The 144,179-nt window shown below is 37.8% G+C and overlaps 1 protein-coding gene across 2 annotated transcripts; it reads right to left on the reverse strand.

The window, feature by feature from the left end:
* Nucleotides 1-46,183: 46,183 nt before the first annotated feature.
* CTDSP2 (CTD small phosphatase 2) lies at nt 46,184-108,412 on the reverse strand. 2 transcript variants are annotated; one of them, XM_053708214.1, is made up of 9 exons: nt 108,114-108,412; nt 107,866-108,027; nt 66,110-66,258; nt 65,501-65,539; nt 61,993-62,094; nt 60,310-60,366; nt 59,519-59,611; nt 56,428-56,613; nt 46,184-48,234 (listed from the first exon to the last, which is right to left on the reverse strand). In XM_053708214.1, exons 2-9 carry the CDS (start codon nt 107,921-107,923, stop codon nt 48,109-48,111), a joined length of 810 nt encoding a protein of 269 aa, XP_053564189.1. In that variant the 5' UTR covers nt 107,924-108,027; nt 108,114-108,412; the 3' UTR covers nt 46,184-48,108. The 2 variants fall into 2 exon arrangements, with proteins under 2 accessions (XP_053564189.1, XP_053564188.1); XM_053708213.1 differs by having other exon boundaries at nt 107,866-108,411.
* Between the last annotated feature and the right edge of the window lie 35,767 nt (nt 108,413-144,179).

Raw genomic sequence — 144,179 nt, forward strand, 5'->3', positions numbered from 1 at the left:
TAGCGCTTAACATAGGTCTAAAGCCCCAGATATACATGTGTTCCCCCTTTTATCTAGACTGTTCAAATATTCCTCAGCCTGCTAAAGGTGCTGCTGAATGGCTGTCCCTATTAACAATCCCCCTGCGGTTGGTTCGCGTATATACGCCATTGAGAGCACACTAACCTATATAATTAATCTCCATATACCTTTAATCCCCATATCTTACTCTCCATATTGTACTCTCAGTTACTCACTAATATATATCCAGGTGCTACCCCTTTATAAGATTGTCACCTACCTTTTTCATCTACATTCTGGGTCCATGAGTGGCCCTTATTTTCTTGTTCTCCTTTCCCCCAAGGCCCCCTGCTGCGACATAGTTATATTTCAGGAGCTCCAAGAGTGGCCTTTATTTGTGTTTCTAGGGGCATGCGTTATGTCTAAGTTAATGTACTCTAATGGGGATACTCTATAATAGAAAACATGAGGTTGCATATTCTTATCTCTTTTCGCATATTTAGATACTACTTGGATTCCTTGCTTGACATGCCTATATCTGGTGATAATGAGTATATCAATGTTTTATTTTGCTTTATATTCTTTTCCCAGTATTAATGTGATTATTTCTGTACTTACATGTCTTGCGAATTATTGCTTGAATTGTTACATTATGCTTTATTCCTCAATAAAAATAATTAAAAAAAAAAAAAAAAAATCCCAGACCCTGTTCCTGCTGAGGAACTGGAACTATAACTCACATGGCAAAAAGATCAATGATACAATTTAAGAACGCATCTCTCTTTATCTGGTCTACATATAATCTTGAGAGAAGAAACCTGCCTCTGGGAGGAATAATAAAAAAATGCCCTCCTGCAGCGTTTCAGCTGAATAAGTGCCACATTTTTCCCTGGTTTGAGAGGATGCCTTACATGGACCTGTGGAGTGGAAATACAGAAACATACCTCCCAACATTTCAAAATTCAAAAGAGGGACACCCCCCCCCTCGCGGCAAAAATATGAAATGTGGTGGGCAGGAGCAGAGGCGGGGCTTAAAAAACCATAAGACCAAAGTAATATAAATAAAATTCTAAATAAAGTCATATCTTTTAATACTCTTAGACAGCAAATCAAACACAAGCTCAAACCACTGGTATAGCTATGTGAGCTCTGTATTTAATTAACCTTTGCAGAGACAGTGCTAAATATTTTTATCTTAATTGGACATTTAATAATAGATTCTTTAAAACTGCTCTCAGTAGCTAATGAGCATATTTAGATATGCTTTTCAACAAAGGATATCAAAAGAATGAAGAAAATCAGATATCCTTTGTTGAAAATCATATCTAAATATGCTCAGTAGCTAATGAGCATATTTAGATATGATTTTCAACAAAGGATATCAAAAGAATGAAGAAAATCAGATATCCTTTGTTGAAAATCATATCTAAATATGCTCAGTAGATACTGATTGGTGGCTGCATATAGATATTGGCTCGCCCATGTGCAATTGCTATTTCTTCAACAAAGGATATCTAAAGAATGAAGGCGTATCCGATTCCTAGCCACTGCCTCACCAGCCTCTGAAGTCACCGCACATCACTGACGTCCAGTATAATGCCACCTTCTTATAGTTGTTCCAATATGGGTTATTGTCTCTTTTCTTTCCTTGGGGTAACAGTACTGTTTCGGGGATAGCATGCCCTTGTTTGTCAGCGTGCTAGCATATGTTATGTCACTAGTGTTCTCAGTCTGCATAGCGCTTAACATAGGTCTAAAGCCCCAGATATACATGTGTTCCCCCTTTTATCTAGACTGTTCAAATATTCCTCAGCCTGCTAAAGGTGCTGCTGAATGGCTGTCCCTATTAACAATCCCCCTGCGGTTGGTTCGCGTATATACGCCATTGAGAGCACACTAACCTATATAATTAATCTCCATATACCTTTAATCCCCATATCTTACTCTCCATATTGTACTCTCAGTTACTCACTAATATATATCCAGGTGCTACCCCTTTATAAGATTGTCACCTACCTTTTTCATCTACATTCTGGGTCCATGAGTGGCCCTTATTTTCTTGTTCTCCTTTCCCCCAAGGCCCCCTGCTGCGACATAGTTATATTTCAGGAGCTCCAAGAGTGGCCTTTATTTGTGTTTCTAGGGGCATGCGTTATGTCTAAGTTAATGTACTCTAATGGGGATACTCTATAATAGAAAACATGAGGTTGCATATTCTTATCTCTTTTCGCATATTTAGATACTACTTGGATTCCTTGCTTGACATGCCTATATCTGGTGATAATGAGTATATCAATGTTTTATTTTGCTTTATATTCTTTTCCCAGTATTAATGTGATTATTTCTGTACTTACATGTCTTGCGAATTATTGCTTGAATTGTTACATTATGCTTTATTCCTCAATAAAAATAATTAAAAAAAAAAAAAAAAAAAATCCCAGACCCTGTTCCTGCTGAGGAACTGGAACTATAACTCACATGGCAAAAAGATCAATGATACAATTTAAGAACGCATCTCTCTTTATCTGGTCTACATATAATCTTGAGAGAAGAAACCTGCCTCTGGGAGGAATAATAAAAAAATGCCCTCCTGCAGCGTTTCAGCTGAATAAGTGCCACATTTTTCCCTGGTTTGAGAGGATGCCTTACATGGACCTGTGGAGTGGAAATACAGAAACATACCTCCCAACATTTCAAAATTCAAAAGAGGGACACCCCCCCCCCCTCGCGGCAAAAATATGAAATGTGGTGGGCAGGAGCAGAGGCGGGGCTTAAAAAACCATAAGACCAAAGTAATATAAATAAAATTCTAAATAAAGTCATATCTTTTAATACTCTTAGACAGCAAATCAAACACAAGCTCAAACCACTGGTATAGCTATGTGAGCTCTGTATTTAATTAACCTTTGCAGAGACAGTGCTAAATATTTTTATCTTAATTGGACATTTAATAATAGATTCTTTAAAACTGCTCTCTGCTTTCCTCATTAATATTCTAGATTCTGGCCTTTAAAGTTAGCAAAAATGCACAGTAACACACTACATAGCATACACTTACACATGCAGATACACACACACTACATAGCATACACTTACACATGCAGGTACACACACTACATTGCATATACTTACCCATGCAGACACACACTACATATCATACACTTATACAGACAGATACACACACACACACTACATAGCATACACTTATACATACAGATACACACACACACTCTACATAGATTACACTTATACATGCAGATACACACACACAATATAGTATACACTTATACATGCAGATACACACACACTACATAGTATACACTTATACATGAAGATACACACACACTATATAACTTACACTTATACATGCAGATACACACACACACACACACACTACATAGCTTACACTTATACATACAGATACACACACCCACTACATAGCTTACACTTATACATGCAGATACACACACCCACACACACTACATAGTATACACTTACACATGCAGATACACCCTCACTTATAGATACAAATACACACACACACTACACAGCATACACTTATACATGCAGATACACACACTACATAATATATGGGTATCTGTAACTCATTGTATGGGGTCCTGGGGTTGGCAAGCACATTAGCTGGCAGTCTGAGGCTGCCACTATTCGTTACCCTGGTGTTAGCACTGCTCATCATATAAAACTGAAGGCATGCTAGTATTACCACCAGGGGTTAGATGTCATCACTACCAGGGGTTATAGATCACCATTACCTGAGGTCAGAGGGTATACAGCCTTCCTACTCCTGCTTAACCCACACACCATTAATTTTCCACAAGGAATCTAACAGGTATATAACCCTGGGAGAGAAAAGCCAGCTGCTTCTGAGTATGTGCCCAATAGAATTTTTTTTTTATGCATGGGGAAATGCGGAACAGATGGCTAGCAACCCGGGACAGTGGGACAGACCCCTAAAATCGGGACTGTCCCATGAAAATCGAGACAGTTGGGGGGTATGCAGAAAGACTGAGTAAACCTACTCAGGCTATCTAAATAGGGCAGCACAATGTTTTGGTTAAACACAGTGAGGATTGTACCCCACAAGTTCCCAATTGCTTAAAAGCCACCACTGCCCTACTGAAGAGACTGACATGGGCTAAGGCTAGACCCTTTAGAAAGATCAGAGCACAACTACTTTTGCTTTAAAATAAAAAAATCTTGATTGTAGATCAGACACCAAAACTTCACCTCTTCCGTGCACCGCAGGCAAAGAGAATGACTGGAGGATATGGGTAAGGGAAGTGACATATATAGCAGCTTTGCTGTAGTGCTCTTTGCCTCCTCCTGCTGGCCAGGAGTGATATTCCCACTAGTAATTGATTCCGTGGACTCACCATATCTTAGGAAAGAAATACAGATATATTCAGATGATTTATTAGAATATTCAAGTACATCTGTAATAATTATTTAAACTGTTATTTTTCAATAATTTATAGTTAATAAATACGTAACGCACCTTAATATAACTCATTTCGGGTTAGTGCACATGAAGAATTAGTGTTCTTCTGTCGGGTTTATGTGCGCGAAACCCAACAGGAGTACACAAATGTGCACTAACCAGACGTGAGTTATATTAAAGTGTTTTATGTATTTATAAATATAAAATATTGAAAAATATTACTGCTGGATCAGAGTGAGGTCTATTGGATTTTTCATCTAAATACTAGATTACCCTTAAAGGGACACTGAACCCAAAATGTTTCTCTTTCATGATTCATATAGAGCATGCAATTTTAAGCAACTTTCTAATTTACTCCTATTATCAATTTTTCTTCATTCTCTTGCTATCTTCATTTGAAAAAGAAGGCATCTAAGCTAAGGAGCCAGGCAATTTTTGGTTTAGTACCCTGGACAGCACTTATTTATTGGTGCTGTCCAATCAGCAAGGACAACCCAGGTTGTTCACCAAAAATGGTCCGGCATCAAAACTTACATTATTGCTTTTCAAATAAAGATACCAAGAGAATGAAGAAAAAATGATAATAGGAGTAAATTAGAAAGTTGCTTAAAATTGCATGATCTATCTGAATGAAAAAATTTGGGTTCAGTGTCCCTTTAAGTTTGAACTCTCATATGGATACAATTTTTTTCTATTAACTAATCATTAGTCCTCTTAACCAAACATCGATCCATATATCGGTGAATTGTATGAAGTAAAAAAAATGTAGTTCTATCTAGCATTCTGAAAAATTATAAAAATGGCAAGAAAAGTCTTACAATATTATTTATATTGTGGAATATATCTATTAAATTAAATAAAATTCTATAAACCATTTGTGCTAAGAAAATACGTTAGAAATTTAGGTTTAAATTTGAAGAAAAATTTGAATTAATTTGTGAAGAGTGGAGTTATATAGCATAATAAATATAAATGCATAATATAAATGGATGTTATTATAATAAAAGGTGGTATGTTACTTTAAGAGAGAAAAATATGTATATACTGACATCTATAAAAAGGGTTTAATTGAGATAGAGGCATAAAGCTGGTGAGAAAGGGCTGGGTGGTGCCCGAAACATGTACAGCTATACTTTATTATTTACCTAATATTTCCTATCATTCTTGCTTTTATTGGATCCTATGATTTTAAAGATATCCCAATAATCTTCAAGGTTTTATATTTGGTGGCTATAGACATGGCTTATTAATGAGTGCAGAGTCTATTTGCTACAATTTCAAGTTCGTTGTTGTTTTGATGGAGGCGGTCTCCAAGCACTGGTCACGTGACCTACCCTATCTGTGTGTGCCAATGCTGAAGAATGCGACAGGGCAGGAGCTGAAGTTTGATATATATTTACTTAACCACTTAACCCAACAGGACGTATATATAGATATATAGGTCATGCGGTACTTTGCCTATAGTACCGCATGACGTATATTTATGTCCAAACTGCAGAAAGCTCCAGCAGTCTTAGCTGTAAAATTGCAGCCGAGAACTGGAGTTCCTGAGCCCCAGGGATCTGCCTGCATGTGGTACCGGAGCACGATCGGTGCTCCGGTTCCATATGAAGACAGATGCCAGATAGTTACAGAGGGTGACATTGTGTGTGTCACCATCTGTAACGATCATCTGCTAGGCACGACGGGAGGTGTGGGAGGGAAAGAGGGAGGCGTGTAGGCAGTCCAGCAGTGGAGGGACGTGGTGGAATGGGCCTTACACAAAAAATAAAATAAAGGAAGGAGTGATGGGGAGCTATGCTTCAACAAAAAAGGTGGTGTGGGGGGTTGGGTCAGCCCTAGCTAACGATCACATTCATCAACATCAAGTCAAGATGTGCCATGCTGAAAAACTCATACTCAAAAAGACTGAGTGCTGTAAAAAATTCTAAGGGTGCTTCAACAAAGTATTAGTTTAAGTCTGTGCACACTTATACAACCATATTATTTTAGTTTTTTATTTCTACTTCCCTCCACCTAAAAGATTTTAGTTTGTTTTGCAATTGAGTTGTACAGTTTATAGGTCACATTAAAGGTGGAAAAAGTTCTGAAATGATTTATCTTTGTCTCATTCTTTTACATCACAGAAACATGACATTTTAACAAGGGTGTGTAGACTTTTTATATCCACTATAGATATATATATATATATATATATATATATATATATATATATACATATACATATATATATACATATACATATACATATACACACACACACACATATACTGGCAGACAGATACCAGTACTAAATATGGCTGCAATTAGTGGGAGGAGGAGGGTTAGAAAGCTATTGGGGGGGGGGGGGGGGCAGGTCAGGGAGGTTTGAGGATGCTCACTAGATTGCAGAAAAAAAAATATATATATATAAAACAAAACACCTCTAAACTGCTTATTGGCACAGACTGTCTGTCAGAACTTAAGATGGTGGTGATCAGTGCTGGTTGGCAGGGATTAGGGAGTGGGAGGTGTCAGGTGGGAGGGTAATTTCTACACTATTGCTAAAATTAACCTTAGAAGCTACCTGATTAACCCCTTCACTGCTGGGAATAGTAGAAGTGTGGTGCACAGAGGCAATTAGCAGCATTCTAATTACCATAAACCAATGGCAAAGACATGTATAGCTGCTATTTTTGAACAAAGGGGATCCCAGAGAAGCTTTTACAATACTTTGTGTCATGATTGCGCAAGAGGTATGTCAATTATTTCAGTGATAAAAGTTTGTAAAAAGTTTTTTTTTTAATATGATGGTATTTGGCTGTGAAACGGTAGCATCAAACATACCAAAATGGGCCTAGATCAATGCCTTGTGTTGTCTACTTAAATATATATATATAGTTTTGACAGGTAAATAAAAAAAATGAAAAATAAAAAAAATCTGGTCTTTTGGGCAAGTTCTTCTGAAATTCCCGGTAGTGAAGTAGTTAAAATACAAAGAACATTGTCCTGTATCTGAAGAACATAGGAATGTGAAATATTAATAACCCCCCTCCCGACATGTGCAATTTTTTACCAAGTGACTAAAACATATATATGCATTTAATTGTAGTAAAACTTGGAAATGTTGTAAAAGGTAGTAACACACAAACACAGAAACACACACAAATTCACATATAGACTCTCTAGCAGAGATGCAAAGAAACACCCTAAGACAGACACCCACACAGACATTCAGCACTTGTTTACATTGACCTGACCAGTAATGAGGTAGACTACAATTTTGTCAAAAAACGAAATTTACAAGACAAAATATGGAGTTCTGATTATCTTTCTGTCAAGGAAGATGCCAACTATATGATGACAACAGCATGCAGTGGCTGAAAGGAAGGGCCCTGGAGTTACCTAAACAATAATTTACACACACACACCCTCACAGAGGCATCCACACAAAATACACAAAGACATACATACACACACACAGAGACACCCACAGAAAATGCACGAAGAACTATGCACACATACACACCCTCACAGAGACATCCACAGGGCCGGACTGGGAATAAAAATCAGCCCTGGAAATTTTTAGACAAGCCCACCAGCCCCTATAATCCATCAAAGACACACACATATATATATATATATATATATATATATATACCAGGGTGCCGGTACAAAGTTGCACATACATTGAAAGGAGGACCACACTCGCTGGATTTAACCCTTTGAGTGCTAATGACGGCTCTGAGCCAGCCATCACAGAGTTTCTCACTCTGGTGCTAATGACGGCTCAGAGCCGTCATGAGCACTCTCCCACCTTGAGGGAGATCTGGGGGCTCCTAACTGCTTGTACCCCGGCGATCATGCCTGTAGAGTGACAGGCATCGCCGGGGCTTCACGTGATGCGCGGTGATGTCACGCGCAATTACGTGATGACATCACCGCGCAACTTTATTTATACTTAACAATAATAACAATGTCCAACAGTGTAAGTCTTGGGGGTCTGTAGAAAAAAATTAAAAAGTTAAAAAAAAATGTTAAAAAATTTAAAAAATAAAAAAATTAAAATAAAATATTAGCACCCAGGTGAATGTAAGGAAAATTCTACAGGTAATTTGTCGGTATAGGAGGGATTGCTCTGCCCTGCCAGAGGCCTTCCTGCTATCCCTGGATGCAGAGAAGGCCTTCGACAGGGTGGAGTGGCCCTTCCTGATCCAGGTATTGGAGAAATTTGGATTCAGGGGTCTTTTCAAGGAATTTATTATCAAGGTCTATTCAGACATTAAGGCTTCTATATTGATAAATAATTTTATGTCAGACTCCTTCAAGTTAACAAGAGGTACTCGGCAGGGATGCCCGATGTCTCCACTACTGTTTGATCTTATAATGGAACCCTTGGCTATTAGATTGAGAGATTTGTTGATTGGAATTAATATAGGTCAGGTAAAATTTAAAACCGCCCTATTTGCAGATGACCTTTTGCTCTTTGTTGCTGAACCAAGGAGTCAAATTGGTGCTATTGTAAGGCTGCTTGATCAATATGGTATGGTTTCAGGGTATAGAACAAATCTTTCAAAATCTAAAATTCTGTGGCTTAAGGTGAATCCAGAGGATTTGCAAACCTTTCAGTTTATAGAAACCAATATTCTGGAATATTTAGGGTTGAAAATCTCTGCAAACACAGCAGATTGGTATAAAGATAACTTCGTAACAATGTTGAGGGATAGCAGAGAGAAATTAAAATCATGGGTATCACTCCCAGTCTCCCTGTCGGGTAAGATAGCTCTTTTTAAGATGTTCATTATCCCTAGGATTCTCTATACTTTGAGGATGTTTCCTCTTTTGATAAATAAGAATGATCTACGGCTTTTTAATCAATCATTAAGACTGTTTTTATGGAGTGGGAGAAAACCGAGACTGAAACTAGCCAAGTTATACCAGCCATATAGTAAAGGTGGGTTGGCTTTACCTAACCTAGAACGCTACAATCAGGCTGCTATTTTACGATTTCCTATGGATTGGTTATCAAGGTCTTTCCTATACTCTGATGAGATTCTAGAGAATCAAGTTTGTTCCCCGCTTTCCTTAAACAATGTTTTGTTTGCCTCGAATAAAGAATTAGGAAAGAGACTCTTGGAGCACCCTCTGTATAGGGATATAATAAAAGTTTGAAGAAATTTATCTAAAGGTGTTGGAATGAGGCAGAATATTTCAAAATGGCTGCCGATAATCGGCAACACACATTTCCCTTTAGGTAATATGGTGGACATCTTTAAAAAATGGTCACCAGAGAGACCATTGATAGTGAAAGATTTTTATGATTTTAACCTGAATAAAGAATATACATTTGATAAATTCCAAGAGAATTTACCGGCAATTCAAAAAAAACATATGTTTTATTTTATACAAGTAAAAAGTTACATTCTTAAATTAATGAATCTGGCTCCTCAGATGTGGAGAGAGCATCCTCTTGTTGATGTTGTAAAAGTGAGGAAAGGATTGTTATCCTTTGTCTATAAATGTTTGTTGTCTCTAGAAGAAACGTCAGCAGTATTAGATTTGACATCCCACTGGACAGTAATGGTTGACTTACCTGACCTGGATAAAATACTTTTAAAGAGTCTAAAGATTACTCAAAAACTGTTCTCTTCATCTTACTATAGAGAAATTCAATTTAGAGTGCTACATAGAGATTATCTAATCCCACATAGAGTGGCTAAGTGGAATAAGAATGCACTTAATCTCTGTCCTAAATGTCACTCTCAGGATCCAGACCTGAATCATCTACTATGGGGATGCCCAAAACTAAATCAGTTTTGGATGAAGATGGAATACTTTCTTTCCAATATAGTAAAAAAGAAAATTCAGTTAACAATAGAATCTGTTGTTTTCTTGAGATCCCATGTCTCCTGGGACAGAGATGTCAACTTTATATTAGTAGTAATAATAATTATTAGAACACTTTTTTTTAAACACTGGATCTCTTATAAAATACCTTCCATTTCAGAAGCAAGGAAATTGCTACTAGATGCAACAATTAAAGCTGCTTACGAATTAAAACTAGGGGGTCCTCAGGGGAAAAATTTTGTATGATTTGGAAGGCCTTTGTGTGCTCCCAGGGTAATGACTTTGTATATTATATAGAACAAATTATTAATATCAAATTAAATTAGAGATGGGAACTGGGGAGGTAGGGTGGGGGAGAGGTGAGGGAGAGAAACATACCTCCCTTTTTTTTTTTTTTTATTATGACCTAGTTTGTCCGGGAAATGTTATTCTATTCTATATAAGAAGACTTTTCTTTTGACCTGTTTGTATGTTTTGTGCTTATGTTAGTATTTTTTTCTCCTGTATGGAGAATTGTTTGTCATTTCTTTTTTTTATGTAATAATAAAATAAAAAGAGAAGGAAAAAAAAAAAAAAAAGCACCCAGGTGGGAAATGGCTTAGCAGCCAAAGGGTTAAAGCAAAAATTCTCACATATGTGTGTGTATAAATATTTGTGTATGAATATATATATATATATATATATATATATATATATATATATATATATATATATATATATATGTGTGTGTGTGTGTGAAATAAATGTGATGCAAAATAATAAAGTACAAAAAGTTCATATAAGGATATGTGTGATCTTCTTTAAAATCTCCGGTCCTCCGATGTTTCTTATTTCATCCTCATAAAAAGGAAACAAAAATGTACCACATAGTGTAACTCTGTAACACTATTCAGGAGATAGAGAACACTTGTATTCAAATGGTTACTCACATGGTTTGGAGCTATAGCCAAGCTCAGGGAAATGCGCACACCCACTTTATACTGGTGGGTAAACAGTTACTCTCACAGGATAATAGAATAAAAAGAATTTATTAAAACATATATATAAAAGCATCACAAGAACTGCATATACACCATAAACAGGAGAATAAAGCAACAAAATGTCTATTATTGCTCTAATGAGCGAAGCCCAATGCTGTAAGTCAGTGGATAGGAAAGCAGAAGCTTAACCGCAATACCGTCCACCTTGTGACCAGCGTAGGTTGCTCCTCCCTCAGGTGTGCAGATAATTGAACAGACGCAATGGAGAGATAGTGTATCCGACGTACGTTTCGCAATTACGCTTTGTCAAGGAAATGATGTGCGCATGTCAGTATATCCTTTTAAACCCTTGAGATCTGTCAGACCGGATATCCGGTATCTCATCCTCCATTTTGGAAAAGGAATCAAGGCTGATTTGCCTCAATGTGTGGTATCTCTTAGACAATACATAGAACGGACTGTAAACAGATTTACAGAAATATATGCATATGCAGATTAAGGAAAATTGATAATAACAGGAAGATGTCCCTCTCTGGGGATAACATATATTCTATGCTCGGTAACATTTCATATTTGCAGAACAGATACAAAATTAACGGACATATTCCAATTTCATAGTGTGTTCATACAAACCCTTATCAACACCTTATGTGTGGTATTGTAACTGTTGTAATTACTGTTTACAATACTATACGTAATTTGTAAGCCATATCTATATATAACAAATATATATATGTGTGTGTGTGTGTGTGTGTATATATATATGTGTGTAATATTTATGTTTGTATACATATATACACACATATATATATATATATACACACACAGTATATATACAGTGTGTGTGTGTGCGTATATATATATATATATATATATGTGTGTGTGTGTGTGTGTAATATTTATATGTTTGTAATACACACACAGACACACACATATATATATATATATATATATATATATATATATATAATGATGCTGGAAGCAGTTTGTAACAGCAGACATTAAAGAAGACATAAATTACTTAAGTCAGAAGCCCCCCCTGTAGCCCAGCCATCCTGTCCCTCTTACCTTATTTATTAATTTACCTGCCTTCAGCCTGTGTAAGGCTGGGAAGTGTGGGAGAGGTTGTCAGTGCCGCGCGTTCGGGCAGAGGAGGGGGGGAGACTACACGATGTGCAGTACTGAGTGTGCTCATGTGACTTGACTTCCCCGCAGTACTAATTGCCTGATGCCGAGTTAGTCCTGACTGGCTCCCTGATCACATGGCAATATAGCCTCTGCTGACCAACCACTCGCTCCCTCACCTGCTGTACCCTGTAGCCTCTAATACCAATTGCCTTTTGGAACGGAGCCGGAGCGGCCGCAGCTGGGCTGCTTGAGCCTCTGTCTTGTCATCTATCATGTGCTCAAAAAGCAGGCTGGCCGCTCCGCTCCCTTACCGGCTTCTCACATGTGCTGAGCTCTCTCTCTCTCTGTGTAGTTGCCAACTGGGATTTTTTCCGGTATCCCGGCGGCCCAATCCGGCCCTGGACATCCACAGAAAAAACACAAAGACATACACACCCACCCTCAGAAAATACACAAATACATACGAACACACACCCTCACAGAGACATCCACAGAAAGGCACAAAGACATACGCACACACCCTCACAGAGACATCCACAGAAAATGCACAAAGGCATACACACGCACCCTCACAGATGCATCCACAGAAAATGCACAAAGACATACACACACACCCTCACAGAGAGACCCACAGAAAAAAAATACATACACACTCAGAGACACCAACAAAAGCACAAAGACAAACACTGACACCCACAGAAACACTCATCCCCTATATCAACAATGTGCGACATGCATGATAAAAAAAGAGAAATAGAGATATCACTTTTTAAAGAATCATATTTGTAAATGTGCAAACAAAAATACTTCTGTGAATTCAAAATTGTACATTAATGATCTGTCAGAATGGGTAGATGAAGAAAAGTACTTTTAAAAGGTTGACATATGTTTGGTTCCCCCCCCCCATTTTCTCCAACCAAGAGCACCACTTCAAATCCAGTGTACAAATGTTCCCATCTGTCAGCGGTACTTATGGATTTTGAAAATGCTGTACTCTATATGGTCTTGGTGGAACCATAAGCTGTGGTACTCAGTCTCATACCAACAGATCTGGTTAAATGCAGGATTTGTTTGTATGTATTTCAAAATTAAGTCAGCTGTAGTGTAAATTTAACAGTGTTAAGTTAACCTGTCTCTTTTCAAACAATGAGCAATCTTAGCATGAGAGTATAACAATTTATGCAGATGTAGAAATCTTAGATAAAATGCCTCCTGGCATCTGGAAAGCCCTTGCATAAAGGGGAAGTAAACTGGAACATAATTAAAATACATATAAAATAAAAAAACATAATTTATGTAAGAACTTACCTGATAAATTAATTTCTTTCATATTGGCAAGAGTCCATGAGCTAGGGACGTATGGGATATACAATCCTTCCAGGAGGAGCAAAGTTTCCCAAACTCAAAATGAGTACAAATACACCCCTCACCACACCCACAATTCAATTTAATGAATAGCAAAGTAGTGGGGTGATAGAAAAAGGAGTAAAAAAGCATACAAGAAAGAGGAACCGGAAATATAATTGTGCTTTTACACAAAAAATCATAACCACCAGAAAAAGGGTGGGTCTCATGGACTCTTGCCAATATGAAAGAAATTAATGTATCAGGTAAGTTCTTACATAAATTATGGTTTTCTTGCATGTAATTGACAAGAGTCCATGAGCTAGTGACGTATGGGATAGAAATACCCAAGATGTGGAAGTCCACAGAAGAGTCACTAAAAAGGGAGGGATAAAATAAAAACAGCCATTTCCCGCTGAAAAAATTAAATCCATAAAAAAATAAGTTTTTCTCAAATTTAAAGAAAAAAAACTTAAAACATAAGCAGAAGAATCAAACTGAAACAGCTACCTGAAGAACTTTCCTACCAAAAACTGCTTCAGAAGAAGCAAATACATCAAAATGGTAACATTTTGTAAATGTATGCAAAGAAGACCAAGTAGCTGCTTTGCAAATCTGATCAACTGAAGCTTCATTCTTAAAAGCCCATGAAGTGGAGACTGATCTAGTAGAATGAGCTTTGGTCCTCTGAGGCAGGGACTGTCCCGCCTCCAAATAAGATTTATGAATCAAAAGCTTTAACCAAGATGCCAAAGAAATGGCAGAAGCTTTCTGAACTTTTCTAGAACCAGAGAAGACAACAAATAGACTAAAAGTCTTCCTGAAATCTTTAGCAGCTTCAACATAATATTTCAAAGCTCTTACAAGGAAGGAACAACAATTTCCCTATTAATGTTGTTAGAATTCACAACCTTAGGAAGAAATTTAAACGAAGTCCGCAAAAAGGAAAAGGAGACTCACGAGAGAGCAGACAATTCAGAAACTCTTCTAGCTGAAGAGATAGCCAAAAGAAACAACACTTTCCAAGAAAGTAGTTTAATATCCAAAGAATGCATAGGCTCAAAAGGAGGAGCCTGCAAAGTCTTCAAAACTAAATTAAGACTCCAAGGAGGAGAGATTGATTTAATAACAGGCTTGATACGAACCAAAGCCTGAACAAAACAGTGAATACCAGGAAGCTTAGCAATCTTTCTATGAAATAAAACAGAAAGAGCAGAGATTTGTCCCTTCAAAGTACTTGCAGACAAACCTTTATCCAAACCATCCTGAAGAAACTGTAAAATTCTAGGAATTCTAAAAAAATGCCAAGAGAATTTATGAGAAGAACACCATGAAATATAGGTCTTCCAAACTCGATAATAAATCTTCCTTGTAACAGACTTATGAGCCTGTAGCATAGTATTAATAACTGAGTCAGAGAAACCTCTATGACTAAGCACTTAGCGTTCAATTTCCATACCTTCAAATTCAACGATTTGAGTTCCTGATGGAAAAACAGCCCTTGAGACAGAAGGTCTGGTCTTAAAGGAAGTGGCAAAGGCTGACAACTGGACATCCGGACAAGATCCGCATGCCAAAACCTGTGAGACCACACTGGTGCTATCAGAAACACATACGATTGTTCCATAATGATCTTGGAGATCACTTTTGGAAGAAGAACTAGAGGCGGAAAGATATAAGCAGGTTGGTAAAACCAAGGAACTGCTAAAGCATCCACCATCTCCGCCTGAGGATCCCTGGACCTGGATAGGTATCTGGGAAGTTTCTTGTTTAGATGAGAAGCCATCAGATCTATTTCTGGAAGACCCCACATCTGTACAATCTGACAAAATACATTTGGATGAAGAGACCACTCCCCTGGATGTAAGGTATGACGGCTGAGATAATCCGCTTCCCAATTGTCTACACCTGGGATTATGCACTGCAGAAATTAGACAAGAGCTGGATTCTGCCCAAGAAAGTATCCAAGATACTTCTTTCATAGCTAGGGGACTGCGAGTCCCACCCTGATGATTGACATATGCCACAGTTGTGATATTGTCCGTCTGAAAATAAATTAATCGTTCTCTCTTCAACAGAGGCCAAACCTGAAGAGCCCTGAAAATAGCACAGAGTTCTAAAATATTGCTTGGTAACCTCGCCTCTTGAGGTTTCCAAACCCCTTGTGCTGTCAGAGATCCCCAGACAGCTCCCCAACCTGAAAGACTTGCATCTGTTGTGTTCACAGTCCAGGTAGGGTGAACAAAAGAAGCCCCTTGAACTATACGGTGAAGGTCTAACCACCAAGTCAGAGAGAGTTGAATGTTGGGATTTAAGTATATCAATTGTGATATCGAAGTATAATCCCTGCGCCATTGATTCAGCATACAAAGCTGTAGAGGTCTCATATGAAAATGAGCAAAGGGGATCACGTCCAATGCTGCAGTCATGAGACTTAAAACTTCCATGCATATAGCCACTTAAGGGAATGATTGAGACTGAAGGTTTCGACAAGCTGAAACCAATTTCATTTGTCTCTTGTTTGTTAAAGACAGAGTCATGGACACTGAACCTATCTGGAAACCTAAAAAAGTGACCCTTGTCTGAGGAATCAAGAAACTCTTTGGTAAATTGATCCTCCAACCATGTCTTTGAAGAAACAACACTAGTTGATTTGAGTTAGATTCGGCTAAATGTAAAGACTGAGCTAGTACCAAGATATTGTCCTAATAAGGAAACACTGCAATACCCTGTTCTCTGATTACAGATAGAAGGGCACCGAGAACCTTTGAAAAAATCCTTGGAGCTGTTGCTAGGCCAAATGGAAGAGCAACAAATTGGTAATGCTTTAGAAAAGAGAATCTCAGAAACCAATAGTGTTCTGGATTAATCGGAATGTGAAAATATGCATCCTGTAAGTGTATCGTGGACATATAATTACCTTGCTGAACAAAAGGCAAAATAGTCCTCATAGTCACCATCTTGAAAGTTGGGACCCTTACAAAATGATTCAAAAACTTCAAATCCAGAACTGGCCTGAATGAATTTTCTTTCTTTGGGACAATGAATAGATTTGAATAAAACCCCAGACCCTTAATGAGAAACGGAACTGGAATTATTACCCCTGAAAGCTCTAGATCTGAAACACACTTCAGAAAAGACTGAGCCTTCACCGGATTTGCTGGAACGTGAGAGGGAAAGAATCTTCTCACAGGAGGTCTTACTCTGAATCTTATTCGATACCCTTGAGAGACAATACTCTGAATCCACTGATTTTGAATAGAATCTGCCCAAATGTCTTGTAATAATTTAAATCCAGCTGAACTGGATTGAGGGCCACGCCTTCATGCAGACTTGGGGGCTGGCTTTGGTTTCTTAAAAGGCTTGGATTTATTCCAACTTGAAGAAGGTTTCCAATTGGAACCAGAGTCTTTAGGGAAAGGATTGGTTTTCTGTTCCTTATTCTGTCAAAAAGAACTAAAACAATTAGAAGCTTTAGATTTACCCTTAGATCTTTTATCCTGAGGCAAAAAAACTCCCTTCCCCCCAGTGATAGTTGAAATAATTGAATCCAACTGAGAACCAAATAAATTGTTACCTTGGAAAGAAAAAGATAGTAATCTAGACTTAGATACCTTGTCAGCATTCCAAGATTTGAGCCATAAAGCTCTTCTAGCTAAAATAGCTAAAGACAGATTTAACATCAATTTTGATTATATCAAAAATAGCATTACAGATAAAATAATTAGCAAGTTGAAGCAAACAAACAATGCTAGACAAATCAGGATCTGTTTCCTGTTGCGCTAAGCTATACAACCAAAAGGTTGATGCATCCGCAACATCAGCCATAGAAATGTCAGGCCTGAGAATATAGCTAGAATATAAATAAGCTTTCCTTAGATAAGAGTCAAGTTTCCTATATAAAAGGATCTTTAAAAAAAAAGTACTGTCTTCCATAGGAATAGTAGTACGTTTGGCAAGAGTAGAAATAGCCCCATCAACTTTGGGGACTTTTTCCCAAAACTCTAATCTAGCCGCTGGCAAAGGGTACAACCTTTTAAACCTAGAATAAGGAATGAAAGAAGTATCAGGCTTAGTCCATTCCTTAGCAATAACATCAGAAATAGCATCAGGAACTGGAAAAACCTCAGAAGTAACCACAGGAGGTTTATAAACAGAATTTACTAGTTTTGATATCAAGAGGACTAGACTCCTCAATATCCAAAGTAACCAAAACTTCTTTTAACAAGGAACGAATATATACTCCATCTTGAAAAGATAAGTAGATTTGTCAGTGTCAATGGGGCATATGTATCAAGCTCCGTATGGAGCTTGATGCTCTGTGTTTCTGGCGAGCCTGTAGGCTCGCCAGAAACAGCAGTTATGAAGCAGCGGTCACAAAGACCGCTGCTTCATAACCTGTCCGCCTGGTTGATTGACACCCCCTGCTGGCAGCCTATTGGCCGCAAGTCTGCAGGGGGCGGCGTTGCACTAGCAGCTCTTGTGAGCTGCTGGTGCAATGCTGAATATGGCGAGCGTATTGCTCGCCGTATTCAGCAAAGTCTGGCGGACCTGATCCGCACTGTCGGATTAGGTCCGCCAGACTTTAATAAATATGCCCCTACGTCTGAGGTAGGATCTTCTGAATCAGAGAGATCCTCATCAGAGAAGAATATTTCAGTATGTTGTCGGAGAAGTTTTAAAAGACATTTTACGTTTATTAGAAGGCGGAATAGCAGACAAAGCCTTCTGTATCGCATCAGCAATATAATTTTCCATATCAACAGGGATATCATGTACAGATTAGATGTTGAAGGAACAACATAAACTGTACTAGTACTGATGGAAACATTTTCTGCATGTAAAAGCTTATCATGACAACTGTTACATACTACAGCTGGAGATATAATCTAAGCTAATTTAGAACAGACACACTTAGCTTTGGTAGAACTGTGATCAGGCAGCAGGGCTCCAACAGTTGCTTCTGAGACAGGATCAGATTGAGACATCTTGCAAAATGTAAAAGAAAAAAACAACATTAAAGGGACAGTCTACACCAGAATTTTTATTGTTTTAAAAGATAGATAATCCCTTTATTACCCATTTCCCAGTTTTTGCATAACTAACACAGTTATAATAATATACTTTTAACCTCTGTGATTATCTTGTATCTAAGCCTCTGCAAACTGCCCCTTTTTTCAGTTCTTTTGACAGACTTGCAGTCTAGCCAATCAGTGCCTGCTCCCAGATAACACAGAGAGCACAGTGTTATCTATATGAAATACGTGAACTAACACCCTCTAGTGGTGAAAAACTGTTAAAATGCAATCTGAAAGAGGTGGGCTTCAAGGTCTAAGAAATTAGCATATGAACCTCCTAGGTTAAGCTTTCAACTAAGAATACCAAGAGAACAAAGCAAAATTGGTGATAAAAGTAAATTGGAAAATTGTTTAAAATGGCATGCTCTATCTTAATCATGAAAGTTTATTTTGGCCTAGACTGTCCCTTTAAAGCAAAATTTACAATTTCCTTATATGGCAGTTTCAGGAATGGGAAAAAATGCAAACAGCATAGCCCTCTAGCATATAGAAAGCATATAGGAAGTGGGGTGAAAAATAAACTACATTTTGTGGCGCCAAGTATGACGTGCAACGCAAAAGGAAGTTGAATTTTTTTTTTGGTGCCAACAACATCCGGAAATGACGCAACTCGGGTCATAACAGACGCAACCTCGTGCAAGGAAACCTGGCGTCAACTAAGAAGCCACAAATGACGAACTTGCATCATCAAAGACGTACCTTCGCAGCAAAAAAATTCTAGCACCAAGAATGACACAATAAATAACAGCATTTTGCGACCTCGCAGGCCTAATTTTGCCCGCGAAATTAATAGAAAAACAGTCAATTTGAAAAAAAAGACTATACCGCAGGTAAGAAAAATAACTTCCTAAAATATGCTTCCCAAACTGAAACTGACAGTCTGCAAAAGGAAATATACATAGATCTGACTCATGGCAAATATAAGTAAAATACATATATTTTAAACTTTATATTAATACATAAAGCGCCAAACCATAGCTGAGAGTGTCTTAAACATACTTACTGAATGACACCCATCCACATATAGCAGATAGCCAAACCAGTACTGAAACAGTATCAGCAGAGGTAATGGTATATGAGTATATCTGATGATCTGAAAACGGAGGTAGGAGATGAATCCCTATGACCGATAACAGAGAACCTTTGAAAAGATTTCCTGCAATGAAAAGCATAAAATCAATAGGCGATACTCCCTTCACATCCCTCTGACAAACACTGTAATCTGAGAGGAATTGGGCTTTAAAATGCTGAGAAGCGCTTATCATAGAAGAAAAATCAAGCACAAACTTACTTCATCACCTCCATAGGGAGGCAAAGTTTATAAAACTGAATTGTGGGTGTGGTGAGGGGTGTATTTGTAGGCATTTTGAGGTTTGGGAAACTACTTTGCCCCTCCTGGTAGGATTGTATATCCCAAACGTCACTAGCTCATGGACGCTTACCAATTACATGAAAGAAAATCATATTTGCTAAAAGGGCACCTATCATTTGTGTATTGAGGAGGAAACATTTCTGCATGGTTTTAAATATAGAATTTCTATAGCATTGTCAAATAATCATAAATAAACTGCTGCATATTGCTAAAAAAATGTGTTTTATGGACCCCTGGCCCCACCATACATCTACCACACTGAAGTTACAATCTGAGATTGCACAAAGAAATAAAAAACATTTACTAAGTCCTACGTCCTCTGCAAATGAATCTGCCATCTGACTCAGGCACACACTGTACAAACTGAAGTGCCAAGTCTGTCTCACACTGTGCATAGTGGTTTAGTGCACACTCAGAAATCCTTTCAAATGCTAATGCTTTACTCCTTTTAGTGACATTTCCTGTGCTCAATAGCACTCTGCTGTAGCTCACTCTGGTGACTGACAAAATTGAAAAAAACATTTTTTTTTCAATAGTTGTGCTTGCCTCATGTGGGCCCCTGACAGGAGCCACCCCTTTCACCCCCTGATGGTGGCCCTGCTTGTCGGGTATATCGTTGTGGTGTCGGGTCAGCACATAAGCAATAAGTGTTAGGGTTTTTTAACAGCGTGCTTTATTGAAGTCTATGGGAAGAATAAGTTAGTATGGTCACCATATCGGAAGTCCTTTTCCATTTTGGTTTCCTCTCAGATTTCTTTGCAACTCATTGATTTTAAATATATGAAGCCCAACAGGTTTCTTTTATTGACTTGTTATCACATTTACTTTGTTCTCTTGCCAAGCAGGTAGATCGGCTTAGGAATGTACACGTGTCTGGAGCACTATATGACTGCAGTTATGCATTAATGCTTTTAACAATGTTATACAGTAAGCAAACACTGCTGCCATCTAGTGCAGACATTTGTATAACATTGTTAAAAGCATATGTATATGCGCCAGCTTTGTGCACGCTACCTACCTAGGTATCTAAAGTAAATTTGATAATCATGAAATAAATATGTTGGTTTTCATTTCCCTTATTACACCTTCTGCTACCTTTCATATACACCTGTAATTCTGTCCCTTCGCCATCTCCCCCCCCCCCCCCCCCCGACTGAATAGATTCACTATCTGAGGCAGATGCTGACAGTAGAGATATTTTTGTGCTTATTTTAAATTTCCCCCTCTTTTTAAAAAAAATCTTTCAATATAACTACTAGTCAATGGAAACACAATAAGGGAAAAACGATTTTACAGTATACTGCCCCTTTAACTCATTTGTCTTTAACAGCAGCAGTGTATAAAATGTGGGACACATTGCTTCTTTAGATTTAGTTTTGTATATGAAATAGCTGTTTTTATTATTTAACACCACAACTCATCAAAATGGGTTGAGCTTGGAGGGAAATCAGTTCTCTTTATGTTATCACTTTCTGTACACACAAATGCTTCCTTATCTTATCTCTGTTTGTATACCAAATCCTAACAAGTGGATATAACTGGGAGTATTATTATTACTGATCTCATCTACCATCATGCCTACCTTCCTGGTGGCTATTTACACAGCTGTTTTTATAGCGAATACTTACAGGGTCATGAAACCCAACATTTTTATTTCCAGATTTAGATAGAAAATACAATTTTCAAATTTACTTCTAATTTGCTTCATTCTGTTGGTATCCTTTGTTGAAGAAGCAGCAATGCACTACTGGAAGCTTACTGAACACACATATATGTACAGAAAACCAATTAGCAGCTCCTGAGCCTACTTATGTATCCTTTTCAACAAATGATGTCAAGAGAACAAAAACTTGTGTTTCATGTCCATTTAAGTAAAAAATATTCAGTACAGGTAGGGATACCACAGGCAAAATCAGTTATTTCAAATGTGGATATAAAGTTAAAGGAGCTATTTGTAAACAATTTAATACACATTTAATACAATTTGTTTCCCCCCTCTTTGATACCAGTTTCATCATTAGCTTAGTAATCTGAGGACTGTGTTAAAGCAAGGAGGTATATAGAGGGAGGGAGTGATGCATTTATGTATATACAAAAAAAAAAGAAATTGTTATATTTTTATGATTTTGTTTTGTGGGGGGAAAGAAAAACTCTACGGTTCATAGGCATGATAGTCTTATTTATAGTGCCCACAGGTATAGGGACATGATAAACAGGAATTATCTTGCACTGGTTTATGAAACTCTGAAATAAGGTTAAACTCTGTGAATGTCATCATAGTCAAACCTTTGAAACACATGGGTTTTTTTCGGCATTTATTGTTTTGTGGTTTTTGCATTTATCTATTGTTTTTGTATAAACAAGTCATGATGTGTTATTTGTTTTATGGGCACGCATTGTATGTAATTATCTTTCTTATGTTCTGTGAACCGGCCTAATAAAAGAATAAAAAAAAAAAATGAAATAACTGATGATAAAAAACCATGCTGCACAAAAGCTCTCTAAGCGTTTTCCGAGAGCACAGAGTGGGCTGGAGACTGAGCTTCTAAGGCTAAAAAACGGAGCAAAATGACGCGTCACGCATGACGTAAATAGCGTAATCACGTGCGTGTTCGAACGCAAAATTTGAAAATGCAATTTGAAAAAACAGAGGTAAAAAAAAAAAAAGTGGTGTATACATCAATTTTAGCCAAATTTGTTAAAATAAAATAGCCCTCAAACACCCCTGTATGTTTCACAGACTAAACAACCTTTGACATTTTTAGCCAGTAATTAAAGTCACTAAAAAAGAGCATTAAATTACTGACTCAAGGCATGTATACAAACAATATATAACAACTTTTACTTAAAAGTGCCCAACCCATAGCTGAGAGTGTCTTTTATTGAAAATAAAAAAACATATACTTACTGTTAAAGACACCCATCCTCATATTGGAAGTGGAAGGCCCTCTAGTGGGCCTGTAGCAAAATTAAGGGATAACTGAGCTGAAGTCTGGAAGGTACTAGATGTTACAATGTTGCATGTGGAGGGGCGGTGTTTCTGCTTACCTTTATAGGTCCTGACGGCAGTGGATCCGGCCCTCTTTTGTTCCTGGTTCCAGACTTCAAGCAAGCTTTCTTCTGCTGTGGTGATGGAGCGTGCCAAGAGGAAGTCTGTGCCGCCTAAGCACTACAGCGAGGTGGTGAAGGTGGTTCCAGGCATGAGAGGAGCTGCAAGAGACAATGGAGGATCAGGCTCAGAGGATGTAGTACCCCCCTCCCCTGTGGTTAGGCCTAGGGTCTCTCCTGTGCTGCAGGCAAGGTCAAAAGGGAAGCTGGGATCTAGGGCCCCTGCTGTGGGCTCTGGAGCTCAGGGTTCCCCTCCTGCTCCTGCCCTCTCCGGTTATCTCTTCCCCTGGTGGTTTGGGGGTTCAGGCAGATGTGATTATTTCAGGGGGGCCTGGGCTGGGGGAGGCGGTAGGCCCTTCCCATCCTATGGTTTCTACCCCCACTAGGTGGGTCCCTTCTCCCCCCTACTCCCATCCGCTATTTCCTGATGTACAGGAGCCCCCTACCCAGGTTGAATTTGTGGCCCAGGAGGATTGGCCGCGGGGGGACCAGGCGGTAGGCCCTTCCCATCCTATGGTTTCTACCCCCACTAGGCGGGTCCCTTCTCCCCCCTACTCCCATCCGCTATTTCCTGATGTACAGGAGCCCCCTACCCAGGTTGAATTTGTGGCCCAGGAGGATTGGCCGCGGGGGGACCAGGCTGCTGCCGGTCACGTGTCTTGGCGGCAGCTTCAGTCCCTTCTGCCTGCGGCCTTGTCTTCAGTACTTTCGTTGGCGCAGGCCCTCTGGGGTGATACCCCCCGGGGGGCCTGGGTATAGTGGGAGCAGGTTCGGCAGGCGAGCGGGGTGCCCACGTGGTCCGGGCTCTTCATGTGCCCCGCCCCTTCCGGCATCACGTCGCGCGCTTCCTCCCTTAGTGACGAATCAGTAGGGGAGGAGCGCGGATGTGTACGGCAGCGCGCAGCAACCAGGAGCAGATCACCGCACGGAGCTCAGGCTAGTAATTTGGGGAGTCTCCGTGCGGGTGGTCGGGCTCCTGAGGCAGCAGGGGGCAGCAAAGGGGGGCCAAGAGCAGGTCAGGCAAAGAAGGCTACGGGCAAATCAGTGGGCGGTAGGCGGGCCACTATTGCCAGGCTCAAAAGGAGGAGCACATTGGGCGGACGCACTACGCAGGGTTTCACTCCGGGTGGGATTCACATGGGTACAGCTGTGCAGGGTGTATCTCCGGGTGTGTCTCATGGGGGTCTGTCTGTGCAGGGTGTATCTCCGGGTGTGTCTCATGGGGGTCTATCTGTGCAGGGTGTATCTCCGGAACATCTATCTATCTAGGGAACAGATTGGGGGCCCCTCAGGGGCCCATTCATCAGCACGGAGTACTCCCCATTCTGTTTTATTTCCACAGGCGCTCGCTATGGATCAGACAGTGACAACTGTGGCTGCTACTTCCAGCCAGGGTCCTGTGCCAGCAGCAGTTTCAACCACGGCGGCTGTGGAGGAAAGAAATCAAAGATTGGCATCTGGAGCAGCGCCGCCTTTGGCCCCCAGCGGTGAGTTTCTTTGGCACACATCTGCACACACTGGGCTAGGATCATCCTCTAGTGGGTCTGGTTCTGAGAGTGAGGGTGACTTAGGGCTAGTAGGTAAGGGGCAGAAGGAAATGTTCAAAATGATTAAGAAGCTGGTAGCGGCGCAGGCGAAGGGTAAGGAGCCCTCGGTTGGGCGTAGCCAGGGGGTCCCTCCTCCTCAGGACGCTAGCTTTGCGTCTCTGCCGGTGGGAGACCTTCCATTGTCCAGGAAGGTTGTGTCGCACGGGGACACTTATCCGTGTTTGGTGCACTCTTTGTATGGGCACCTAAAGTCTAAGGTGGTTAAGAAGATTCAGGATGAACGATATGTCAACATCTTTGAACTCTCCCCTGAGGCTTGTAGGGCCCGGGAACACGCTGCGGACGGCACGGGACCTAAGAAGGTTCAAAGGCCGGAAACATTTGAGGAGTGGCAGCGGTGCTTTCGGGTGCTTGCTACTTGTTATATAGACAAGTGGCCATCTCAAGGCCATAATCTCTTTAAATACGAGGATACGATCGATGATATCCGCGCCATATTTAAGGAGGGAGCATGGCGGGAATATGATATGGCCTTTCGCAGGAAGATGGTGGGTAACCCTCTCCTGCATTTCGGGACTAAGGATATTGACCTGTGGTCCAAACTGGGCGTGGAAGGGGGGGTGATCGGCTCCCCAGTTCCTCGCCCAGGTCCCAATAGAATGGCCCGAGGCAAAAGAGGCGGGGCAGGGAATGCTGGAAGTTCCAGGATAAACAGTGTGACAGGGGGGCTAGCTGCTCCTTTCGTCACATCTGCAAATTCTGTGGCGGACCACACCCAGGGGCAGATTGCAGCAAGCGCAGGGAGTCTGGGGCGGATAAGCCCGCCCCAAGAGGGGGTCCTGGGTTCAAGGGCCCCAACCCCTCTTAGAGTGGCGGCCATGGAGCCATGGCTGGCTCGGTACCCCGATCAAAGGGCAGCGCATTTGCTCTGGTCGGGGTTGAGGGAAGGGTTCTATATTCCGGTAGAGGGGGCCGTACTGGGTTCAGTAATACACAGGAACCTCAAGTCGGCCTACGAATTCCCAGGGGTGGTTCGGGAGAAGCTGAGTAAAGAATTAGCCTTGGGGAGAGTGGCTGGCCCATTCTGGGCAAAGCCATTGGAGGATTTGGTGGTGTCTCCACTGGGGGTGGTCCCCAAGAAGGACACGGGCAAGTTTCGGCTCATTCACCATTTGTCTTTCCCGAAAGGGGAGTTGGTGAATGATGCCATTGACCCGGAAGCGAGTTCAGTGCACTATCAGTCCTTTGACGATGCACTTGAGATCGTCAGGAGCAAAGGGGCAGGGGCTTTAATAGAGTCAGCGTTTTGTTTACTGTCTCTGCACCCTTCGGCCTTCAGGCTTATGGGCATGAAGGTGGAAGGGGCATTCTATGTAGATAAGTGTCTTCCCATGGGATGCTCACTTTCATGTGCGCTGTTTGAATGTTTTAGTTCCTTTCTTCATTGGGTGGTTCAGAGGGAGTCTGGGGGTGGGGCCGTGGCTCACTACGCGCGCATGATGGTGGTCATGCAAGACATAATGGGTAGATTTGGGGTGCCCCTAGCTGACGACAAGACACAGGGCCCCTGTACCCGCCTCACTTTCCTGGGTATTGAAATTAATACCAGGGCCGAGGTTTGTAGACTGCCGCAAGACAAGGTTGACCGCTTGTTGAAGGTGGTTTTGTCGGTGCACAAGGCCAGCTCTATCTCTATCAAGGAGTTGCAGTCCCTGTTGGGTCTGCTGAATTTTGCTGGCAGGGCAATACCCATAGGGAGGGTATTTAACAGACGGCTGGAGAGTCGGTTGCAGGGCTCTAGCGGAAGGTGCTCTAGGATAGGGGTGTCCCCCGAGATGAGAGACGACCTCAGCGTATGGGAGGAATTTCTAAAGAAATTCAATGGGGTCTGCATATGGAGGGAGGGCCCCATTTCCAATCAAGCACTGCACCTCTTTACGGATGCGGCAGAGGGTTTCGGTTATGGGGCTTACCTCGCTGGTGAATGGAGTGCGGCTCCATGGCCTGCAGATTGGGTTTCGGCTGGTTTAACCAAAAACCTAACTTTATTGGAACTTTTCCCAATCATTGTAGCAGTAGAACTATGGGGTCAGCAGTTGGCTAATAGGGCGGTGGTTTTTTGGTCGGACAACATGAGTGTTGTTTATGCCATAAACCGGTTATCTGCTTCGTCACCCAGGGTAGTCACGTATTTGAGACACCTGGTGTTGCGCTGCTTGCAATTGAATGTACGATTCACGGCAAGACACGTGCTGGGGGTTCACAACGTGGTTGCAGATGCTCTCTCCAGATTTCAATGGGATCAGTTTAGGAGGGTTGCGCCATCGGCCGCACGCACAGTTCTAACTTGCCCTCCTTTTCTTTGGCAGATGGCTGGGGTTGGGAGAGTGTCCTTCCCCTAGTAAGGGCGTCCTTGGCCCCCAAGACTTGGTGTGCCTATGAGAAACATTGGAGATCGTGGGTCTGCTTCGCCGGCCAGCAAGGGTTCTCCATACAGAGGGCTACGCAGGTACAGGTGCTGGAATGGCTAGCGGGGTTACATAAACAGGGCGTATCTATGTTGTCTGCGCAGAGTAGGTTAACGGACGTCTCTTTCTTTAATAAGACACTCGGCATAGCAGATTATTCGCTGTCATTCCTTGTGAAGCAGGTAATGAAAGATGGGGTCGGATGTCCCCTCGCGAGATCGACCGTAGAGAGCCCATCACACCCTTACGGTTGAGGGCATTGGTTGGCACTTTGCAGTCGGTGTGTGCTTCACAGTTTGAGGCTTTGTTATTTAGGACTGCATTCTCATTTGCCTTAGCGGGGGCTTTGAGGGTTGGTGAAGTGGTGGCTTCATCTAAAAGCGATATACAAAGGGTGGGATACAATGGGAGCACGTTCGGCCGTCGGAGGATGGTCTGTTGCTCCTTGTACCTAGGTCCAAGACGGACCCGCTGGGTAGAGGTGCGTGGCTTCCATTGAAGAAACATGATTTTCTGGAGTGCTGCCCAGTACAGAGTTACGAGGATTACTGTGAGGTTTGGCCGAAGGGTTTTCGGCAGCTCCTTATCCATGAAGATGGCTCCGCTTTATCTTTGTATCAATTTAAGAAAGTTTTAGCCAAGGCAGCATCCGCTGCTGGGCTAGATCCCATTCCTTTAGGATTGGGGCAGCTACTAGCGCAGCTAGCAGTGGGGTGTCTGAGGCGGGCATCAAAAGTTTGGGGTGCTGGAAATCAGGGAGATTTAAGTCATACATTCGCCCCTTAGAGGGTGAATCTTGTTAGGTGTTGGAATTGTTGTTTTTCCTGCTTCCTGAAGTTTTGGTTCAGTTGTGTATCATGTGTTTGCAGGTAAGAATGCGCCCACGAAGCGTGTCTGGATAGTGGGTCACTCCTTCGTGCACTGGGCGTCCATCAGGGCGTCGCAGCGGCCGGATGGACAGCAGTTGGGGATTTCAAGATCCAGAGCTAGTGTGCAGTGGCTAGGGTGCAGAGGGTTAACATGGGAAGAGTTACCTGCTTTGCTCCAGGATGTATATGGGAGGTGGGGTCAGCCCCATATCATTGTTTTGCATCTGGGGGGGACGACATGGGGTCTGTTCCTGTTTTGGACTTGATTAGGAGGATGGCTTCAGATGTACACTGGGTATGTGCTTGGCTCGCTGATGTCAAGATTGGTTGGTCTAACGTGGTTGCACGACTGCGTTGGCGGTACATTGTAAACCAGAGGGCTGCGTACAACGTTAGGAAGAAGCTGAACAGGGAAATGGGGAGAACGGTCACGGCGTTAGGTGGTTTTGCCATTAGGCATGATACAATAACGGCTGACAATAAAGCTCTTTACCGCCCCGGCGGTGTTCACCTCACGGATGAGGGTCTGGACATCTTTCTAGGTGACATTCGCAAAGAACTTTTATTGTTTGTTTAATTGTTTAGTTTATATAAAATAAAAAAAAAAAGAATTTTGGTTAGGTATAGTTAATATATTTTATAGGAGATAGTCAGTTATGGCGGCAAGAGGCGTTGACTCTTGTGGCAGTCGGTCAGGGCCTAGAGAGCGTGCAGGGTGCGAGACGAGTGATGTCATGGGATGGGGAGGTGACACCCACTAGGTGCCTACCTAGGGGTTACTCCCCCCTACGAATCTTAGGCAAATACCTCTATAGCTTACAGCTCTCTCTCCCTGCCAATTGGGTGTGGCAGCCTGCCACGTTGCAAACACTGTGTAGGGTCCTGGCCGTCTGTCAGTAAGGGTTAATTTAGCTAGTCTTTGCCACCACCAGCGAAGAACTAATATAGTTCTTTATATATATTTAAAGTTGCCTATTTTGGTATAGTTGAATAAGCCTAGTTCTAAAGGCTTATTGTTATTAATAAACATGACCGTGACCGGTATTTAGCCCATATAACCCGTTGTCAAGTGTCTTTATTTATTCAATGTGTTGGGTACAGAAAAGACGTAATAGGAAGTTTATCCCTTAAGCAGACAGTCAAACCAGTATTAAGCACATCAGCAGAGGTAATGGTACCAGATTATAATGTCGATCTATAAAGGGAGGTAGCAGATGAATCCCTGATTTACAGAGAGCCTTATGAATAGATTTCCCATGTGTGAATACATTGTATCATTAGGCAATGCTCCCTTCACATTCCTCACACAAACACTGTACTTAGAGAGGTACTGGGCTTTATTATGCTTAGAAGCGCCTTTCACAGAAGAAAAAGCCCATCATGCTTCACCACCTTCTAAGGAGGCAACATTTATTTATAGGCATTTGAGGTTTGGGAAACATTGCCCCCCCCCCTGGTAGGAATGTATATCCCATCAGTAACGAGCTTGTGGATTCTCGCCACCTATATAAAAGAAAATTGGGTTTCGTGTCCCCTTTAAGTGTAGGCTATTGTCTTACTATGTAAACTCAGCCAGCAGAAGAAATTATACTCCCAAAAGGGTTGTACAAGTGATACATAAAAAAGGGATGTACATGTGATACATAATAAAATGTTAATTTGTAATTTTTCTCTTGGGCTTTGGTTTAGACAGATATAGGATACGGAAGCATATGTGTACACAAAGTGATAAAATAATGATAACTGATTTTACCTGCAAGCTCAGACCATTGAACTTGTGGTTTAAAAGGAAAAAGGAAATTTATGTTTACCTGATAAATTGATTTCTTCTACGATACGACGAGTCCACAGATTTCATCCTTACTTGTGAGATATTAACCTCCTGCTAACAGGAAGTGGCAAAGAGCACCACAGCAGATCTGTATATATAGCTCCTCCCTTCCCTCCACCCCCAGTCATTCGACCAAAGGTTTAGGAAGAGAAAGGAAAAGCTAAAGGTGCAGAGGTGACTGAAGTTGTAAAAAATAAAATATAATCTGTCTGAAAAATGACAGGGAGGACCGTGGACTTGTCGTATCGTAGAAGAAATCAATTTATCAGGTAAGCATACATTTCATCCTTACTTGTGGGATACAATACCAAAGCTACAGGACACGGATGAAACGGGAGGGACAAGACAGAGACCTAAACGGAAGGCACCACTGCTTGAAGAACCTTTCTCCCAAAACAGCCTCAGAAGAAGCAAAAGTATCAAATTTGTAAAATTTGGAAAAAGTATGAAGAGACGACCAAGTCGCAGCCTTGCAAATCTGTTCAACAGAAGCATTGTTTTTAAAGGCCCATGTGGAAGCCACAGCCCTAGTAGAATGAGCCGTAATTCTTTCAGGAGGCTGCTGTCCAGCAGTCTCATATGCCAGGCGGATGATACTCCGCAGCCAAAAAGAAAGAGGTAGCCGTAGCTTTCTGACCCCTACGCTTTCCAGAATAAACAATGAATAATGAAGATGATTGACGGAAGACACTTGACACTTGGAGAGAATTGGATGGCATATCCTGATTCTCTTCAGACTGAGAAACATCCTTAGGCACACTTTTATTACCTAAAATATGCTTCTTGAGGCGGAGCTAGCCACTGAACCGGGTAGAAGCAGAAGTGAGGAGGACTTTCTGAAACAACTGCTGTGTCATTTTAATTGTCTTTGGGGCCCTTGCCCAAAGTGGAGTGTTTTATCTTTTGTCCCTCTTCACTTAACAGCTATTTCTTGCAGGTCCTAGACACAGTTGTACTTATATTTGCCAATTTACTGAGTGCTTTGCTGATTGTTTCCCCCTCAGGACTCTCCTTTTCTATTGCTAAAAGTTTTCTTGCAAGATAAACTGGTTTTGGAAGGCTTGTTTGCATATATCATCACAACATCACGTGCACTACTGTGTTCGCTAAATCACTATTAGGTGCGCTTATCCTAACATTTTCTTTGCCTTGTAGGGTCCCCAACGCATAGCCTACATATTTGTATAGGGCCTAAACAGATTGCTCTTGCTATTCTATGTATTGAAATTTGCATTTGCGCATTGTGTTTCTAGACCTATAAGTGTAACACCTGTGGGATCACCCCTCACCTTCCCGCTCAGTTTGTCTGGGAGGGTCACTTCCAACTCCCCTCTCCCTTCCTTTGGGTCGAATCCCTAAGTTCCCTATGGTGAGGGGCTAATTTTAGTGCGCCTGCACAGTCTTAACTGTTCTGCTTTACTTTTATAATGTAGCTCTTATTGTAGAGTGCTGCTCAGCCCCGCTCTAACCATGCAATAGGATGAACTAAAACTGTATATAAATATGTGCTTCTAACGTCCTTTTTCCCTCAAACAGTGGTGTATATTTTTTGAGCTTTATTGTGGTTCTCTGCTCCTCTAAATCACGGTTTTGGCTAGGAATCCGCAAAATGCCCCATTCCGTGAGGAAACACCTCAAGTCAAACCCTAAACCCAAGAAAACAGTATTTGATCATTTTGCGCACACCACCTGCTGAAATGAGTGAACCTGATTCACAGGATGAGGAGTCTCACTCCAGCTCGCACTCCATAGCTCCTTCGCAACATTTCATCACAGAGTCCTCTCTTAAGAAACTCTTGGCTACTCAGACTAGGTCTATCACCCAGGAGATCCAAAGAAGCTCAGCAGAACTAAAGAAGGAGATATCTGAAATTGGAGACAGAGTTGACATGCTGGAGAGTAAGCAGGATGACCTATCCGTGGACCAATCTAACCTCTTGGCTTACTCTGAAAATCTTGCTGAACAGGTTTCACAATTGGAATCTAAATTAGCAGATGTGGAGGACAGATCGAGGCGCAATAATATAAGATTTCGAGGGGTCACAGAATCTGTTGCTCCACCAGACATACAAGGATATCTTCAGGCTCTCTTTCAAGAACTGATAGGCTCCCCAGATGGCTTAACCAGCACTATGGAAAGAGCCCATAGAGCCCTCCCCGCCCTAGGACGGTGAGTTTGGATAAACCGAGAGACATTATAGCATGTCTTCAGTTTCCTATATAAAGATCGCCTGATGCAAGCCGCTTTTAAAAAGCCAAGCCTAAGTTATAGATTTGACGGGGTCCAGCTTCTACCCGATTTTTCCGCCCACACTCTCCAACAGCGACATCATTATCAGCCTGTCACTTCTGCCCTGCGCAAAGCCAGTATTAGGTACAGATGGGGGTTCCCCACCAGGCTTCTGGTAACCAAGGACAACCAGACTGTGGTGATAACTACACCCTCCCAGGGTCTGACACTCCTCACATCTTGGGGCCTGCTTTTGGAACCTCCAAGCACACAGGCTCAATCCCAACCTAGCCTAAGAGCCTCAGCCCCGGAGTGGTCAGCCAAAGACCAGAGGCCAAAATGCCCCAAGACACAACAACCAAGGGAACCTCATGGACACTCTGAGACCACCACATAAACGCTGAAATGGGTCCTTTGGCCCTATATGTATAAGTTTTATATAGTATGTCAACTGAGCAGAAAAATACCACAATTCATGTTTGTTTCATAAGATGTATGTTATAATCTCTTGTTATGTTACCTACTGTTTCTCTGATTTTCAAGGTTTAGCACCTAGAGTTAAGTTATTATTAGTATTAGAGTGGGGCTGGCGTTGTAATTCCATTGTGCTAGCTCCTGAGCCTTAGGCTCCCCCCCACATTGAAGCCCACAAAAGGGCTCTTTTGAGGTGGACTATTTCCACCACACTCAAGACACTATATAGTGCCTCTTATTACCTTCACTCCCCTACTCCCATTTTGTACTCCAGACAGAGATACTTTGACTTTGTACATTTGACATCTAGACAATCCGACTCATGACCCGATCCACCTTACGATTTCTCACTCATAATGTCAGAGGTCTTAACACCCCTTTCAAACGCAGCCTTTTACTGCGCTCACTATAGCACCATAACCCCGATTTTGAGTTCCTCCAGGAGACGCACTGGATGGCAGATGAGCCACTCAGGCTATCTTCTAAGACGTATACACACATTGGCAGTGCCCCTGACTTTTTTAGTGAAGGGGGTATATTCTCTCTCTTACACAAGTGACTTGCTTTTGAGCCTATCCTGACCATTAAAGACCCACAGGCCAGATACGTCATCCTGATTTGTAAGCTTAATCACGTTCTATACACTCTGGTTTCTGTCTACCTGCCAAACACGCTCCAGCCTAAATATCTAAAGCACATTCTCCATCAGTTAGCTCAGGTCAAACAGGGTAGAGTTATTATTTCGGGAGATTTTAATATGGTCTGGGACCCAAAAGAAGATAGAAAATCCTCTGACATGCACAAGACACACTTAGTTGCAGAAAGACTTGCCGTAAAATTCTGTAATCTTATGTTCTGTTCGGGCTATTATGACATCTGGAGAGCCACTCATTCTAGAGACCATGACTACACACATTACTCGCAACCGCATCGTCAATACTCCAGACTAGACTATATTTTTTCTACAGCAGACTCACTCGACCTCGTTACCAACGCCTTCATATCTCTCTGCTCCTGGTCGGATCATGACTGTGTCACCACTGATATTATCTTGGCTAACACCACGCGGACAAGAGCCTCTTGGCGTATGCCCCAAAACCTCTTATATGACATCCCTTTTAGGGAAAGTCTACGTACAGAAATCAAGCATTTCATACACACTAACGATAATGCCCAAGTTCGTGACAATACCCTATGGGGTGCTGCAAAAGCGACCATTAGAGGGGTCAAGATATCTAAGCAGGCATGTCTTAGAAAACAAGCGGGACTAACCCTATCACAGGCCCACGTTAAGCTGAGAATACAGAGTTAAACCCTTACCCTCCCTAGAAGCGCAGATATCTGACATCAAGAATCACATTTTCCAAATCGAACTCAAGAGATCCCAAAAAAACCTAACCAAGTTAAAACAATTGTTCTATTACAAGAGCAATAAGGCAGACACCCTTCTGGCCAACAAAATCAGAACTAGAACTAGTGCATCCTGTATCCATAGCATCTCCACTTCAGACTCTCTCCTCAAAATCCCATCGCAGATTGAGGAGGCATTTGCCGAATACTACTCCAATCTATGTAATATAGGTAATTCTGAAAATCCCCAATCGTCCTCCCTAGAGAAAGTACGTGAGTATTTAAAGTCCTTGAACCTCCCATCCCTATCTCTTGACCAATGAGAGTCTTTGACTTCTCTGTTCTCCATCAGGGAAATACAACAAGTAATTAAAAATTCAAAGTCCTTCAAATCCCCAGGCCCTGATGGTTTCCCTGTCCACTTCTATAAGATTTACTCTCAGGAACTCTCCCCTCTACTCCTCAGACTTTATAACCTAGCCTGGAAGGAGGGTGCGTTCAAGAAAGAATTCCTAGAAGCCACCATCATAACGATCCTAAAGCCTAATAAAGATCCTACCCTTTGCGCCAGCTACAGACCGATTTAGTTAACAAACACGGATATAAAATTTTACTCAAAGCTCTTGGCTAATCGTGTTGCCAATATACTTCCTCACTTGATCAACCCTGATCAGGTGGGGTTTATCCCAAAAAGAGAGGGACCTGATAATACCAGAAGGCTGTTAAATATACTAAGCCTCTCTTCCAGCCTTAGCAAACCTTTGGCGTTAATCTCACTAGATGCCGAAAAGGCCTTCGACCGAGTGAGGTGGCGGTTCTTGTGGGAAGTACTCAAAATTTTCCAATTCCCTAGCAATCTCATAGGGGCAATTAGGGCCCTCTACTCTACCCCCTCTGCCTCGGTTAGGGGACTCGGCTTTCAAACATCCCCTTTCACTATATCTAATGGAACCAGACAGGGCTGCCCCTTATCGCCCTTGCTTTTCACTCTACATTGAACCTCTAGCCGAACAGATTAGAGCTGATCCCAGTATGGGTGGAGTTACCCTCTATGGCACCAAGCATAAAATTGCTCTGTTCGCAGACGATATCACCCTTTTTTTCGTCCTCACTCTCTCTCCCCCCAAACTCTTGCAAATTGTGGAAGAATTTAATGTTCATTCTTACTATAAGCTAAACATCTCGAAAACTGAGATATATACCCAGGACCTTCGGCGCTCGATGTTAGCACCCCTAAAAACTTAAATACCCATTCCGCTGGACGGAAGCTTCGGTATTGCATCTTGGAGTCAAGCTATCTAGCAATCTGCCCCAAGTCATCAGAGATAACTACCTCCCATTACTGTCAGAGCTTCGCTCCCTCAATAAAACATTGGAACCTGTCGCAAGTTTCGTGGATGGGTTGGATTGCAGCCCTGAAAATGTCCTTTTTACCCCATCTCACATACTTGTTACGATGCCTCCCAATCAGAGTCCCCAGACAAATCCTTCTGCAATTCCAGAGCGAACTTACCAAGCATATCTGGTAGGGTAAACCGCCAAGAGTCGCACAAAAGGTACTACAAGTTCCGCAGGGATGTGGAGGGTTAGGCTCTCCCTCAATAGCTAGATATTATGAGGGGGCAATGCTCACCCACGTCTCACAGTGGGGAGTTAAACAATCCCCTTGCAAATGGCGCTCCATAGAACAGGCCTCTTTGCCTTATAACTTAGGCTTATGAGACTTAATTTGGACACCTCCACATTGTCACAGAGAGCTGTCTTTGTCGAACCCCATTATTCGTGAATGTCTATTTCTGGGACAAAATATGCTACTTTGGGCACATAGCCCCGCACCCTTCCCCTATCACTTCTCTTGCTGGATTGCTAGCTGGTTTGCAGGACACCCACCCATTGAAATGGGCTTAACTGGGAGTCAACATGGTCTCAGACCTCTGGCTTACCTCATCAAAGGCCGGCTTCAGACCCATCTCTCAGATCGTCTCTGAATCGGTTCTACCACAATATATGATATTTGAGCACCATAGAGTCAAAAGCTTCCTGATCAGTTGGGGTTTCAGGCCTGCTTTGGCTCACCCCCTAACCCCATGGGAGACCACATGGAGCCAAGGCAATAGACTCAGTGGACCCCTCTCCCGTCATTACACCCTTCTGGGCCTTGACTCACAATCACACAAAGCGGCTCACCTCCTAAGGTGGGAATCCCTGCTTGGAGGTCAGTCACACTTGACACCTGGGGGCGCACCCTTAAATGCACCCAGAAAGCTATACATTGCACTACCTTATTTGAGTCCTATTATAAACTGCTAGCTCACTGGTATTTTGTCCCCACTAGGCTGACTAAAATATTCCCTAGCACGTCCCCCCCCCCTTTGCTGGAGAGGTTGTGGCCAGAGGGGTGACTCCTTGCACATTTGGTGGGAATGCGCCAAACTTTGCCGCCCTGTGGAATAGGTGCTTCCGGGTTCTTCCCAAACTAGGCATATCTCCTAGCAGCTCTCCATCAACTGCCCTTCTACATATTGGTGCACATACTCTCCCTAAACATCACGCATTCATTAGCGTATACCTCTTTATGTCAATAAAACATTTAATAGCATGCGACTGGAAGAAAGAATCCCCGCCCAGTTGGGCCAGGGTTTGTTCTTATATGGCTTATCTGTACACCATGGAGAAAGATATTTTCTACAAATTGGGTAACTGACTTGTTCGAATTTACTTGGACTGACTGGAAAGGAATTTATGATACGGATTGGAAACCTAATGAACTATCCTCAGACTGACTAGACTCTTGAGAGCTAAGAATGAGACCTGAGTTCAACATACGTAGTACATTGTACAACCTAACCCTCCCTCCCTCCTAACCTATTCCTACACTTTTCCTTACTAGAACCTTCTGGGACCTTATAGTACTATTAGATGTCTGGTACTGCAGCTACTACTCGGTATTTATCATGTCCTTGGATCATGGTACTTTTAACTGTAGTTCTGCGTAGCTAATTATTTTCTTTATGTTGAAGATGTAATGGGGGCAAGATTGGACGTCCCTGTTAATAACTTATTCTTCTGTAATTATGTTGTAACTTCAATAAAGTTTTTTGAAAAACTAAAAAAAAAAAAAATGCTTCTTACATTGTAAGGCCCTTTCAGTAAAAGAGGTACACAAAGTAAGGGGGTTCCACAATGGCTTCTAAACACATAGAGCAATTAGTTTCCTCAATGTCAGACATGTTGAACAGACTAGTAATAATCACAAAAGTCGTAGAACACCTTTATTTATTGATTTCAACAATTTTTAGAAAAATGTGTACTGCACCTTTAAGAAATAAAAAAGCACACAATTTTTCCTAAACTGCCTAAAACGTTAAATAACGTTACACAATTAAATATACAGATTCAATTTGTCAAAAATTATTGCACCCTATAAGCAAAGGGTGAATTTAACCTCAAAATATATTTTTTGCTATAAAATGTCTTTTAAAGTTAAAAAAAATGACCCCTGCACCTCGCCACAGCTTTGCTGTGGTGCCTACCTGCCCCCAGGGTACTGCAAAATGACTCAACAACGATCCGGTGAACAGAACACAAGTTTAGGCCCCAACGGAGCTAATGTCTGCTGCCTTCTCAGTCAGAGTAAACTGCGCGTCTGAGCGCACGAAATAGGCCCCGCCCATCATGGACGTCGTCCTAAGAGTCTGATTAACCGCATGGGAAGCGGTTTAAAAACAAGCCATGTGGTCCCCTTATAAACTATAAATAAAACTTGCAGCCCTACTGACTCTATCATGTTAATAACATCTAAAATGTCCAGCTACCTCTCCCAGTGTCAAGCCCCATACAGTGTTAATATTGCTTCCATATGTCCCAGCAATATGAATAAACATAGAATTTTCAGTAACAGTGCCTAGTAACAGTGCCTAGGTCTACTGCTTACCCCTTCCCTTGCAGGGAAAAAATGTCAGCCAGTTCTGATATAACAAGTCTCCTCAGATTAAAAAGACTGAACATACCTCAAAGCAGCATTGACACCGTTCTCCACACTGAAGACTCTTGCACTACCTTCAGAAACTCTGCGGGAACCAACATAGATCTTAGTTACATCTGCTAAGATCATCAACCTCAGGGCAGAAATCTTCTTCATTTCAAATCTCCCTGAGGACAATAGTACTCACCGGTACCATTTAAAATAAAAAACTTCTTGATTGAAGAATCTAAAACTAACACCTCACTTTACCTCTTCCTATTACTAACACAGGCAAAGAGAATGACTGGGGGTGGAGGGAAGGGAGGAGCTATATATATATATATATATATACACACAGCTCTGCTGCGGTGCTCTTTGCTACTTCCTGTTCGCAGGAGGTTGATATCCCACAAGTAAGGATGAAATCCGTGGACTCATCGTATCTTGTAGAAGAAAGCCCAGCTATTTCATAAACACAAATAAACCAGACAATGTGCAGGTGGTATAACAAGTCATTGGAAATACATCAGGGAACAATTTTACAGCATACTGTCCCTTTAAAATCTGTGTAAATCCAGATCTTAAAAGGGACAGTCTACACCAGAATTTTTATTGTTTAATAATAATTCCTTTATAATCCCATTCCCTAGTTTTGCATAACCAACACTGTTATATTAATATACTTTTTACCTTTGTGGTTACCTCTGCAGACTGCCCACTTATTTGTTCTTTTGACAGACTTGTATTTTAGCCAGTGCTGACTCCCAAGTTGCTCCACAGGAGTAAGCACTATGTTATCTATATAGCACATATGAACTAGCGCTGTCTAACGGTGAAAAACTGTCAAAATGCTCTGACATAAGAGACAGTCTTTAAGGGCTAAGAAATTAGCATATGAGCCTACCTATGTTTAGCTTTCAACAAAGAATACCAAGTGACAAAAAGTTAAAAATGGCATGTACTATCTGAATCATAAAAGTTTAATTTTTCCTAGACTGTCCCTTTAAGTATAGACTATAAAAAAAAAAACTGTGTAAACACAGCCAGCAGAATAAACTAAACTACACTCCCAGTGGGAGGTAGGTGAGACAAATAATAAAATGTTAAAGGGACACACCCAATTTTTTTATTTTGTGATTCAGATAGAGCATGCAATTTTAAGCATCTTTCTAATTTACTCCTTTTATCAATTTTTCTTGGTTCTCTTGCTATCTTTATTTGAAAAATAAGGCATCTAAGTTTTTGGTTCAGGACACTGGACGGCACTTGTTTATTGGTGGATGAATTTATCTACCAATCAGCAACAACCCAGGTTGTTCACCAAAAATGGGCCAGCATCTAAACTTACATTATTGCATTTCAAATAAAGATACCAAGAAAATGAAAACAATTTGATAATAGGAGTAAATTAGAAAGTTGCTTAAAATGTCATGCTCTATCTGAATCACAAAAGAAAAAATTTGGGTTCAGTGTCCCTTTAATTTCCAATTGTTCTCTCTAAGTATTGGGATTTGGTATACAAACAGAGATAAGCATTTGTGTGAAAGTGATAACATAAGCAGATTTGCAAGCTGAACCTATTTTGATGGGTTATGGTGTCAAAGAACAAAACCAGATATTTCATATACAAAATTAAACAAAGAAGCAATTTCTCATACGTTGTATACTCTGCTACTAGTATTATAAGTCATCCGTAACACGTTAAAGGGACAGTCTACTACAGAATTGTTATCGTTTAAAAAGATAGATAATCCCTTTACCAATTCCCTAGTTTTGCATAACTATCACGGTTATACTAATGTACTTTTTACCTCTGTGATTACCTTGTATCTAAGCCTCTGCAATCTGACCCCTTATTTCAGTTCTTTCGACAGACTTGCATTTTTAGCCAATCAGTGCTGACTTATAAGTAACTCTGCGGGCGTGAGCACGTTATCTTTATGGCACACATGAATTAATTACCTCTAGCTGTGAAAAACTATCAAATGCATTCAGATAAGAGGCAGCCTTCAAGGGCATAGAAATTAGTATATGAGCCTACCTCGGATTAGCTTTCAACTAAAGGGACACTGAACCCAAATTTTTTCTTTCGTGATTCAGATAGAGCATGAAATTTTAAGCAACTTTCTAATTTACACCTATTATCAAATTTTGTTCATTCTCTTGGTATCTTTATTTGAAATGCAAGAATGGAAGTTTAGATGCCAGCCCATTTTTGGTGTACAACCTGGGTTGTTCTTGCTGATTGGTGGATAAATTCATCCACCAATAACAAAGTGCTGTCCATAGGTCTGACCAAAAAAAAAAGCTTAGATGCCTTCTTTTTTAAATAAAGATATCAAGAGAATGAAGAAAATTTGAGAATAGGAGTAAATTAGAAAGTTGCTTAAAATTGCATGCTCTATCTGAATTATTAAAGAAAAAAATTTGGGTTCAGTGTCCCTTAAGAAAACCAAGAGAACAAAGAAAATTTGATAAGTCAATTGGAAAGGTGTTTAAAATTACATGCCCTGACTCATGAAAGGTTAATTTTTGACTAGACTGTCCCTTTAAGGGAAATTCTATTTTACAGTATACTGCTCCTTTAAGCTTGGGTCTTTCTACCTGTAGTATACTTTGCATTAAAATGTTCAACTACTACTAATTGCTACTCAACATGTGATTTAGCATTTATACCACATGATATAAGGCCCACTTCTCTTTTTTGTTCAATTTTGTTTAAAATATTTTGTTAAATCATTTAAGTGTTTGTTACGATTTTTGTATAGTGCTATATCTTACGTGTATGAATGCTCACAAAACCTATAGTGGTGATTCCCCCCTTACTGCTGTGTATGTGTGAACAACATCAATATTATAATAGTTTTCATCTTTATTTATTCAGATCTAATGTTTGTTTATTCATCAAACAAAGCTAGGAAACCCCTGCCCTGTGAGAACTATCGATATACTAGATTTCATGGACGTACAGCAGTTTTGGCTGTGGCTTGGTCTAAAATCAATACTTATTATGGCCATCCTAAACATTTTATCACATCTTAGTAAATCAAATAGAATTGAACCTATATACTTACAGTTTCCTGTTCGGGCTATTTGAATATAAAATTATAGCTGTGGGGTGTGTATAAAAAAATAAAATGGTGGTGCACATAAAAGGCTTCTGTAAAGTAGTAAAATTCTTGTAAAGGATCTGATGTATTAATGTTATATGAGGTATGTTAAAAAGCATTTAAACAAAAAGTCTTAGCACTAAAGTTCTGATAGTTCTACTCTTCAAGATTTATTCCAAAAAGTGCTGGACAGTCATTCATGTGAAAGTCTTCATACAAAAATACTGAGTTACCAAAAAGAAAGAGGAAGTTTGGTCTTTAAAGGGATATGAAAGTCTATAATAAAAAACAACTATGCAGTGGCTTATGCTTAAAGGGACATGAAAACCAACATGTTTCTTTAATTATTCCAAGCAAACAATGTCAAACAACTTTCCAATTTACTTCTATTATCAATTTTGCTTCATTCTCTTGGTATCCTTTATTGAAGGAGCAGCTATGCACTACTAGAAGCCAGCTAGACACATCAATAAGAGATATGTATGTGCAGCCACCAATCAGCAGCTAGCGCCCAAGCTCCTGAGCCTACCTAGGTATGCTTTTAAGCAAAGGATTCCAAGAGAGCGAAGCAAATTAGATAATAGAAGTAAATTGTAAAAGTGTTTAAAATTGCATGCTCTATCTGAACCATGAAAGAAAATGTTTTAGTTTCATGTCCCTTTAATGGAAAGCATTGCAATATATACTATTCTTCATTTTAAATTGATTTTACCTTTTATTTATTTTTTAAACTTTATTTGTGCAGTGTCCATTATTTCCTGTCACAGTTCTACAAGGAGGCTGGGGCCTCTGCAGGAAGGAATTTATAGCTTGATGTTATAAAACTTCTAGAGTAAAATTAGCTGGTTTAGTATTAAGTGAATTCTAGATAATCAGGGAGTCAGATTTACCCATGCTCAGAACAGGCAAAATGGAACCTAAAATGCCTACATGTCTGCTCCCTTATCTAGCTGCAGGTAGTGGCTACATTGAGAATTTTTGCAAGAAAACAAATGTCATTTTTTATTACACATTTCTTTTTATGTTTACCTTGATTTAACATATTTGTTAATATCCCTTTAAGTCCTCTATTTGCACTGTAAGTTTCACATGACTAAATAGCAAAGAATAGATGAAAGTACAACAGCAGCCAATTGGTGCAAGGAAGGAAGGATCTGGTTCAATGGATTCTAAATATATCTGATAAAAGATGTCTAATAAAGGTGAAAACATTAATACATTAGAGCCTTTGGTGCACAACCCCTCCATTTTTCCTGCCAAGTTATTATTTTGCTTACAATAGTAACAAGCTGATGTGGTAGCAGGCAAAGCCATTCACAGACTTGATATAGGATGACTCCATACATATGTAGTTTAGCCGGTAACCAGAAGCATTCTATCATATGGCTGATGTGTTCCTAAGGGTGTTATCCTGGGTTCCTGAGTGTTCTGTTTGGAACAACATTTTCCTCAGGAAGTTATTCTAAGTTTACTATTATTCTGGAGGTATCTTATTTTTCATGCTGCTGTCCATTGCTTATTAGTTTGGTAGTCTTTAACATTGGTTCATTCAAAATCCTATGTTAGGAAAAGATGTTCTAGTGGGTACAGATTGTTTGATATGCTGCATACAGTGTAAAGTCCTGACCAAAAGTTGAGACTATACAAATATTAATTTTCACAAAGTCTGCTGCTTCAGTGTTTTTAGATCTTTTTGTCAGATGTTACTATGGTATACTGAAGTATAATTACAAGCATTTCATAAGTGTCAAAGGCTTTTATTGACAATTACATTATGTTTATGCAAAGAGTCAATATTTGCAGTGTTGACCCTTCTTTTTCAAGACCTCTGCAATTCGCCCTGGCATGCTGTCAATCAACTTCTGAGCCACATCCTGACTGATTGCAGCCCATTTTTGCATAAACAATGCTTGGAGTTTGTCAGAATATGTGTGTGTGTGGGGTGGGGGGTTTGTTCACCCACCTCTTGAGGATTGACCACAAGTTCTCAATGGGATTAAGGTCTGGGGTGTTTCCTGGCCATGGACCCAACATTTTGATGTTTTGTTGCTCTTGGAGGATGTTTTGATAATATTCTTTATTCATGGCTGTGTTCTTAGGCAAAATTGTGAGTGAGCCCACTCCCTTGGCTGAGAAGCAACCCCACACATGAATGGTCTCAGGATGCTTTACTGTGGGCATGACACAGGACTGATGGTAGCACTCACCTTTTCTTCTCAGTTTCTTTCCCGATGCCCTAAACAATCGGAAAGGGGATTCAACAGAGAAAATAACCTTACCCCAGTCCTCAGCAGTCCAACCCCTGTACCTTTTACAGAATGTCTGTCCCTGATGTTTTTCCTGGAGAGAAGTGGCTTCTTTGCTGTCCTTAACACCAGGCCATCCTCCAAAAGTCTTCGCATCACTGTGCATGCAGATGCATTTCTGAGCAAGCTCTGCACTGGTGGTGCACGGATCCCGCAGCTGAATCTACTTTAGGAGATGGTCCTGGTGCTTGCTGGACATTCTTGTGCGACCGGAAGCCTTCTTCACAAGAATTGAACCTCTCTCCCTGAAGTTCTTGATGATCCGATAAATGGTTGATTTAGGTGCAATCTTAATAGCAGAAATAACCTTGCATGTGAATCCCTTTTTGTGCAAAGCAATGATGACTGCATGTGTTTCCTTGCAGGTAACCATGGTTAACAGAGGAACAAAAATGATTTCAAGCACCACCCTCCTTTTAAAGCTTTCAGTCTGTTAGTCTAACTCAATCACCATGAGAGAGTAGTCTCCAACCTTGTCCTCATCAACAATGACACCTGTGTTAACGAGAGAATCACGGACATGATGTCAGCTGGTCCTTTTGTGGCAGGGCTGAAATGCAGTGGAAATGTTTTTTTGGGGATTAAGTTCATTTTCATGGCAAAGAGGGACATTGCAATCAATTGCAATTGATCTGATCACTCTTCATAACATTCTGGAGTATATGCAAATTGCCATAAAAAAACTGAGGTAGCAGACTTTGTGAAAATTAATATTTGTGTCATTCTCAAAACTTTTGGCCATAACTGTATTATACTGTTTAGTGTATAATCAAGAACAGCCCATCACTACAGATGGAACTTGGGAAATGTGCAGTTTTTTTTACATACATCGACCTTTATTTTTACTAGTTTCCCACCACAGCTTTTCCCCAATTAAAGGTTTTATTTCGGATGGATCCATTACACAATTAATCCCTCATCTCATACTTTTGGAAGATTCCCGTCAACAACATTAATTTGTATGCCTGTTTGGTAAAGTAAAACATTAAGGACCTTTTAACTCAACATTTCAACTAATAAAAGGGGCCAGATTACGAGTGGAGCACTATCTTAATGTGCGCCCATAAAGGGGAAATTTGCCTGTTTACGGGCGCACGTTAAGTAACCAGCCATTACAAGTGGCTGGTTGCCGTTTCACTTTGCCCTGGAAATCATTAACCAGAGATCAGCTCTCTGGTTAATGAAAAAACATTGCCCTCAAAATAAAGAGGACAGTAGAGTATCATTAAATAAACATGAGCATCTTTATTTAAATAAAAATAAAAAAAACCTGCACAAAGCAGTTATAAAGGCATTAAAGTGAGGGGATGTGGGGTGTTGGAAAAGAAAAAAAAAACGCACTGAAAGTGCCTTTACATGGGAGGTCAATGGGGGACTGTGTTTTCACTATAAATAATATATGTATATGCCAATATACATATATATATATATATATATATATATATATATATTTTAAGGCTGCCCAACGGTGCGTGATTTGCCCCCTGCAGCAGTAAAAATACATATTTTTTTGTGTGCCTGTTTCCCTTTCTCCCAGGGAAGCTTGGGTTAATACTTTTAGCTAATTTTCTGTGAGATAGTGTTTACTTCCCCCTCTTCCCTCAGTCTCTATAATCATTCTTTAGCGGGAATGCCAGTTATTACTAAGCTGAATTAGTGCTAAACCACCTTAAGGGAGAAGTGGGCAGGCTACACATGCCATTTCCTTAAAAAGGACAGTCTAGTATAAACTAAACTTTCATTATTCAGATAGGACTTTTAATTTTAATCAACTTTCCAATTTACTTTTATCATCAAATTTGCTTTTTTCTCTTGGTATTCTTAGTTTAAACTAAACATAGGTAGGCTCATATGCTAATTTCTAAGCCTTTGAGGACTGCCTCTTATCACATGCGTTTTAAATCTCTTTTCAACACAAAGAGACAGAAAGTACACGTGGGCCATATAGATAACACTGTGTTCAGGCATAGGGGTTATTTAAGACCTAGCACAAAGCAATGTTAAATTTAAGACAACAGATAATAAACAGTCACAGTCATGTGATCAGGGGGCTGGAGAAAGGTTCCCAGATACAAGGTAATCAGAGGTAAAAAGTATATTAATATAACTGTTGGTTGTGCAAAACTGGGGAATGGGTAATTAAGGGATTATCTATCTTTTAAATCCATAACAATTCTATGGTAGACTGTCCCTTTAACTGCACATGTGCAAACACAGTCCCTGCTATATGTGTGTATTCTTTTGTGATTGGATAGCAAGTGTCTTTCTGGGGAGGAGGGGCACAGATAAATGAATAAAAATATATCTGAATTATTCATTACAAACACCTTTTCAGATATGAATGTACAATACCATGCAACTTACAATTTGTTTTGTTTATTGTCCATTTAAGAGTATTTGTGTTATCTATTATTCAATACCTGCCATACTGTAGTTCGGCTCTACCTTCTTTTGCAGATTTTTCCCCCCAGTCTGCCAGGTAACTAGTTGCTAATATTTTAGATTTGATGCTCAGACACATGCGTGAGGTGGAAATCTCTGCATTGAAGCCAGTTTACCTACCCAGATCAAGTTAGTATCACTAAAAAGGCATTGCGCACTACTGAGACTCTGGAAAGACATTGGATCTGATTATGTTACTACGTTACACATGAAACTGTTGATCATTGTACAAGATACATGAACCAGTCCTTTGTTGTGTGGACACCAATAGACAACAATTCTCTCTCATCACACAGATAGGACAAGAAAATATATTTTATTACATGCTCTTTGAAAAAAGGGTTTACATGGTTAAAAAAAGTAACCCCTTCTGTCCCAGAGAGCCCTGAATACAGCGATACGCTGATAGCCCCAAACCCATAGTCCTAAATTAAGAATAAAACCTACACAGTCCTTTGCAAATTCTATCCATAAAAGGCGTACCCCAAATGTGAATCCCAAAACTGCAGAGGGACACACAGGAATGCACATTTCTGTCAGTCAAGCAGAATCAAAAGCAATATATTAAGCGTGTTAGAGTTACGAACTTATACCATGCTGTGCACATTTATTATTGTACTACCCCTGAGGTCCACTTAGTGTTTTGTAACAGTCCAAAAAGAAACCAGTAAATCATTTATGGTTTCAAGTGCAAGATGCATTCATTTTGATAGCTACACATCGTACAAACAGATTGTGGGTGGAATTTACAGAAGTTAATAAAAAATATAAAATAAAATGTGTACATATATGTATATTTTTTTAAACATATATACACATACACATTCATACATACACATTACACACAAACATCTCAGGACTGTTACATAGTTTTTATAAGATGCGTCAACTAAACTGGCCAATAGGCACTGCATGGTTTATCTTAGCACCAGGCAGAGACTTCCACTCCAAACCTTAAAAGTGTTAAGATTAGTTTAAATAATTTTTTGCTGAAAGCTGCTAAATTCTGATGTCCACGTAAGTCCCTTGCTAGGCTGCAAGAATGATTTTAAACATCAAACCCCATTTTCTATATATATTTTTTTAAATACATAATAATGCCTCATAAAAATGCTAACTCGTGGGCAGCCATCTTTGCTTCATGTCATCCATGATACTGGTAATATTGCATCTCAAAAAATATCAACATTCATTGCTTTTAACTTTGGCTTTGTAGTGTAACACATACTAACAACATGAACTTACATTTCTATGTGCTCCAGAACAAGCTGGATACAATATAAATGTAATATCATTATATGCATTTTTGTTTACTGGAAACTTAACAGTAACATAAATGATGTTCAAATCTAAAGTGAAGCCATACTGGCATGAGTGTGAAAACAATGTTTAAAATGTACTTTTGGGATTTCATGTTATGAAGAACTTATTAAATACGATTCTAGAACAGTGAAGCAGCTGTTGCATATCCTGAAGGTGCTAAAATGTAGTTTCACTAAGTGCCAATGATGGATAACTCACAACGATGTACCCCCTTAACTGTCATGTGAGTAATGGCAGCCATGATATAATAAACTGTAGTGAAAGGTCATCTAGGTGAGAAAAGGTGACGTTACAGTAGAGCAGGAGTTATTAAACATTAGCACCTTTCCATGCTCTCTTTAGTCCCTTGAAATTACACTGTCCTGTTTTTGCGAGAACCATAAATTTCAAAATACATTAATAGCCTTAGTTATCCAAATGCACTGGGTATCAAGGAATTCTCCGTTCTATAAAAAGGTACAATGTAACATTCCACAAAGGATGTTTATACACATGGTGCAATGAAAAAGACTGCATTTTAATGAGACATGCCAAGAGCAGTGTGGCTCCAGCAAAAACTATAAGGTAGGTACATAGTACCACTATCATATAAAGGACACTTTCTCTGGCCGGCACACCAAAGTAATGGCATTTACATGTATCCCTGCATTTACTGCCAGCATGCCACTGGACACAATGGCTATTAGGAGTGTTTGCCGAAGCGGTTGTGCTTTGTACAGGCAAATTGGTGAGTTCCTATGACAGATATCCCCTGGTCTGTCTGGTCAGTAACTCCTTTTAGTTCCTCTTCCTCTGAGGCCAAAGGCACTGCAAGTGAGATTTTGTTTAAAAAATAGAAAAACAAGACTATTAAAAGATATAAAAAGGTCCCCTGAAGAATGGAGAAAGGCAGAGGAATATCATGGGGCCCTCAACTGCCCAAGACTTGCGTAAATGTCCTCTGAATAACTGAGTTCTTCAAAGATGGGGATCAAGCTTAGAAGCTCTGTATCTGACATGTCATCAAACCACGACTGTACCGGTACCTAGGGAAGAGAGGAGATTTGTAAGGTTACTACATTTTACTGACACAGTTTTTAATTTTCAGATATGATAAAACTAAACAACAAAACTGATAAAGCAAGTTCAGGGGGAAAAAAAAACAAATTATGCATACCAGATAATTTCCTTTCCTTCTGTACAGGGAAAGTCCACAGCTGCATTAAAGGGACACTCAGGTTAAATTAAATTTTCATGATTCAGATACAGCATGTAATTTTAAACAACTTTCCAATTTACTTCCATTAAAAAAAAATGTGCACAGTCTTTTATATTTACAATTTTTGAGTCACCAGATCCTACTGAGCATGTGCAAGAATTCACAGACTATACGTATATGCATTTGTGATTGGCTGATTACTATCACATGGTACAAGGGGAGTGGAAATATACATAACTTTAAAATTTGTTATAAAAAAAAATTTACTACTCATTTGAAGTTCAGACTAAGTGCTATTGCATTGTCTTGTTATCTTCCATTTGTTGATTATGCAAATCTAATGTGTTGACTGGTCCTTTAATTACTTGTGGAAAAGGCAAAGACACTCCAGCCAAAGGCTTAAATACCTCCCTCACTTTCCTTATCCCCCAGTCATTCTGCCGAGGGAACAAGGAATAGTAGGATAAATATCAGGGTGAAAAAGATGCCAGAAGAACAAGTTACAATTTAGGGACCCCCAATGGAGAACACTGGTGGGAGCTGTGGACTCTCCCTGTACAGAAGGAAAGGAAATCATTATGTTTTCCTTCTTAATACAGGGAGAGTCCACAGCTGCATTCATTACTTGTGGGAAATAATACCCAAGCCACAGAGGACACAATGCCAACGGGAGGGCAAAAAAGAAGAGGCAGACCCCATCTGAGGGCACCACAGCCTGCAAAACCCTTTCTCCTGAAGGCTGCTCATCACTGACTTCTATCCCTGCTAGATTCGAGCCACCACTCAAGGAAAGAGTGATATGGCGGAAAAGGAAAATTGAAGAGAACCTCCAAGGCACCATCAATGTAGCCATTAGCTCTGCCTGTGGATCCCTGAACCACGACCCATAAAGGATAAACTGGAATAGAGACGGGACGTCTTGAGATTCTCAATCGGCTACCCTTTCCAGTTACAATTCAGATAAAAGGAATTTCTCTCGATAACATCCATGCCGGATGATCACCCCTGGAGAGAGGGTCGCTGACAGCGAGCAGCAGTGGGCCTCTGCCCACTACCAAACCTGAGAGATACTACCCTCAACGCTAGGGACTCTCTCATTCTCAGAAGGAGATTCAAGCCAGTAAAAGTAAGACCGACTAGAATCCCTACACTAGGGCGAACCCAGTAGACTGAACCCTCAGAGCAAAAAAAAAGATCTAAGAAAATAAATGAGCGGGAAAACCTCCTGAGACGCCCTCACCAACCTGACGGACTTGCAACTGAATTCAAAACCACCCTGGGAGATTTAAGAAAGATGTCCCACAGGACAGGGAGATCTTGACAAGGACACTGGAAAGTTATTCTCTCAACCAGTAGTTCAGGTAAATCTGCAAAAACAGATTTGAAACAGCTCCACTCCCTGCCTCAGCACACACAGAACCTCGGGTGGAATGAGGCTTGTCAAAAGGAATGAAGTCCTCACCCCTACAACACAGTGCTAGCGATGGCCTGAAGGAGGTCTGGAGGGTACAACCTGAAGACGCTAACCCCAAAGAAAAAGTCTACATGGCTAAATTAGCATCCAGGAATCCACCCTGGCGCCTACATCATGGAAATCCTGGGCTAGATCCATCTCTGAGGATCGAGGAAGACAGATGAAAACCCTAAAAGTCTTCTATCAGACGAGACAATGGTAATTAAACCAGAATTGTCAAGACAAGGGAAGCTACCATTAGATCTGGATTTTGGCCACTGCCAAAATAAAAATCCCAGATCCTAAAAAAAAAAAAAAAAAAAAAAAAAAAAAATAGAATCAGTAGCGAAACTAGAAACCAGTAGTACTGGAAGTGCCGGTTCATAGGAACCGGAAAGTTCCCAAAGGGGGAATGAAAAGGAATGATATCCTTCCTTGACAGAGATTCCTCCCATACAAACCGTATAGTCTCCCTCAGGAACAAGGAGACTTAATAAGCTTAGCTTAAAGGGACAGTCAAGTCCAAAAAAAAAACTTTCATTTTTCAAATAGGGCATGTAATTTTAAACAACTTTCCAATTTACTTTTATCAACAATTTTGCTTTGTTCTCTTGGTATTCTAGTTGAAAGCAAACTTAGGAAGGTGCATATGATAATTTCTAAGCCCTTGAAGGCCGCCTCTATTTTATTTACTTTTCACAGCAGGGGAGAGCAAGCTCATGTAGGCCATATAGATAGCATTGTGATCACGCCCGTGGCTAGTGGCAGACACTGCACTAATTGGCTAAAATGCAACTATATGCAAAATAACTAAAAGTCATGTGATTAGGGGCGGTCAGAAGATGCTTAGATACAAGTTAGTCACATAAGTAAAAAGTGTATTAAAAAAATAGTGTTGGTTTTGCAAAAAAATGGGGAATGGGTAATAAAGGGATAATCTATCTTTTTAAACAACAAAAATTCTGGTGTTGACTGTCCCTTTAAGTACTATAGGCCCTAAATAGGACAGGATTTCCCTCCCTTATTTGACTACGAAAACAGGGGTTTGAATAATATCCCAAACCTCACACTGCGATAGGCACAGGGACAATGACTCACCCGCACCCCTTGAAAAGGCCTCTCTCTCTCTCTCTCTGTTGGAAAGATAGGATCAAGAAAAGGAAAAACTGCCCTGAATGGCTGGATTTGAAGCGTAGCTCTGACCTCTAGGACCCATGGATCCTATACGACCCTGAGTCAAGCACCTGAAAAAAAGGCTTTAATCAGTCCCCAACATGATCCAAGATAGGACCTGAAACAGGTCCCTCCCATCATCTAGGTAAGATGGGCCTGCTCTGCCTGGACCTATTCCAGGACTGAGTCGGTTCAAAAAACTACCTGGATAGCTCAGGTCATCAAAACGGTAAAAACCGCAGAGTTAACTCTTTCTTCCAAGCAGAAGAAAAAAGACCTAGAAGTCATGTCTGTCAGAGCGACTCAAGGTCTAAACAGAAAAAACCTGAAGCCTTAGCTTAGGGGCTAGAAGTCTGCAAATAATCCAGATAAGGAATTAGAAGCTCCAATGGCTTAATTCTGTCTTGAAAGTATCGAGGGAACCATTACCTCTTATCGAGATAGAGAAGCTTCAGCAGGAAGTCTCTAGAAATGCGACAACCTAGGTCGTCAGTACATAAATATCCCGTATGACGAAACATCTTCCTAAAAAGAGTTTCCTTCATAACCAAGAGCTCTAAGAATAAACTATCCTTAAACGGAATAGGAGAGGCAAAAGGTAAGTGCACAAAAAAGTGATAGCCAAGTAGGAATGTGCTACAACACAACCCCCCTATAGAGCCCGGAACTGGGATTCTAGAGAAAAAAAGAAAAAGAAATATACGAAAAGGAATAGGATCTTCATCCTTCTCCACCCGTCTTAATCAAATTCGCTATCTGATTTAGAGATCTGAGATTCGACTGGCAGATCAGTACTAGGAATCTCTAATATCGCCAAAACAGAAGCAAGCACAGACGTGCCCCTCTAAATCTAAAGGCAAAATTCTCATTGTTAAAAGGTATCAGTCAGGAGAAGGGTACAAAAGAATTTCCAAGGCATTAGATATACCATGGAACACAGTGATGACAGTCATCATCAAGTGAAGAAAATATGGTGCAACCGTGACATTACCAAGAACTGGATGTCCCTCCAAAATTGATGAAATGACGAGAAGAAAACTGGTCTGGGAGGCTGCCAAGAGGTCTACAGCAACATTAAAGGAGCTGCAGGAATATCTGGCAAGTACATGTGACAACAATCGCCCGTATTCTTCATATGTCTGGGTTATGGGGTAGAGTGGCAAGACGGAAGCCTTTTCTTACAAACAAAACAAAAAAACCTTCCAAGCCCGGCTAAATTTTGCAAAAACACATCTGAAGATCCCAAATGCATGTTGCAAAAGGTGTTCTGGTCTGATGAAACCAAAGTTGAACTTTTTGGCCATAATTCCAAAAGATATGTTTGGCGGAAAAACAACACTGCATATCACCAAAAGAACACCATACCCACAGTGAAGCATGGTAGTGGCAGCATCATGCTTTGGGGCTCTTTTTCTTCAGCTGGAACTGGGGCCTTAGTCAAGGTAGACGGAATAATGAACAGTTCCAAATACCAGACAATATTGGCACAAAACCTTCAGGCTTCTGCTAGAAAGCTGAACATGAAGAGGAACTTCCTCTTTCAGCATGACAACGACCCAAAGCATACATCCAAATCAACAAAGGAATGGCTTCACCAGAAGAAGATTAAAGTTTTGGGATGGCCCAGCCAGAGCCTAGACTTGAATCCAATTCAAAATCTGTGGGGTGATCTGAAGAGGGCTGTGCACAGGAGATGCCCTCGCATTCTGACAGATTTGGAGTGTTTTTTGCAAAAAAGAGTGGGCAAATCTTGCCAAGTCAAGATGTGCCATGCTGAAAAACTCATACCCAAAAAGACTGAGTGCTGTAATAAAATCAAAAGGTGCTTCAATAAAGTATTAGTTTAAGGGTGTTCACACTTACGAAACCATATTATTTTAGTTTTTTATTTCCCTTTACCTAAAAGATTTTAGTTTGTTTTTCAATTTGTCTAATTTTTCACAGAAACCTGACATTTTAACAGGGGTGTGTAGACTTTTTATATGTGTGTGTATATATATATATATATATATATATATATATATATATATATATATATATATATATATATATAAAAATTAATCCCATACACACTGTGGTTTCCATGTAAAGCCACGTTGCAAGTGCACATTGTGGTATAAAAAAAAGCCCCACTTGAGAAAGCATCAAGCCCCACAGCAATGTAGTAGGTGGGATAATCAATCACTGTTCTTGGACACCTCTTGGAGTGTGCAATTATTAAATGTGTTTCCTAGCAACCTGACATTACTGGCTTTCAATGCAATCTGTCAGCGATATTATTTTATGCAAAGAACAATTATAAGCAAAAAGCTGGAAAATAATAGATTTGTGCTTAAAGAAATACAAAACTCTTGGCCTCTGCACCACCAGCTACCAGACAGCTCCATTAGACTCAGTATGTTCAAGGCTGAATTAACTAAATGAGAGAACAATCAATAGTCTGGATGCAGGTGCAGTCTTAAAAGATCAGCTACCGAGTGACAAACGGCTTGTATGACAATACATTAATAAACCCCCTTACTTCAATATAAAAATATTCACACAAAGCCAGGAGACAATATACAATTTGGCACACACAAAATATAATTCTTTAGATATAAATCATCGCTCATTCTTTGAACAGTTTAGTAGGCAGAGTTAAAGAAAAATCTGAATTCCTTTTATCATGTCTGTTGCACCCAATGTATTAAAATGTATTACAGATCAAGTCCTGTGCTTATTAAAACTAGGATTAGTTTTAACCCTTAGAGGTCTGTTCAAATTGATGCCAATATTTAGCTGTGGAAAACTGTGTTCCTCTCCCATTTTAAAACTAAACGCCTTAAAACATAATCTTTTTACATGCCAAAACATTTAGGGCCAGATTAGAAGTGGAGCGCAAAATATCACTTTTGCTAAAGCAATATTTGTGCCCCACTTTGTAATACTAATGCACGCATTCGCATTGCATGGAAGCATTGTACTCGCAAGAGCGTGCTTCCATAGGCTCCAATTAGAGCATAGTGCAGCAAAGGGGGTAAGTCGTGCAGCAGATAAATATATATTCATATATATATTTAAGTGTTGATATGTGTATTTACACACAATAACACATAATATATGTATATAAGCATATACATACTGTATATATTTACAGGGAACACACAGTTCCCATAGACCACAATGTAAAGGAACGTTTCAGTGCTGGGGTTTTTTTTTCTAACACCCCAAAAACTGCTAAGGGCATTTTTTTTTAGTTTTCTTAAATTGCTATATTTTTTGTAAAAAAGAAAAAGAAAAACTAACACACTTAAGTTTGGGGACATTTGTGGGAAATTTCTAAAATTAACCAGAGATCTGATCCCTGGTTAATTTCATAAGCACAGGGTTATTTATCACGCTCCAACAAATAGACAAATTTGCCCTTTTGCGGGCAGCATGATAAATTAGCGCTCTACTTGAAATATAGCCCTTAATGTTTAATCAATTTACTTTTATATAGAACATTTAAAGGGACAGTATACCATAAAATTGTTTTTTTACTTAATGTGTTTCCAATTACTTTTTTTTACCAGCTGCAGGGTATAAAATGTATGAGATTTGCCTTTTTAAGACTTATTTGTGTATATGAATTAGCTGATTTTTGTGTTTTGAAGCCACAACCTAATAAAATGGGTTGCGCTTGTAGGTATAATTAGATCTCATTACTTTAGAACATTGTGTACACATACATGCTTCTTTTTCTTATATCTGTCCATAAACCAATCACCAATATTTGGAGAGAACAATGGAAAATTAACATTTTATTACCTTATCTTTTCTATAACTCACTGGGAGTGTAACTTCTTCTACTGGGCTGTGTTAACACAGCTTGGCCTTGAGGCCAAAAACTTTCAGGATGGGTGGGGATACCATAGACTAAATAAACAAACAATTTCAAATGCCAATATAAGGGTAATGGAAATACTTGTAAACAATTTAATACACTCCAGCAGGTAAAGTGGATCATTGGAAACAAATTAAAGGGGAGAAAAATTGAGTAAACTGTCCCATTAAATTGAAGGTAAAGTTTGTTATATCACATTAGTCATGTATACAGTTCACCCTAAAATAATGGTACTTTCATTCATAATTTTTTGATATTTTTATTATAAACTGAGTTTTCGCCGTTTTTAGTTGCATTATTTCAATTGCAAAATTCAACCCGTTTTTTTTTTTTTTTAAGCTTGCAGGTCACGTTTTAACAGTAGCCAATTGAAATACTGGCCGTTAGGCGGCCGTCATTAGTCTCTTGGATGATTTGCGCATGCGTCCCTGAAATGTTATTTGACTATGAAGACAAGCGCGCTCCCGTTGCGCACATGCTTATAGCAAATCTGTGGTTATTGAATGCATTGCAAATGTTTTTTTTTTTTTTTTTAATAAGACGTAGGGCGCTTTGTTAAAAACTTGGCCAATATCGGTGTCTCAAATCCGGAGTGATAGAATTATAACAAGATTATTGGTGACTGTAGAAGACGCTATGCACATGTGCAATTTGTGGAATCCTCGTGAATGCGTTCTAGACGTCAGGCTGTCAATACTGATGGGAGGAGTCTGTCACGCACGGTAGGGAAATAAAAAAGATGTTTATTAGAAAAATATATAATTATTTGGGGCAAAGAAGGAAGCGATTAGATTGTTTAAAATTTGACTAATGTATATGTATATAGAGAAAGTGAAAACTTTACCTTCACATTAAGTTTAAAAAGGACAGTAAACACCTTTAGAGTTTTATTTAAAATGTTTAGTTATTTTTAATGTATCAACTTTGTCAAATATTTCATTATTTATTCTGCCCCTTCTCATGTAATTTAGCACTGAAACTCGGATTTTCTAAAGCCAAATATTACAGTATAAGCATGGAAGTGTGGATGCTCTTAAAGGAACACTATACTAAAAAGAAAAGTCTATCATGTAAATGAAAGAGGAGAAATTAAAGGGACATTAAACATTTCATTTTCAAAAGTTTAAACACAGTTATATGCAAGCAATAGAGCAATATTGAGATGCAACAAAGAAAAAAAATACATATTTGCCTTATTAAAGACCACTCAATGCAGTAGAACTGCATATTTAACAAGTGCATAGTAAAGATTTTTTTCTGACAAATTAATTTTTTCTCCCATATTCTGACCCCTTGTATCATGTGACAGACATCAGCCAATCACAGACTAGTATAAGTATACCCGGTAAGCTTGTGCACATGCTCAGTAGGATCTTGTTGCACAGAAAGTGTGTCTATAACAAGACTGAGAAAAATTTGACAATGAAAGTAATTTAGAAAGTGTCTTAAAACTGCATGCTCTTTCTGAATCAAAAGTTTATTTTGACTTGAGTGCCCCTTTAAGCACTGATAGGGTTCTGTGCACTTACAGCGTTTTCTGGGTGGAAAATGTATGACGCTGGAGAGTTGTCTAGGATGATGGTTTTCTTAAGATCCCTCCCCAAACGACTCAGGTCTTTGACATAGCAGCCCTGATGGAAGACGCATGCTTCCCTGAAAAGACGTGCGCGGAAGACCCCTTCCTTGTCTAGAAGGTCAGTCACTGGGTCAGCATACTGCCAGTGGGAGGAAAGAAAGTGATGTTTAAAGGCTAAATATCATTTCATGGATCAAGAATTCAAAAGCTCACCCAGGTTACCATTTCTAATCTATTAAAGGGGCATTCTTATGCAAAAAATACACACTTAAAGAGACACTATACTCAAATTTTTTATTTTGTAATTCAGAAAGAGCATGCAATTTTAAGCAACTTTCTAATTTACTCCTATTATCAATTTTTCTTCGTTCTCTTGCTATCATTATTTGAAAAAGGCATCTAAGTTTTTTTTGGTTTCAGTACTCTGGACAGCACTTTTTTATTGGTGGATGAATTTATCAAATTTTCTTCATTCTCTTGGTATCTTTATTTGAAATGCAAGAATGTAAGTTTAGATGCCGGCCCATTTTTGGTGAACAACCTGGGTTGTGTCCTTGCTGATTGGTGGATAAATTCATCCACCAATAAAAAAGTGCTGTCCAGAGTACTGAAACCAAAAAAAAAGCTTAGATGCCTTTTTCAAATAATGATAGCAAGAGAACGAAGAAAAATTGATAATAGGAGTAAATTAGAAAGTTGTTTAAAATTGCATGCTCTTTCTGAATTACAAAAGAAAAAATTTGTGTTCAGTGTCCCTTTAAATACATAGGGGGTCGATCATAATTTTTTTGACAAGCTAATCAAATGATCTACAAAAATCGCCATTTTACTGAGAGAATGAAAAAGTACTATGCTGTGATGGAGACTAGAGCGGAACATTGGTAGCTATCAAGTTATTTAGATAAAAGGTAGGTGATAAAGATATCTAACTAATCAGTTAAAAAATATTCAATTGTCAGAAGTCAGAGGAGCATGAACTTTTTAATAAAAAACCTTTCCAATTTACTTCTAATACATTATTTGCTTCATTCTCTTGTTTCTATATCTAAATAGGTTCCGTAGCTGCACATATATGCCTCGTGTGATTGGCTCACCTATGTGCATTGCTAATTCTTAAAACAAAGGATATCTAAAGAATGAAGCAAATTAGATAATAGGAGTAAATTGGAATGTTTTTTCAAATTGTATTCTCTGTATGAATTATGAAATACTTTTTTTTTGGAATTTCATGTCCCTTTTATCAACTATACCAACAAAATGGAGCCAACAAGCAAAAAAAAAATTGAAACCTGTTTCCCTGCAATGCCCCTAGAGGCAGAAATGCATATTTTTCTTTTTATTCGAGAATTGCAATGATTTGAGACAGTTTACATAAAAGTCTTAGTTATATAGTTTTCTTAGGAAGAATGTTTGATATATATTTACACACACACACAATATGTAATAAACATTATTTAACATTGTAAAACATTCAATTTATTCACATTTTCTGGGCTTTTCTATCTCTAGTTCCTTAAAGTCAGGTTTTTTTTGTTGTTGTTTTTTAACAAGTTTAATACAACTCACCAAATAAATTGTTATTGTAATTTTTTGTTTATTAATTTCTGCTTAGGTGGGTATGATTCTGAATATATTATTTCAACTTTAGATTATGATACTCAAACATCACAAATGAAATTTGTATGTAGAGGGGAAAAAAATAATCTGCCTAAAACACACACTTAGAGAGGCCAAAAACAAAACCTGTAAACTAGGTTTCCAAATTGCTGCAAAATTCCAGCTATTTGATTTGCAGGTTACAGACTTTGCACAATTTTACACAAAAGCAAAAAGGCTTTTAAGGCCCTTTTAAGCACAAATCTTAAATGGTTATGTGGTGCAGCTTTAGGAAGATATTTCCTCTACATTTTGTTTTGCTTTTAGTCTGCAACTTAACTTATACTAGAATTGTATCTGCAACATTATAACAGGTGTCTCCTGTAAGCATATAGGGTGGATTGATTTCCAACGATTGTGAATGTGGCAACTTTATATTTAAAAAAAAAAAAAAGGCTCCTACTCTGTGAAATGAAACTCTGGTGCTCCCCCCCAAATCCACATATCACCCGTCACTCTTTAGTGGGCGAGTTATCTCCGTTCCTACAATCCTAGCTAACCAAGTGTTAAAGTAATTAGACTTGTTTCTGTCAGTCAACCAACCCACACCAAGATCCAGCAGGGATGTCAATTTCCTGTTAGTCATGGCTGCTTAGCTACTTAAGGAACATGACACCAAAAATGCTAAAGCACTTGAAAGTGATGCACCAAAGTTGTAAAAAGCCGACGAGAAAATATCTCCTGAACATCTCTATGTTAAAAAAAAAAAAAAAAAAAGTATTTTTTTAACCCCAAAATGTTCTCAGTAGTCACATCCCATTGTAAAAGGGGCGGGACTTCCAAGGGAGCGTATATCGGGCATGTGCAGGCACAGTCATGTTACTTTTTCTACTCAGTTTAATGAAGTTTATAAAGCAAAGTGCAACATCAGCACTGATGCAGCTGACAGAAGCTGAAGAAATGACACTCAAGTCATTTTAAAGGTAAAATAGCTTCCTTTTTTACATAGAGATGTTTAGGTGATATTTTCTAGTCATCTTTTTACAGTTTTGCTGCATCACTTTTAAGTAATTTAGTATATGGGTATTATGTCCCTTTAGACATTCTTTTTTTATTTTATTTTTTTAATGTGCAATATCTACAAATAGCTAGATGTTTAAATCTTCAGGAGAAATTTGGGTTTCCTGGGACAATATCAGAGACTAACCAGAAGAAATTGTTTATTAGATGCTAATGTGGGTCTTGCAATCCTGTAAAACATGAAGTCACATACAGGTCTTCTAAAACTAAAATCTTTAAAAATGTACTAAATTCACTTTAATAATATGCACTTTTAACATGATTAAAACAAATATATATGGATCATCACAATCCTAAATAATAGTTTGTAAAACTTTGTTGATAGAGACTTGTCATCAGATTTTTGCAGCTTTGCGTGTTTTTTTTACCTTGGCAAGACTGGCTGTGAACAGTACACATTCATACAACTCCCCCATTCTTTCCAAGAACTCATCCACATAAGGCCGCTTTAGGACGTAAACCTAAAAAAAAGGGAAAAAAAAAAGGGGGGGGGGCAAAAGATGTCTAAGTTATATGAAAAGTTGTAGAGATGGTTAACATACCCGGTAATGCGATATTATTGCCGTCTGATTCTACTGTTTATCTGTACATAGAATTATATGGATAGGCTACTGTATGGCTTGATAAATACTGGATGTCACAGCTCTTAAAATTGTAACCACTTATCTTTTCAGGCTATTCTTATGTATAGGTACATACAAAATGTCCTTCCTGGCTCCAAAATTTGATATAAACTTGTCAAACACTGGGTAACTTAATATCTCAACTTTATCATATGCTGTAAATTTACTGTATATGGTGGTAAACTTTATATAATGTGGGCCTTTATATTTAGGAGGACAGAGCAGGCTAATTACAATCTTCAATACCAATGAAGCAGCTGAAAGGACCATGACAAAATGTGTGCCAACCAATAAACACAGAAACATTGGACCCAGATGCAAACACAGCTGCTTCCTGAAACAAGTAATCAAGAGTAGGCCGTGCTGTGAGGAAACAGCCTATCCTGGATTACTTGAACCAGGCTGCAACCAATTCTTTTTCCATTGCTAACCGACTCTACAAAGAAAAGTTTTGTTATAATATGAAATACTGAACACGAGCATAAGAGAAAAATACTCCCAAAGAAAATTAGTTTAGTAGCAAACTAGCTGCTCACCTGATGTGTAGTTCCCTCAATCTCTACTGGCACTATGAAATCTGCATTGTTGATTGGCTAGAAAGAAAAAAAAGAAAATAAAAGTCATTAAATTAGAAACGTTAAGCATAACACAAAAAACCATTTATCTGATCTTCCCGGTCTAGTTATACAGATATGGGAAAAAGCTATATTAATTAAACTATGTCATTTTCAAGCCCATCTGTGCTACAAACTGCACTGTTTCAATATTTTTTTTTAAGGGACAGAATACTTTTTTTTATTATTATAGTTTAAAAAGATAGATCATGCCTCTACTACCCATTCAACAGCTTTGAATACCCAATATTGTTATATTAATATAATTTATACCTCTACAGTTGCCTGTTTCTAACCCCGAGCAAGATACCCCTTATCTCAGTATTTTTTATATCTTGCGCAACAGCTAGACAGTGCTAGTTCATGTGTGCCATTTAGATAACATTCTGCTCACTCCCATGGAGAATAATGGCTAAGCAAAAACAAGCACTGATTGGCTAAGATGCAAGATTGTAAAAAGCACTGCAATAAACGGCAAGATGTGCCTTTTCATTCTTAATGGGGCATTAACTTTTATTTTTATGTACTATAATTTATTTTGCCTGCTATTTCTAAAATTCAACTCTGACGGCCAATGAGTTCATTATGCATAATCCAGTACTCGAACCATTAAACATTCTACATAGAGTTTGCTTGATCGGTGCAGGTGAAATATATATATATATATATAAAAACAATCGTGTATGCATATCTGCATATATAAAATTACTTTGCAAAAGGGGTTAAACATTTAGTTAACTACAGCTCCAGAATAGCAATTCACTACTGGAACCTAGCTGAACAAATTGAATGAGCCAATGACAAAAGGCATACGTGTAGCCACCAATCACCACTTCACTCCCAGCAGTGCATTGCTGCTCCTGAGCCTACCTAGATGTTTTTCAATAAAGTAAATTAGACAACTGAACACGTAATTTCTCCATCTGAAACATGAACATTTAATTTAGACTTTCCCATCCATTTAAACATAGAACAAAGTAATATTCCCACAAACACACAGTATAGCATATATGAAAACTGGGGGGACAGGGGGGGACGGGGGACTGCAAATGCGTTTAAATTGCACCCGAGCGTGTAATCCATGGTCCCCTGTCAAACAGCCACACAAAGGTACAATTTATATAGCCGTTTGACTCTTTCATGAGTACGATCTTCATTAGATTATTCTCAAAAGAGGTCAAATGTCAGAGTGCAAACAAGCCTTTAAAGGCACACAAGTAAAAAAACAAAACAAAAAAGAGCAGCAGTTTTAAGACACTTTCCAATTTTCTTCCATTATCAAATTTTGCAGTCTTTTTATATTCACACTTTCTGAGGAACAAGATCCTACTGAGCATGTGCACAAGCCTGCAGGGTATACATATACTAGTCTGTGATTGGCTGATGTCTGTCACATAATACAAGGGGACATAAAATGGGAGAAAAAATAAATTTGTTAAAAAAAAAATCTACTGCTTATTTGATATTCAGAGTAGGTATTATTGCATTGTCTTTTTATTAATGCACTTGTTAATTATGCAATTCTACTGCATTGAGTGGTCCTTTAACTGAACTATTTCTGTTTTGGTCACTGGACATTATATCCTCCTTGAGACTTTTACTTACCTTGAAAGAGCTGTGAACCAGCGTCTCGTCCAAATCAATAACCATGCATATCTTCCCAACATCCTTCTCCGCTACCTCTGGAAGTAAAGAGGTTCCTGGAATCTTTAAAGAAGGACAATATTAATCTCATATTTCAAAAAGTGTAACCTGTCATAAATTGGAAAGTAACAAAGGAGACAGGGTTTACATTATACAGACAAATCTGCATGCATTTAAAAGACATAAAGGCAGTTTTTTGTTATATAGTCATATGCACATAAGCAATATGGGTAGACAGACTACATTAAACTAGGTCTACATGATCACTATTAAATTTGTATAAACAGACCACACAAAATGTGAAACATGCACTAAAAAGTGGCTAAATCTACTGAAAGTTTTTATAGGGGAATGTATCAGATGGCAATTATAGAAAGTCTGTTACAGTAGGTCTTAAAAACAACTTTATTTATGCCAGACACTGGGCAAAATCCATCCTCTCCAGCTTCACCAGTTCCTGTATTATTGTACAGCAAACTCATTTATAATTGTTTGGTGATTCAGTTGCAATAGTATACTTAGGGACGGCTGGAGAGGTTGGCACAGTTATTGTTTATTGAATATTACGTTTTGCCTATTTGCAACATTTTGGGGAAAACCTAGGTTAGAGAATTTGATTATTAGCCCGCCATGGGAGTATGGGAAAAAGACCATTTTTACACAAAAGCAAGAGCTATTTAGAAAGTCCTTTTAAAATAACGCTCTTTTATTGTAGCGATTCCCCAGCGAAAATCTTCCAACATGAATTCAAATTTGCGTTTTACCAAAATTCCAAAAGCACTAGCCATTTTTGTGCATGTTTCATTGCTGCTAGATACTAAACTTTAAAAATCTAAGGTAGCATTAACAAATCCTTACAGGGAAAGATGTATTTAACAAAATAGGCTCACTCTACTTCTCTGCTACACATAAAGCAGCTATATTTTCCAATTCATCCATGGAAATCAAACTAATTTACAAGTACAGGAAGACATCACTTTATTTAATATTGCTCCTCAATTTTATCTACCTTGTAAGGATGAAAGAGTGAGCAGAGCTAGCCGGGATTAGATCCTGCGACCTGCAAGTCACACAGATGCTTCCAGGCAGGAGTCTCAGCTGGCTGAGCTACCTCTTCGGTCCCAATGGCTGAAGCATTAAAAGTGCAGGTGGAAGAAGCTTATTGGTGAAAGTACATTCAGAAATTGTTGTACGTTCTTTTTTCTTGTTTTTATTAAGTGTTACAATAATATGCACAAAACAGATGAGAATATGAAGAATCTGGGGACAGGAATTGAGGACTACAATGAGCAGATTTAACTTGGGATAATGCAATGGTGCAGTTCTGCTTCATACCAAGACACCATTCTTCCCACACACACACACAAAATGTACACATGGCAATCTGTGTTATCCTTGTACAGAAACAACACTTGGTGGAGTGGAATGTGTTATGTTACTTTTCATCAAGATCAACTATATTGAAGTTAAAGTAATATTAATTTAAGCTATGTTGGAGAGAAAACAGAGATTAAAATCCTCCATTTAATAAAAGTAAGCACTACAAAAAAAATCTGTATAACCAATTAGCACATTAAGGCAAGAAGTGGTCTGTATACATTGTTACCAATGCACCAGAGAACTCTGGGTAACATATGCAAATGAGATATATAATAGCTCACAGTTTTTGCTTCCATACGGTGTCTGACTACAGAATCCCCTTATGGGGTAAGTGCAGTAAAACTAAAACCACTTCTGGACAGCTGTTTCAAGCTTGTTTGCTCTCATAAGCAGAATATAAGTCTGATTTGCTTATAAGTGAAGCTTATTTCCAGATAAAAAGTAATATTCATTTAAGTTTTGTTGGAGATAAAACAGTGAGATTTAAGTAGTTAAAGGGGCATGATACCCAAACGTTGAAGCACTTGAAAGTGATGCAGCACAGCTGTAAAAAGTGGACTAGAGAATATCACCTGAACATCTCTATGTAAAAAAAAGAAGATATTTTACCTTAAAATTTCCGAAGTATTCACACCCTACTGTAAAGATACTTTAAAGCAGCCAATCACGATGTTAGAACAAGGACTTGCAAGGGAGTGTGCATCTGACACAGTCATGTTATTTTCCTACTCAGTTTAAGGAAGTTTACTTTGAAATCTCAAGAGATTTCAGTGAAATCTCATGAGATCACAGCAAAGCAATGCATGATCTGAGCTGATGCCGATTGACTATTGTTTTTTTCTACAACTTGCAGCTAGACAGCAACCAAAGTTTAACTGTTCACAGAGCACTTACTCTGGTGAGCTGAAGAAATTATAAGGTAAAATATCTTCCCTTTTTACATAGAGATGTTCAGGTAATATTTTCCTGTCAGCTTTTTATAGTTATACTGCATCAGTTTCAAGTGATTTAGCATATGAGTATTATGTCCCTGTTAAGTAGAAATACTATCATCCACAAACCTGGAACATACTGAAAGCCAGGATACCAGCACTAAATATTTCCCAGTGTCACATGGAAGTTTCGCTAATGTGACTGACTGAGTTCCAGTACAGGATATTGCACTGTAATCTTGCATTATTTGTCCACTAAATAATTGGAACCTTTTTATTTCCCTGCAATAGTTAGGGACCATAACCAAACACACAATGGTTTTCTTTTACATAATTCATCAGAGTGTGTAATGGTTAATTTGGTAGAAAAATAAATTAGATAAACTTCTTTAAAGGATTGTGATTGAATGCACAGTTTGAAAGTCTATTTAGGGGCCCTAATTGTACTGCTATTCCAGCCTGTCCAGCTTATGGAACTCATAAGGCAGAGGGAGTTTTAATACATGTGATTTTGTGGCCTCTAACAGCAAATGAAAAAAAGATACAAGAATACAATTTATAGTTATAATATGAATTTTATAATGCATCTTAAAAGGGACATTAAACACTAAATACATGCTAGATAGAATGATGCATTCAAAGAAAAGATTAGTCCATGACTAACATGTAGATGTATTTTTTTAAAGTCTGCTGTGGCCAATTAGGGACAGTAATACATAGGTCATTAGAGTGTGCAGCCAATGGCTGTGCTGGATTTAACAGTGTTCTGCACTTCCATTTCTAACAGGAACTGAAAAGCTCACAATTTCAGAATGGAATTACAGGCAAAGAGGACAAAATAAATAATGAAAGTATATTGCAGAGTTGTTTTATTATATACAATTTATCATTTTATATTACCATCTCAAAGTGTTTAATGTCCCTTTAAGGTAAGCTGAAGTGACTTATTTGTTCAGATATAAAAAGAGACTGTTGTATTATAAATGTTTTTTACTCAGGTTATAAATTAATGGAGACTTTACCAAGATACGCCAGTAAACCAAATGTGTTTGGTTGCTACTGAACAAGACAGTGTATCTCAATGTCTGAATCACATAGTCTCACACTAGTGGACAAGATGCTGATGATACAAAGGCTGAGATGGAGGGAACAGTTACCTGGTAGAACTGATACTGAAGACTCTGGAGTAAGTCCGACTGAAAAAAGACAAGACAGACACATAAGACACAATGTCTGGTACTTGTAACTTTTATTAAAAGGGTTAAATGAAGAATAAGTGTAAACAAGGAGGACACCAGGAAGCAGAGAGAAAGACAGGGATATAGGAAAAGATAAATGGATGGATAGATAAATAGAAAGGGGGTTACAGACTAGAGACAGGGATAGATAGATGGATAGATAAAGAGTAAGGGGGATAGAGAGACAGAAATAGATATAAAAAGGGAAAGACAGACAGATATTACAGCTTTGAGTTGAAGAAAGCATATACAACTCCTCCCTCTATGTGAAAAACCCAAACAGTTGCCATGGTGATCTTAGACTGATCTAGGGACTACTCTAGATAATGCCAAAGTATGTAAAAATCAGCGCTTGACACAAAAGACAGCACCCTACATCATATTAAAGTGATATAGAAGACATTAGTTCCTTCTCTGACACCAGTTTGGATGTATTTATACCTTTTTCTCTGTGGCACGAAAGTCACATAGGACTAGATCAGCCCCTTAATTTGCCTCTCTACCTGCACCTAGGTCTCCTTTTCTTACCTTTGAGTTAGAGTTTCCCTCCTCTTTCTGTGTTGGAGGTTCACTGGAGCACCCTGGTCGGCTGACATTCTGTGCACTGAGGCAACAGAAAAGAGCCTTGAAAATACTCCGACTACGAGGCTTCTTTGGAGACGATTTGGACACCAGTCCTAGAAGAAAGATTCACAATGTCAGAACTATTAGAGCAAATATAGGCAAAGTGTCACAGCAGTATCCTATATATGACTTGGGAATGGTTTTGCAATGGTTAAAAAGACAGTATGATGCAGAAATGGCATGTTGTAATTCATTACTGAGCCTAGCTAGATACATATAGGTAAAATCCAGCTTGAAGCTAGGTGAGCCAATCAGGAACAGCACTTGCATGTTCGATAATGACAGCCAGTTTCCTGCAGGGGAGCTGCAATGTTTTGAGAGTATAGATAAGGCTGTTCTAAAAGGGAATTTTGTAGATTAATCTACCAATGGAGAAGGGCAAATCTAAGGCCACCCTAATTTAAACACCCTTGGTGATCGTAACATCTACTGAAATACTTACTGTAGGTATAGAAATGCAGGAAGATGACTTTAATCTCCATTGGGTCTTAGGAAGAAGCCAGATAAGTGCTTGTTAAGTGACCCTTTACTAACCCATGTGGGAGATTAATGACAAAATGCATCAGCATTGTGAAAAATATCATGCCGACTCTTACATGGGCAACCCACACAAAATGATCTAAGAAAAGGGGCTGAAGCAGGAATTCCCTAGTAACAAAGCTCACTAAAATGGAGATATTCACTGGGGAGAGCAAATGTGACAGGGAGACCATGGCACTGAGAAAAATATCTTGGAAGCAAATACAAATCTAATTGTACCGTTTTACCTTGTTTTTTATTTCTAGTTTCTCAAACAGGTCTTTTTCCTGCCGTCACGTAAGTGCAATATGTGTTTTGAAACAAACAACATTTGGCAAGATGAAACCACCATTGCCGTTTAACTTATTCCACAAATTATATATATTATGTATTTTTAAAGTTTTTTCATAAAGTACTGTGTACCTTAAATACGAGTTTTACGGTTTACATTAAAACCATTTTTTTCTACCAATTTGTATGACACAATGTGAATTTGCATCTTGCAACGGGCTTTTACACGTACTGTTTATAGGAGTTTTACATTTTATCACACTCCTACTTGGCTTTCAGCAGAAATGCCCTATGCACTTAAGGCTGTGACACACTGCAAGCGATGCGGTGCGAGGCGAAGCAGCTGCTTCGCTCCGCGTCGCATCGCTTTTAAAGTTGAAATATTTCATCTCTGAGCGCTCAGCTAAGCGACCTGATGCAGCAGAGTGCTCAGAGATTAAAAGGCAGTACACACTGAGCGTGCACAGCCGCATGTACACGCTGCACACCGCTCCGCTTGCAGTGTGTCACAGCCTTTATTGTTCATCTTATCTGCAAGTAACCTCACATACTATGTGAGTAATGTGAGGACTTCTAAACGTAAGAGTACATATGGTATGCTCCTCCCTCTTTAGAGTGTCATACAGTATTATAGTAGTGTCATTTTCTTTTTCCCTTTTGCAAATATGGATGCGGCTATTGAGTTGCTTCAGCTGAAGAAAAGCAAATTATTATTATTGTTCTCTCTCTCCTATAAGTTTTGTCCTTCATTTTCCTCCTCCCCCCACCATCTCTTTTCATTTTAGCAGAGGTTTTTAAAAAGGTAACCTACAGCTCAAACATTTACTTCATTGTGAGGCAAAAATGTTAAAAACAATAAGAGTCACATTGTTGTCTTCCCATTGACAAGGTTTATTCAGAAACTGACTGGAAATATACTACTTTACAGCACAGTCAGTAAAGGAGTTTGCTATAAGTGTTATTAGTGAGAACAAAATGGAGCCCCACAGAGGAGGAAGACATGTTTTTGATGCTAGTAACACATTTCCTTCCCATGACTGCACTACAAAATCTTGTAACTGCCAGAGTGTTTATGTGACAGATTTGATAAAGTTGTCAGGAACAAAAATGTCTGGAAGGCACAAATGGGACAGTTTTACATTGCTCTGTCTATTTACTATGTTGCTCTCTCTGAATGTTTAACAAGCCAAACAAAAGAAGCTGCGATTTAATGACTGTGGTTTCTCAAGAATTCCCTTAAAGGGTATAAAAAGGTCATCTGAGAAAGAAGTTTAAAAAGCATGTAATCACTGGAATATAATGTAGGTGTGATTCAGAATCAAGACCACCCAGTTTAAACATCACCACACTATGACAATGTGGAAAGAGACATGTTATAAAAAAAAAACTATATCCAATTAACTTGTCCAAAGATATATATGATTTTAAAAGCACCAAAATAACTCTATCCAATTAACTTGTCCAAAGATATATATGATTTTAAAAGCACCAAAATAACTCTATCCAATTAACTTGTCCAAAGATATATATGATTTTAAAAGCACCACACATAGTTAGAACAATCCAATAATAATAAATAAAAACAATAGCAAATACAAATACTTGTTAACATATTTAACCACTAGGGGGCAAAATCAGCATTATCTATTGGGTTTCTCCAACTAAAGACTACTGTCAACTTAAAAATAATGGGTACTCATTTTAATTTAAAATAAAGCAAACAAATGATACAATTATTTGCACGTCTGCATGAAATTAAAAAATAACTTGAGGAGGAATATACAAATGAAAACAGTGTTAATAACATGGTAAATCAGGGTTTCAGAAAAGTTTATTTCAAACTTGGGAACCAACAAGAATACAATAGCCTGATGAATCTTTTTATATAACTATATGTAAGATAATTAAAATAAAATAAAAAAAACACTTGTCTGGCTCCATTAAAGAAAAAGTTTGTGGTTTGCACTAACCGGACAGATTTTGAGGATATCTGGACTGGAGCACAGATTAAATAATTAGCTGATTTGCAAACATGCGGCTAGATTACGAGTTTTGCAGTAAGCTTAAAAAGCAGCGTTAACAGGTCCTAACGCTGATTTTTAATGCCCGCTGGTATTATGAGTCTTGCAGGTTTAGGGGCACCGCACACTTCTTTGGCCTTAACACAAATCAACTTACGTAAATTTCGTAAAGTCTTTTTTCAATGGGACTTGCATAGCGCCTGTATTAGTTTGTCCTGGGAGGCCAAAAAGTGAGCGGTACACCCTCTACCTCCAAGATTCCTAACGCATTTTAAAGTCAGTAGTTATGAGTTTTACACAACAAAGCTGTAGCATAAAACTCATAACTAAAGTGCTAAAAAGTACGCTAACACCCATAAACTACCTATTAACCCCTAAACAGAGGCCCTCCCGCATCGCAAACACTATAATAACATTTTTAGCCCCTAATCTGCCGCTCTGGACATCGCCGCCACTAGAATAAAAATATTAACCCCTAAACCGCTACACTCCCGCCTCACAAACACTAGTTAAATATTATTAACCCCTAATCTGCTTCCCCCAACATCGCCACCACCTACATTATACTTATTAACCCCTAATCTTCCGCTCCGGACATCGCCGCCACCTACATTATATTTATTAACCCCCTAATCTGCTGCCCCCAACATAGTCGCCACCTACCTACATTTATTAACCCCTAATCTGCCATCCCCACTATTCTAAATTTATTAACCCTTTAAACCCAAGTCTAACCCCAACACCCCCTAACTTAAATATAATTTAAATAAATCTAAATACAAATTACTATCATTACCTAAATTATTTCTATTTAAAACTAAATACTTACCTATAAAATAAACCCTAAGCTAGCTACAATATAACAGTTACATTGTATCTAGCTTAGGGTTTATTTTTATTTTACAGGCAAGTTTGTATTTATTTTAGCTAGGTAGAATAGTTACTAAATAGTTATTAACTATTTAATAACTACCTAGCTAAAATAAATACAAATTTACCTGTAAAATAAAACCTAACCTAAGTTACACTAACGCCTAACACTACACTACAATTAAATAACTTACCTAAATTAAATACAATTAAATAAATTAAATTAAATACAATTAGCTAAATTACACACACAAAAAAACACTAAAATTACAGAAAATAAGAAACAAATTACAAGATTTTTAAACTAATTACACCTAATCTAAGAGCCCTGTCAAAATAAAAAAGCCCAGCAAAATAATAAAACCCCCTAGCCTAAACTAAACTATCAATAGCCCTTAAGAGAGCCTTTTAAGGGGCATTGCCCCAAAGAAATCAGCTCTTTTACCTGTAAATAAAAAATACAAATACCCCCCCCAACAGTAAAACCCACCACCCACACAACCAACCCCCCAAATAAAAGCCTAACTAAAAAAATCTAAGATCCCCATTGCCCTGAAAATGGCATTTGGATGGGCATTGCCCTTAAAAGGGCATATAGCTCTATTGCTTCCCAAAGCCCTAACCTAAAAAAAAAAACCACCCAATACACCCTTAAAAAAAAAGATTCACTTACCGGGAGAAGTCTTCATCCAAGCGGCAAGATGTCCTCAACGAAGCCGGCAGAAGTGGTCCTCCAGATGGGCAGAAGTCTTCATCCAGACGGCATCTTCTATCTTCATCCTTACGACACAGAGCGGCTCCATCTTCAAGACATCCAGCACGGAGCATCCTCTTCAATCGACGGCTTCTTCTAAATGAATGTTTCTTTAAGTGACGTCCTCCAAGATGGCGTCCCTTAGATTCCGATTGGCTGATAGAATTCTATCAGCCAATCGGAATTAAGGTAGAAAAAATCCTATTGGCTGATGCAATCAGCCAATAGGATTGAGCTTGCATTCTACTGGCTGATTGGAACAGCCAATAGAATGCCAGCTCAATCCTATTAGGTCTTAGTTTAAATATCTTGTAATTTGTTTTCTGTAATTTAGCCAATTGTATTTAATTTATGTAATTGTATTTAATTAAGGTAAGTTATTTAATTTACAGGTAAATTTGTATTTATTTTAGCTAGGTAGTTAATAACTATTTAGTAACTATTCTACCTAGTTAAAATAAATACAAACTTGCCTGTAAAATAAAAATAAACCCTAACCTAGCTATAAAGTAACTATTAGTTATATTGTAGCTATCTTAGGGTTTATTTTATAGGTAAGTATTTAGTTTTAAATAGGAATAATTTAGGTAATGATAGGAATTTTATTTAGATTTATTTAAATTATATTTAAGTTAGGGGGTGTTAGGTTTAGGGGTTAATAAATGTAGAATAGTGGCGGTAATGTTGGGGTGGCAGATTAGGGGTTAGTCAATGTAGGTAGGTTGCCGCAATGTTAGGGGCAGCAGATTAGGGGTTAGTAAATATAATGTAGGTGTCGGCGATGTTGGGGGCAGCAGATTAGGAGTTAATAAGTGTAAGATTAGGGGTGTTTAGACTTGGGGTTCATGTTAGGGTGTTAGATGTAAACATAAAATGTGTTTCCCCATAGGAATCAATGGGGCTGCATTACTGAGATTTACGCTGCTTTTTTGCAGGTGTTAGACTTTTTCTCAGCCGGCTCTCCCCATTGATGCCTATGGGGAAATCATGCACGAGCACGTACAACCAGCTCACCGCTGACTTAAGCAGTGCTGGTATTGGAGTGCGGTATGGAGCTCAATTTTGCTCTACGCTCACTTCTTGCCTGTTAACGCCGGGTTTGTAAAAATCTGTAATACAAGCACTGCAGGTAAGTGAGCAGTGAGAAAAAAAAAACTGCACGTTAGCACCGCACCCCTCATAACGCAAGACTCGTAATCTAGCCGATGGTTATTTTACCTGGTCTCATCCAAGGTAATCCTGAAAATCTGTCCTGTTGGTGAGGGCTGAGAACAGGTTTGAAAACCAGTGAGACAGAGAAGTAAATTGGAACGTTGTTTAAAATTGCATGCTATCAACAAATTATTTTGTTCTCCTGGTACTCTTTGTTGAAAAGCAGCAATGTAAGTTTAGGAGCATACACATGTCTGCAGCACTATATGGCAACAGTTTTGCAAGAATGTTATCTATATGCAAGAGCACTATATGGCAGCACTATTTCCTGCCATATAGTGCTCCAGACATCTACCTAGGTATCTCTTCAACAAAGAATATCATGGGAGTGAAGCAAATTTGATAATAAAAGTAAATTGGAAACTTTTTTAAAAAATTGTGTGCTCTGTCTAAAGAAGAATTCTTGGGTTTCATGTCCCGTTAAATTTCAATGCATGAGACAAGTCTGCAACCACAAAAATGTTAGAGGGAAAAAAATGCATAATTTGTGTTAATTGTTGCTTCTGTGATCACCTCGCTAAATTGTCAGCAAGGGTATCCGCATTTGAGAGAGGGGGCCATGCAGGCTTTTGTGATAAAAACAAGAGAGTCCCATTTGTGCCAGAGTAGAAATAAAAGCAGATTTGTTGGCAGGTGACCATTACACCGCACCGATCACCTGGCTATACAGACCACATGTACATTAAAAAAGGGCTTGTCTACTGTATATAAAAAACAACAACTTTATATTACAATTCCTGGCCGGAGAGAGGGAGGGGGGATCACTGAAAACAGCTTCTGCTGTCATGCACAAAGGGAAATAAAAAGTACAAAAAATAAATTCTCTAACATGATTTCTTTTTATTATTGCTCTATTGTTATACATAACGTGTTTAATCCAACACAGAGCAGCAATGCACAACTGAGACTTAGCTGAACACATCTAGTGAGCCAATGACAAAAAACAGCTAGCTCACTGCTGTTCTTGGCTACCTAGGTATGTTTTTTAAAAGTACATTTTACAACAGAAGTAATCTGAAAATTCTCTTTTTTAAAAAAAAAAAAAAAAGTATGGTCATGTTTATTTAAACTGAAAAAGGAGTTTGTCCCTCACCTAATGGTCGCATATTATTCATTTTATGAATGTTTTGAAAATAAAACAAATAAATAAATAGTAATAAAACATTTAAAAAAAAACAAAAAATTACATTTTTATATTATGTTCCAAAAAAAAAAAATCACATAATGTTTATAATTGATTATGTGATTTTCCATCCTTTTAGTAAAGGAGACAATTATTGTGCAAGCAGAGAAGGTTTCTTATTCAGATAATTGCAAATAAGCTGTAAACAAAGTCGAGCTTGAGACAATATTACAAACCTGATGAACCAGTCATCAATTGCAGAAGTGTAAAAACTAAACAAGGGCGCTAAAGTCCAAATGAAAAATTCTTTAATGCTCCAGATAGTTTTTACAAATTGTAAAAACTATGTAATTTACTTCTCTTTTGCATCTGTGTATGCTACATTGTTTGGAGCAGTTATAAAATATTGCAAACACTGCTGCCATAGGGCCAGATTTATCATTAAATCCGGCTGCAGGTTCGCATGAGCAAACTTGCATAAGAGAGTGGGTCTGATGAACGCCGTTTCTTATCCCACTTCGCTACCTGTTATGTGGCGTATCTCGATCCCCTGACCGGGGAGACAGACAGTCCATGCACGCATGTGATAGGCTGCATGTGTGCAGGGGCGGAATAGCACACTAGCCATAGTGTGCAATGTTAAAATGGGTAAAGCAATGCCAGGTGGACATGGGCAAAGATGTACGCCCTTGTCCGCCGGACTTTTATAAAACTTGGCCATAGACTGTTAAAGACATGTGCACACTCCTGAGCCTTTCAGCAAAAAAGATCAAGCAAATTTAATAGAAGTAATCTGGAATTTAAAAATAAAATAAATGCATGCGCTATCTAAACCATGACATTTTCATTTTGATTTTAATGTACCTTTAAAGCAGAGCTGAGGAAGCCACTGGATCCCTAAAATTAGGCAGTGCCACCCTAGTTTTGAGTTTCAAGACATCAATGGTTGCCACCCACTCCACCTTACTGGCCACCACCCACTGCACCTAAAATTTAGCTTGGTACAGCTGGATACTTTATAGACATTGAAGCTGTGAAATACAAATCCAACTTTTATTGGGTTTTTGATATTATTATAAGTATGTATGTATGTATACACACATTATACATACATATACATACATATATAGATTTCTGGTTTGCTGTCATATTCCTGTTTAAAAGGATCGCTGTGTTAAAACAGTATTTTTGAAGCAAAAAAACTGAGAATTTGCATATCTTACCCACAATTCTCTTGTGCATTGGAAACATTGCATATTAAGAATTTCTGGGGGAAAGCAAGCGGGGATACTTGCTTAGATGTACTAGTTTCCTATGTAAATATTTACATTGATAGAGATATATATATATATATATATATATATATATATATATATATATATATATATATATACACACATATATACACATATACATACACATACACACACACACACACACACACAGTTCTATTTTCATTTTTTTTCAAGAAACCACCCTGCCTAGGCTTGTGTGATCATTTTCTTTATGTGTGTGCGCTGCTCAGTAATGTAGGTGTAAATCATAACAAATAGCGTTGGCTCCTGTCTAACAGACATGTAATCAAGATCAATCAATTGAAAAGAATGTCAAATAAAGTTCATCCTTGGCCTACCTATTTCAGGGAAGCCAAGTTATAATCGCCCCAAGCTTTAGGTTTAAGATGAAGTTAGTACACATGGGGCAATGAACTCAAAAGTACAAGTGAGATGATTTTACAGAAGAGGGTGTGATAAGTGAACAGCATTGCAGATGAACCGCCTCCAATTATATCCCTTTATTATGCTTGTACCAATCACTTATTGCACAAAACAAAAATGTTCTTATACATATAACACTGTGTCCATCCCCTGCTAATCAGTCCTATGTTCCTTACAGCCAAGTGACTACTGTAAAAGTCAGAAATAATGTAAGTGCATACTAGCCAGGTAAATGTGACACAAGGAAACGTGCTTCACAACACACACAGCATTTATCAACAAGGAAACCAACACAAGCGTATAGCTCATGTTATAAAATGTTTTATATCCTCAGCTTGACTTAATACAAATCTAATGAGCAGGATTTGAACAGAAAGAACAAAAATGTATTTATATTAGAAAGTTTCTAGAAACCACCTAGTGGTGTATGAACCAGAAAAAAGGGGGTGTCCAAGTAGACTAGTAATGGGAGACCAATATTAAAAAGGACCATTACATACAGAATTGCATAAGTGTATGATGTCACATCTGCAGGTAGAGCTGCTCATAACATGCCAATTCCAACGTATACCTCTCTATTCTACAGTGATGTGCTATTGGCTCTTTGGCTAGAACAGTAGCAAATCAGCACATGAATGTTGCCTCCTTCAGTGATAGATAGGCAATTTGGTAATGGCAACTGCACAAATTAGTGATTGAACATTCCCTTTTTAAGCAATATCAAGATATCTATTACAAATCATCAACACAGCTGTTAAATCTGTTTTTCCTTAAAACAGACTTGTTATAAATGATAAAGTCCATAAATAGAGCCTCTGGAAGAAAGAACAGCTTGTCTTATTCATTCTAAATTACAGGTTTACATGGCACAGCACATCCCTGCTTCCTAATACAGGCAGAGGTGAAGAAAGTTTTTGCTAATTTGTGTTTATTCCTGCAGGACTTGCCTATAAAATACATATAGAAAACCCAGCATCCCCCTGTCCTAATCCTGTGGAAGATGCATACTGAAGCCCCTCAATTCACCTATAAAATGAACAGCTCCTGGCAAACTTCCTCTGTCACACAAGTCACATGCTCCGATTCAGTCTCCAAACAAGTCCTACGGCCCGAAACTTGCCATACAATCGGTGAACCAAATCACACAAAAAATATACCATACATTTATCACTGCCTGTAATGCTGAGCAAAGTATAATCACTATCTACAGAATTGTCTTATTCTACGAGGTTCAAATATTTACAGACAAAATTATATTATCACCACTTTATAAGAGAGCAAAAGAAATAGTGGTTTAAAAATGTATGCTCCCGAATGTTCCATAGGCTGAAACTAAAATCTAAGGGCATAATGATCAAAACACGCCAGCATGGGAGAAAACATTTCCCCCCCCCCCCAATTTTTTTTTAGGGGGGGGAGGGGGGAAATTAAGCTGAGAATGCAAGTACGCTGTGAAGGTACGCAGTGAAAGGATGCAAGAGGTACGCAGTGAAAGGATGCAAGAGGTACGCAGTGAAAGTACGCAGGGGGCCCTGTTGCGAAAGTCAGTGCTGTTCTTTTTAATGGTTCACTGGTCACATTCTGTGAGGTCAAAAGAACAATATGACGACTAACAGTGCTGAAGGGCGACATACTGTTGAGCCACATGTGCAATGACCTGGAACTTAGCTGGGAGGCTGCTACATTATCTAGGATCCCTTAAGAAGAATCCATCCACAAATCACCACGGAGACTCACGTGTGCTTCAAAAGCCGGTAACTTCTTTGGGGCTAGGGAGTTTATACATCTCTAGGGTGCTACTTAACCCTGTGGCTAGCGGCTCAACCATGTGACCAAGTGAGTAAGTCACTGTCAGATACAGACCACTCCTGTCCTCTGTCTCCATGGGGAAGTCACAGGCTTCCAGCAACATAACCTTATCATGCACAAAGACACAGTACTGGTCAGAGGCAATATTCAAAGTGGGACAAGTGTATCTCTTAACTTCCTGATCACTTATTGTGCATAAGCATCGGTTTCATGCAGATAGGCAGGCTTAGGTAGGTCAGCGGCCAGGCCTAGTAGGTTGATATGTTTTTACTGGGGAGGGGGCCTCATTGCATTCTCTGACCCAGCCAGCACAATATCTTAAACCGGCCCTGCTGGCTTGCAGAGCCCTTAAACAAATAGTGCTAAAATCGTGCACGCACACTGTAAACACTGGAACATAAATACTGAACAACTTTGTCAAGTGTATGCTTCCATCAAACTATCTATAGATACATTTCACGCAGAAGCAGAGGGGTTCTATGAGAGTACTTCTGAATTACAGTGAAATTAGAACAGCAAGTTTATGTCCTTATAAAAAGGGGCACGTGATGTAAACCTAATAACAATAAACTTTTTTTTCTGTGCTCGTGAAATAAAAAATACTGTGATTCATATGTATACATTTTTCTAATCTAGTAATATTTACTTGAATTTTCTCCTTACATTAAGAGCAATATATAAAAGTAGACATTGTTCTCTAGTTTGGCAAACTGTTTAGAACTTGTTCAAATCTTTATCTTTTATAATTAAAAACTGATAGAGCCCCACTCATTTAATGGTGAAAAACATCCGCATGTTATCAAATAAATTGCACCCACACCCAAACTGTACTAGTGTTCCTCTGTCAGGATATGATTATACAATTTCTGAAGTCTTTAAATCCTCAGTAAATATAGCTAATACACGCCCATTAATTCAATTTTACACAATTAGGCACCAAACTCAATTGCTCATCCTCCCTTCACTTAACTATTGAAAATATCTATTGCAAGAGCAATTTGACACTGGTGCACAGACCATAATAGTAAAAAAAAAATTACACAAACTAATAGTAAGTCTTGGGACCTGCAGAGCACTGCTGGTTCCAAGAAAAAACTACTGCTGATCCAATAAAGTAGCACGGCTCAGTTGTGTAACTAGCGCTGCTGATTGGATCTGCATCAGTTTCCACTTGGGACCATCTGCAGGTCCTGAGCAATTTCTACTGTGTGTTTAAACCCTTTGCGGAGTTAAACACATACCAGTGCAGGGTCGATACTCTTAAAATGACATTTTAATTAATCAGACCATGCCATTGAAACCCATAATTGAATTCCCCATTTTTAATTATTCACAGGAAAAATAAACTTTCCAATATACTTGTGTTATTTATTTCTTGCCTGTTTTAATAAATTAAATGCCCCTTAAATAAAAGAAAAAAGAAAAATGTATAAAAGGTTTCCCAAATTGTTGATTTTAACTGCCACAGTTAAAAAACAATTTTCAGTCACAGTTGTAGTGAAATAGCAATGAAACAATCTAATAAATAAAATCATGGAAAAAATAGCAAATAATACAACTGCTTGTCAGAGCTTAAACTCTGTATCCATAATTTACTGAGAGAGATGAAAAGGAAGCTGGCCGACTTCTGTGTAGTATTTAGGAGACAGATGGCTACCCAATCTGTCTCCCAGATACAGTGTCAAAGAGCGCTGGGACAGAGTCTCCCCTGAAGCTGTCTAGTGAGTGAGTTCTGTTTTGTAAGTCACAGACTAGAGCAATCCTGTCATGGTGCAATTATAGGTGAAGAATGAGCTGGCAGGAGTGGAATACATTTTCCTGACGCCAGTCTCGCTACTGTATGCAAGTGAGCTAGTATACAATATTAATGAAAGTAACAGCAGTACTGATAAAATAACAGCTTGGTTTTGTGCAAAACTTGTCAGTTAATACTTACATTTGTCGTTGTGAAAATGGTTTGCTTCTTACTGAAATATATAACATTTTCCCTACACTTATTTTTAGTAAGTACTTTAAAGAAGTGCTTGACAAACCCAGGAGCCTGGGAGCCACTGGCTCCTAGAATTTTACCCCTGGTTCCTAACTTTTTAGGTTATTCTCCATATATCTATATACAAATCTAACGGTCTGGCTCCTAAAAATGTGCCTGGCTCCTAATTTGTAAAAAGATTTGTCAAGCACTGCTTCAAAGGGATATTCTAAATAAAAAAACATGCAGTCATTTTTGCATAACTGCTCCTAGCTACCTTGTTATGTGGCTTGTCTATATGCTTAGCCACATTGCAGGGGGTTATTAAAGTCCTGCTTGGAGCAACAAGTACTGCAGCTTAAAAGCAGGACATGGCCGGTAATTGGTTGCCGTCTCTCCTCATTGGCTGTGTTCTGCTATAAAGCAAGAGTTCACCTATATGTTTAGCCAGTGTGACACATAGTAAGCTAGGATAGGTAATACAAAAATGACTTGCATCAGAATTAGCCAATAAGGATTTTAAAAAATAAATAAATAAATGAATAAATAATAATGCCTTAGTTTAGAGTAATTATAGCATAGGTTAAGAACTTTGACCACAAACGACTTTTTTTAAAAGACTTTATGAATATGTTGAATGAATAATTAGTTAAAGGGATGTTAACCCTTTGAGTGCTAAGCACTTTCCCACCTGGGTGCTAGCACACTTGAGGGTTTTTTAATTTTTACATTTTTAATTATTTTATTTTCTTTTCAAGACTTATACCATTGGAAAGGTTAGGCGATTACCTTTCCAATGGTGGGTCTTGGGGGTCTGTAGCTGCTTAGATGCCTGAGATACAGGCTTCTAAGCAGCATGCCCCCTTTCCCTATATTGTCTATTGTCTTTTTTACATAAAAATGCGCGGTGACGTCATCACGTCATTACGCGTGACGTCACCACGCAAAACGGGAAATCCCGCCGATGCCTGTCACTCTACAGGCACGATCGCCGGGGTAGGAGTGGGTGGGAGCCCCCAGATCTCCCTCAAGGTGGGAGAGTGCTAGCGACGGCTCTGAGCCGTCGTTCGCACCTGAGTGAGAAACTCTGCGACGGCTCAGAGCCGTCGTTAGCACTCAAGGGGTTAAACATCTGTTTCATTGTTGTAATATTTTTTTTATTTATTTTTTTTAAAAAACAAACAAAAAAAAAAACACTAAGCAGTTGCTTATACTAAATATAAATAATTTAAATATGTATTATTCATGTATTTAAATAGATCTGACCTTTTATTTTTTACACTACATTTGTGCTTCCTGTCTTCCTGTCACAGCCCTACATGAAGGAAGAGGCCTTTGCAGAAAGTTTTATCTTAGCCTGATGTCATAAAACGTCTAGCCTAGACGAGAATAGACTACATAACAGGGAGTCAGAGTTGCTTATGCCCAGAACTGACAGAATAAAAACGAAGTTTGGAAAATCCTCTGCTCTTAAAACACTGGGGGCGGGGCTACACTGAGAATTTATAAGTACTAATTTTGCAAGAACAAGTTATTTGCTGTTTAACACAATCTTTTTTTTTATATATATATTTAGTTTGAAGCAACATATTTGTTTTTACCAAAGGATCACTATTTAATATTCCTTTAATTCCATTATGTTTCCATCTTTAAAGGGACATGAAACACATTTTTTCTTTCATCATTCAGACAGAAGTAAATTGGAAACTTTTTTTTTAAAATTGTATTCTCCATTCGCAAATTTGCTTCGTTCAAGTAGGTGGCGTGCACATGCCTGAAGCAATACAGGACAGTAAAAAAGTGCTGCCAGCTAGCGCTCTTGCTAATGTATAACATTGCTGTAAAACTGCTGCCATATACTACTGCAGACACATGCACACTCCTGAGCGTACATTCCCCAGCTTTTCAACAAAAGGATAACAATAAAACAAAGAAAGACAAAGATAATAATAGAAGTAACTTAGAAAGTGGTTTAAAATTGTATGCTCTATCAAAATCATGAAAGATTTTTTTGGGTTTTATGTCCCTTTAATATTTCCTTCCCAATGACCATTATTTTTATTCAACCTTTTCTCCTTATTAAAAAGCAAATATATTTGTCAGTGCTAACTAATCATGCACATGCAGCCGCATGATAAATCCATCCACATAGTAAATGTGTCAACATTCTTCAACTATGTAAAGGGGCCAAATAGATAAACACCATGGCACCAGCGTATACCGGCGTATAAAGTGTGACAGATGGATTCAAGGGTCCTGATCCAAATGATGGTAAAAACAAAAAGGGTGAGACAGCTCCTTGTGGGAGGAACGGATTGTGCTTATTTTTATTGTAGCCCTTTCCCCTCTCAGCTACACTGCAGGGCAGGACAGGAAATAAAATGAAGCCCTGGAAAAATCTGAAGACCACCCTATTTTCTGTTGAGTCTGTAGAATGCACGCCCCATTTTTCTCAAGGGGATTACTGGGATACTCCTTCCCTCCAATATTTTTTGGCAGAATTAAATTATATTAGTTTGTAACCAAAAAATAAAATGCCAGATTGTTGTCAATTAGGCACGCTACAACTCAATTTCATCCATGAATCCAGTTCACAGTGAATAAATGATTATCCATAGGGCTCTGCAGGCAGCAATCCGATGCCCGAATTTAACATTGCACTCAAGTCCTATTTTGTGCTCCCGTGCAACCCCGCCCCCTACCCGCACACAACCAATCACACGTGGGCAGGAGCTGTCAATCTCCCCAGTCGGACGAGACCGGGAAGATTGAAATTCTACACCTAAGAGGTGGGAAGCAGCTTGATAAATCCTGACTGCAGGCTCTCTTGTGAGAAGAACCTGCAGTTGAAGGGAGGAGAAGGGCTTGATAAATCAAGCCCATAGTGTGATCTGGAGAAGACACACAAAAAACAGTGCGTCACTGTCTCACAGTGCGACTTTACTAGACACTAGAAACCATTCAAAGGAGGCTACTAAATGGTACATGGTCTAGGGAATACAACTTTACAAGCAAATACGTTTAGCTCAGAGGACAAGAGATATAGCTGCATCGCCCTCAAAAACTGTACTTGGCCAACCCCAGTTGCTGCAGCCCATCAGGAAATCTCCTGGTGTCCTAGTAGGCCAATCCAGCCTTGCTACAGCGAGCGATCTCTAACTTTCATCATCTATATTTTTTTTTTTTTATACAATATACATCTTCTTTAATTAAATAAAATAACAAAATGTACATAATTTCAGGCTCATTTTTATATCCTTATAATATACATCAAAATTTATTTCTACAAATGCCCCTCATAATGCCCCTCATTCTTAGTCTCTGTGGCACCTAAATAAAGAAATATTAAAAAACAAACAAAAACTTTTCTTCCTCATATATTTCTGCTGTTACAGCTTTGCACAGTGAACAAGACATGCTGTTCCCTACTTGAGTCACAGGGAATACACAAACAGTAACAATTAGATAGTTTGTGAACACTCACCTAGGAAGTAGCCCTGACTGTGTGTATGGACCCAGAAAGCCCCTCATTCAATGTGCATATACTAATGAACAGCAGGGACTCAATACACCATTCCACTCTAAATGCTGCTAATACGGCCAATAGCTCTTCAAATATTATCCCTGAACCATCAATGTGTAACTCTAGTAACTCAAACGGAGCAGATGGATCTCGGACTACGAGTGTCTGCTGTGTAAACAATTAAGAAAAACCCACATCTGCTAGTGTTACTGAAACTATATGATCTATGAAGTGTGATAAAATAACAAATATAAAGTAATATGTAGTTAGCACCATATGACAAGCCTAGATAAAAAAAAAAGCCTTACAATAAATACATAGGGCTCCTAGGTGTTTGCACAAAACAAAAATATAGTGTACATTAATGGTTTACCCTGATCTTTCTATAAATACATCCGGTATTTAATGCTGTACTTACTTTTCCAAGATTTTGGCTGACCCTCCTACATACAGTTATCAAAATTCAGTAACATACTTGAAAGACGTAATTTTCAGGCCATACTTGAAAATGAGAGAAATCTCAATGTATCCTTCCTGGTAAAATATTTTATAAATAAATAAGGAATCCCTCCAGTTCATGTGTTATTTTGTGTAGCCGATTTGCTTAAAAGAAACATTTTTCTTTCTTGATTCAGATAGAGCATGCAATTTTAAACAACTTTCATTTCACTTCTATAATGTAATTCGCTTAGTTTGAAAACCCTTTGTTTAAAAGCATACCTAAATAGCATCAGGAGCTGGGTGCTAGATACTGATTAGTGGTTGCACATATATGGCTAATCTCATTGGCTTACTGAAGCATTCAGCTAGCTTCAGGGAGTGCATTGCTGCTACTTCAACAAAGGATACCAAGAGCAGGGCTCGACAAACCCAGGGAGCCACTGGCTCCTAGAATCTTACTCCTGGCTCCTAACCTTTTGGGTTATATTCCATATACTGTATCTACATACAAATCACACTGTCTGGCTGCTAAAAATTATGTCTGGCTCCTAAATATTTTTACTGGCTCCTAATTTTTAAACATATTTGTCAGGCACTGACCAAGAGAATGAAGCGGGAAAGTTGTTTAAAATGAATGCTCAATCTGTTTGCACATGTGCAAATAAAGAGACTGGGTTAGCCCTTCCCTATTATCTTCCCTTAAAAGGAACAGTAAAGTTAAATCTCATGACTCAGATAGAATGTGCAATTTAAAATGAAAGAAAAAAAAACAACTTTCCAATATACTTCTATTATGTAATTTGCTTTGTTTTCTTAGTATAATTTGTTAAAAGCTTAGCTAGGTAGGCTCAGGAGCAGCAAAGCACTACTGGGAGCTGGCTACTGATTGGTGACTGAACACACACACACATATATATATATCTATCTCCATTCCTCTTGTCATTGGCTCACCTGATGTGTTCAGCTAGTTACTTGTAGTGCAATGCTGCTCCTTCAACAAAAGATACCAAGAGAATGCAGCAGATTCGATAGCAGAAGTCACAGCAATACCAGAGCATTCTCCTGGGAAACAGGTCCTGTTTTCTGGGTGCCCTAACACTTGAGTATAAATAAAATACAAAAATAGAGAATTGTACATATAAAAATGTAAACTAAATCATCTGCATATCCAACAAACAAGATGGCCATCCCATCTCAGCTGGTTTCCACTACAGCAAGGGAATCTGGGTAAAAAAAAAAAAAAAATGTGAAAATGAGCAGCAAAATGGGTTTACTTTGCAAAAGTGTGTATATATTTGATTTAGCATTGTATTGGGTAAACTGTCCCTTTAATATCTAACAGCCAATCCAGTGTGAGCTATACAAACTGCTTTTCAGACAAAATTAAATGCGTTAATGCTGTGCAGTAAAATACAGTATACATCACTTCCTATGTTTGTAAATAATTTTTTTGAAAACTCAGTTTAGATTGCGCTGCCCATACCCCAAACAGTATTTTCTGGCCGTACAGCTACTCGGTCCCACACCCTGCAGGGCATTATGCATCCGCCAGCCCCCACAATAACATCACTGCTAGAGTAAACACGGACCAGCTCTCAATAATGCGTGCCCGTGGTCAGCAGTAATTCCTTTTCTCCTTGCATCCTAGTGCAAATCAATACAAGTGGGATTTTTACTGCTATCCCACCTAAGAGACTGGCAGGGTCAGGCCGAGGACAAACAGAAGTTAACTCTGCCTACACGTCAAAAACCCAACTATTACAGTATGCAGCAGCAGTCTGCACAGCAGCATCTTTGAAAGAAGCCTGCTGCTGGCCAAGGAATACTGCCTGCAGTGCGCTTCTTTTATAGATGTGGCGGTGCAGAGTGCTGCTGCAGGCATACTCCAATAGTTAGATTATTGATGTGCAGGCAGAGTTCTGCCAAGTATAGTAGCCCTTGCACTTACAGCGGTTGTCTCTCACGTCTCAATCATCCTCTCTGAGCTTCCGCAGTCTAGGCTAGTGTGCAGTATACCGTGGCCGGACTGTTATCCGGCTGACATTTGTCCGACTGACATTTGAGTGACAGATAATATTCAAGTGTATCCAACTTTACTCGCTCATTCAGTCCGTGCGTTAAAAGCATGTTGAGGGGGTGGCACCCATGGTTAGGTTCCCAAAGGTGGTTGCGGAAACCGAGGCTCTGATTAGAACAGAGCACTCTGGAGCGTATCTACCCTCGGAACATAGTCAGCATGTTTGATTTTGAGGGGGGGGGGGGTGTGCTAATTCCTCCTAAAGCACAGCCCTTTTCTGTGTGTGTGTGTGTGTGTATATATATATATATATATATATATATATATATATATATATATATATATATATATATATATATATATATAATATTATATAATAAAATATATCATATTTAATGCTTTAACTATCAAAATGTGTCAGGCATCTAAACTGGCCCTTTAAATAGATTTCTTAAAGGGACAGTATACACTCATTTTCATATAACTGCATGTAATAGACACTACTATAAAGAATAAGATGCACAGATACCGATATAAAAATCCAGTATAAAACTGTTTAAAAACTTACTTAGAAGCTGTCAGTTTGGCTCTGTTGAAAAGGTAGCTGGAAAGCCCACTGCAAGTGGGAAATAAGACCACCCCCCCCCTTCTTTTGCATATGAAAAGACCCTTTACACAAACAGGAGCAAGCTGGAGAAGGTATCCGACAGTATTCACATAAAACTTTGGGGCTTGGTTAGGAGTCTGAAAATCAGAGCAATGCTATTTAAAAATAAGCAAAACTATACATTTATTTAAAAAAAAAAAAACAACTTTATGGGCTATATAAATAGATCATCTACAAAACATTTATGCAAAGAAAAAATGAGTGCATAATGTCCATTAATCCTTTTAAAAACAAAGCTGCTGCATATTGCATTGTTGATATTATGATATTATATGTGCTATTTATACCCTAGATAGTCAGACTAAATATAGATACAGAGCACCTTCAACAGGAAACAACAGCAAGTGATACACAAAGGCTATTTACATTGTCTTAAGAAAACACAAAGGGTCAAGGTTCAGTTGTTTACAAAGTGATGACTACAGAACAGCTCGTTTGGCAGCCAGTCTGCAGACAGAGATATATCTGGGCTGCTTTAGGTTTCATACTGGTAAATCCAAAGCTAAACATACTTTTTTTGTGCACAAAATAAAATATAATAAACTTTTTTTTTTCCCATGTGTTATTATTTTGGAGGTCTCCAATACATTTGTATGTTTCAGAGTAAAAGTGAAACTTTTTTTTTTTTTTTTTTAATTGCCTTTTTAACAGGCTTCTAAAGAAAATCCAAAGCGGAGAGCTGAAAACATAAGACACAAAATGCACGACAATCTGCTACTTTAAACCAAATATGCAAACGAATGGACACCAGTAACACTAAACTATTATTAATTAGCTTATTGGATACCAGAAAGGGTTGCGGTACCCTGCATAGCAATATGTTGCAGGCCTCCGAGAGCCAAGGGGTTAAAATGTGTCCACGATGTCGTTAGAAAAAGAAAAAAAAAAAAATGTTTATTATGCAGTCTATGGAAATACATTGCTTCTAGACACTCAATTAATAACAAAACTATAAAATCTTTGTAGAACATACAAGGTTAAGTTAGACTATACTAATTTTGGTTATTATTAATCAAGGCCCCTAGCAATGTTAAAGAGACAGTAAACACTTTGGTGTCGATTTATGAAGCAGCGAAAGCTGCTTCCGACCCACTCTGCTTCAGAAGCGGAAGTCTTAGGACCGCTGCTTCTTAACTCGTCCGCCACCTCTGAGGGGGCGAACAGCAATGAGCCCAATCAAATACAATCGGGTTGATTGACACCCCCTGCTAGCGGCCGATTGGCCGCGAATCTGCAGAGAGCGGTATTGCACCAGCAGTTCACAAGAACTGCTGGTGCAATGATAAATGCCAAAAGAGTATGTTGTCTGCATTTATCGATGTGCGACGGACATGATTCACTATAGTGGATCATGTCTGTCCGCACCATGATACATTTACCCCCTGGTATCTACGAGACATTTCTGATCTTTGCTATAGAACATATCAGCCAAGTCTTAAAGGCTCAGTAAACCTTAAAATTAATGTTATATAATTCTGCACATAGTGCGGAATTATATAACATTATTTAAGTGCTATAGTTATAAAAGCCTTTTTTCCCCCATTTAATATTTTAAAAATATGGCGCTTTTACAAACCCGCTCTCTGCTGAGCGGGTCTGTTTTTTTTACTCAGCGCATCGGGCCAGATGTATAGTCACAGCCCGGCCCGACCGCACAATAACATTAAGTGAAGCTCGCTCCTGCTGTCAGACAGAGCAGGAGCAAGCTGCATTTAGTGTTATGGCGCGGTCGGGCCGGGCTGTGACTATACAGCTGGCCCGATGCGCTGAGTAAAAAAAACAGACCCGCTCAGCAGAAAGCAGAGAGCGGGTCTGTAAAAGTGCCATATTTTTAAAATATTAAATGGGAAAAAAGGCTTTTATAACTATAGCACTTAAATAATGTTATATAATTCCGCACTATGTGCAGAATTATATAACATTAATTTTAAGGTTTACTGTCCATTTAAGTTGAAAACAAACATCCTTTTTACTGCAATTATTTTTCAATAGCCAAACTCCACCCACAATGCCTTATTTAAAAAGGAGCCAATCATGGCTTTAGTCCACAGACAAGGCTAGCCACAGCCATAACGTTATCATAAAATAGATTGTTTTGCAGTTTTTAGCTGATAAATCTGATTAGGAACAGCTATGTAGCAGGGGTAACCTTAAGAAGTCAGCTGGTAGTATTTAAAGTTCTGATTATTAGAAACTGAGCCATTTTCATAGCTAAATTACATGAAAAGGGAACAAACTAAATAATGAAAATATATTACAAAGGTGTTTCATTATGCATAACTAAACATTTTATATAGAAATCTTACAGTATTTACTGTCCCCTTAAAGGACCACTAAATACAGCAGAACTGAATAATTGACAACTACAAAATAAAGACAATGCAATAAACAGTAGGATATTTTCTGGCAAATTAAAAGTGAATCCAAGTTTCCCTCCCCCTGTATCATGTGACAGCCCTCAGCCAATTAGAACATGTATATACCTATTCAAAGTGCACTTTTGAACATGCTCAGTAGAAGCTGGAGCCTTAGAAACTGTGCATATAAAAAATACTGTGCACTTATTGATAATGGAAGTATATTGGAAAGCTCTTTTAAATTCCATGCGGTACCTGAATCATAAAACTTTCATTTTGACTTTTTGGCCCTTTAAAAGGGATATTTCAGCCAAAATTGGAAACCACATGGGTGCATTTCGGTATTGAACAGAAGAAAATTTGTAATATACATGCATTAGCAAAAATGCTTCTAATAAAAGCTATAGCTGTTTCAAAAGTGTATTTAAGTATGCACTGTGCACCAGCAATTTAAACACAACACTTGTTCAGAGAGCCTAAGGTGCTTGTACCATCTAGTAATGACTCAATTTGTTAATTGCTGACATAACACAAGCCCCACTGATGATCTGAGCAGCTGCATTATTTAAAATGTGGGTGCAGTGACTATATCTAGGTATGCTTCACGTGCAGAGAAAAATGCTAACACTAAAACAGTGATAACTCTTACTAGAAGCATTTTTGCCAATACATGTATATTGCCAATATGTTTCTATTCAAAGATGTAATTCATCTATGTGCATTTCAATTTTGACTGGAATGTCCCTTTAACTCTGTTGAGCATGTGCAAATCAACTAGATAAATTTGCATGCCAAAGATTGGTGCAGTGTTTTTGTAGGCTAGGTAGGATACTCATTTGCTTATCTCTGTATGTTCTTTACTATTTGGTTTTTATAGACAAAAATAGCGTAATAAAATATAAGTTTGCAACATACACATCCATTATTTATTTTGCCCCTTTACCATGTAATTACGCTCTGAAAATTGTGGCATTTCTAATTCTCAGAGCAGGAACAGCACCCTGCAGAATTCTCAAGGCTAACTCTGCTATATATATTTACCTAACTGGCAACTACAAAAGAATGACTGTGCCTAGCCTTGTTCACTGCTGACTCAAGCTTAGCTCCTCCAAATAAAATGGTGAGTGCAGTTTGACTATAAAAAAACCAATTGCAGCAAACAAGATATTTTGTTTTAAAATGTTCAGAATTGGCTGATAAATTATTCTATAGCAGAACAGCACTTTTTTTGTAATTACATGGGGTTTACTGTCCCTTTACTTATACATTTTTTATGCATACATGCAGTACATTAACATACTTGCAAAGTCAAATGTTTTGAATGCAACAACACCTCGTTTGCTGTGACCTCTTGTCCTTGTTGGAGGGGCCAATCCAAACTTGTTACTGGAGTAGACCAGACCTGACACTTGTTTTGCAGTTCAGTATCTTATCTCTGCTAACAACAATTAGGAGGGAGATATGTGGCAGAGGCAGGCTTGTAAAGTCTACAGTAAGCAATTCAAATTATCAGATGCTAAAACCACACATTTTTCAGAAATGGTGTGTGTGTATATATATATATATATATATATATATATATATATATATATATATATATATATATATATATATATATATATATATATATATATATATATATATATATATATATATATATATATATATATATATACACATACATACACACACACACACACAGGTATACCTCACTTTACAACGCTTCGCTAATACAGCGCTTTTTGAACCTGAAGTTCAAACTCCAAGAATTTTGAAACAGTGCCGCAATCTTTGTGAGATTGCGAAAAAAAAAAAAAAAGTGACTGGCACCCTTTTGTTATGCAGAGCTCACTCTGTTTATATCATTAAAGTGCAATCTATGTCTCTGTGTTATAGTCTGTCAAATTGTACTACAGTAAGTGTCACTATTTTACAGGTACAGTATTTATTGAATACTGTGCTAGTGTTAAACTAAAGTAGCACTATATATATATATATATATATATATATATATATATATATATATATATATATACATACATACATACATATACATATACAGGGAGTGCAGAATTATTAGGCAAATGAGTATTTTGACCACATCATCCTCTTTATGCATGTTGTCTTACTCCAAGCTGTATAGGCTCGAAAGCCTACTACCAATTAAGCATATTAGGTGATGTGCATCTCTGTAATGAGAATGGGTGTGGTCTAATGACATCAACACCCTATATCAGGTGTGCATAATTATTAGGCAACTTCTTTTCCTTTGGCAAAATGGGTCAAAAGAAGGACTTGACAGGCTCAGAAAAGTAAAAAATAGTGAGATATCTTGCAGAGGGATGCAGCACTCTTAAAATTGCAAAGCTTCTGAAGTGTGATCATCGAACAATCAATCGTTTCATTCAAAATAGTCAACAGGGTCGCAAGAAGCGTGTGGAAAAACCAAGGCGCAAAATAACTGCCCATGAACTGAGAAAAGTCAAGCGTGCAGCTGCCAAGATGCCACTTGCCACCAGTTTGGCCATATTTCAGAGCTGCAACATCACTGGAGTGCCCAAAAGCACAAGGTGTGCAATACTCAGAGACATGGCCAAGGTAAGAAAGGCTGAAAGACGACCACCACTGAACAAGACACACAAGCTAAAACATCAAGACTGGGCCAATAAATATCTCAAGACTGATTTTTCTAAGGTTTTATGGACTGATGAAATGAGAGTGAGTCTTGATGGGCCAGATGGATGGGCCCGTGGCTGGATTGGTAAAGGGCAGAGAGCTCCAGTCCGACTCAGACGCCAGCAAGGTGGAGGTGGAGTACTGGTTTGGGCTGGTATCAAAGATGAGCTTGTGGGGCCTTTTCGGGTTGAGGATGGAGTCAAGCTCAACTCCCAGTCCTACTGCCAGTTTCTGGAAGACACCTTCTTCAAGCAGTGGTACAGGAAGAAGTCTGCATCCTTCAAGAAAAACATGATATTCATGCAGGACAATGCTCCATCACACGCGTCCAAGTACTCCACAGCGTGGCTGGCAAGAAAGGGTATAAAAGAAGAAAATCTAATGACATGGCTTCCTTGTTCACCTGATCTGAACCCCATTGAGAACCTGCGGTCCATCATCAAATGTGAGATTTACAAGGAGGGAAAACAGTACACCTCTCTGAACAGTGTCTGGGAGGCTGTGGTTGCTGCTGCACGCAATGTTGATGGTGAACAGATCAAAACACTGACAGAATCCATGGATGGCAGGCTTTTGAGTGTCCTTGCAAAGAAAGGTGGCTATATTGGTCACTGATTTGTTTTTGTTTTGTTTTTGAATGTCAGAAATGTATATTTGTGAATGTTGAGATGTTATATTGGTTTCACTGGTAAAAATAAATAATTGAAATGGGTATATATTTGTCTTTTGTTAAGTTGCCTAATAATTATGCACAGTAATAGTCACCTGCACACACAGATATCCCCCTAAAATAGCTAAAACTAAAAACAAACTAAAAACTACTTCCAAAACTATTCAGCTTTGATATTAATGAGTTTTTGGGTTCATTGAGAACATGGTTGTTGTTCAATAATAAAATTAATCCTCAAAAATACAACTTGCCTAATAATTCTTCACTCTGTGTGTGTGTGATATATATATACACACATACATACATACATACTACTAATATAAATGTTCAAAAGTTAAATAGAAAAAAGCATGACTGTACAACAAAGTCCCAGAAATCTGCTCACTGGCTGACAGGGACAACTCCAGCAGGAGAAGAAAAAAAAAAAAAAACACTCTGAAACATGCTCTTACGTATATGTATCCTATCCTTTTAATTTACAGTGAAATGTCACAAAATATATAATGAAAGTATATTGCACATTTTTTTATTCATAATTAAACATTTTACAGGACAATCTCAAAGTGTTGTATGTTCCTTTAAACCCTCCAACTAGGTTTCAATCAATCAGACAGTTGAGACCCTAACAATGAAGAGACCAAGAACCCTCTGAAACAAAATTAGCGCTGACAACACACAAACCGCCTACCTTGTCACCAGGTTTTATTATTAGGCAAAAATGACATACATGATTGTATGAACACACTGAATGCTTTTTAAATCTAATCCAACTTGCCTATTTGCGGTGTTCCTCCCTTATTTTACCTGTCACACTATGTGCTTCATTTCTGCTCGAACTGAATTTGTCACCAGACTGATCACCTCCCTTCTTCCCATAAACATGCACATTCAATCCACAACTAAGGGACAGGCAAATGGTGACATCTGTTCTGTATGTTGAATGATTCTATACATTTAGTCACTGATTTGACTATTGGAATTTTGTGATTATTTTTTGGAATGTTATGGTTGATAAAACGAAAATTAACACCATGTGTTAATATTCATTTAGAATGAATTCAATGAGATCAAAAGTTGTGATGGTTTTAAACATAATGTGCCAAAACCTTTGTACATCACTGTCTGCAACTAATTTTACAGATTGGTTAATACCACGCTGCTGTCGGCCTGTACTAAGGATGTAGGTATAATTAGGTTTCATTTAAAAATATGCACAAATTAAATATTCATATTTTAATTAATTAACTCCCTGTTGTAAGGCATCCCTCAATTAATTAAACTTAATGCATCACTCCAATGACTCTTTAATATGCTGCCAAAAAATGCATTTAACAATTATAAAACATACCAAAAGGATCTGAAAATTAGGAGCCGGAACTAGAATTTAAGTAACAATAGTTCACTGGCTACAGAGTTAGGCTGATCCTAAGCAAAACCACACTGACGACTGGTCACCTAGCACACTTGCAGTGAATGATTGGGCTACTTTACCTCCAGACCAGTGGTGCACTGCCGGTGTAGTGTCAAAATATGCGACCCGATGGAATGTGCAACCGCATTCCTGAGCGCACACGTGACTGGATGACCACCAATCATTTGCTAGAGACACCTCCTTTCAGATTTCAACACTACACCACGTGACGGGTCGCAGAATCAGACGGAACAGCTGAGCCTGTCAGATTTTACAGCCTTCACCGAAGCGCTGCTGTTCTACAGCTTACCATTCTTTCTTCACCGGTTCCAAGCTATGTGTTTAACTCCTTGCTATGGGTTTAAACAAATAGTTCTGCTCAAGCAATAGTGCAATAAAATGCATTAGAACAATGCATTATTTTTTTAAGTCCCTTTAAATTATTTTGTTCACCCCTTAACAATTAAGGGGTAAGTGTGTGCTTACCTGTAACTGGGGGTGGGGGAGGTCTCTATGTGTTGGTCTAAGTCTGTACAAGAGCACAGGTAATTCACAGTTGTTCCTTACCAGAAACATTGGGACTCTTTGGAGCAGGGACCTTTGTCCACTTGTATTAATTATCTATATATTCTTTTTCACCATTAATGAGTGTCTGTATATGTACCCTTACTTATGTGGCCAGGGCTGTGGGACTTGGCAGTGCCTTACAAATAAATAATAGTAGTAGCACAAGTACAAAATATTTAGGTAATGCATCTCTGTAGTATTTTGCAAATATACTCATTGACTGAGAATGAAACCTTTCTGACTTTTTTCGTTATAAAGAAAAAGCCAGTAAGAGAAGGATTCACAGATACAGATATGTGTAGAATCATTTAAGAAGTGCTGAAATTCTATGAGCCGTGACCAATTACAATTTGTATAGCCAATTTTAAAATTTGCTGGGGTGAGGAATGTAGGTCCAGGAATGGACTCTTGGTGGGCTTTGATGATCTAGTTTGTATCAGGTTTTCTCACACAAAACCCCCCCCAAAAAAACTTAAGTTTTAAATAGAAGACAGTGTGGGAACAACCCTCAAATTCCTTTATGCTTAGGGGTTATGCTGCAGTAACATAGTGAAGTAGCATTGCTAATATTACAAATAAATCTCTTAAAGGGGACACATGCTCTAAACAGCAGGTCATTTTTGCACTTTACATTAGGGAGTTAAAACATAGTCCTGCATGGGAGCTGCAGAGACAACCACTTAGCCAATCAGCAGTGGCAGTCACACAACCCCACCAATCCCCGGCTGTGATTAGCTCGGAACTGCAGATTTGCGGCTCCTGCGCAGGACTTCACCTACATGTTTAAGCCTTTCCACAGCAAATAGTTCTAAAATGACATACTCTAACAAATGAAAGCATGCAAATTGTACACTACAATGTTTATTTAAGCATTAGTGATCTAACAAGTGTGTGTGTGCGTATATATATATATATACACACACATACATTATATATATATATATATATATATATATATATATATATATATATATATATATATATATATATATATATATATACACACACACACACATACATACACATACATATATATTTTCCATTACTATAAATATTCTAATCTAGAACATCTGCTCAACCCCATCAGATGTTAGAGAGACCAACAACCAATCATGAAGGACAGTGGCATAAACTATTATACATCAATAAGTGCTCATCAATTAAAGAGAAAAAGTCCTGCTCCGAACGCCAGGTCCCCATTTGAGGAGAACAAGTCAATAAATATAAAAATTCTATCATTAAGTGGTTAACAAAAGACAATGAAAATAACAGCAATAGCATCCTATTACATTCCAGATTCTGGGGGTGGTATTGTGTTTTAAACACTGTTGCTGTGATATGTTTTTGAGCTAGAAATAGTTGCTGGGAGTAACAGGAATTTAGACGCCAGTCAGCCCTGCGAGGAGCATCAAATGTCTTAATACCAGAGATAGTAAGACTAATACGTCTATAATTATTAACTCCTTAGCTGCCAGGCGGATGCACAGCAGAAAACATGGTACATCATAACAAAATGGAAACTAAAAGCTTGAATGATACAGAGCTGCACAACAGACACAAGATTTTGTTTTCTAATTTCATTAATTTGATGTATTTTTTTAATGGGGCATTGATATGTTATTAATCCAATGATTTGGTATTCACCAACACCATTTACAAAGTAGTCAGCCTTCAAAATACATTAGCCTTTTTTTCTGGGGATATATTTATGAGGTAGTCTGCTAAGAACCATTTTGCTTATTGAGAGTCAGTAATTCACTATTTTACAGCACAAAATAATGTTAAAGGTACATTATTTTCATTTAACTACATGTAATAGACACTACTATAAAGAATAGTATGCACAGATACGGACATAAAAATCCAGTATAAAACCTTTTCAAATCTTACTACCAATTTAGCACTGCTGCTGAGGTTAGGCTAAGTGCAGACCCTTCCCCCGCATATGAAAAGACCCATTATACAAAACAGAAGCAATCTGAAGTCTGTATACATCTAAAACGTTGGGGCATGGTTAGGGGTCTGAAAATCAGCACAATATATATTTCAACATAAGCAAAATTATACATTTTTTTTTTTAACAAAAACACTCCCAAATGGGCTATATAAATTATCTACATAACATTTATGCAAAGAAAAATCTAATGTACAATGTCCCTTTAACGTAAAGCAGTAACTGCCAAGGAAAACACTACTTTATTTTATTAAAGAAGCATAAGAGTCAATGGTATGCAGTGTCTGTACAGCCTTATTATAAGCACAATGCACTTTGCAAACCAATGTGTATTTTTATTTATTTTTAAAGTGCAAAATCGCTAGTGTGTACTTACCATCAGCGCCCGTCAAACTGAGATCACCACTTCTTTATGAGGTGCCAATCTTGTTAAAGGGACATGAAACCCAATACTTTACTTTCATGATTCAGACCAAAACTGTTTACCTCGGTGATTAACTTGTATCTAAGCCTCTGCAGACTGCACTATATGGCAACAATATTATCCATTTGAAAGAGCACTATCTCCTGCAATATAGTGTTCCAGATGCCTACCTAGGTATCTCTTCAACACAGAATATCATTGGAATAAAGCAAATCTGAACTTTTTTTTTTTTTTTAATAAATGGTATGCTCTCTCTTAATCACAAAAGACAATTTTGGGTTTCATATCCCTATAATAATAATAATAATAATAATAATAATAATAATAATAATAATAATAAGTGTAAAAAAATATTAGCTAATTTCACCTTAATAGGAAAATGAAACCCAAATGTTTTCCTTTGTGATTGAGGTAGGACATACATTTGTAAATAACTTTCCAAATGTACTTTTGTTCTCAATTTTGCTTCATTTTCTTTGCAGCCTTTCTTGAAGGCGCAGCAACGCACTACTGGGAGCTAGCTGAACACACCGGTAAGCCAACCACAAGACTTATATGTGCAGCCACAAATCAGCAGCTAGCTCCCAGTTCCCGATCCCACCTATATATGCTTTTCAAAAATGGATATCAAGAGAATGAAGCAAATTAGAAAAAATAAGTAAATTGGAAAGTTATTTAAAATTAGAGGCTCTATCTGAATCATGAATGATAAATTTGGGTTTCATGAAATTATAGCCGGTGGTGCTACCATTAAAAAGGTCCTTAGGAGAAAACACACACAAACACATGCCACAGTACGTGCTGTACACATGATTTTGGCCCCCACTAATGCAGAGTGAGTGACAGAGACCCATGGGTGACAGCCACTTCCATGCACACACACGGGAGCCAAATAAACATGCACAGCACTTATAACCATATAGAATATATACCTTACACCAGACATCCTCAAATGTGGCCCTCCAGAGGTTATGGAACTACATTTCCCATGAAGCTCAGTCAGCTGATATGCTGGCTGAGCATCATGGGAAATGTAGTTCCAAAACCTCTGGAGGGCCAAGTTTGACGATGTCTGCCTTACACCAAGGGGAATGCAAAAAAAATAAAAGTGACTGATCATTTGGATAGGAAGAATTGGTAAAAATTGTAAAGTATTTTTAGCATATGATGATGACTAGAAGACAGAAAAGGAAAAAAAACACTGTCAATTTACTAACGATGGGTAAAACTATAAACCATATGCCTGGGTGACTGACATGACCTGACCCTGTTTAAATGGACAATAAAGTCAAAATTAAAGGGACACTCAATCAAAATTAAACTTCCATTATTCAGATAGAGCATGCCATTTTAAACAACTTTCCAATTTACTTCCATTAACAAAATGTGCACAGTCTTTTTATATTTAAACTTTTTGAGTCACCAGCTCCTACCGAGCATGTGCAAGAACAAATGTGTATGCATTTGTGAATGGCTGATGGCTGTCACATAGTACGTGTATGCATTTGTGATTGGCTGATGGCTGTCACATGGTACAGGGGGAGTGGAAAGAGACAACTTTTAAATTGTCAGAAAAAAAAAAATATATATATATATATATATACTACTCATTTGAAGTTCAGACTAAGTGCTATTGCATTGTCTTGTTATCTTGCATTTGTTGATTATGCAAATCAGCTGTGTTGACTGGTCCTTTAAACGATCATGATTCAGATAGTGCATGACATTTTAATAAACCTTTTAAATTTACTTCTATTATGTAATTTGGTTTGTTATTTCAGTTTCATTTGTTGAAAATCATACCTAGGTAGGTTCAGCAGCATTGAGGCACTAGTTGCTGACTAGTTGCCCGAAGCGTTCAACTAACTCCCAGATGTTTATTTCTGCTCCTTCAACAAAGGATACCAAGAGAGTGAAGCAAATTTGATAGAAGTACACTGGGAAGTGGTTTAAAAAAAAACCTGAATGTTCTATTTGAATCATGAAAATAAATATTCAATGATTTGGCTCAGACAGCAAAAAAAATATAACTTGTATATGTTTAAAAACAAACCAGGATTAGCTGCTCAGTAACACAAGGTATCCACTTCTTCAACAATAGAATTTCTAAGTGTGTCTGATGTAAATAAATGTAGCAGAAGGTAAAACACACATTGTAAAATCATTAGGCTGTGAAACATGATATCTACCATAACAACAGGTCCCTGATCATAATAATAAATATGGTTAGTTTTTGTCATAAACACCTCCTGATATTATGTCAGGGGCTCATTATTTCTCTGCTATTTACAACTCTGACTTTTTAGATAGTTCTGGTACAAACTTATGGGGCCACCGGTTTTTACTACCTACATCTAGTTCCACAAGATGCAGGGATATATAAGTGTCAAAGATGTCTACCAGGGTGACAGAAAACAGCATCCCTATCAAGGCACAAACCTGAGGTCAATTAGAGGTGACTCTAGTTTATCTTAAAGGGACAGTCTACTCCAAAAATGTTATTGTTTAAAAAGATATAACGCCTTTACTATCCATTCCCCAGTTTTGCATAAACAACATTGTTATATTAATATACTTTATAACATCTAAAACTCTAAATCTCTGCCTGTTTTAACCCCTGCAGGCTGCCTTTACCTCAGTCATTTTATAAGCTTTCCACAGCAAGAGACAGCTAGGTAATGTTTACCATATAGATAACACTGTGCTCACTCCTGTGAAGTTACAAATGAGAATGCACCGATTGGCTAAAATGCAAGTTTTAAACTGCCCTGAGATAAGGTAGCATTCTGCAGAAGCTTAGATACAAGGTAATCACAGAGGTAAAAAGTGTATTAATATAACTATGTCGGTTATATAAACCAGGGGAATGGGTAATACATTTATTATCATTAAATATTCACAATTTTGTAAGTGAACTGTTACTTTAAAAAGGAACAGTATGCTTGATAATTGATATTTTTTAAAAAGATAGATAATCCCTTTTTTACCCAGTTTTGCATAACCAACGCAGTTTAACTCTGTGATAACCTTGTATCTAAACCTCTGCAGGCTGCCCCTCATCTTAGTACTTTTACAAACTTACATTTTAGCCAATCAGTGCTGACTCATAAATAACTCAGAGAGTAAAGCACAATGTGAACTATAAGGCACACATGAACTAGCACTGTCTAGCTGTGAAAAGCTAATAAAATGCACAGAGATAAGAGGAGTCCTTCAATGGCTTAGAAATGAACCTTTGAGCTGACCTAGGTTTAGCCTTCAACAAAGAATACCAAGAAAAAAAGAAAATTTGATGATAAACGTGAATTGGAATGTTGTTTAAAATTGCATGTCCTATCTGATTTATAAAAGTTTAAACTTTGACTTTACTGTCCCTTTAAGACATGTGTTAATCACATTTGTGTTACCTACCGGGTGACTAAATATGACAGACATGTCATGCTTGGTATCAAAATAATCCTCATGTACTGGATATACATAACTAAAAATTCTAAGTTATCCGACCTATACCTCTCCAGCCAGGGTTTGCACTGTGGATTATGGTGTTCCATAAAAAAAAACTACCTTCATTGCCCACTCTGGAAGGGGCCTGGTCAGAAACCTGACCATCAGGAAGAAAAATAATGTATTTAATTGTGGTATCAGCAAAATAGTCATTCTACATGGGAGGCTGTGTGAAGCAGCATGTTTGGCAATATTTCTGTCATCTCCCTGAAAAGAGGCTAATCTGGTAAAGTTATAGGTTCTGTATATTTCTCCTTTCTTTCATGTAATTGGCAAGAGTCCATGAGCTAGCAACATATGGGATATACAATCCTACCAGGAGGGACAAAGTTTCCCAAACCTCAAAATGCCTATAAATACACCCCTCACCACACCCACAATTCAGTTTTTACAAACTTTGCCTTCTATGGAGGTGGTGAAGTAAGTTTGTGCTTGATTTTCTTCTGTGATATGCACTTCTCAGCATTTTGAAGCCCGATTCCTCTCAGAGTACAGTGAATGTCAGAGGGATGTGAAGGGAGTATCACCTATTGAATTCTATGGTTTTCCTCACGGGAAATCTTTTCATATGTTCTGTTATCGGTCGTAGAGATTCATCTCCTACCTCCCTTTTCAGATCGACGATATACTCTCATATTCCATTACCTCTACTGATAACTGTTTCAGTACTTGTTTGGCTATCTGTTATATGTGGATGGGTGTCTTTCGGTAAGTATGTTTTCATTACTTAAGACACTCAGCTATGGTTTGGCACTTTATCTATTTAGGAAGTTATTTTTTCTTACCTGGGGTATAGTCTTTTCTTCAAAATTGACTGTTTTCTTTAATTTTCGTGGGAAAAATTAGGCTCACAAGGCCACAAAATGCTAATATTTATTGCGTCATTCTTAGCGCAAGAATTTTATTGGCGCAAAGGTACGTTCATTGACGCAAATTCGCCATTTACAGCGTCTTAGTTGACACCAGGTTCCTTGCACAAGGTTGCATCTGCCATGACATGATTTGCATAATTTTTGGATGTTAGCGGCAAAAAAAATAATTTTGCATTGTGAATCATACTTGGTGCCAAATAATTTAATTATTTAAACCCCACATCCTATATGCCTCTTGCCTTTTTTATATACTCAGAGGGCTTTGCTGTTTGCATTTTTTCCCCATTCCTGAAACTACCATATAAGGAAATTGATAATTTTGCTTTATATGTTGTTTTTACTCTTACATTTGCAAGATGTCTGAATCTGGTCCTGTCTCATTAACCACTGTTGGATTACTGCTGCCTGATAACAGTTCTACCAAAAATAAGTGTATCTGTAGAGATTATATCTCCAGCAGTAGTATGTAAAAGTTGTCATGATAAGCTTTTACATGCAGAGAATGTATCCATCAGTACTAGTACAGTGCCAGTTCCTTCAACATCTAATGTACATGATATCCCTGTAAATATAAAAGATTTTATTGCTGATGCGATTCAGAAGGCTTTGTCTGCTATTCTGCCTTCTAATAAACGTAAAAGGTCTTTTAAAACTTCATAAAGTTGATGAAATTTCAAATGACCGACAACATACTGATTTATCCTCCTCTTATGAGGATCTGATTCAGAAGATCCTACCTCAGATATTGACACTGACAAATCTACTTATCTCTTTTAGATGGAGTATATTCGTTCCTTGTTAAAAGAGGTGTTGATTATTTTGGATATTGAGGAAACTAGTCCTCTTGACATTAAAACTAGTCCTCGACATTAAAAGTAGTAAACGTTTAAATTCGGTTTATAAACCTCCTGTGGTTACTCCAGAGATTTTTTCCAGTTCCTGATGCTATTTCTGAATGGAATAGGCCTGGTACTTCTTTTATTCCTTCTGCTAGGTTTAAAAAGTTGTATCCTTTGCCAGCAATTAGATTGGAGTTTTGGAAAACAATCCCCAAGATTGATGGGACTCGCTACTCTTGCCAAACGTACTACTATCCCTATGGAAGATAGTACGACCTTTAAGGACCGTTTAGATAGGAAACTTGAATCTTATCTAAGGAAAGCTTATTTATATTCTGACTATCTTCTCAGGCCTGTCATTTCTATGGCTGATGTTGCAGCTGCATCAACTTTTTGGTTGGAAAGTTTAGTGCCACAGGAAACAGATCCTGATTTGTCTAGCATTGTTAGCTTGCTTCAACATGCTAATCAATTTATCTGTGATGCTATTTTTGATATCATCAAAATTGATGTTAAATCTACGTCTTTAGCTATCTTAGCTAGAAGAGCTTTGTGGCTTAAATATTGGAATGCTGACATGGTACCCAAGTCTAGATTACTATCTCTTTCTTTCCAAAGTAACAATTTATTTGGTTCTCAGTTGGATTCAATTATTTCAACTGTTACTGGGGGGAAGAGTTTTTTTTTTACCTCAGGATAAAAGATTTAAGGGTAAATCTAAGGCTTCTAATAGTTTTCATTCTTTTCGACAGAATATGGAACAGAAAGCCAATCCTTCCCCCAAAGAATCTGGTTCCAATTGGAAACCCTCTTCAAGTTGGAATAAATTCAAGTTTCTTAAGAAAACAAAGCCAGCCCCCAATTCTGCATGAAGGTGCGGCCCTCATTCCAGCTCAGCTGGTGTGGGGGGCAGATTAAAAAAAATTTCCAAAATATTTGGGCAGATTCTATCCAAAATTAATGGATTTAGAGCATTGTCTCTCAAGGGTATCAAACAGGATTCAGAGTAAGACCTCCTGTGAGAAGATTTTTTTCTCTCACGCGTTCCAGCAAACCCAGTGAAGGCTCAGGCTTTTCTAAAGTGTGTTTCAGATCTAGCGCTTTCAGGGGTAATTATACCAGTTCTGTTTCAGGAACAAGGTCTGGGGTTTTATTCAAATCTATTCATTGTCCCAAAGAAAGAAAATTCATTTAGGCCAGTTCTGGATCTGAAAATTTTGAACCGTTTTGTAAGAGTGCCAACTTTCAAAATAGTGACACTAAGGACTATTCTGCCTTTTGTTCAGCAAGGGCATTATATGTCCATGATAGAATTACCGGATGCATTTCTTCATATTCCGATTTATCCAGACCACTATAGCTTTCTGAGATTCTCTTTTCTAGACAAGCATTACTAATTTGTCGCTCTTCCATTTGGCCTAGCGACAGCTCCAAGCTTTGTATGCTGAAGCAATGGTGCAGGGATTATACAAAGATATCACAATTAATATCCTTAAATCCCAGTGTTCAACTTTCTGTGACTTGGTGGTTAGATCACCACCGTATAATTCAAGGGGACTCTTTTGTTCGTCCAACCTGGACTGTAATCACAACAGATGCAAGTCTTTCAGGTTGGGGAGGCTGTCTGACAGCACAAGGGGTTTGGAAATCTCAAGAGGCGAGGTTACCAAACAATATTTTGGAAATCCGTGGTATTTTCAGGGATCTTCAGGTTTCGCCTCTGTTGAAGAGAGAACCATTCATTTGTTTTCAGACAGACAATGTCACAACTATGGCATATGCCAATCATCAGGGCGGGACACGCAGTCCCCTAGCTATGAAAGAAGTATCTTGGATATTTGTTTGGGCGGAATCCAGCTCTTGTCCAATTTCTGCTGTACATATCCCAGGTATAGACAATTGGGAAGCGGATTATCTCAGCCATCAGACTTTATATCCGGGGGAGTGGTCTCTCCATCCAGATGTGTTTTTTCAGATTGTTCAGATGTGGGGTCTTCCAGAAATAGATCTGATGAATTCTCATCTAAAGCAAGAAACTTCCCAGGTACCTATCCAGGTCTAGGGATCCTCTGGTGGAGTCGGATGCGTTAGCAGTTCCTTGGTTTTACCAACCTACTTATATTTTTCTAGTTCTTCTTCCAAGAGTGATCTCCAAAATCATCATGGAATATTTGTGTTTCTGGTAGATCCAGCATGGCCTCACAGGTTCTGGTATGCGGACCTTGTCCGGATGTCCAGTTGTCCACCCTGGCCACTTCCTTTAAGACCCGACCTTCTGTCTCAAGGACCGTTTTTTCCATCAGGATCTAAAATTGTTAAATTTGAAGGTATGGAAATTGAACGCTTAGTCATAGAGGTTTCTCTGACTCAGTGATTGATACTATGTTACAGGTTTGTAAAACTGTTTCTAGGAAGATTTATTATCGAGTTTGGAAGACATATTTCATGGTGTTCTCATAAATTCTCCTTGCATTCTTTTAGAATTCCTAGAGTTTTAAAGTTTCTTCAGGATGGTTTGGATAAAGGTTTATCTGCAAGTTCCTTGAAGGAACAAAACTCTGCTCTCTGTTTTATTTCACAGAAAGATTGCTAAGCTTCCTGATATTCACTGTTTTGTTCAGGCTTTGGTACATATCAAGCCTGTCATTAAATCAATCTCTCCTCCTTGGAGTCTTAATTTGGTTTTGAAAGCTTTACAGGCTCCTCCTTTAGAGCCTATGCATTCTTTGGATATTAAACTACTTTCTTGTTAAGTGTTGTTCCTTTTGGCTATTTCTTCTGCTAGAAGAGTTTCTGAATTATCTGCTCTTTCTTGTGAGTCACCTTTTCTGATTTTTCATCAAGTTGAGTCAGTTTTGCGGACTTCATTTAAATTTTTACCTAAAGTTGTAAATTCTAACAACATTAATAGGGAAATTGTTGTCCCCTCTTTGTGTCCTAATCCTAAGAATTCTTTGGAAAGATCCTTACATTCTCTGGATGTTGTAAGAGCTTTGAAATATGTTGAAGCTACTAAAGATTTCAGGAAGACTTCTAGTCTATTTGTTGTCTTTTCTGGTTCTAGGAAAGGTCAGAAAGCTTCTGCCATTTCCTTGGCTGGCATCTTGGTTAAAGCTTTTGATTCATAAGGCTTATTTGGAGTCGGGTCAGGCCCCGCCTCAGAGAATCACAGCTCATTCTACTAGATCAGTCTCCTCTTCGTGGGCTTTTAAGAATGAAGCTTCAGTTGATCAGATTTGCAAAGCAGCGACTTTGTCTTTTTTGCATACATTTACTAAATGCTACCATTTTGATGTATTTGCCTCTTTTGGTAGAAAAGTTCTTCAGGCAGCTGTTTCAGTTTGATTCCTCTGCTTATGTTTTAAGTATTTTTTTCCCCTTTCATTTATGAGAAAAACTTATTTTTTTTGGTTGTGGATTTAATGTTTTCAGTGGAAAATGGCTGTTTTTATTGTATCCCTCCCTCTCTAGTGACTTTTGTGTCGAGTTCCACATCTTGGGTATTTCTATCCCATACGCTACTAGCTCATGGAGTCTTGCCAATTACATGAAAGAAAACATAAATTTGTGTAAGAACTTACCTGATAAATTCATTTTTCATATTGGCAAGAGTCCATGAGACCCACTCTTTTTATGGGGGTTATGTTTTTTTGTATAAATCACAATTATATTTGCAGTTCATTTTTTTTATGCTTTTTACTCCTTATTCTATCACCCCACTACTTGGCTATTCGTTAAACTGAATTGTGGGTCTGGTGAGGGGTGTATTTATAGGCATTTTGAGGTTTGGGAAACTTTGCCCCTTCTGGTAGGATTGTATATCCCATACGTCACTAGCTCATGGACTCTTGCCAATATGAAATAAATTAATTTATCAGGTAAGTTCTTACATAAATTATGGTGTTTTTTTTTTATGTGTTAAACAACATTACACAAAGCAAAACAGTGTTTAACTCCTTGTTATATAAATGCACTGTGGCACTTTTTTATGTTCATAATAAATGTTCCTTTATTAGGCTTTTGCCTTTGTCTAATATTTGAACCATGTTACTGAAGAGACTAGTAATAACAGTACTCTGTTTTTAGATTGAGTTTTGACAAATTGTGTTTTGGGGTTTTCCTTAGGATTTCCAATATAATAAATTATTTTAAGGTAGTGGCAGCAGAGATAGTTTAGTGTGGGTGGCATTAAAGGGGGGGTTGGGCATTTTCTAGGTCTAGTACCGACTAGAGCAGGGGTGGACAACTATTGGCCCTCCAGATGTTATGGACCACATCTCCCATAATGCAGGCAAAGCATCATGGGAGATTTAGTCCATAACATCTGGAGGGCCAGTAATTGCCCACTCCTGGACTAGAGAGAGTGTGTTTTTTAACCCTAGCACCCACTGAACTAAGTCCCAGGCTTGCCTGGAGTGGTAAGACTGACAAATTGGTTATGGTGAAAAGGGTGGGTTAAACCTTTCTGTGACAAACTAGTGACTGTTGCAGGGTTGGTCAACCCTGTACATCACAGTTATAAACTAAAATGTGGTACATATACATGCAATGTGTGTAAGAAGTTGTTTTCAAGTAAGGGAGTTCTTCAATGCAGAAGATTCATGTAGTGATATTGTAATGTGGATGTTCAGCTTAAAAACACCTTACAATTAACACTATGCAGAGTATGGACTTGGAAACAACCCACATCATCATTTTATTCTAATAAAAAGGCAAAAAAGGCTCAAAATGTACTCTCCTGTAATGTGTTTTTCCTTTGCATGAAGTAATGCCTAATGTGTACAATACACATATGGAAATACATTAAAGGGACATTAATAGGCAACTGCCAAATATATAAATACAAAATAAAGGTTTTAAAAGCATTATAAGCTGTAAGCACAATGTGCAGGGTGTTGCACATAATAATCCAAGAGAAACCCCTTGTAAGAATGATTATTTTATCTCCCTTAAAGGGACACGAAACCCAATTTTTTTTTTTATTTCATGATTCGGCTAGAGCATTTTAAACAACTTTCCAATGCACTTCTATTATCTAATTTGCCGAGTATCCTAGGTATCCTTTGTTTAAAAACATACCTAGGTAGGCTCAGGAGATGGGAGCTAGTTTCTGATTGGTGGCTGCAGATGTATGCCTCTTGCCATTGGCTTACGGGTGTGTTCAGCTAGCTCCCAGTAGTGTATTGCTGCTCCTTCAACAAAGAATACCAAGAGATTGAAGCAAAATTAATATAAGTAAAATGGGAAGTTGTTTAAAATTTATGATCTATCTGAATTATGAAAAATCTTGGGCTTCATGACCCTTTAATTTTGGACAATTAGGGCCAACTTTAATGGAGTTTGTGCACTGCTCTAGACAATCACTGTGTAGTATGTAGATAGATAAGCAATGCAAAGCAAAGTTAAAGATAAACTACTTTTTTTATGGAAAGGGAATACAATTCTTACAGCAAAAGCTTGCTAAACAAATTATGCGTGCACATAATGGTGTCATGTGACTATTAAAAAAAAAAAAAAAGGGGAGTAGTATAAAAAAATATTTGTAATCAATAATTAAAAACACCATTTAGAAACAGTGTTGAAAAAATTATATGAAACTTAGGAGCCAGGAAACGCAAACACACTTTGTTGGAGCCAAGGAACAGACCCGACTTATCACTAAAATATAAAGCATATTTTTATATATAAAATTGACTGAAATTCAGATCTCTCAAAATGGTGCTAGAACAAACTGATCTTCTGTGGATATTCGTTTACTGGTCACAAGAAGAAAGGCAAGAGCCCTCAGATGTGCTTGTGTAATGCCAGGGAATTGTTTGTTTTGGTTAAACTGTAATGAGCGGCTCAGGAACAAAGCAACATGCAGGACTGTTTTCTGTAACTACCACACACCTTGTGACAGGCAGTGTCATAATTATTAACCATTTCCAAGGCTAAATTACAGGGCTTGGCCAATCCTATAAATTAGGGATACATGGGCTCTTAAAAAAATATGTTCTGGCTAATAAAGTTTATATGCGGATGTGTTCTCCATGTCTATAGTACAAAAATAAATAAAAATGTTCCATGTATAATATGCCAGATCCTGGTACAGTTGTGTATATACACTATACAAATACAATCTGGATCCACTGTGGCCAATAAACCTGCGTATAAAACACATGAAGAACAAAGCTCAACTTGTTGTTACTTCTACGAAAAAGAAAACATAATTCTCTACACAATATGTTTGTGATTTCTTCTGATAGATTTCAGCTGTCACTTTTGCACAACCAACTTTGAATTTGTAAATTGCCCTAAACCATGGTCTGGTGTACTTTGCAAACAACAATCATTATCAAAAAAACATTTTAGATTAAACTAACAATGTGAACAGAATTGGGGATTACAAATTAGACAATTGAATTTCCTTAGGTGAGGGAGTGATCACAGACCCCCCTGCAAAGAGTTTACACATCTCAAGAACAATTGCCTTCAAATAGATAAACAAGGTAGCAAAATATTACTGTACTTGCTGGTAAAAGAGAAAAGCTTGAAACAAAATATCACTTTAGACCACCAGAGGGAAACCAGATAAACCACTGTGAATATGTTAGGCTACTTTAGAAAGGTTTCTCATTGCAGTAAGTGGAATATTCTACACATATTAAGATGATTAACCCCTAATGGCTGCAAAATAACCTCCTCAAGTAGCCATGGGGTTAGGGATATGTTTAAAGAGCAAATGTACAGAACAATTCACTCTAGAACTGAGCACTCTACAAATGATGTGAGCATTTTTGTGCTTCTCCACTATGCAAATTTTCACAAAATGCTTTTAGAAAGCAGTGTACACGATCTCTTATTACAACAAACCACCATGTTTACAAACTGTGCAGAATAGTATATATATATATATATATATATATATATATATATATATATATATATATATATCACACACCATATACACGTATTCACAAATATCAATGTCATATAGGATGACATAATAGTACCAGCCCTTCGTATGAAAACAGCCATCATCACAGAGCAAGTGCATTATTTAAAATGTATACTGAACACACCCCTGCAAACAGGGGGGGGGGGGCATTTTTAGAGGGTTCTCTTCTGTAGACATAGAATTGTAAAAACATCTTTACTATGCTAATACGTATGACACGTACATTATTTATTTTTTTCTGCAATAACTGGCACCTGATCAGGTAAAGGAAGAGATCAGAGTTAGATAAAGGATTAATAAAGCAAAACATAAAGAGCTGAGCACACACAAGCACAAGGGATGAAATGTTAATAAGCAGTCTAGGTCTTGCTGCAAATGTAGATCAGAGCAAGTTATGTGGCATAGCATGCAGCATAGGGAATAAACAATAAGTGACCCCCCTTCCATATACAATGTATCCGTTGCAAGTCTCTGGCAGCCTAGGGTTCCCCTTGCAAACGCATCGACTTTACCTTGCTTGGGATGCGCCTCTTCTCTCTGCACTTGGGCGATGATACAGCTGCTTTCCATCTAACACCGACCCCGTGGTGATCTTTCTTGCTTTTTACAGATCAGATCGTTCTTTGGTTTGCACTATGTCAATCTCACTTACAAATCCTGTCTGCCCTGGTGCACTGCAATGTTAAAATAGTTTGTTTTCTTGATAGGGCTTTTAAAAAAATAAATACAAAAAATGTATTAAAAAAATATAAATGCATACATTCATAGGGCAGATCCCAAGCCCAAATCTCAGAATTGGTTCAACATGGAGAATCCAGACTAAGAGAAGCAAAACAACAGAGGAAATGGGACATCGCTGTTTCAAGGTCCCCCCAAAATACTATAGATAAACAACCTCCCCGGATCAACCTCTTCTCTAGTCCGATCCTCGTTAGAGCTGCACCCCGGGGCCCTAGCTTGGCTTGCAATTAAACGCTATGATCTTCAGAGGCGGGAAAATAAAAGATTTCGTGGAAATTAAGCTTTGTTTTCGTAGAGCAGGGTAGTGTGCAAGGGGAGCCTTGAAACTGCGTTCTCCTGTGATTGGCTATCAAGGCTGGGGGCAGTATAAAAGGAGGTATTTTACTATGCAGTGTTTACCTAACTACATTCCAGTGCATAAGCCTTGTACATCAAATGGGCTGGGTGTGTTTGAACTAATGCAGCCCAGAGACGCTGCTTAGGTATAAACACTGCCAGGACACAATACGAATCTTATATAAAGCTGTAATATATTCTATAGCGCTGTGCAGGCGATACAGTAAAACAGTGCAGGTTGGATAAAATAATTATTAACGTCACCAGATACGATAGAAGTTATGGATAAAAATAAAATATTGATTTATTGCTTATAATTACAGCGCTAGTCGTATTAATGCGGCAGTTGTTGTAGCTAAATGATCTAATCAATGAGTTGCCTCAGAATACGAATTCAGGAGCAGCTGCTAAGTCTAATAAAATAATATAGAGATGTGGAAATATTACATTATCCCTTATTAATGCCCTGGTTTCTCACTGAGGATTGTAGCAGTTATGTGGTTTTGAAGGGGGTTGATACAAGGCTCTTCTATTTCTCTAAAATCTCATGATATTGAAAACAGTTTGTAAGGATTTATGTATAGTTAGAATGGGTTTCTAAAAAAATGTCATAAAGGAAGTTAGTGGAAATATCTATTTTTACCAAATCTGATGTGGGAATTTTGACATTATATAAAGTAGTTTACTAAAAAACAAAGATCATCCACACATAAGTCAATGTTTGATAATATTGAGCACAACAAATGTATTCATCACTAAGGTGCCATGCATATATGTCTATGTAAAACCCTAAAAAGTTGTTAAAAAAAATAGTTTTAGTATCATGGAAAATCACTAACTGCACTAAAGACTACAATGAAAACAAAACCAAGTATTATCTGTACACATCATAGATTTAAATGGGGCAAACTTTCCCTCAGAAGTCAGTATTTTCAAATGCTCACAGTCTGGAATGCAAGGACCAATTTGTTCAAAAATGCACTATTTTCTGAAGTGGCGTAGAAATCAATTGAAGTAAAATAGTTCAGCAAAATATTCACCAGAGACCAAAAGGCAGAGTTTTTGCACCACTTGTGGCTTTTTGAGAAACTTTAGTCATAGCTACAGGCCAAACAGCTGAACAGACTGGCATGAAATCTGAACACTGCTGAGTTGTAACATTTTAATTTTAGAACATGTAACGTATATTAAAATGTAGTAAATTTGGTGTACACGAGCATGAACACTTGTGAATAGATCATTTTATTTTATGAAGTTGGTGCATACAGGGTAGAAAAGAAAATGTTAACATGCGCTGTCTAGGAGTGATAAATATTTCCCAGGAATCTGTGATGTTGAAGTGCAATACAAGTGACATTATTGGGTATTGTTATATTGCAATGTAAACTCTCATTTGAATTGAGTAGATATTTTCCTTAAACTAGTTGGGTTGGTATTATATTATTTCTGCTTTGAATATGAACATTGCAATATAGAGAACGTATGTTAACATAATAAACAAAGGTTTTTAAAAATGCATTTAATAGAAAAATGCCTATATAGTAAAAAGATCTGACAATATAAAACATATTTAAAGTTTACGCCTATTATGACATCACATAAGAAAACATTCTACATTCTAAAAACTATTTTAAATTTTAAATGTACAGTAGAAATACTCAGTGGAAGATTATTTTTATTTAACAATATTATTTCCTATCACTATTTATCTATAGTTTGTTTCAATTTAATTAGTGAGTTACAAATACCATAAAAATCATAGGACAGATAACATTTCTGCTTTTTTTTCATCTAAGTAAAAGACAAATAATTTTGATTTTGTTATCCCCTCTTTATATAATGGAGCTAAATTATAAATGTGTGGGTATATTTTACTGAGTCTAAGGAATACAGTAAACCAACATGTGTGTCTCATGTGTGATACTGTGAACAAACAGAAGTGCATTTGTACAACAGTGTTAGAATGTCTAGATTCCACTAGTGTATCACATTAACTCACAGTATGAATTTGCAGTGTTTTAATGAAGCATGAAAACAATTTCCTTTTTTTTTCTTCTCTAAATCTGATTGGAAATAGACTTTGACTTTCTACAAATATTGTAAACTCTGAACCCAAACCTACTATATACATATTAGATTGGATGGATACAAATACATCATTTTCTAATCAAATTATAAAAATGAGAGAGAGTGGGGCTATTACTGTACTTTTGGAACAATAGCAATTTATAGATATCAGATCTTTGTTTTCATGCAAGATTTTAGTTGTTTATAACATGAATTTGTATAGCAAATGATACAAAAACAGGACTTGTAAACCCCTTTATCACTATTACTTGTAAAAACTTGAGAAGCTGAATACTTCATGTAGCAATAGATAACATTATTTAAGCAATAACCATTTTTATTTGCAGACAAGATGCACATATTTAGTATATGATATCATAATAATGTGTATAAAATAAATTACCATTTTGGTTTCTGTATGCCATTTATTTTTCTTTTAGAGTGCCTGATACAGCAGTATTTATAAAAGTATATTTCATCATTTACAAAGTTACAGTTGTGTAACCATAAATCTTATCCATTGAAGAACAAACATCACAGTATAGGTATCACATAGTAAAAAAAATAAATTGCACGGTATGGGTTTTCCGCGCGTAATATGGTCTTTTCGCAATCAATTTTCATCTTGAAAAAAAAGAGCTGTAGTTAACCGTTTTCCACAACATAAAAGTTTCATGAAACACCTTCAAAAATACATTACAAAGTAGTTACACTCATATTAACACTGTCTGATAAAAAATATTAAAAAAAAATATTGCACACAAAAGTTATAAGGGCTCAAAGATATGAGATCTCGGGTGTTAGAAAAAAAAAGCTGACGCAGGGATTTTACATTGACATACATACACATACATAGAGAAACATGCATTTATATGTTTAAAGATATGTTTAACTATGGAGATAATGAAAATATTTCACATTATATTCTTATGCACATTAAACAATATCTCAGCCCTCTGAGATATTTTCAAAGAGATATTCACATATATATCTTGAGATATCTATATCTATCTATCTATCTATCTATCTATCTATCTATCTATCTATCTATCTATCTATATATTCATATACATATCTTACAATAAATAGACACATCAGTCCAAAAATCATCTCATGTATAGAGAAGTATTTATTTATAAATAAATAGAACATATTCCGTTAGGAAAAACATTCTCGCAATATGACATTTTCGCATTTTCATGTACACTTTTCGAGGAGAATACGTAATGGCCTTTGAGCAACAGATTAGGGTTTTAGTATTTTTTTTCTAATAGTCTTCTCCATTGACTTTTATAGGGGAATAAGTGAACGCACACATGAGTTGGCTTTTTGGATTACGTGGGTTAACGCAAGCCCAAAATAAGTTGTTTTGCAACTTGTTATACCTGCACAACCCCAGATGCATAAAAAAGCCATAACGCGTGCAGTGTTTTCGCAACTTCGAAAAACAGATTTGTCGCACAACTTTTAATCTTGTCCTTAGTTGGGAAATGTAAGTTATTCAGTGTGCACAGCAATTCATAGGGATCAGTCATGATTTTAAAGGGACATGAAACCCAACATTTTTCTTTCATGATTCAGATAGAGAATACAATTTTAAACAACATTCCAATTTACTTTTATTATTTAATTTGCTTCATTCTTCATATATCCTTTGTTGAAGAAATAGCATTGCACAGTGTGAGCCAATTATACGAGGCATCTATGTGCAGCTTTCACACATATGTTGTCATTTAAGGTATTTGCTTGCTTGTTGTTTTTACTGTGGACTTGAAATCCGGACAAGTTATCCATGTACCTATCTGGATGTTTATAGGAAAAGGTGTTCAGCACTTTTGTATTACCTGCTGCTTATCACAACATTTGCGAAGGCTGGGAAAGCTGATATACAGTGGATCGCGGCTTAAAAGGTGGAAACCTTGATGCTTTGAAAGGTGGATAAAATGCCTAAAGGTGATTGATCATTTCTACAGTCGAATGCTACAGCCGGAATGTGCTACGAGAAAAGCTGCCTATGATCGTTAAAGTCTCTCGCTAGAGAGGGACGTGCGGTGACGTATAAGAAGGAGGGCTTACTGAACGTTGTGAAGCTACTAGTTTCTACACAAGCTCTCAATAAAGGGAGTTCCAGGAGGGAACTGTAAGCTGCTCCATTGTAAGGTCACGTAAGCATTCTACATATCTGCCTTTCATCAAGGACTAACCTCCAGTCCGGTCAGACCTTGAGTGCGGCGAAAGCCACGGTCTTATACCGGAACAATTATTCTGGTCATTAGTCTTACAGAGCACACCTTTGTGCTAGCACAGCCGAATCCCATGGTACCAATTACATAAAAAGAGGCCGATTAGCTTCTAATGTTAATGCAGCATATTACCTGCTGACCAACCTATGTTTGTCATGTTCCTTTAACTTTGTTGCTAAGATTTCAGCTAGTTTAGGCTGTTAAGTTACAGTGTATCGAGGAAAGTCTTGTACAGCGATACTTTTGTTTGTTTGGTGTGTCACAAGGAAATTCTTCTTATTTAGAAGATTAAATAATAATAATTTTGTGTTAAAATTTAAGAGTGCTGGAATCTCTTTCTTTTTAAGAGGATATAGCTATCCTCTTTGTTCTCTCTATTTCATGCTAATGTTAAATATATATATATACGTTGATTGGAGTAGCCGTGTTAGTCCAGAGATCTAGATATCAAAATAACAAGAGTATTGCATTGAGCAATGATACTTTTTTTTTTTTGTTTTGCTTCAGACTTGAGAACTTGAGAAAAGAAGGAACTCTTCTGAAAGCTTGTCAACTTGTAAATGTATAGTTAGTCCAATAAAAAAGTATCATAGCTCAATGCAATACTCTTGTTATTTTGATATATATGTATATGCACACAAATAAATTAAATCAAATGTATTTCTTCACTGATTTTGAAACTAACAGAAAGTGCATGTTTGTGCAAAAATAGTCTGCAGTATTGATGCTCACTGGCTGATACACAAAATGTCCACACTATTGGTGGACAAGACTTTGAAGCATAAATATATATATATATATTCATTTTATAAAAGAAGCAAAAAAACTACCATACAAAGCTGCTTTTAAAATGTATTTTTAGTTTGGTTAAAATATTTACTCAAGGAAAACAAGACAACATTGTAGTATATATTTGTTTATTTCTATTGCCTGCTTTTGCTATAAAATATCTCTGAATATTGTGCTTGCTTTATTCAATCCAGAGAGGCTGGCGTACCTCCATCATACTTAAATGGTTACCTTTACCTGGGCTTGCAACATCCTGCACAGTGGTTTGTTAGCTTAGAACACAAGCTCTTATTCTGTCCCTAACAGGCTTCACCAAAGGAGATCATGAACATGAATTCCATCAGATCTTTCAAGAGGTTTCAGGAGTTATATCTCTGAACTGCTTTTGCAAAAACCTTGTAGATTGTACAAAATGCAATTCTAAGAGTTTAAAGTCCATGTAATTTCTATCATTATGAAATGTGCTTAGCGAAGTTTGTTGAGGTTTATTATCACAGGTGTAATACAGAAGGTAGGAGGTACCTGTCAGGAAATATTAAACTGTAGGGGAATGTATCTTATATTTATTGACAATTAAATACAATAACATTTCATAATCAACAAATTCATAATATTCAGAATTTTCAGTAATAGATTTGTTTTCTGACCAATTTCACAAATTTCCTTTCATTTCTCTGCCCCCTGAATCACGTGACAGCCATCAGCAACTCACAGACTTATATTTATATGTATATACTGTGAACTCTTGCAGATGCTCAGTAGTAGCTGGTGTCTTAAAGTGTTCATATGAAAAGACCACGTTTTAATGGACGTAAATTAAAAAGTTTTAAAATTGCACACTCTATCTGAATCATAAACTTTACACTTTACATTATTATTCTGAAAACTGTTCTATCAAATACTGACATTATTGCATGAAATGAGAATTAGATCTTCTAAGATCTCACATGAACCAGAAGGAATGTGCGCACATTATAGAATAAATAAAAATAAAGAAGCAGGCAATAGTTGATTTTTATTTGATAATGTACAGTTAACTATTGCAATGATAACCATTTATCTGCTTTTAATAGTATTTATATACATTTATTTTTCCCCAAATGAATACATTATTATTATTATTTTTTTAATAGATGTTCAAAGATTTTAAAGTACCCCAGACTCAGTATAAAGCTACACAACATATACTAAGGAGATATTTTACAAGAAGCCAATGTACAATAACTACAGTTCATTGTTCAATTCCTCTTTTCACATTTTTTTCTTTTTAAATATTAATTGTAATGTAATTCGGAGGCAAATATAAGCATTTAAAAGAATACTAAAGTCAAAATTAGACTTTCATGATTCAGATGGAGAGTGTAATTTTAAACAACTTTCCAATTTAATTCCATTATCACAACATGCACATTTTTTATATGCACACAATTTGAAGACCCAGCTCCTACTGAGCATCTGCAACAAATTCACAGTATATACATATATGCATTTTCTGATTGGCCGATGGCTGTCACATGACACAGAAGGAAAGAAAAATGGAACAAACTTTAACATTTTCTTTTTTCTTTTTATTATTCAATTATGTTGCATTTAATGGTCCTATAAAGCTTTTCACCAACAACTCTAACCTGTCACAATTGCCTGTAATGAAGAATAAATGGTTGATTCTATAATATAGTTCTAGAAAGAACATGTAATTTATAATAAAATTAAACATTATTTTTTTTTAAATCCTTTAGTGTTAAAGAATCAGCATGTTCAATAATGTTACTGACTGAGAAGATAATGGTGTGACAAAAATGGACATTAAACACGAAATAAATGCTATATATAATGATGAAAGTATAGATTAGTTTTAGGATTGTATGTAGATCTATTTTTTATTATATTAGTTATTAAATTATTGAAGAGATAAGTGCAATGTTTTAGTTTCAATAACGCACTTCTGATTCTACAGATTAATGATCTCCACAATGTTGAAAATGATGTTTTCTTAATCTTCTGCTGAGGACAATTAGATACAGATATAAAAGAGTCACTAAAGTGATCAAACAATGGCTGTATGGAATATAGCATTTTAACAGGGACTTCAAATACTGTGAGTGTTTATTATACTCTTATATAATATTTTACAATTTAGTGTGCCTTTAAATGCAGGGAAATTTGTAAAAATTAATAAAGAAAATATAAAACAAAGTTTTTTACTTCACATAGTTAAAGAGTGTAGGTTACAATCTCAAAGTATTTACTTTCCCTTTACTCTATGAGGAAAAGTTATGTACAAGGTATAATAATTAATTGTATTGTCAGCTGTTATTCTACCCTGGAAAAATGTGTATCCTTTGTTATTTTGTTAGGAAAATAAAATGTTAGAAACGTAACAAAAATGCTCTTGTGTATTATGCAGTGGCAGAATTATGTGTTTTCAGTATTAAATCATCAAGGTCTCAATTTTTTTTATATTTATGCTGGAATGAGACATTTTTTCAATTCCCTCAAAGGGACATCCTAGTGTAAAAATAAAATGTTCTGTTTTGTTACAGCATTTTATTTTTAAACAAATCCCCTTTTTAACTTTGTTTACCATTTTATTTAAAAAAATTACATTTTTTTTTTATTAGTCAATTTGTTGTACAGGAGTGTAAGCAAATTTCACATTGATAAAGACCATTACAATATTTTAACTAAATATAACAATAAAGGAAAATAAAAATTCTAGCTCACTGTTAGTCCAACATTGTCAAGTATAGGATGCAGTTCATCTTCACATGTGTACCATTTATAAAGGGTTAAATACATAGACAAAGTTACACTCTTGGAATTACCCCAATCTGGTCAGGATGAAGATATTGCCAGTGATTAAAACCTAAACGTGTATTCCTGCTTCTGATTGGCTTAAAAAGAAAATCTGCATAACAACATTTTTATATTAAAGGGACATGAAACCCTCATTTTTCTTTCATGATTAAGACAGAATACAATTTTGAACAACTTTTTTCTATTATATAATTTGCTTCATTCTCTTGGTATCCTTTGTTGAAGAAACAACACAAGGGGGAACAAATAACATGAGGCATATATGTGCAACCACCAATCAGCAGTTCCTGAGCCTACCCAGGTATGCTTTTAACCCTTTGAGTGCTAAGCTGGATTTAATATTTTTCTGATTTTTACTATTTTTAACAAAAAAATGTGTTGACCCTCCCCCCCCAGATACCCCAAGACTCATACCATTGGAAAGGTTAGGCGATTACCTTTCCAATGGTGGGTCTTGGGGGTCTGTAGCTGCTCAGATCCCTGAGATACAGGTTTCTAAGCAGCATGCCCCCTTTCCCTATAGTTTGTATTGTCAATTTTAAATAAAGTTGCGCAGTGACGTCATCACGTCATTACGCATGACGTCACTGCACGTAACGGGAAGCCCCAGCGATGCCTGTCACTATGCAGGCCTGATCGCCGGGGTAGGTGCGGGTGGGAGCCCCCAGATCACCAAAAAGGTAGTTGAGTGCTAGCAACGGCTCTGAGCCGTTGTTAGCACTCAAGGGGTTAAATTAAAGGATACCAAGATAAAGAAACATATTAGATCATAGAAGTGGATTGGAAAGTTGTTTAAAATTGCATGCTCTCTCCAAAACACGAAAAAAACATTTGGGTTTCATATCCCTTTAATATACTTTATAACCTTTAATATTGCCCGTTCCTAACACCTTGCAGGCCGACCCTTATCTCAGCGATTTTTTTTAGCTTTTTACAATCTTGCAGCACAGCCAGACAGTGCTAGTTCAAATGTGCCATATAGATAACATGCTCACTCCCGTGGAGAATGATAATGGTGTTCCAGGACTAATTGGCTAAAATGCAAGATTGTAAAAAGCTAAAAAAAAAAGCACTGAGATAAGAGGCAGTCTGCAGGGGGTTTAGAGGCAGGTAATCATAGAGGTAAAAAGTATATTAATATAACATAGTTGGTTATGCAAAACTGGGGAATTGATAATAAAGGTATTATTTAAACAATACAAATTTTCAAGTAGACTAGCCCTTTAAGTGGCACAGTAGCACAACAGCAACTATCCATTTAATACCTTTGTGGGAGTTAAACATATAATAACATAAAAATGCTGAAATAGAGCATTTTATTTCACACTCGCATGACCTTAATCAATGCATGCAATACCTCTGTACAGGTCATCATTGGATGGAAATAGGACAAATTAAATAATGATAGAAATGTCACCGGTTTGTTTTGCATAATTAACATAAACCTTCATTAACATTTTCATAACAAAGAAAAATAAACTTTTTTTTATTGTTTAAAATATACTTTATTAAAAGCAAAATACTTTAGTACATCTCTTATGACACACAGTTATGATATTGTAACCTTCAATGCTTTCAGAACATTTGAACATAGAATAATAGCCTTGTTTAGATCAACAATTTGGAACATTCAGTTGTAAACAGTGGATTCTAAAACATGTGACACATATTTTTTCTTTCTATTTAACTTTTGACATATCACCCACTTTCTGAGCATACTAAAGAAGTCATAGTATTAGATATATAGGAAATAACAGTTTTACTGCCAAATTACTGAAGATGTCCTAAGGAACTACAAAAACATGTTTTTCTAAATTTTTATGCTAATACATTTTCTTCTGTGAGCCTACACAAATACAAATGGTCACAAGGAGACTTTGAGGTAAAAGATGCATTACTCTATCATTTATGTATTCCTGTGGTTTCCATAAAAAATGATTTTTACACTTTTAAAATGTTTACTTTACACAAGATGTCATCAGAACAATACATTGAAATAAACAGAAAATTATATAGTTTTATCATTGATCACAAAATTCTACAAGTATCACAAAACATATGGAATACAAACTTGTGGTATCCAAACAAAGTTGCTTCATTAAATTTAAATAAATCATAATTGTACTGACACACAAATGCTATTAACCCTTTCATGACATAGGCAATTGTTCAAGTTCTGAACGTAAACGAAACCTTGAATTTCAGCTATATGTCTTTTCAACCATAATTTACCCCTTTCACATTAAGTGCACCCACACTAATTATATATTGTTTTTTAGAGGACAGATAGGGCTTTCTTTTGGCATAAAAGATTTATTTCTCAACTATAATTTTATATAAAAAAAATCAAAGTAAGTGTGAGAAATTAAGAAATTTGAAGCTTTCCAAATGATTTTATTGTGAATATCATCATCCTGATATATGTTACTGCAATAAAACACCCATACTTGTGTTAAGCGATGTCCCATGAGTATAACGATACCCCCCATGTACAGGTTTTCTGAGTTTTCTGGAATTTACAAGGCCCAACATACGGCCTACCCATTTACATAGAAATCTGGCACATTCATTTTCTGGGCTTAAGTTGCCTTTCATACATTATAGCAGCCCAGGAATGAAAATGACCCCATCATGGCATACCATTTACAAAAGTAGACACCCTAGGGTATTCCAAAAGGGCCATGTCACGTCTTTTTGTGAAGCCCCTTAGTCACAACACCTGGCCAAATGTAGTGGTCATTTTTGTTGTATGCGTTTTTTACACAAACACTGCACTTTGGCTGTTTCTGTCATCAAGCTTTTATGTTTTACTGCTATAAAACACACATATTTGTGTTTGTCAATGTCCTACGAGTACAACAGTACCCCCCATGTACAGGTTTCACGGGGTTTACAGGAGTTACTGGGCCAAATATGGGGTCTGCCCATTTCAGTCTTTATGCATGGAAATTTGGCACCTTAATTTTCTGTGCCTATGTCCTCTTTGAGACATTATAGCAGCCCAGGAATGAAAATTACCCCATCATGGCATACCATTTTCAAAAGAAGACACCCTAGGGTATTCCAAAAGGCCCATGTCACATATTTTTGTGAAGCCCCTTAGTCACAACACCTGGCCAAATGTAATGGTGATTTTTTTTGCATGCGTTTTTTGCACAAACACTGCACTTTGGCTGTCTCTGTCATCAACCTTTTATGTTTTGCTGCTATAAAACACACATATTAGTGTTTGTCAAGGTCCTACGAGTAAAACAGTACCCCCCATGTACAGGTTTTATGGGGTTTACAGAAGTTACAGGGCCAAATATGGGGTCTGCCCATTTCAGTTTTTATGCATGGAAATTTGGCACCTTAATTTTCTGTGCCTATGTCCTCTTTAAGACGTTATAGCAGCCCAGGAATGAAAATTACCCCATCATGGCATACCATTTTCAAAAGAAGACACCCTAGGGTATTTCAAAAGGCCCATGTCACATATTTTTGTGAAGCCCCTTAGTCACAACACCTGGCCAAATGTAATGGTGATTTTTTTTGCATGCGTTTTTTGCACAAACACTGCACTTTGGCTGTCTCTGTCATCAACCTTTTATGTTTTGCTGCTATAAAACACACATATTAGTGTTTGTCAAGGTCCTACGAGTAAAACAGTACCCCCCATGTACAGGTTTTATGGGGTTTACAGAAGTTACAGGGCCAAATATGGGGTCTGCCCATTTCAGTTTTTATGCATGGAAATTTGGCACCTTAATTTTCTGTGCCTATGTCCTCTTTAAGACGTTATAGCAGCCCAGGAATGAAAATTACCCCATCATGGCATACCATTTTCAAAAGAAGACACCCTAGGGTATTTCAAAAGGCCCATGTCACATATTTTTGTGAAGCCCCTTAGTCACAACACCTGGCCAAATGTAATGGTGATTTTTTTTGCATGCGTTTTTTGCACAAACACTGCACTTTGGCTGTCTCTGTCATCAACCTTTTATGTTTTGCAGCTATAAAACACACATATTAGTGTTTGTCAAGGTCCTACGAGTAAAACAGTACCCCCCATGTACAGGTTTTATGGGGTTTACAGAAGTTACAGGGCCAAATATGGGGTCTGCCCATTTCAGTTTTTATGCATGGAAATTTGGCACCTTAATTTTCTGTGCCTATGTCCTCTTTAAGACGTTATAGCAGCCCAGGAATGAAAATTACCCCATCATGGCATACCATTTTCAAAAGAAGACACCCTAGGGTATTTCAAAAGGCCCATGTCACATATTTTTGTGAAGCCCCTTAGTCACAACACCTGGCCAAATGTAATGGTGATTTTTTTTGCATGCGTTTTTTGCACAAACACTGCACTTTGGCTGTCTCTGTCATCAACCTTTTATGTTTTGCAGCTATAAAACACACATATTAGTGTTTGTCAAGGTCCTACGAGTAAAACAGTACCCCCCATGTACAGGTTTTATGGGGTTTACAGAAGTTACAGGGCCAAATATGGGGTCTGCCCATTTCAGTTTTTATGCATGGAAATTTGGCACCTTAATTTTCTGTGCCTATGTCCTCTTTAAGACGTTATAGAAGCCCAGGAATGAAAATTACCCCATCATGGCATACCATTTTCAAAAGAAGACACCCTAGGGTATTTCAAAAGGCCCATGTCACATATTTTTGTGAAGCCCCTTAGTCACAACACCTGGCCAAATGTAATGGTGATTTTTTTTGCATGCGTTTTTTGCACAAACACTGCACTTTGGCTGTCTCTGTCATCAACCTTTTATGTTTTGCTGCTATAAAACACACATATTAGTGTTTGTCAAGGTCCTACGAGTAAAACAGTACCCCCCATGTACAGGTTTTATGGGGTTTACAGAAGTTACAGGGCCAAATATGGGGTCTGCCCATTTCAGTTTTTATGCATGGAAATTTGGCACCTTAATTTTCTGTGCCTATGTCCTCTTTGAGACATTATAGCAGCCCAGGAATGAAAATTACCCCATCATGGCATACCATTTTCAAAAGAAGACACCCTAGGGTATTTCAAAAGGCCCATGTCACATATTTTTGTGAAGCCCCTTAGTCACAACACCTGGCCAAATGTAGTGCTCCTTTTTTTTTGTATGCGTTTTTTGCACAAACACTGCCCTTTGGCTGTTTCTGTCATCAACCTTTTATGTTTTGCTGATATAAAACACACATATTTGTGTTTGTCAATGTCCTAAGAGTAAAACAGTACCCCCCATGTACAGGTTTTATGGGGTTTACAGATGTTACAGGGCCAAATATGGGATCTGCCCATTTACATAGAAAATTGGCACATTCATTTTATGGGCCTTTGTCCTCTTTGAGACATTATAGCAGCCCAGGAATGAAAATTACCCCATCGTGGCATACCATTTATAAAAGTAGACAACCCAGGGTATTGAAAAAGGACTATGTTTAGTCTTTGTTTGTAGCCACTTAGTCACAACATCTGGCCAAAGGTAATGTTCATATTTCAGTTTTAGTTTATCACAAAAACACTGCCTTTTTGCTGTTTATATCATCCTTTTATGTTTTACTGCTATAATACACCCATCTTTGTGTTCAGCGATGTCCCATGAGTACAACAATACCCCCTATGTACAGGTTTTATGTGGTTTTAGGAAGTTACAGTGCCCAATATAGGGTCTGCCAATTTGCATGGAAATTGGGCATATTGATTTTATGGACCTTTGTTGCCTTTGAGACAGTATGGCAGCGCAGGAATGAAAATTACCCCACCATGGCATACCATTTGCAAAAGTAGACAACCCAGGGTATTAAAAAAGGACTATGTTTAGTCTTTTTTTGTAGCCACTTAGTCACAAAACCTGGTCAAATTTAGTGGTCATATTTTTTTATTTGTTTTTTTCACACAGACTTTGCATGTTTTCTATTTAGATCAACATCATTATATTTTTTACTGCTATAATACACCCATATCTGTGTTCAGTGATCTCCCATGAGTGCAACAATACCCCCTATGCACAGGTTTTATGTGGTTTTAGGAAGTTACAGGGCCCAATATAGGGTCTGCATAGAAATTTGGCACATTGATTTTCTGGCCCTATGTTGCCTTTGAGACAGTATGGCAGCCCAGGAATGAAAATTACCCCCCTCATGACATACCATTTGCAAAAGTAGATAACTCAGGATATTCTAAAAGGAGTATTTTAGTTGTTTTGTATAACTTATAATGGCCTTAGAGTGGATGGGCTTAACATATAAAGGGACAGGACAAGGTCAGGGGATTTATGAAGTTAGGAATACAGAATAATAAAATAAAATAAATTAGGAACACATACAGATTGCTTTCAAATTAAAAGTTTAACTCTGTGTGATATATTCGAAAGCAATCAGTGATACAGAGGCCAGGTTGAGAGGGGCAGTCAGGGCAATGGTAACTAGAATCCCTCCTCCCTCCTTTTTTATAGCAGACTCTGCATCTTTTCTGGGGTGTTAATTTGCAGGCAGTGGGGGGGATCCTAGTGGGAAAATGCCTGCCACAGAGTCGCTCAACATTTTCAGATTGAACAGTGGGAGGATTAGGGGTCTGGTTAAACAAAATATCAGATGTTACATTTAACACAAATTCCAAAAAAGTATAAGTTTTCCCTGTGCCTGTTTTTTTGTACAGCACATATGCATTATATACTGCGATCTGCATAATATAAAAGGCTACTTTTTTGTACCAAGTTCTAGTTTTTCTTTGAATTAGATATGGCTGCAGGCACCGGTCAGCTAAATCTACCCCCCCCATGTTTTTGTTGTACTCCACAATGCACTTTGGCTTTCGGATCTGTGCAGATCTTCCCTTCACAGACACTGGCACTGTAGCTTCATCGTGCATTGTGGAGAGCATGTACACATCTTTTTTATCAGTGTACCGAAGGGCCAGTAGCTCATTGTGGCGTAAAGCTGACGTTGTGCCCCTACTTTTTTTTCCATATGTCAGCTTCTGGGGGAAACCTTTGCGATTTTTTCTTGTTGTGCCACAGGCCACGGTTTCAAAATAAAACAAAAATTTTAATAGCTCTGTGCTGGTGTAAAAATTATCGAGCCACAAATGGTACCCTTTATTTAGCAGGGGTAGTAGGAGATCCCACACAATTTTCCCACTTGTGCCAACTGAATCTGGGCAGCCAGGTGGATCCAAGTGGCTATCCTTTCCCTGGTAGATGCGAAATGCCCAGGTATACCCAGTACTGCATTCACAGAGCTTATAAAATTTTACCCCATAGCGGGACCTCTTGGATGGTATATATTGCTTGAAAAGCAATCTCCCCTTAAATTTCATGAGGGACTCATCAATGCAAATGTCCTGCTCAGGTATGTAAACTTCTTTACATTTTTGGGACAGGTGGCTTATCAGGGGCCTTAGTTTATATAACCTGTCATGCAGGGGGTCATTTTTGGGGGGGCACTTGGTATTATCATTAAAATGGAGAAACCGCAGCAATTGTTCATATCTGTCCCTCTTCATAACCCCTGGAAAAAGAGGGGTAGCCAGGATGGGGTTCTGGCTCCAGTATGAACGAATGCTGGGTTTCTTCACAATCCCCATTATTAATGTCAGGGCCCAAAACTTTTTAATCTCTGGTATGTCAGTGGGATGCCAGGTATTTTTTCTGACATACAGAGATTGGGGATTTTTGGACAGATACTGGCTGGCATATAAATTTGTTTGAGCAACTATATGCTCAAACATAGCATCTGTCAGAATCAGTGACATATAGTTTATTGGCTCACATACTGGAACATCACTTGTTATGCCAGGAGTCTCAGTAAATTCTGGCATTTCTGGGGCAGTGAAATTTGGGGGTATCCAATTTTGGTCATTTGTGCGACGCCTCCTTTTAGGTGGCGGGCAGGGAGCACCAGCATCAGATGTATCACTCAGGGGCTCTATATCTGATGCCGTAAGGGTTGCGCTGTCAGACAGAGCAGAGAGGGTTTCACTCCCTGAATCTGCGGCAAGAATGGCATAAGCCTCTTCTGCTGAATAGCGTGCCATAAGGGATTTTTTTCAGTACAAAGTACCACTTCACCACCACCAATTACCACTTCACCTTCCCCAAAATCCCACTAAACCACCCCAATTACCACCTCCCAATTACCACCCACCTATTCCCACCCACCCTATTCCCTTTTTTTTTTTTTTTTTTTAAATTATGATTTTTTCTTTATATATATTTTTTTTTTTTTTTTTTTTTTATAAACTAAAAAAAAAAAGGAACTGGGAAGGGTAGTGATTGGGAACAGCAGGGAAGGGGTTAATAATAACTAAAGATCCCCACAAATAAACTTTTGGGCACTGATCAAAGCCCTGACAGGCTGATCACTGTGATATTAGGCTGATCACAGTAGCAGCTCAGTGATCAGCAGCAAAAACAATATATATATATATTTGTAACCCCCACAAATAAACCCCCAACGCTTTTGATCAACACTGATCAAAGCCCTAACAGGCTAAGCAAGTTATATTAGGCTGATCACAGTAGCAGCTCTGTGATCAGCAGCAAAAAAAATATATATATTGTTTGTAACTATATTTTTTCTCCCTCTCTAGCTTTCTGCAGCACACACCAACACTAAACTGTCTTCCTCTCTCTCTCAGATCGCACTGAGAGCAGAGAGGAAGCGGATACACTTGTAACAGCCAATGATTCCACTCATTGGCTGCTACAGTGTTACAGGGGACAATCGATACACCCCCTCCATGCTGATTGGATCCTGGGGGAGTGCCAGAGGTGCTAGGCACATCCCCCAACCGGATCCACAACAAACAAAATAACGGAGGGGGCACAGGAGCTGAAAACCGTTATGCCGTTCTATTCCGTCATAACGGCTCTAAAGCCCAGTGTAATTATGACGGAATGGAACGGCATAACGGCGTTAAAAGGTTAATGAAATAGATTTCTTTATGTTATTGATACAAGATTTTCCCAACTTACATGTAAAAGAGAGCTTTGAAACACTATAACTATTTTTCTACTTTAAAAGGTAAGTAAACTTCTATGTTTTGGTACAGGAAGTGCTGTTTGAAACATATTAGTGTTTTAATTAACTAAACATTTTTAGATTAGAAATGCTGTCTTTGCATTAGGGGTGTTTTGGTTCATTTGTGTTAATGTCATGTTTTAAATGTTGTTACATTAATTGTGTTATACAGTATATTCACATATTAGTGGGCGTTGCATTTTTCGTAATAATTTTGTTTTATTTTATATTTCTCCTTTTACACAACAGCAGTTAAAGGTTTATTTGTCAGTTGGTATGAATAAAAGGTAAAACTTGAGAAAAAATATTATTAGGAAATTAAAAATGAACACAACACACAATGCTACTGCCTTTTCAAATACTGAGTATGACATTGATAAATGAATATTAAACACAAGTATGTATTTATGTCACTGTTCTAGTAAACTAGTACATCTGTGAAGAATTACAATAGGGCACTTTCTATTTTAGTTGAAAAGCCTATTAAGACTTGTTTCAATAAAAATTCACCACTAATGACTATGGAATTTTTTGTAGAATAAAAAAACGACTTTTAAAGTATGTAAACTTTAGGTGAAAGCAATACATTACATTTATTTAAAAGGAGATTGACAAGATTTGTTCTCATCTTGCTACAGCTCATACAATGTGTTTTTCATATCACAGTTGTGTTGGTAAATAGACAATTTATTTGATGTTCATTTTTATTCTGTTCTTTGTTTTAATCTTTTTTTAAAGTACATAATTTAAAAATGGTTACACATTCTTTTAAATAAGGAATATGGGCACATTTGATGTGATCAAAATCTATGTTTCTGTGTTTAAGTTAAAACGATTTCTTTATATTGCAATATGATATGCATTTTAAATGATACATTAATTACTTTATCTTGCTTTTCCAATTCTCCACACATGTTGGTTTATTTATTTTTTATAAATTGATTCCTTCCTTTTGATAAAAGTGTATTGTTTTTAGCAAGAGATTACAGTGGATAAAGAGTAGTTACATCATCATAAGTTGACCCCCTTCTCAGTAATGGCAGCAAAGCAATGGTCATTAGGTCACATGATCTACAGCTGGAAATGGAAGTTGCAAATATCAGACTTTTTGGAGAGTTTATTTAAAGCAACAGTCTAGTCAGTTTAACCTATTTTTTTTAGAATAGGAAACTGCTGTCTGTCTGGAGCTTACAATGCTATTATTAAGTTCCTGGGAATTTCTGGTTAGCTGAAATTATTAGTAGAATAGATATTCTTGATTCTGTTTGCTATTGTCCCCTCTCTAAACCAGTATGTTGTGTTGCCTAAAAAACTCATTGTCCCAGTGCCTATTTGTATTTCATATTGTTATGAAGTAAAAATATTAATATGTATATATATTATAATATATAATAAAATCTTACTGATGGAGTTGTTTAAATGAAAAACTGGAATAAGAGGAAGCTGCTGTTTCTTTCACAGAAAAAGAGCTGTGGAAAATATTAAATTATTTTGAAATTTGATACCGGTGATTGTAATTGGTCCTTTGATGCAAGATCTCAATAAAACTTCTAAAATGCCTTATTTTATTGGAGGGACTCACAAATGTAACCATCTATAATTGCCTATTTGGAGTTAATTTCTCTGACTTTTAAGTTGCACCAATATTTTAGAATCAACAATGTTACAAATTAAATTGGAGTTTATGTTGTATCTATATAAAATAAAAAGTTATGTCTGCATCTTTGGTAAAATATACAAAACAGCTAATGGTGAGTTATCCAGAAATCATAATAACAGAAGACATTAAAGAAAGCTATGCAAATACAGCAAGAAATATGTATGAAGAGGAAATCACAGGGTTAATAAACTAGATAGGTGTAGGAGAATACAGACAAGGCTTTTATGGCAGGTAAATATCATTAAAGTAAGGAAGATAATAAAGATTGTTTAACATATCTGTCCCATAAGGGTAAAGGAGTTCAGCAAAAGTAAGAAATACAAAATAAATTGTTTATAGAAGCATATTATTAAATACTGTACTTTTATTATACTAACAAATATATAACAGACTGACATGAACATTTCAAGACACTAAAATGACATGTTACCCATATGCTAAATCACATGAGAGTGCTGCAGCATATCTATGTAAAACTGACCAGAAAATATCACATGAGCAACTCTGCTAAAAAAAGAAGATATTTAACCTAAAAATTCACTCAGTAACCACACCCTATTGTAAATTATCTTTAAGCAGCCAATCAAGATGCTTCTCCTGGGACTTGCAACTTTAACATTACATAAAACTTTGGGGAGAAATTTGTTTTCAACGGGTCCAAAGTGCAGAATACGAAAAGTCCACAAATCCTGCGAAAGTACTGTAATACTGGTGTTGAACTGTTTTTGTGCCACAAATGTATAACAAAAGTTTGTGAAAATCAATTATTTTAAGGTTTTAGAACAGTTTAGAATGGGTTTTAACTTGAAAACCACACAAATAAATATGCTTGCCATTTCCGATAAGAGGGAATGGAGCCCAGTGTTACAATCCAGATTTTTGGTATATACTAGGTTTACAATATCATTTAATATTATATCAGCAGTAATCTCCAGTAAAATGTTGGAGACTTATATTAGCATTTGCCAACCAATAAAATATATATACGTAACAATATATTTATTAAAGTCAATATTTATTTCTTAATTCTAGATTAGTTACCATTATTGACACCTTGAATTATATTTATGTAGAAACTAGATTATGAACCAAATATATGTCTATTACAATTTTCTATACAAAACAGATTATAAAATGCATCTCTAAAAATTAACCTTACTCACAATGAGTCACTTGTTAAAATATCACAATGAAAATACCAGAATATGGACCGCTAATTTAACAGTGCTTAGTTAAACAATATAACAAGATATTTCACACAAATCCTACTAAATCTCAATAGATTTAAGATAACTTCCAGACAATAATAATTAAACTATTTAGCCTACAATTGGTTCTATATAACCTCAATTAAAACACCAGAAATTATATATATTATTAATGCAACAGCCAATTTATATGCCAATATGTCTGGCCTGGAATAACCTCTTATTTAGCCACAATAAAATAAATTCTAAAATATATATAGCAATAACTGTAATTAACTTATGATATTAAAATACAAAAATTATTTCTAAACATTAATATTTAAATACCAGTATACTTTACCAAATAACCAGTATGAAAATTCAGCTTCTGGAGTTTCTTGTAGGTCATATAAGAAAGGTTTTATCCAATATTTGCAAGGCTACAGGCCTCAAATTATTATCTTTCTTGTCCAAAGAAAGTGTCCCAAAATTGCAGAGAGGTACTTAGCACAAATCGGTGTGTTTCTCTCTCAGTCAAAAGTTATGCTGCTTGTTTGAGTCTGTCCCTTTGTCTAGTGTGTGTGGGCTCTTATTCAAGATAAACCACTCCCTCTTTTCTTTAATCATTCCCACAAGAATTTGATAGGCCCTTACCAAAGCTTGTCTCCCATTGGCCCTAACAAAACTGTCTTTCCATTGGCCCTACGAAGCTGAACATCTCATTGGCTTACTGGGAATGTATGGGTTTTAACAGTCAACCCATTTGGCTGTAATTCTCACATAAACCACCAGAGGGCAGCAGACAACTAGAAATGCATTTTCATTATCAATCCTGCTAACAGTTTAATATCTAACTTTTAAAGTGTTTATTAAATACACCTTAATTTCCAGTATCAGCAAATAATATGTCCAATATGTGGGAGTATTTTCATACTAAACATGAGTATGTTACTTATAGTATTTTAAAAGTCATATTTAGAAGGTTTATAATACTTTTAGCATGGATCTAATTAATCTTTTCTCAGTTATTATAAATATTTAGTGCATAACTATAAGATATGACTCAGGGAACACCATACAGGCAATCCTGCATAAGCATCTATTAGTCCCACCTGGAACCCAATCTGTCCCTCAGATGTAGGGTTAAAGATGTTTCTCTGTCTTCTCCTGCTATTTTCCATTGAGACGTATGTCTGAGCTTCGTGTATTTAAACTCAGTGTGGGACAAATTAACACCTAGATGATAAGAGCTACATCCTCTGAGATTCAGCTAGCTTCAAAGATCACTTCAGACTAAGTAACTACTGTTCACAGGGGGTCTGTAACTTTATTATTTATCTTGGGCAGGAAATCCATATATGGGCGTTCAAACTTGATAGTGTCATTCTAAGATTACTTTGAAAGCAATTTCTTTGATGAATTGGGACAAAGGTTTGCAATGTGTCCTTGACAAATGAGGAAGGGGGGTTGTGTTGCAAACAGATTCACAAATAAATGAATTATTTGGTGTAGATAAATATATATATATATATATATATATATAAATTCCAGAAAATAGGAGCGCACTCGCCGGGTCTTAAACAAGTAATAATATTTATTTAAACAACGTGACGTTTCGGGGTGGTTAGCCCCGTCCTCAGACCATTACAACAACTCAAATAAGCAGCAAACATTTATACATTACCCTCCACCATCACCACGTACTACCAGAAGTGCCGCCGGCGTCCTGCAGAGCTCAGTGCGCAGGTCCGCCGGTTGCCATAGCAACCCGGATATACAGCTCTGAAATTGAATAAAAAGATTTTATAAAACACAGCGAATACCTGCCATATAAGTACTTATATTGTTTATCATACTATAAGAGTATTTAGTAATCTCTGTGTGGCTAACTGTTAGTGTTATTAATATACGCCACCATGTAAACATGTACCCGGTTGTCAAGGCAACCGTTGTAATGGCATTCAACCCAACGTAACCTCAAATCATCAATGTGTGCAGTAGCAATGCTTAATAGCCTAGTAGAATCATATATGAGCTATTGATGTAGCTAATTGTGGCAGTTCTATCGCAAACTCCCCATATATAGCAATTCCCTTAAGCAATAAACCTTTAATGTGGTACTATATTAGGGCTAAGACAATAGTAAAGTGTCACTAAAAATTTTTAGTGACACTTTACTATTGTCTTAGCCCTAATATAGTACCACATTAAAGGTTTATTGCTTAAGGGAATTGCTATATATGGGGAGTTTGCGATAGAACTGTCACAATTAGCTACATCAATAGCTCATATATGATTCTACTAGGCTATTAAGCATTGCTACTGCACACATTGATGATTTGAGGTTACGTTGGGTTGAATGCCATTACAACGGTTGCCTTGACAACCGGGTACATGTTTACATGGTGGCGTATATTAATAACACTAACAGTTAGCCACACAGAGATTACTAAATACTCTTATAGTATGATAAACAATATAAGTACTTATATGGCAGGTATTCGCTGTGTTTTATAAAATCTTTTTATTCAATTTCAGAGCTGTATATCCGGGTTGCTATGGCAACCAGCGGACCTGCGCACTGAGCTCTGCAGGACGCCGGCGGCACTTCCGGTAGTACGTGGTGATGGTGGAGGGTAATGTATAAATGTTTGCTGCTTATTTGAGTTGTTGTAATGGTCTGAGGACGGGGCTAACCACCCCGAAATGTCACGTTGTTTAAATAAATATTATTACTTGTTTAAGACCCGGCGAGTGCGCTCCTATTTTCTGGAATTTGTATGCAATTTGATTGAATGCACCCCGGGCAGCTTTAAACTTAAAAAGTGCATGCAGTGCCCTATGGACATTGATATATATATATATATATATATATATATATATATATATATATATATATATATATATATATATATATAGAAACTTTCATGTAGAGAAGAGGCACACACAGGACTTGATTAACACAAAATTTATTAATAGTTCATTAATTCAGTCAGTCAACGTTTCGGTCCTCACAGGGACCTTTGTCAAGACTGTTCTCCGTAAGAGGATGTGTAAAGTTGTCAGCGATGACTTTACACATCCTCTTATGGAGAACAGTCTTGACAAAGCTCCCTGTGAGGACCGAAATGTTGACTGACTGAATTAATGAACTATTAATAAATTTTGTGTTAATCAGGTCCTGTGTGTGCCTCTTCTCTATATGAAAGTTTCTGCCTATCTACCATAGAGTGCATCCAGGCAACTCAACTTACTAGAGAGTATATATATATATATATATATATATATATATATGCCACACAAACATACAAATAAGCACAAACTCTTACTCCATGTGACTCTACATAATAAAACATGGCTCTGTGCTCAGATTAATGCATATGGTGGACAGCAGTTATTATTACTAGGATCACTTCCTGAAGATACTTACATATAATTGGTTTGAACTAATATATTGCTATACATTAATGCATTGTGTCCCTTAAAGTAAAGGGTGTGTATTTAAAGAACTGTTTTGTTTGAACTGGCTAGTAAACTTGTTTTTTAAACATGGGGTTAATTTAAAATGACTCATATAAATTACTGGAATTACACAGCAAACATACAATGTTCAAACACTGAAGTCAAAGCATGTAGCATTGGAAAATGTAAAGTGGTAAAGTACACATTAACCAGAAGTGGATCACATACATATTAAAAGTTATCACTCATACAACAATAATATTTAAAAACAGTTTTCTAAACATTTAATGTGTCACTTCTTTGGTTCTTTAGGTATTGTTACTAATATATACTTACTTAATTAAATACAACAAGAAAACTAAATAGAACAGTTAAAGCACTGAAAACAAGTAGTGTTTATCATCTAATTATTATTATTAATGAGGTCTAAGATTTTAATTAACAGTTAATGTTGACAATAAAGATAGCAAATATATGACTACAGGGAGTGCAGAATTATTAGGCAAGTTGTATTTTTGAGGATTAATTTTATTATTGAACAGCAACCATGTTCTCAATGAACCCAAAAAACTCATTAATATCAAAGCTGAATAGTTTTGGAAGTAGTTTTTAGTTTGTTTTTAGTTATAGCTATTTTAGGGGGATATCTGTGTGTGCAGGTGACTATTACTGTGCATAATTATTAGGCAACTTAACAAAAAACAAATATATACCCATTTCAATTATTTATTTTTACCAGTGAAACCAATATAACATCTCAACATTCACAAATATACATTTCTGACATTCAAAAACAAAACAAAAACAAATCAGTGACCAATATAGCCACCTTTCTTTGCAAGGACACTCAAAAGCCTGCCATCCATGGATTCTGTCAGTGTTTTGATCTGTTCACCATCAACATTGCGTGCAGCAGCAACCACAGCCTCCCAGACACTGTTCAGAGAGGTGTACTGTTTTCCCTCCTTGTAAATCTCACATTTGATGATGGACCGCAGGTTCTCAATGGGGTTCAGATCAGGTGAACAAGGAGGCCATGTCATTAGATTTTCTTCTTTTATACCCTTTCTTGCCAGCCACGCTGTGGAGTACTTGGACGCGTGTGATGGAGCATTGTCCTGCATGAAAATCATGTTTTTCTTGAAGGATGCAGACTTCTTCCTGTACCACTGCTTGAAGAAGGTGTCTTCCAGAAACTGGCAGTAGGACTGGGAGTTGAGCTTGACTCCATCCTCAACCCAAAAAGGCCCCACAAGCTCATCTTTGATGATACCAGCCCAAACCAGTACTCCACCTCCACCTTGCTGGCGTCTGAGTCGGACTGGAGCTCTCTGCCCTTTACCAATCCAGCCACAGGCCCATCCATCTGGCCCATCAAGACTCACTCTCATTTCATCAGTCCATAAAACCTTAGAAAAATCAGTCTTGAGATATTTCTTGGCCCAGTCTTGACGTTTCAGCTTGTGTGTCTTGTTCAGTGGTGGTCGTCTTTCAGCCTTTCTTACCTTGGCCATGTCTCTGAGTATTGCACACCTTGTGCTTTTGGGCACTCCAGTGATGTTGCAGCTCTGAAATATGGCCAAACTGGTGGCAAGTGGCATCTTGGCAGCTGCACGCTTGACTTTTCTCAGTTCATGGGCATTTATTTTGCGCCTTGGTTTTTCCACACGCTTCTTGCGACCCTGTTGACTATTTTGAATGAAACGCTTGATTGTTCGATGATCGCGCTTCAGAAGCTTTGCAATTTTAAGAGTGCTGCATCCCTCTGCAAGATATCTCACTATTTTTGACTTTTCTGAGCCTGTCAAGTCCTTCTTTTGACCCATTTTGCTAAAGGAAAGGAAGTTGCCTAATAATTATGCACACCTGATATAGGGTGTTGATGTCATTATACCACACCCCTTCTCATTACAGAGATGCACATCACCTAATATGCTTAATTGGTAGTAGGCTTTCGAGCCTATACAGCTTGGAGTAAGACAACATGCATAAAGAGGATGATGTGGTCAAAATACTCATTTGCCTAATAATTCTGCACTCCCTGTATACTCTTGTTTTAGTTGAACAAACTAATATGTTTCTTTAACTTATCTGTTAAAAATAAATATGTTCTTGGTTTCCTCTTCTTGTGCAAAAACAACTGCTTTCTCAACTTTATGTAAATATTATATTATAAAGGTTTTCTCTCACTTAATTCTGTCAGTCTGTCAGTCCTCCAAATTACACATATTAATGTCCAGTTCAGTCTTTTTCAAGTCAATGTCTCGCAAGGATTTGGTTTAATAATTATCTAATTAAAAATGAGAAAGCAGATCATTCTAACCCTGGTGACCAAATAAACGTAACATTCTTACAAAAAGAAGCTACATAGTTTGCATCAGTTTTTTAAAGGGACATGAAACCCAACATTTTTCTTTCATGATTCAGATAGAGAATACAATTTTTTTTAATTTTTATATTTTTTATTGTTTTCAAAAACAGAAAAAAAGAAGAAAACAGAGTTTCACAGTATGCATGAATATCACATAACATAACCCAATACATGTTCCATTTTTAGATTCATATGCAGATCATATTAAATCATTCATATAATCTTTGGGTATCTTTGTTTCCCTTTAGGGTCCTTTCCGATCTTTCTAGCAGACCAAGAATTCTTTTCCAGAACTATACTAACCTATATTACTTATCTGCAAATTGCTTAGAGGGAAACCCAAACCTAAGTATAAATAAAATAAAACAAGGATTTTAAATGATTTAACTATCAGATAGATCCTGCAGTACATTTACATTATAAAGTAATCCCCCCAGCCATTGGCTCTGGGTCCATTTACAAAGACATAGCAACTGCATTTAAACATCCACGTTTAAATAGATGAGGAGTCCTAAACCCCCCTAATACAGACTAAACAAGTAGACCTAATATGAGGAAAAACAAGTCCCACAACCCAAACAATTACTAAAACCATACACAACGGAGAAAGAGAAAAAAAAAAAAAAACGGGATAAAAATACGGACGGCTACCATAAACCTAGGAGAATCAATTCTGTGTCCCTAAAAGGATATATTAGATATTCAACCTCGTTAGGAGGGAGGACTTTGATAAACTGTGACCATTTAGAGAAAAAACTCTTCACATCTTGATCATTATGTAAGTTAGTGTCGACTTTTTCAAACAATTTTTTACTTCTGAGATACTTGGGGTTGCCCTTGTTTTCCACTTCTTTAGGATCAGGTATCTGACAGCAAGAATCACTAGATTTATCGTTTTAGTGTTATCATGCGAGAGACCTGTGTCTTTGAGAAGAAAGATGACCTTTAATGGTGATAATATCAAAGAAGGAATACCCACCGTATTAGTGAGCCAGTATTGTATCTTCAACCATAAATTTCTGATTTTTGAACAGTCCTATAGCATATGCAGGAGGTTAGCTGATGGATAGGAGCATTTTGGGCATTTATTAAAGCTAATATTTCGACATTTAGACCCCTTCTCTGGAGTGAAATAAGTCATATGTAATAGCTTGTCATGTGACTCCCTCCAAGAAGCAGAGAGAGTAACACGTGAAGCCACTTGAATTGAGGAAGTAGGTAAAGTAGGATCCAGAGAATCTTGTGCTAACATTACAGCCCATTTGGAATGCATTTTTACCAATATATCTGGGCCATTGATTACCACCAAAGTTTGATATATGTATGAAATTAACATAAACCCATTTTTAACTAAGAGAAGCCAATTCTCAAGTGTTCATAAAGACCAGTCCCAGCCATGGTCTTTTACCAATTTAAGAGCAAAATGTCTTGCTTGAAGATAAGCAAAGAAATTTTTATTCTTTGAGAGAATTAAAAGACTTGATACATCTTCTTTCAAAGTCTAATAATTGATAGGTCTTAACAAGGCCTAAGGTTTCCCATTTAGAGAAAAGAGCTGACTGTATCCCTGCTTGGAACTGGGGGTTATTCAGAAGTGGGGTATCTCTTGAGACCTTAAATTCAATATGCAGAGATTTAGAAATCCTTTTCCACATTTGAATCGGATTGTAAATAGATTTTATTTTTTTATTTTAAGAGGGATTATATTGTTATTGCAATGTATTAGAGCTATAAAAGACAATGGATAGATTATACTGCTTTCCAGTTCAGAGTTTGTTACATAGTTGCTATTAGTCAGCCAGTCTACTACGATTCGTGCCAAGAACACCTGATTATATAGGAGGAGATCCGGAAGAGAAAGTCCCCCATACTTCATGGGTAAGGTTAGTTTAGATAATTAAATTCTAGATTTCTTGTTCTGCCAAATAAAGGATCATAAAGCCACATTAAATGATAAGATATCTTTTGTTTTAAGAGTCAACGGAGTGTTCTGAAGGACATAGAGGATTTTAGGAAGAAGAATCCTCTTATAGAGGGCTATACGCCGATAAAGAAAGGGGGAGCTTCTGCCAGTCTTTAAAGGTTTCTTTTATTTTGTTGAGTACTGGGAGTATGTTCAGATTATACCAGGTATCCGAATACCTAGGTATTTAAATGAGTCTTGTACTGTACTAAAATGGATATCTGTAGGTGTGTCCTTAGTCTGCTTAATCCACAGTAGCTCCGATTTTGTGGCGTTGACCTTATAGCCAGAGAAAGATCCGAACTGTTCTATAATTAGCAGAAGTTTTGGAATATTTCTAGAAGTATTCGATATTAGAAATGTGCGATTCGTTTCGGATTGATTCGGAAATTCGGCCGAATTTGTTAAATTCGGAGATTCGGATTGATTCGAATTTCCGAATTGAAATAGTGCCGAATCTACCGAATAAATCCGAATTAGTTTGGATTTATTCGGTAGATTTGGATGGCCATGGATTACACTAGTATTGTACAGTATATTAGGTTATATTACTCTGCTATGGGTTACACCTAATATACAGTACATAATACTAGTCTAATACACAGCACATCCCACCTAACACATACCGAAATTCCGAATTTCCAAACCAAACTGAACCGAATCCAGCCGAATTTATACGAATCCGAATGAATCTGAAACAAATCGGAACCAAATTGATTCGAATTTTTCCGAATTCAAATCGATCCGAACCGAAATTCGAAAAAATCCGAATCGATCCGAACCGAACGGAATTTTTTCGCCATGCACATGTCTATTCAATATATAAACTAAGACATCATCGGCGTAGAGTGCGATTCGCATTTCCTTACTCCTAACTTTAATTCCTTCAAGTTGTTGCTGAATTTGAATGGCAAGAGGTTCGATAGCCAGGTAAAAAAGAAGTGGGGAGAAAAGACACCCCTGCCTGGTTCCTCTCTCCAGCTTTATGTCCTGGGTCATATCACCATTTACTAAGATTTTTGTGGCGGCATTTTTGTATAGATTATTAAAAAAATGAAGAAAATTACCTCCAAGACCGAACTGCTGGAGAGTGAATGAGATATGATCGTAATGTACCAAATCAAACGCTTTTTCAGCATCTATTGAGATGATCGCCATGTCAGGGGTGTCCTCTCCCTCCGATTTCCGTGATTCCTCCAGCATTTGAAAGTAATCTATTGTAAGAAATACTTCTCTTATTTTAGCTGAGGAGTTGCGTTTCAACAGGAACCCGGCTTGATCCTTATGGATGATATTGGGGAGAAGAGATTGGAGTCTTTGTGCCAAGATAGCCGTGAGAAGTTTATAATCCGTGTTTAGGAGCGTGATGGGTCTGTACGACTCTTTTTTAGAAGGGTCTTTCCCTTGTTTTAATATGAGGGCGGTGTATGAAGCAACAAACTCAGTTGTTGGCTTGTTGCCTTTAATATACAAGTCGTTAAAAAGTGAAGTTAAGTGTGTTGTTATTTGAGGTGATAGTATTTTATAGAATTAATTTGGGAGCGCATCCGGTCCCGGAGTTTTATTGAAGGCCAGATTTTGGATTGTTGTAGAGGTTTCTAACTCAGTAATATGGGAATATAAGGTTTCAAGTAGCTCAGGGGTTAGTGTCGGAAAATATATTTTTTTCCAAAAGTCTTCCCGTTCCATGTTATTTGAGACCTTAGAAGTGTATAAAGCCTTGTAGTAGTCCCCAAATACACTGAGTAATTCTTCTGATGATTTAAAATGCTTACCTTCAGAATATATAGAGTTTATTATGGGGGAGGCTTTATCACGTTTAACCAAATTTGCCAGGAGTTTCCCAGTTTTATTACCGTAGTGATATAACTTAGCCTGCAATCTAAGGTCTCTCTGAGTTACTTTATACAATAAAAAAGAATCTCTTTCTGCTAATGCAGCGGTGTATCTAGATCAATTTTCTAAGGTTCTCTGATAAATATATCGGTTGTATGCATTCGTAACTGCCCTCAATAGATCTCTTTCCCTCACTTTAAGTCTCTTAGACCTGGATATACTGTATGCTAGTATTTCCCCCCAAAGGACCGCTTTAGCTGTTTCCCAAAACAATGCAGGTTGAGAGGTGTATATTCACAATTAAAGAGAGCGTATTCGCGAAATCTTACATTAAGCCAGTTTTTAAATTTTAGATCAGAAGCTAAATATTGTGGGAATAGAAAACCAATATTCCTGTGCTTCGGGGAGCTTAATTGGAAGTCGAGTAAAATCGGGACGTGATCCGATGTAGTAATTGGTGAGATCCTAGCTAGTACCTTCATTTTACACAGTCTCTCATCTATGAAAAAGAGATCTATTCTTGAAAGAGATTTATGTGCCTTCGAGTGACATGTGTAGTCTCGCATCGGGATTCTGTAATCTCCATATATCACATAGCTTCAATTTGATATATAGTTTTGACTCCAAGTTATCTCTCTTAGTTTTAAGAAGAGTGGATTTCTGTCTCAGTCTATCGATGGGATATTGCGGGGCCATGTTAAAATCGCCTCCAAATATCAAATAACCTTCTGCATATGACATAAGCTTATTTTGTAACATTTTCCAAAGGGAAGGCTAAAGACATTGGGAGCGTAGACATTACAAAATGTATATAATGTTTTTTAAGATCTTAATTTTTGCCATTAGATACCTCCCCTCATGGTCTGTATCTACATGAATAACTTCATATGAGAGTTTTTTTCCCAAAAGAATCGCTACCCCACTTTTTCTCTTTGAGGTAGAAGAAAATAAAACTTCCTTAACCCAAGAAGTTTTAAGCTTAAGGACTTCCTCAGGTTTTAAGTGGGTTTCTTGTAAAAAAGCTATGTCAGTATTACTTTTCCTTAGTTGGGACAGTATTATTTTTTGTTTTATAGGGGAAGTAAGACCTCCTATGTTCCAAGAGGTCAGTTTAAAATTGCTCTCCGTAGCCATCTTCTAATGAAAAAAAGCAAGAAAAAACAAGACAGTACATAAGGAGAAAAAATAAATAAACTAAAACAATAGCCCAATACAAAACAAGCGGTTAGAGGAAGTTTACCCCCACTTTCCTCCCGACCCTTATGTTCAAGGATTCTGATCATAAGTAACAATCAAAATAACTAAATTCTCTGCTTTACTTTATCTCAATTCTATTTTTATCCTGAGGGCTAAGTCTCAGCATAAAATTTTTCAGCATCTTGCGCTGATTTGAAAAAGTGTGTGTGGCCATTTATCAGCAGTTTCAGTTTTGCTGGGTAGAGTAAAGTTGCCCGAGCACCTTGTTTTATGAAATTTGTACAAAATGGAGCAAGTTCCCTCCTTTTTGCGGCTTTTTCTACCGAGTAATCCTAAAACATAAGAATTTTTGCATTGTCTAGAAAAATGGGTTGGTGTTTACGGAAAGCTTGAAGCATTGTAACTTTATGTTGAAAATTTAAGACCTTTGCAATTATTGACCTTGGTCTTGTGTTCGTTTTATTTGAGCTGAGTGAGCCCATCCTATGAACCCTTTCAATAACTATCTGTGGGTGAGATTCCGGGATCTGAAGTAACCGGGGTAATGTAATTGACAACAGTTTATCTAAATCTTCAAATTGTTTTTCCTCCGGGACCCCAATGACCCTCAGGTTGTTTCTTCTTGATCTATCCTCTTGATCTTCTATTTTACTCTGCATTTTCAAAACTATATTATTTGTAGATTCAAGAGCAGTTTTATAGGTCATAGTCAGATCCTCAAGATCTGAAATTCTTTGCTCGGCCTCAGATATTCTATAAGCAAATAATTTGACTTCATTAGATAATGATGCAATGTCTTGTTTGATTTAATCTTTTAAGAGATCAAATTTAGGAGCTAGGGCTACTGAAATGCTAGTAACTAATGATTGAATGTCTACAGTGGCGTCACTAGGGTTGGTGTCACCCGGTGCGGTAAGTTATGGTGTCACCCCCCCCAGAAAGCAGACACACACAAACACAAAAACACACACATACAAACACTCAGACACACTCAGATGCACACACAAACACTCAGAAACACACTCAGACACACACACACAAACACTCAGGCACACACACAAAAACACTCTGGCACACACAAAAACACCCTGACACACACACAAAAACACTTAGACACAAACACACAAAAACACTCAGACACACACACACAAAAACACTCAGACACACACACAAAAACACTCTGGCACACACACACACACACACACAAAAACACTGACACACACACACAAAAACACTCTGACACACACACACAAAAACACTCAGACACACACACACAAAAACACTCAGACACACAAAAACACTCAGATGCACACACAAACACTCAGAAACACACTCAGACACACACACACAAACACTCAGGCACACACACAAAAACACTCTGGCACACACAAAAACACTCTGACACACACACAAAAACACTTAGACACAAACACACAAAAACACTCAGACACACACACACAAAAACACTCAGACACACACACAAAAACACTCTGGCACACACACACACACACAAAAACACTGACACACACACACACACACACACACACAAAAACACTCAGACACACACACACACAAAAACACTCAGACACACACACACACACACAAAAACACTCAGACACACACACACACACACAAAAACACTCAGACACACACACACAAAAACACTCAGACACACACACACACACACACAAAAACACTCAGACACACACACAAAAACATTTTGGCACACACACACAAAAACACTCTGACACACACACAAAAACACTCAGACACACACACAAAAACACTCAGACACACATACACACACAAAAACACTCAGACACACACAAAAACTCAGACACACACTTACAAAATATGTAAACTGCATTAATTATAAAGCTCATGCCTTCTAGAGCACACACACACAAACACTCTGACACACACACAAAAACACTCAGACACACACACAAAAACACTCAGACACACATACACACACAGACACAAAAACACTCTGACACACACACAAAAACACTCAGACACACACACACACACACAAAAACACTCAGACACACACACAAAAACACTCTGGCACACACGCACACACACACAAAAACACTGACACACACACAGAAACACTCAGACACACACACAAAAACACTCAGACACACACAAAAACACTCAGACACACACAAAAACACTCAGACACACACACAAAAACACTCAGACACACACACAAAAACACTCTGGCACACACACACACAAACACTCTGACACACACACAAAAACACTTAGACACATACACACAGAAACACTCAGACACACACACAAACACTCAGACACACACAAAACACTCAGACACACACATACAAAAACACTCAGACACACACAAAAACACTCAGGCACACACATACACAAAAACACTCTGACACACACACAAAAACACTCTGACACACACACACAAAAACACTCAGACACACACACAAAAACACTTAGACACACACACAAAAACACTCAGACACACACACAACAAAACACTCAGACACACACACACAAAAACATTTTGGCACACACACATACACACACACACACAAAAACACTCACACACACAAAAACACTCAGACACACACACACATACACACACACACACACACACACACACACACACACACAAAAAACACTCAGACACACATACACATACACACACACAAAAACACTCAGACACACACACACACAAAAACACTCTGGCACACACATACACAAAAACACTCTGACACACACACAAACACAATTAGACACACACACACAATAACACTCAGACACACACACAAAACACTTAGACACACACACAAAAAAACTCAGACACACACACAAACAAAACACTCAGACACACACACAAAAACACTCAGACACACACACACAAAAACACACACACACAAAAAAACACTCAGACACACATACACATACACACACACAAAAACACTCAGACACACACACACAAAAACACTCAGACACACACAAAAACTCAGACACACACATACAAAATATGTAAACTGCATTAATTATAAAGCTTATGCCTACTAGAGCTGCTCCCTAGCTCAGAAGATCATCAAATGAAAGATAAACAGAGCACTCTAATAATAAATCACTAAAGAAAAGGTTTAGGTGCACACTATGAAAATTCTGCTCTCTGACTCTGTTCCAAGTCTGTCAGTGCCTGCCGCTTCTTATGGCCAATCACCTCTGCAATCTGCCCACCTCCAGATCCCCGCCCGCCCTCCCCTCCTACCTCTTCAGTGTGCACTTAGTGTACCGTAACCATACCGGTCTGGTGGGCATCATACGGGGCTCCTTTACTTTAGAGACAGTGTCAGACAGTCATGCGGTCAGGTGTCAGGCATCCCCTTCATGATTTCCCGGTTCCTGTTTAGAGAGACAGCACAGTAGTGAGTGACTCCACTGCTCCACATGTCACTGAGCACAGATAGGCAGGCAGGTTTAGGCTAGCAGCGCAACTTCGCAAGCCCCACGGCACGCCTACAACATTCATAGTGAAATTGGGAAGGGGAGGGGCAAAGTACAAAAGCAGAAGCAGCCGGGAAAACTATTTGTGGAAATTGCAGCGCTGGCTCAAGGGGCAAAAAATATTAAGTGTCTACAACTTCCCCAGTCACACTAATGAAAAATCTATGCATCTCTACATTGTATTTCTTTGAATTTTAATAAAATTAAAAAAAAAATAAAAAAATATATATATATATATTTATTTTTTTTGGTGGTGTCACCCCCTGGAGGGTGTCACCCGGGTGGGTCCCGCACCCCCCCGCACCCCCTAGTGACGCCACTGAATGTCTAGTGGCTCAGTCAGAACTGAAGGATTTGAAGTAAGTAATTGTGCATCTGTTGAAGTTTTAAGAACAACTTTGTTCTTTTTATCTCTTTGTCTCCCCCCGTCATAGCTAAAGGAGATGTTTTAGAGTAACTGTGAAAATATTTATCCATATATAATTGAATATCTCCAAGAATACCGAAGTGAGTTGTGGAGAATGTGAAGTGATCTTGTGAATAGTGGAAAAAAGAAAAGCCCAAGGGGCGTGAACGATAGAAGGGGTAGTGTGTACCCAAATACCAAACTTGTGAAAGAAAGAAGAAAAAAGGAAAAAAGGGGGTATTAACCCCTTTTGTGAAGTGAAAGTTGTGCCAAAATTATAAAGTTTTAAGATCTCCTTTTACAGATATAGGGGGAAACGGCGATTAGGCTTATTTTGTCCAAGATGCTGAAGTTAAGATAGTTTACACCTTCAATAGGGATTGATTCCTTTATGAATAATTCTTAAATGATCTGCCTTAAGTTAGCATGTTTCTTGTAATTATTGTGTCTGTGCGTACTGTCTTTTATGAGTGAAAATGTTATCTTGAACAGAGTAGGGAACAAGATTAGCGTATTAGAGTTTTTTGGGGGGTTTTAGTGCTAAAACGACCTTGTTCCTCTCCTGTTTCTCGTAAAAATAAGGAGTTTCTAATAAATTGTAATAGTAGGCATTAACTACAAAAGAACACACACAAGAGAAAGAAAAAATTATATTATAATCTACTCCGTATCTAATAAAGATACTGGCGATTAGTTCACTTTTGTATGACTCTAGTAGTTTTACAGGGTTTTTGGAGAATTTACCAAATCTCCTCTATAGCTACCAGGGGGGGTTTGCTTAGCTTGCTAGATCCTAATAGAGTTTTCTTATAAAAAGAAAAAAAAATACACAGCAACCGTTATTCAAACTACTTAGAGCCAATAACAGTGAGCCCCTAGGTGTGGTCAATTTCTATAAACCATTATGTCTCTTAATAGAGGGAACCCCCAATATTTTGAACAGTTATGTAGTAAACGGATAGGGCGGGTAAATATATAGCAGCCCCACTGCTTTTCGTGTTGGAGCAGAATTTGCTAGCGAAAAACACAGTTTCTACCTTACATTTGTTGGGCTTTTGGAATTAAATTCGATACCCAATGTTATTTACACCACATGAGTAATAAAGTTTATAATGATATCTCTTTAAGTACATTTACTAGTTAGCAGTCAATGGATACTGTTTCTGATATCATTAAGTTCTCAATCCTATTATTTCTTTTCCTGAGCTACTTAGAATTTAGGGTTAGAATTTAGTAGCACT

This window comes from Bombina bombina, chromosome 3 (genome assembly GCF_027579735.1).
Source record: "Bombina bombina isolate aBomBom1 chromosome 3, aBomBom1.pri, whole genome shotgun sequence".
Classification (NCBI taxonomy): domain Eukaryota; kingdom Metazoa; phylum Chordata; class Amphibia; order Anura; family Bombinatoridae; genus Bombina; species Bombina bombina.

Bases quoted from the DNA above. Each gene is read 5' to 3' on its own strand.
- CTDSP2 (XM_053708214.1), bottom strand. From the start codon at position 107,923: ATGGAAAGCAGCTGTATCATCGCCCAAGTGCAGAGAGAAGAGGCGCAT. The intron at 66,259-107,865 runs GTAAAGTCGATG...TCTTTCTTCTAG, and splicing joins AGAGGCGCATCCCAAGCAAG to GACTGGTGTCCAAATCGTCT. The intron at 48,235-56,427 runs GTAAGTGCACAG...TCTCTTCCCTAG, and splicing joins TTTTCCACCCAGAAAACGCT to GTACCGGTACAGTCGTGGTT.